Source organism: Eulemur rufifrons, chromosome 18 (genome assembly GCF_041146395.1).
Source record: "Eulemur rufifrons isolate Redbay chromosome 18, OSU_ERuf_1, whole genome shotgun sequence".
Classification (NCBI taxonomy): domain Eukaryota; kingdom Metazoa; phylum Chordata; class Mammalia; order Primates; family Lemuridae; genus Eulemur; species Eulemur rufifrons.
In genome coordinates, this window is record NC_091000.1 from 2,878,183 (window position 1) to 3,022,361 (window position 144,179).

The following is a 144,179-nucleotide window of genomic DNA, read 5'->3' on the forward strand; positions in this document are numbered from 1 at the left end:
AATGCCTGGGGGAGGGTCAGAGACAAGACAGAGTGGGAGACAGATTCTAATAAATATGTGTAGTAAACGTACTATTTAACTCTTTTTTCACAATTAGGAAGAATGCAACACATAGAAGATCACATTGAATTTTAAAATGCACACCTTAAGAGCTGTTTTCAAACAAAGACTAGCCACTTTGGCTTTCTACTTGCAATTGTGTGCGCTAGCAAGAGAAGGGGATACTGCTGTGCTATTATATTTTAATAATGTCAGTAGGCGCTTTGGGCTAGAAACAAAGCAACTGTTCTGAAACCACATTTAGTTCCCTTAGAGACCTTAAGACATACAGAAGCAGAGACTCTCATTTTAATGCAGGAATTTGTTAGCAAACTAATTTCTCCCTCCTCCTCATTCTTACTCCCATCCTTCCCCATTTTGAAAAGTAAGGCATAGAAAACATAATGCATAATTGGTCGGTGGTTTGTATCAAAGTGTTTTTACTCTAAAACTGAAAATTTATATTCGAAAATAAAGCACTGAATTAACACTAAAAAATTAATAGTTTTAGTAAGAATTTCTTCTATCTCATACCATGTCTTTTCAGTTCAGATTTTTTTTAAAAAAATTATTTACTATGTGAGGGACACACTGCCAGGGATTTAGGGGATGGGAGACACAAAGGTCAATGTCCCACAAGCCACATCCACTCACAATCTAGCTGGGGAGAGAGAGACGGATAATTTCAGTATGTTCTCCAGGGGCTGCGGGCTTGGAGGTAGGTAGGAAGAAGGGGCGCTAGACAGCGCGGTGACAGCTGGCACCCTGTCTGCTGACTGCATGCCCGGCATCCACCCCCCTCCTACCTCCCCCTTGCACGAGGCCCATGGCTCAGAGGTTCTGGTCCCTCCCACGGCACATGCAGCTCATACAAAATGTCTCACAGTCCTCCCTGGCAGATGACCTTGCATTTTTCTGTCTTCTGTTGAGGACACTTCTTGTCAATTACAAGGAGAGATCCTGGATGGCAGGAACTCACACATGTAATCCTGTAGGATTCCTTAATACCAGGCACCCACAATGATGCTCATACACTTGCTGTATGAAGCCATGCTTAAGTGGAATCCAAAAGCAATTGTTTAAGAGTAAATTACAACGCATGACTTGAAGAACATAAGATATCATGTGACTTTGGATGTTGGGAAAATATCCTACAAATGTCATTTTTTCAGCTTGTCATATTGGGGTCTTCCAGACAGCATCATGAAAGGTTTAGTTAATAACAATCTGACGTCGTGAAAGACATCTAAGCCAGTACAGAGTAAACCATAAGAACTATAATCCTGCAGCTTAAAATCCAGCTCTTCAAAATACAAGAACAAAGACCACAGATTTCAAAATGAGGGTTTAACAAAAGCTACAATGGACAAATTGTCTCAAAAAAACAAAACAAAACAAAACAAAAACACCAAAGTCTCACTCTGTTGCCCGGGCTAGAGTGCCATGGTGTCAGCCTAGCTCACGGCAACCTCAAACTCCTGGGCTCAAGCGATCCTCCTGCCTCAGCCTCGCGAGTAGCTGGGATTATAGGCATGCGCCACCATGCCCGGCTTTTTTTCCTATATATTTTTAGTTGTCCAGATAATTTCTATTTTTTAGTAGAGACAGGGTCTCGCTCCTGCTCAGGTTGGTCTCGAACTCCTGACCTCGAGCAATCCTCCCGCCTCGGCCTCCCAGAGTGCTGGGATTACAGGCATGAGCCACCGCACCCGGCCTACGATGGACAAATTGTTAAGCTTCACGTTTGCACATGACTTTTGGGAAAACTTTCATAGACTATTTTCTATAAATAGAACAAAAGAGAAAATATTTAGCAAACACCAAATGTTCTTTCTTTAATTCGACCCCTTCCCTACCTCCCAACCATTGTATTTTATCTAAAAATGTTTACTTTGCTTTGAGTCTTATTTCTTGTTTCTCTACCTATAATCAACAAGACTATCACCCATGTATTTCTGGAGTTGGAAGGAGAAGGGCCTCTTGTACAAGGGTGCTTTGAACTACATGAATATACATTATTGTTTTGTCTTGGCAGTGTCCGTACAGACATTGCCCCATCTGATGAATAATTCGCAGTTACACAACTGCATTTTGTTGCAACATCTAGGAAGAGTTCCCACTGTTTTCATTTGCGTGGGAATGATGCTACAGGCACAAAAGCCGTCTTCCGGATTAAAACACACTCTTGATAGGATCATACTCACGAAGCAAGGAGGGGAAATCCAACTTCATATGAATTGGAGACAGGTACTAAAATACTCATTAAGTCATCAATATTAACTTTTCAAAACCGGTAGCCAGCTGAAACCACTTTAGCTGTGAATATATTTCTGCAACTTCCTTTCCCATATATTTCAATGAATTCAAAATATCCACACGTTTAAGCAAAAATTAAGAATGATTTTCTTTATAATTTTTAAGAAAAATCACGGCAACAAAATTGTCGCTGGCCCATTCTGTCTCACCTAACATCTTTCAAAATCAACTTATACTGAGGTTTTAGGTAGTTAAGGTGATCTCTGAACATAGACTGTGAGAATCTAAAGTCAAAGGCCAAGCAAGCTGTGGGCCAAGAATGCTCCTGTAGCAATTACTGCAGTCCTGGATCAAGTCATTTAAGAGAGAAATCAGCTAAGTTTTATCTCAGCGTCCACAGTCATGTAACAGACTCGTCCTGCCCCTCCTTTCCTGAGCTTTCTTCCACGTGTCCGAGAGTCCACTGTGTGCAGAGATGCCTGAGGCCTCTGATCACACCAGGTAACACCCGACCGAGACGGCAAATGCGATCACCCCGGGAAAGCATGAAAGGGCACTGCTTTTAGGCTACTTTTAGCAGCACCCAGAGGGGATCAATTCAATCCAAATCATTACACATTAGCTGAGAAATGACCCTCTGCCCGGCACAGCGCTGGGGGAGGAGTAAGACTCAGTCCTCACCTCTGGTCACCCAGGAATCCAGTACGGGGACAGAGAAGCATAAGCCAACAATTACAGACAGTGTGACAACCGCCCCATCAGAGGGCTTTCAAGGACCCGCTGGAGTGCAGGAGTGACCCAAGCAGTCTGGAAGGGCCGGGAGGAATGTCCTGAAGGAAGAGATTCTTTCATTTTAAAGGAGCCACCAAGTGAACCAGGGGAGAGAAGCTGACCCCAAGGGGAACAGCGTATTCAAGGCAGCGGTGATTCGAGAAGCCGGCACAAGGCGGAACCGTCTGTAATCAGGCATCACCAGGTGACCTGCAGGGACCGCAAAGGCGGCTGGCGAGGACGGGAATGGCGGGTAAGGCCCGGGGTGGGCGCACTCACAGGCTCTGAGCGGGAAGGGACACGGCCAGTTCTGTGTTGAGAAAGATCGCCTTGCCCACAGTGTGGCTGACGACGCGCAGGTGGCCGGGAGACCACCACAGCATCCGGGGAGAAACCAAGAACAGGGGCCTGAACTAACAGCAGCGGGGAGGGAAAGCAGCGGGCAGATCCGAAGCGGTACAGGAACGCGGACACACGGGCCTCAGTGACTGTTTCCCAGCAGGTTAAAGGAACGCCAGCCCTCCCGATCAGCGATCAGCGGCGCCTGTGGTTACAGTGACAACTCTTGGTGAAGGAGCGTCTCGTTCGCCAAACGCTGGTGTCCGGCACTGTCAGCGGAACGCGGTGAACACGTGAATCCAGGCGCAGCGAGCCCCCCGGGCAGCGACCCCCCACCCCCCGCCCCGGGGCAGCGAGTCCCCCGGGCAGCGCCAGGCCGGCTCCGCGCGGGGACGCAGGCCCCACCGCCGGCAGCGACCCTCGGAGCCCACGGTCGCTCCGCCTGGTCACCACGCTGCTCCTCCTGGCTTTCCGTCTCCCTCCTCTGAACTCCTGGCTGGTGGGGACTGTTGTGATGACAGGCAGCAGTGATGACATTTAAATGTAAAAGCTGTCACAAACAGAGCTGTGTGGCTGCATACCATGAGAATTAGGGCCTGTCTTATTAAAGCAGTGGGCAGTTAGGAGGAAAAAGAGACTTGGGCGAGCTCACGGCGTGCTGGGTACACCGTGTACTTCTCAGCTGTGCAGGGCGAGGGCAACTTCCGGCCACTGAACGGGTGGAACACAACACACCCCAACTTGCTGGGCTTCCGCGAACGACACCAGGTTCAAGCTCACCCAGCCACCGAGAGCAGCCACCACGCGAGGTCTCATCAGGACTCTAACTGCACTAATGTTGAGGCCTCTGCAGAATTTTATGCTGTTAATTATTTGATACACAAAAGGTATATAGTTTTCAAAAACAGATCTGTTTAAATGACTGTTTTTCAAACCTAAAAAGAAACTATAGGCTCAGAGATGCCATTTTTGTAAAACTTTAATGGTGCATAATATTAAGAAACCATTCTTGGATTTTCATTTTTTTTTCTTACATGGTATGTTGTTCTGATTAAAGTTAAGAATGATACAAAATAAAGCTCTCACAAATATAATGTTTAAATTGCCCAGGGTCATCAAATCAAGTTTTTAAAAAGTCACTTTAATGGCCGGGCGCGGTGGCTCACGCCTGTAATCCTAGCACTCTGGGAGGCCGAGGTGGGCGGATCGTTTGAGCTCAGGAGTTCGAGACCAGCCTGAGCAAGAGCGAGACCCCATCTCTACTAAAAATAGAAAGAAATTATATGGACAGCTAAAAAAATATATATATATAGAAAAAAAAATTAGCCGGGCATGATGGTGCATGCCTGTAGTCCCAGCTACTCGGGAGGCTGAGACAGAAGGATTGCTTGAGCTCAGGAGTTTGAGGTTGCTGTGAGCTAGGCTGACGCCACGGCACTCACTCTAGCCTGGGCAACAGAGTGAGACTCTGTCTCAAAAAAAAAAAGTCACTTTAATATGCAGGTGAGCTGTTGACATCCCATTAAATACAAGTGTTAAGCCTGGTTGGAACGGAGTACCCAAGGAATCTGTTTCTGCAGTCTTTTAAAGAGAAAAAAAGAATCACAAAACCCTTATAGAGGAGGAAGAGAAAAATTACATTAAAGGTTGTCCTCTACAGACATAATGGTTATTAGACCACATAAAAACAGTCTATCACACATATCTGTTCCTGGAACATTCTAACTGGAAAAACTTGGACATCTTTTCATAAAGGATTTTCTTTATACAAATAACGGAAACCCAGAGAAGGTAAGGGACTGCACAGGGTCCTGCAAAAAATTTAGCGGATTAGAACCAGTACAAAAAAGGCTGTGACTGCCACTAACAGTCCCAGACTGGGCCTGGGATTATGCTAAAATCTCCTGGTTCGGCCGGGCGCAGTGTCTCATGCCTGTAATCCTAGCACTCTGGGAGGCCGAGGTGAGAGGTTCGCTCAAGGTCAGGAGTTCGAGACCAGCCTGAGCAAGAGCAAGACCCCCGTCTCTACTAAAAAAATAGAAAGAAATTAACCAGACAACTAAAAATATATTAAAAAAAATTAGCCGGGTATGGTGGCATGTACCTGTAGTCCCAGCTACTTGGGAGGCTGAGGCAGGAGGATCACATGAGCCTAGGAGTTGGAGGTTGCTGTGAGCTGGGCTGATGCCACGGCACTCTAGCCCGGGCAACAGAACGAGACTCTGTCTAAAAAAAAAAAAAAAATCTCCCATAAAGGCCATTTTACAGTTGTTCCAGCAGTTGAGACAGGAAATGAAGGCTATTCTGATCATAGGTACATCTTTCAGAAGAGTTTACTGATGTTTTAGCACATACTTAAGTTCTTCAAATTCTCATTCTAAACCAATAGGCTACAATAGTTTTGGACCCAATTAATCCAAATCCCTAATTGATCAGAGGGACATTTCCTCAGAAATCTGAGGATCCGGGGAATAAACCAAGTCTGGAAACTGAATACAAATGGGACACGTGCCCTGGTGGCATCTTCCTGCTGCCAGGTCAGTCCCCAAAGCAGACTGAGGCAGATGAAAGGGAGAGGATGCCACTGTAGCGTTTTTCCTTAATCTTCGACACCACATTTATCAGATTCCACATTCAACCAGAGCTGGCTCAGAAGCACCTGGAGCCTCGTTCTGTCTTTCTCTGCCTGTCTCCACCACTGGAATATTCTTTTCCAACATCCTCCCGCTCCACTTTAAAATATGTCTTTTCAAAACATTTTTGCTACTCATTTGGAGTGTGCATACAAGGAGATTCAAATACTCATTCGCGTTCAATTAATTCGTTATGTCACCTGCTAGTCTACAGCACTATTCCTGCCAACTTCCAATTCTTCTAGTTTCTATTTGATCTCCAGCCCATTTCCCAAGAAGTTCTTGATGGAATTATGCATGAACTCCTACATTCAGAGTGCAGCCAGGCAGGAGCTGATCGGTGTCTGGACACGTCAATGAGTCAGAACTGTCCCCGGGCCTGGAGAAATGGCCAGAGGGTCCTGTACGGCAGGCAGGTGTTTTGAGGAGTTGCTGACCCCGGCTGCCCGCCCGCGAGCCCAGGCTGGGCCGCGCTCCTGGTCCCCGTGCAGCGTGCGGGGCACGGTCTATAAACCAGACAGCAACGTTCTTAACGTGCTTTCCTAAATATGACTCGGGGCCTGAAACAATTGTGAGTTTGCATTTTCCTGCCGATTCTGGATACCTGGTAGACGCTCAAGTGTCTTTCTCAATCCCTACCCCTCTGCCCATTTGACGGTACACAGACAGCTTCTCAACCAGCCAAATGGAAGTCACTTTTCTGGATCTGGGCGGGCAGTGCCACATACAAACAATCTTATAAAGGGTGGCTGATGATTTTGTGCTGGGACAGCCCATAATAGAGCTATTTAACTCACTAGGAGCCTGCAAGACAGTATTTATAGCACCCAATCAAGACACAGAGTAGGAACACGTGCAGCAGCTCCAGGCCACAGCCAGTGTGGACGACTTGCTACAAGTCTCCCTGCAGCCAGGGAGCTGAGATCAAAATACAGCAAAGGGACAGGATCAGGTTCCTGGGATAAGAAAAGGGAAGAGCCCCGAGGTTACAGTCAAGAACAGAAATTCTGGGGTGAGGTGTGAAGAGTAGACAGGTTTAGAATGTTACTGGGAATGAGGATACTCGGGCCATTCTTCAGTTTCGCACTTTGCTAGCACGTGACCCCGGGAGTCACTCGATCTCTCTGAGCCACAGACCCATCTCTTGGGTCCTCTCCAAATCAACCATTCGAAGACCCTGACAACCAGGGGTATACTGGGGCTGGCGAAGGGAAGAGATGGTGAAGGGTGGAGAGAGAAGGGAAAGCGCGAGGGAACTGCTGGTGTACGGATAAAAATCCCACTGCAGTAAACACACTCAGGGCAAAGCACCGCGATGGCCAAACCGTGTGTGGCCGGGCGGATGGCTGCAGAAACCGCTCATGCACCACACAGCAGGTGAGACTCTGTCTTCACGGCAGCTCCTGGTGTGTTCCTCGCGCTTGGGATGATAAAATGGAGGAGAAATCCAACTCAAGCTCTCAGAGCATTAGGACCCCCATGCACACCCGCATCCCAGGGCGCAGGTGAGTCAGCTGTGACCTGCAGGGCTCGGGCACACGCAGGGACGCATGGTCCCCGGGCACAGCCGTACGCTCCTCCCCGCAAGCCCGCTCCCGCTGCAGCTCGGAGTAGGGACGGGGCTCGCTGCCCTTACCCTGCCACCTGGACCAGGGGCGGTGACGGACCTGCTGCCTGTGGCCGTGCCACCCACACCGCCTCTCCTCTTCAAACCACCCAGCACCGGTGGTGTTAACCTCTGCTGTGCCACCGGGCACGCCGCCCACCGCCCGCGTCTCGGACCTCGAAACCTTCATCTCACCGGATGCTTCACTAGAGAGGCCCTGTGTCCACACTGAGGGTTTGGGGATGTAATTTTTATCATTAACAAAATTCCACCATAACAAAATGGTTGGTGCTCAAATATTTGTTGACTGTGCTTAGCACCAGGCACTCATTGCCTTTCTTATTATTTTTTAATGATTAGTAACTGTCTGTGCATGGTGAACGTCTCAAAGATAATGAAAATAAAACACCTAAAACTCTTAAATTATCACAATGTACGTTTTCCAGCAATTCCTCATCAGGGTAAAAGCCAGAGAAGCCTCCCACGGCCTGAGGCTGGGTCTGCACCCTGCCTGCTCCCCGCCGGGGCTCTGTAATCCCGAATGTGCCAGGCACACGGCAGCCCTTGCACTCGCCATTCCTCCTGCAAGGCTTTCCCAGCACTTGCCTTGGGACCCTAAGGCCTCTGCTCAAATGCCACCTCATCAGCAAGGCCCTCCCCGGTCCCCTTATGTAAAGAGTGTCCACCATCACTGTCTGCCTTTACACCGTCTCTGTTTCCAGCGCTTAGCGCCCATGTGTCCACGTCCCCTGTCCCCCCACTGGGACGGGCGCTCCCGAGGGCTGCGCGTCCTCGGCTGTGTCCCGCTCACAGCAAACCCCTGAGTATCTGCGGAGTGAATTTATTCTAGTTTCATGCCCTTTAAATTAGACCTATTACTAACTTGCTGGTCATCTACATTGACCCTGCCTTTCTTACAAATTCTACCCACTTCTCAGACATTTTATGTCAATGGATCTATTCTTTAACCACAAAACTTTAAAATATAAACCAAGATTTCTTTAAAGGTCAGCCTTCAGAAATGGATCGATCGTTTCCTTGCAGAACTCAAGAGGCTGGTGGACCCCAAAGACGGTCCTGAGGGCAAAGGCTCGAGGCAACACGGATGGGGGGCAGAGCCTGCAGAATGAGGAGTAATGTTTTGGGGAGCTATTTCTATGCCTGAAATACATAGTAGTATTGCTGAAATGAAAAGCAATCACCCACCTCATTTTTACCTAAAAATGTCACACCATCCCTCACGCCTGTGTCTGGGGTGGTTTGAGTAAGGCCATGAAGATTCACAGCATAGGGACTGGATCACCCAGGGTTTCTGCTTTCACCAGAAGAAAACTTCATCTATTTGAAAAAAATGTGCTCAATAACTGGAGAGGGTGGTTAAATAGCTTTTCTTCCTTTTTTACCAGCCCATTATCACAAAGTGGAATTGCATCATTTCTCTGAATCCCACATGTGAAGTGTTTTTATAGACGGCAACTGGATCTCAGTGAAAAACAGATCAGAAGAGATCTTGTAATTCAAACTCTACCTGATTAAATTCTAAAGAGCACGACAATAACTTCCTTTAGATTCATCTAGCATTTATGGTTTACAAAACACTCCTGCAGACATTGTCCCATCTGAACCTCACCCCCACTCTGAGGCAGGGGCCAGCCTGTGCGATTCTGCCCATGGGACGGTGCAAGAGTTGGGGGCCAAGCCACCAACCCCCCAGCGAAAGCCCCTGCCCAGCCGGCATCTTCCTGCTCAGCCCAGGGCTCCGGACCCGCACGCAGTGATCAGCGAGTGAATACGGCAGCCCGGGCATGCTAAGGGCCACGCAGGTCTAAACCGCCATGACTGTCCAGGTATTATTTTAGAACTCTGTACATAAAAACAATACTTTCCAGAATTTGGTTGCATCTTAATAGTCTTCTAGCTGACTTTAGTGCACATCTCAAGATCAGTATTTCAATGTTACGTATTTTGCAATGTAACAATATCACAAATTATCCTAACTAAACAAAGCCACCACATGCAACTTAAACATAGGGATTCAACAGATTAGCAACAGTTTAGCAACAGTTACTACAGGGATTAAAAAAAGTTTAAGACCAGGTCTTTCCTCCAAAGGTGCTTGGAATCCTGGTGACACCTGCATTCAGAGTAATAAATAATTGTGCACTAAACTAAGTAAATGCCATAGAAATTCAGAGGAGGACAAGCTGGAAAGTTCACAGAATGTTCCTTGGGGTTGGCCAAGACTTGAAGGATACATAAAGGAGACAGGGTAGTTTTCCCGGCAGGAGAGATGGCTTAGTGTAGACAAGTAAAGGTAACAATAAACATGGTATGCCCATTAATGAGAGTCTATGTTACAGTATGCTGTCGCAAGGCTCCCGCAGTGGATGGGCGGTGCGTGCCCACCTCGGGAACGCTGGGGTGTGAGGGCACTCCTGCAGAAACTACTCAATAAGAAGGCTCTGGGGCTCCTCAGGATAAAAGATGCAGAGGACTCTGGGGCAGTGAAGCTCCATTACTTAGGAAGCAAAAACTCACACCCTGTGAAAGGAGCAGCAGCCACGCCCTGCAGGCAGGGACGAGCCCCCCACGAGGCAGGAGGGACTCACAGGCCACTGAAGCCCCGGGTACAGAGGCACAGGAGAAACGCTTAGCCCCCATCAAGGCAAAGGACTGGAACATGTTTTCTGGAAATAAATTTCAAGTTCCTCAAAAGCGTTTTGAAATGGAGAAAAACAGGTTACCTTTGGGAAGTCTAATGAGAACTAGACTCAGGGACCAAGTCATCGAGGGTTGTCCGAACCTTGAAGAAAAAACACACACCTTCCAACTCGGCTGCCAACAGAAAGGGCAGAGGACGGGCAGGGAGGGGGCCAGGGCAGGAGCGCAGGCCAGGCAGCCCGGCCCGGCCCGGCCCCCAGCAGGCAAGCGGCAATTTACAAGATGAGCTTAACAGCAGCAGCTGAGAAGCAAGGAAGTGCACTGGCTACTAGAAGTTTAAGCCACCCACAGCCATCCTAGGTTGTAAAATGGTAAAGCCGGAGCCAAACACCAATGCAGTCTTCACCCAAACACCTTTCCCTGTGAAGGGCCAGGGAAAATGGGGTTTGCAGTTTTAAGCAGAACCACTGTGTATCTACCTACTGCCTTGCGGGAGAGCCTTTGGGGAAGAAAGGGGTTCGCAGGTCTCCTTGGGATGGCCTTGGGAGGTGCTGCTTCAACCAACCACGAGAATGATCTGAATCAGGCCCAGCCTGTGCCCCAAGTGGGCGGGTCCTACCACTGGATAATTCTGGAGCACTTGACTCCAACCCATTTATTTCCTCAAGAAGCAAACGCTTCCTTTATGCTCTTCCTTCCACCATCAGCAAACTCGAATGCTCAACGGAAGGAAAGGGTTGGCATTATATTTAAATATCTGCTCAGCAAGCTTTCCTCTTTCCGGTGGATTACAAAGAGTCAATTTCAGCCCAGCCTCTAAAGGAGTTACTGTCTCAAGCCAGAATTAGGAAAGTCCACCCCACACCAATTTTCTTTCGGTCCCCTCAGCAAGTCCCCAGTGCTTCTGCCCAGAAGCTGGGGAGCAGTCAGGGAATTAATTCCTTTCTTTTACAGCTCTTACAAAGTCTGTGCCCTGTGATGATACGGTTGCAAGGTCTTCCCTCACACAGGCCCTGGGCGTGGGCTGTACTGCGCTCCCTGCGGTGAGTCCCTCTGGCGAAGCACAGTGGTGGAAGTTCGTCCCTCTGGTGCGGCAAAGTCCTGCCCCCAGCAGGAGAGCCCGGCCCACCGAGCCTCAGACAGGTGCGCCTTCGCATTTCTGCAGCACCTGACACCTGACGTGGATAATCTGACTAATTACATAGGAGGTAGTCAAACCGCCTCCTGTCCTTCTCTGCCCAGATAAACAAATCAATCACGGAGTCCTGGTGATCTCACCCCTAAATATCCGGCTACCACGTCCTGGCTCTGCCCTGGCTTCTGTGCTCATCATCTCTAATTGGCGCCACTCTACTGGACTCCTTCCTCGCGGACCTGCCTCTAAGTCCTGCCGCCTGCAACCCACATACCATGGTGTTGCCAAAGCCTACTCTTTTAGAGATCTGATCCAAAACATATTCCACTCCCATCCACCTATTTAACGTCATTTTTGGAGCTTCCCTTCCCCCCAATCGGGTTCCCTTTCCTGAACTCCCAGGAGTTCCCCACAGCTCCTCTGTGCCTGCGGCCAGGCCGCCTCCCCTCCCTGCACACCTGGCACACCCCAACTTGGCTGTGAAGCCTGGTCACAGCCCTCCAGGGCTCCCCACGTGGCCCCAGACACGCCTTTCCTCACTGACCTTTACTCACAACTTCGTATTTTCGCTGTAATTTTCTTTTTACCATTGGATGCTAAGACCTTAGGTGGTCAATACTTGTTGAACGAATCAAAGAATTAATGAAGGAATGACCTACGGACATGAGCGAGGCCAGACACTGGGGCCTGGGGGATGCAGTCATGGGGAAAAACAAGTCACCCAGAAAGAACACGGGGCCACAGGACGAGAGGACCTGGTCAGAAGCCAGGGAGAGCAGAGGACAAGCCCTTAGAGAGAGCAGTAACCGCGCAAGTTCTGATTCAAGCAGCAGAGACACAAAAATAAATGAAGTTAAAAAAAGGGGGGGGGTGGGCACAGGGATAGCAAAGGGCACAAAATCCCAAAGACCAAGGCAGAGCGGATTGGAGAGAGGGTGGGTTACACTGAGCTCGTACACCATAATGACTACTGCATCGTGCTATGAGGATTTTGGGGGGAAAAAAAAAAAGCTTACGACGTTAAACAAATGGAAGCTACAGAATATAGTTTTGTTTTTATTAAGGTAAATTTTAACCAAGTCTTACAGTATCAGATATTTATGTTTACTGTTTCCAGTATAAGCCCAGGGCTTCCTTTACTACACTGTCTGAAAAATTTGTTTTTGTCCTACTAATTTTTTCTTGCATATAATTTTCAACTCAGAGCCACTCTTGTAACACTAAGGTAGAGGATTTCTTCAGTTCAGGTTTTCCAGACACACAGAGATGTCAACTCAACCAGATGGTAAATTTTTACAGGGCACACGTCAAGGCCGTGGACCTAAAAGGGACTAACTGAACACGTCTGGAAGGGATGACTGAATTGCTTACATGTAGGCACGCAAGTCAGGCCACCTAGTATTGCAGCTGTCACCCAGCCCCCGCCACACACGGAGCCCACGGCAAACACTGCTGCCCGAGGCAGCTTCCCAGGTGCGCCACACAAGCCCAGGACACTGCAAGCAGCTACTACCAACTGCCAGAGTCGGCCCACGTGAAATGTCAACATTCTCCGGTTAATTATGTTAAAGGTGGGCTTCCCAGCCCCTGCCAATGTGTGCCTGGTGTGCAGACAGCAGGACAGCTGGCTACTGTTGGAGGACAATGACACAAGCCAAGTAATCAAAATGTGACTCGACCCTCCTGCTTACTTGTCCCTCTCTCACAAATTGTGAACAAAAGTCTTCTCAAGCTATTAATTTCATACATACATACACACATGGTCATTTCAGACATGTCAGAGAAGTGAATGGTAGCATGCTGGTTCCAGACCCCCACGGGCCACTCGCCCCTTCTGGTCGGGCTCCCTTCATCAAGCTGCCCTGTGAAGCGGGGGCTACACATAGCTTTGTTTGTTTGTTTTTAGTAAAATAAGCATGGCAGCAGTCCGTTCATTTCATGTTGCTATTTAAAAATCCTGAGCTGGTTTCCCATTGTTTATCTACAATAGGATAAAATTGTGACACCGAGCTCATCACAATAAAAGCATCACTCCATTCCCCTCTTTCTGCCCCATATTGCACCACACCAAGTCTTTCTTTGATATGGTTGTGTTAGCTTTCTATGGCTCCTGTAACTGAGGACCACAAACTTACTGACTTAAAACAACACAAATTTATTACCTTGCAGTTCTGTGGTATGGAGGCTAAACATGGGTCTCAATGGGCTAAAATCAAGGCATCGGTGGGTTGGGTTCCTTCCGGATGCTCCAGGGGAGAATCTGTCTCCCTGCCTTTGCCAGCTGCGAGAGGCTTCCCGCAGTCCTTGTTCCGTGGGCCCTGTCCATCTGCAAAGCCAGCAACAGCCAGTGGAGTCTTCCTCACCTGGCGTCACCCTCACACCGACTTCTGCTTCCCTCTTCCACTTATGAGAACCCCTGTGAGTACACTGGGCCCTCCCAGATAATCCAGAATGGTCTCCCCATTTCAAGATCCTTAATCACGTCTACAAAGTCTCAGAGTGGACATCTTTGGGGGACACTGTTCTGCCTGTCATAATGGTGTCCCTTCTGTCTGGAGTGTCCCCTTCTCTGCTTAGAAGACTTTTACCAATTCCTCAGGCATTCCTTAAGATCCTACGGAAATGTCACCACTGGCGTGAGTCCCTCTCTTCCTCCAACCCACGGGCCTCACTCCTTTCTGTCTCCTCAGCCCCAGGTGCATATCTCTCTGGAGCACTTATCTTGCACTGTAATTTATTTGTCCTCGAGCATATCTCTCCAACTAGACTGTGAGTCACTACGCTTACTCACTTTTCTAGCCTCAGGGGCTTAACTACAGAAGTTTGCAGGGAGGAAGAATTAACGATACTCTAATGAGTAAAGGCCTCAGGTGGAGGCAGAGGCAAGACCAATCAATTCACAGGACTTCTTTTTGGAGTATAACTTATAAACTGTTAATATTTCTGACAGCTTTTAACTTGGTTACATAAGCCCCATCTTTTAACCATTCCAGGAAGGTATTACAGCAAACTTAAAACCAACCATTTGATATTATAAGGCTGTTTCTAACTTTACTGTGATTTGCCATGGATTAAAAAATATTGTCACCTGGGCTTGGCTAGAAAAGTCTCCCCTAAGCACTGGGTCAAATGCTGAGTTAGGTGAGTGATATCATCTGCATGATTTCTGAATTTGAAAAATAAGTAAATAAATTACACTTGTCTAACCAATCTGACTGGGTTGTACTGGAGATTAAAAGCAACTTGGCTACAATATTTATTTGGTATTTCAGTATCTGGAATAGCTTGTATTTAAAAAATAGAATCAAAAAGTCCAAATTAAGTAAAATTTAAATAGCCTCAAGTATTTAAATTGCAAGTCAAAGAACGAGTTGAATAAATTAAGGACACGTGAATGGGGGAGGATCTATTTTTAAAGGCAGTAGTTTGCTATGAATGTCTAACGTCACTAACAATACCATATCCTATAGAAACTTAAACACATGAAAATAAACGAAAAATCATGTGCCTATCAGCTGAACTGCAAGAACCCAATAGTTAAGTATGAAAGAGAAGAAATTATCATATTTTGTAACTTGAATACAAAGTCTAGCTTGTTATTTTTTCTTCATTAGCAGCAATAAAGCCTCTTTTCAACCTAGCTCCCGTTGGCTTTGTTAGTTTTAGGTTAGGGAATGTGGAGTTTTTGAAGCCAAGGGCAGTGTGTAAATAAGTCTTCGGCTAAATCTGTCTTTCCTAATACTGAGAAAATATTTATGATTTTTGGATCAAGGCGGCGGCCTACTGATCTGTATTAAACGTTACATTCACATAGTGTAAACTGAGGCCTTGCTGCTTCCTTAGATCAGGAAGAGCCCAAGGCTAAGGGGAGAGACTACCTACTTCCACTTGGGAATGAAGCCCGAGAACGAGACCCGCTGTGCACATATATGCAGTACTTCATGGCAGGTTTTAAAGTTGATGCATTTTTATAGAAAAAGGAAACCCAATTACTCAATATTTGTGCTGGGTTTTTCAGACTTCTAATTTTTTAAAAATAAATATATTTAGAAATACATTTAGGAGCAACGAACATCGCTAACTAGACTATTTGGCTAAAATGGAGGACTGCAGGTCTAATTTGTAAAAATGGTAATCACATTGTGCTACTGTTGCTGTTGTCTGGACATTTCCAGCCTTTCCTATTATCAAATCTCGGTTATGTATAAACACAGTATAGAGCCAACTTGGGGAGATCACATGAGCATCTGGAATTGGGCTGGAGTCATCTCGGGCTTGTGACCAAGCACCAAGCTTAAAGGCTGTTCTCAACCCAATGAAAAGTCAATGCATTTCTAAAGTCTAGTAAGGTCTATTAAAAATGCAAACAAGAAGTTTTGTAAATAAGCTTGATAAATAAAACAACTGAGCCCACTAAGTGGTACTTATAGAACCAGGCTTGAGAATTTAGCTTTAGTTAGTGGTGGAACTAGTTCCCACTAGAACAAGGATTATTTACCTTGCCCTTATTAGATCCAATAATCCTAAAAGTGTTAGTGGTACTAAACGTTTTAGGAAGAAACAACAGTAGAAAGCGCCGTGGGACTCACAAATTGCATTTGCTGTATAAGCAAAATGTCAGTAGAACTATATTGTCCTAACATACGCTCTCCTGAAAAGAAATCTTGTTCCATCTTGCATTTCATCCTGAACAATTTTACTATGTTCAGTGTAGTAGCAACTGGAAAAAAAAAAGTGTTTCATTTAGAAACAAAAGTGAGAAAAACTGCAAAAAACATTGCGCTTCTGCAATGCTAGGTTCCAAGTTTTTAATATAAAGCTACTAGGATAACGCAAAATAAAGATTGCCACAGTAACCAAACTTTTCTGTTAACAAGCCTCCTTAAAAATAATGACAATTCGACCGTAATAGATGGTTTTCTACAATGTGAACAAATAATGCACCTGCAAACCTCCTCCCTTTTTTTCCTTTTGCTAGCTTGCTTTATAAATCTTGCAACTTGCAAGTCAAGTTTTCTTTGGAAGGGAGACGGGTTAATGATCAGGCTTAAAATAAACTGTTCTGCTATTACTTTGTTTTTTAAGCCTGTGAAGCACGTTTCCCCCTTCCACGCCATGAAGCAATTCGATGTCAACTTGTTATGGAGTCAAATGCGACAAACTCTGAGAGCTCCAGTCGCGACGCGGCGGTCCCCGGCACCCACAGCTTCGCACCCCTGCAGCACTAGGACGTAGCGTCCTCCGGACACGGAACCCACAAGAACGGCCTTCGGGGCCCTGGCCAACACTCCCCGCTCCGTGTCCAGGGGAAACTGAGGCACAGTGACCCGAGCAATCCAGAGCCCCGCGAAGGCCCCCGCAGCGGCTCGGCGGACCCTTCCCCCGGGAGGCTCCTGGGCAGCGCGCAGTGGCCACCGCGCTCCCGGCCCTCGGAAGGTTACGGCGCCAGCCCTGGACGCGGCTGTCCCCAGCTCACCAGTCCCCGCCCCGCACGGATCTCGAAGCATCCAGCCACCCGGGAGCCCGCTGCTGGGACCCGGCGGCGCCTCCCAGCGCGCAGGCTCCGCCGGCCCGAGCGCCCGAAAGTTCCGCGGTGCCGGCGGCGACTCGGCCGCCGACCGGGTGCGGGGCTCCCTCCCACCCGCGCCGCGCCGCCCCGGCTTTCCAGGCGCCCCGCTAACCTGACCGCGCCGCGCCACTCGGGTGGCCGCCGTGCGCCCCGCGCCATGGCCAGCTGAAGCGGCCGCCGCCCGCGCCCCGCGCCCGAGCAGCCTCCGCCGGCGCCTCGCAGCGTTGCGGGTTGCGCCGCGGGCGGCCGGGAGTGCGGCGCTGCCGCCCACAGCAGCCGGAGCCGGCCGGGCCGAGCATGCCCAGTGAGGCGCGCGGGCGGCGCGGGGATGCGGGACGCGGGCCGGGCGGTGCCGCCGCCGGGTTTTCGCGGCAGCCGCGGGCGGGGGCGGGCGGGGCCCGCAGTGGGCGGGGCGGTCCGTACCGGTCCCGGTTCTGCCTGCCCGGCTGCGGGGTCCGGTCCGCAGCGGCCTTGCGGGTCATTCCCGGAGCGGAGACGCCGGCGTCACGGCGTCCCGGGCGGCGCGGAGACCACGGTCGGGCGCGGGCGCTCCCGGGGCTCCCGCCGCAACTTTTCGGAGCGTCGCGTCGCCGGAGGTGAAGGCTCCTTGGGGTCCCCTTCCCGGACACTAAGGGAACCGACCACCGCGCCCAGGCCCACCCTGTCTCCGAGGCAGTCACGCCCACGCACCGTCACCGTCGGTCCCAAACGTCCTTGAACGCGGCCCGCAGACCGACGGGCGGACCCCGCGGGACGTTCCCGGCGGCCGCTGCGTGGCGGGGCTCCAGGGATTTTTTTTTTCATTTTGTTATTTCTCATTATTTTAGCTTCTACGTTTTCTCTAGTGAACTATAAGTTGATCTTTTAATAAGAAAAATACATTATTCTAAAATTATTTTTTATATATTTGCAGAAATTTCGTCGTACGACCTTGCAATATAGGCGGGTTCCCCCCCACATTTTTTTTTTTTTTTTTAAAGATGCGGGAGACCCTCGACCAGGCTCCTCCCCCGGCTCTTTGCCCCGCCCTGGCCCCGCCCCTCCCCACGACGCCCCGCCCCCTTCCCGGGGTGTCGCGAAGACCCGGAGAGGTGGATTCCCCACCCCCGACGCGCCGGTGGCTCCTGTAGCGAGGCGGGGCACGTTCCGCCGCCGGGTCGGGACTGGTGTCCCCAGGGGCGGCTTTCGTCTCTCCGCCTCTGCCCTTCCGTCCCCCGCAAGCTGAGCAGAGCAGCGCCCGCGCCGCGCGCCCGAGGCGGGACCGCAGAAGTGGGTCAGGAGCCACTGGGCATGCTCCGGGCGGGCCGGGCCGCGGCGGGTCGCCCCGGGTCGGCGCCGCCGCGGTCGCTCGTCACGACGTCCCGGCCGGGGGCGCGGGCAGCCGGCTCCGGAGACGCGCGTCGCACGTGGACAGGGCACCCCCGCCGAGGGCCAGGCTCGTGGGTGGCTGCGCGCGGTCTGACTTAACTAGTGAATCAAAGGCAGATGTTTCCCTAAAAGATTGAAATTAGAAATCATTTTTAACGTTAGTTTTATGGCACCTCGAATAGCACTTTTTTGCTCAAAATAATTTTTCAGCCTTTAAGAAAAACCTTTGTTTTTAAGTATTTAATAAACATTTTTGACGATTGCACTGCAGCACTAAATTTTACCTCTTTTATTGAATATTAAATCTGCATCCTGCCCTCAAATCAGTCTGCGGTATTTCGCTCCCGTTTCTCCGCAGGCATCTCTGCATTCACTCCGACTCTATTTCCTCCCCTCGGCCCCCTTTGAATCTCCGAGAACCTGCAGAACGCCCTCGCGCTGTATCAGAAACATTTGAGGTGGGTTTGGGGCATTTGCTTTTAATCCTCATTTGCAGAAGAGACGACTGAACTGGAGAAAAGTTACAGGGAAGAGACTTCAGGGACCTGGGATCAGTAAACTCGGGAACCCAGAGAGAGCCCTTCCCTGAGCCCAGGAGGGCGAGCGGAGCGGGGTTCGTCGTCGGAGAGCAGGTGGGCAGGCAGGTCGCCGCCCAGGGCCTGGCGTGAAGGTGGGAGACGCCCTCAGTGACACTGCCCAGCTCCACTTCGGCTTCAGCGTGGCTGGAGACACCCCCTGTGGAGGAAGGTCGCTCCTGGGAGAGTAAGTTTTCTTGGGTGCTTCCCCTGGAATCCTAACTCGTGCCCCGCACCCACGTGCTGAGCTTCGAGGATCCACCGTTGCTGGCATGCCCAGCGCCGTGCTCTGCAACTTGCCGGGCCCGTAGACATCCACACCACCAAGGTCTAGTCTGGGAAAGGACAGGCAAGATGTCTTTCGACCGTCTGTGCTGCCGCTTCTGTCGCCCGACGCTCTCTGCTCCCGTCTATCAGGGCGCGAACCTTTCGTGGCTCTCCCACCCGTCTGTTCCTTCCCGTGCCTGTTCACCAGGCTCTGCCTTTGCACCACCCGCGGGTGTTCCATGGGCTCCTCCCTCCTGCCGTCCCTGCGGGCTGTGGTCCCGGTGACTGTCCGTGCGACAGAGGTGCTGCAGTGTGTGCCCATGTCCCCGTGCTGAATCCTCTGGGGTGGATCACGCACGTGGTCTCACTACTCAGTGTCTGCCATTAGTCCATGTTGGTTGTTACTATTTTGAATATCATCTTTGCCCCAAGCCACATCTTCTCCACGTTTCCCTGAGTTACATTAGTCTCGGGCCAGTGTCCCCTCATATCCCCTATCCCAGCCAATCCGAATTACCTGCCACGTGGGTTCACACCTCCACATACTGTTAGTCCTTCTGTCTTTCCTTCCCCCTTGATCACCTGGCAAACTGGTTAAGCCTTCAAGACCAGTTCGGGCAGGATGTCTGTGATCTTCCCAAGGTGGCTGCCCCCTGAATACTCGACCTGACTCCACGTGACACCTAACCTTGATCGAGCTTCCTTCTCTCCTGCACTGCACTGTCGGCAACTTGATGGGGAGGGCTGTCTCCACCATCTTTGTATCTTTGTTCTTAGTCCCCAACAGAACTTTACTTAATAAATGCGTGAACATGTGTACCCATGTGATATTTAAAGTTCATGAATTTTTAAAAATTCTTCTTGAGAATTGTAAATAGATTGCAAAAAATCAAAAAATACTGGAACAAAGTCACAGCACATACAACCTGCCGAATGGTTATGCTCCTTTGAGTAACTTGAGGTCTCGGATTTGACCTCCTTAAGCCCAGTGTGTTTTCTTCGGCTTCAGAAATCAGGAAGTGTTTTGTGAGCCGGCCTCATGTGCTTGTTTTATTGGTCTGTGACTGCGTGAAGCCCAGCTTTGCGTGGCTAATTAATCCACAAATTCCATTGTTCTTTCTCACAGTGTTTCTGTCCACAGTGTAGTTATAACCTTCTAATCATGTGGTTACTCCTTAGAATAACTTTTGTTCATTTTTTTCTGTTGAAAGCAGAGCACCCCCAGGGGGCAGATTAGCCACTTAGGAATTAACATCAGTTTTGTAGGTTTATCGGCTCATATTTTCTGCTAAGAGCACCTGAGACTAACTATGGGGTTGGGGGCCGGGATGGGGGGACTGATCACCTGCTTCAGAGTCACCTGAGGGATGAGGAGCCCATTCCAGACCCCTGGGTGGAGGCTCCAGGGGACAGTGACTTTTAACCAGCCCCCCAGGAAATCCCACACACTGTATTTGAGAAACAATCGTAAGTCACATGGATAAAGGGAAAAACAGTAACTGTCAGCCCACAGCTTCAAGTGGCTCCTCCGCTGGGTTTGTTTGGTAGAGAGGTATGCGGGGTGAGGGGGCGTCTGTCCAGTTTGGAGAAGTGTTACCTGTGGAGCTTGGGCTCCTGCGCAGTCCGGGGAACACAGAAGAGCGGCCTGGGCTCCTGTGGAGTCCGGGGAACACAGAAGAGCGGCCTGGGCTCCTGTGGAGTCCGGGGAACACAGAAGAGCGGCCTGGGCTCCTGCGCAGTCCGGGGAACACAGAAGAGTGACCTGGCAAAGCAGCTGCTCGTTTTCCCACTTGCTGAAGCCACAGGCTCCTACCTGGTAACTGATGCCGCCCAGATGCCACTCGCCAAATGCCAGCCTCCTTTCTCAATTCTGCAGTTAATGGGGCCTTGGACGCTTTGACATTACACCTTTCCTGGAAGAGGACGACAAGAGGCTCTCCATCCTACATTAGGCTTTCCTGGTTCCTGGGAGTTTGAAAGCGCACAGTTGGAAAAGGGGGCTGGGGGAAGGATGAAGGGAAGCACACACTTCGCCTGAGTCTGTGACTTGCTGGCCGAGGAGAGCAGAGAAGGCTGAGTCAGTGCTGTACGAGGAAGACATTCCCCTTCCTCTTTTTGGGTTTGGTCTCAGCATTGATGCTGGGCCTTCGGAGGTGTGCGTGCACGTGTGTGGTTTAACCCGCTACCCAGCGGGAAGAACTGGGGGATCAAATGATAGGCCTGCAGTGCCCAGGGGCAGAAGGCCCAGCACGAAGGGTCACACCCTCCTGGGCCCCCCAAAGCCCCCTTGCCCTGGGCAGTGTGCCAGCCCGGGACACACTAGCGGCCATCACAGCCGAGCCTCCTGCCCCACAGGGCTTCATTCCAGACAACGACTCAGATTTAGGGACATGGATTATTGGCAGGAGACAGATGCATCCAGAACTTTGCCTTCTGTGTGTAGGGGTGGGATTTCTTGACAGGCGGGCGGGTACCTGCATGGGAAGGTTAGAAGAAGGAACCCCTTGGCAAGAGAGGAATAAAATAGCCCTGGAGACCCTGACTGGGGAGATGGCTGAGCTCTAGAGGAGCCCTTTGTAAAGAACTCGACCTTGCAGGTGCTTTGGAAGAGTCGTGTCTTGCATGTAGCTTGCAGTTTTGCTCTTCTGGCTCGTGACTTCCTCAGGCGGGAGGGAGCGCCAAGCACCCATTCTCCCACACGGGCGGAGGGGCTGGGCTTGGTGAGCCGCATAATCAAACATCACTAGTCGACTGGTGGGAAGATAAACACCCAAAGAAGCCAGCGTATCCTGCAGGCGTGCAGCCCACCGGGAGAACCCCTGTCCCCAGGCCTGACGGGGAGGCCGCCCACTTACCTCAGAGTGCCCAGAACGGAGGGGTTCTCGAGCGCAGGGCAGGTCCTGGCAGCTCCACCGCCATCCCAGCAGGGACAATCGTGACTCCGCTTGCCCGTGACGAGAGGTCCAAAGTAAACTCGTCAGGTTGACTGTAGTTTTCCGGTCTGGTGATTTTCATGCCTCCCTCTTTTCTGAGTAGTTGTTTACTAGAATTAAGAGGGAAGGAAAGGAAATTCTATATTTTATCTTTTTGTCTTTGGGATAAATGTGACACCAGACGTCCCGGTGTGGCTGCAAAGGCTCCTGTGACCGCGGAGGCTGAGGAGCCCTAGGTGTGGCCAAGGAAGGGGGGAGGAGGCTGCGGTAGGGGGTCGGCACACAAGGCCTTGGGGGCGGAGGGAACTTACAGAGGTGAGAATGGGGACAGTGAGCGGCCGGCTGCGCAGGTGGAGAGCTGGCGTTCATCTGGTAGGTGTGGAAGGACACTGGCAGGCCAAGGCGGCTTGCTTTGGGGGTGTCTTTTCTCAAGACGCTCCCCCTCCGAGGCGAGGCTTTGACGGTGCGGGGGACCAGCTGTCCGAAGCCCGGCCCCACCCTGAGGGGCGCCGCAGTGGGAGCCCGAAGGCCCAGGACATCTGCCAGTGGCAGGTCACAATGGGAAAGTGGGTCTGATGCCGGAAGCTACTTTGGATGATGTCACAATTTTGGCTTGATCCAACCCTACAAAGGAAGTTTCCTAACAAACTGAAACTTCTTCTCCATCACAGAAGACATTGTCAGCAGGCCCTCTCTGCCCACATAATAAATCCAATTTCTACCTGTAATCACAGGAATGATTGGTTGGTTGGTTTGGTTCTTCATTATGGATAAGCATGCTTACAAATAGTTTTTCTTTATTTATGGATCATGTGGAAGTTTTGCTATAACTGCAATTATCTGCCTGAGGAAATAGGGTTTTTTATTTGGACCACACTTATACATGCTGGTTTTCAGGCATATATAAGCGCTGCAGCTTCTCTTTAGGGGTCTTTTATTATCTAATCTAGTATGGTTTCTGGCACATGATAGATGCCAATAAACTGTGTTGAGTTATATGCTGGAAATTGGTGTTAGAGCGACACACTGGTGTACAGTGGAGGCAGCATTTCAAAGTAAAATCAGATACCCTCAGTCCACTTGGTTGGTCTAAAATGCCATTCACCCTTTGGCCTCAAGTCTGTATGGAATTGATCCTGCTCTTCTTTCTGCTGACACGTTTCTCCCTGACTTGCGTCAGCCAGTGAAAAGATGAGATGTTCATCCCTGTGAGGTCGGAGAAACAACAAAACAAGAAAAAAAAAAACTGAAAAAAGACAAAACTGCTAATAAGTCCAGATGAATGTATGGCCAAATGGAGGAATAGCTTTGAACCACCGGCAATTTTTTTTCAGGCTCATGCTTATGGGCTCTCTATTGTAGTAGGTGAGCACATCCGCTATGAATTTCAATGAGTCTTCCTTGTCGCTCTAATACGAATTTTAAAAGCATCTTGAAATTAACCATCCCTAAAACTTGAGGAATGTTGTGTTTGGATTTATGAACTAAATGGGGCGGTTTCCTTAAACTGAACAGAAATTACAACTGGTTACTCACAAGTATGGGCTGTACTGGGGTAAGAGTGCAGCTAGGAATTGCTGATGAGCACAATGACATGGGTTAGCAACGACAGAGAGAAACGGAGTGTGGTGTAGAAGGACTCCGCAGATCTCTCTTGACGTGATTGATTTCAGTGATTTCTACTGCCGGTGTGCTTTGGCCTGCAGTCCTAATTGCCGAAAAGGGACTGAGCTTGAAAGGACACTACGCAGCCATCTCTTTGGCTGTTACATGAACGTTACGTGTAAGTACACTGAAAGTCCAGCATTGCTTACTGCCCATAGGAGACACGGTAGGCAGTGAGTTCACTCTAAGCAAAGCCGCCTGTCATCCCTTAGCCTAGAGTTCACCTGGCACTGGCCCCCTGTCCGAGGGCACCAGAAAAGCAGGAGAACCGAAGACAGCTCTGAAGGCGACAGTATTACAAAAGAGCCACCCGCAGGAAATCGTGCTCCTCCACCCCGCCTGGCACGTGTCGGCAGCTCGGTTGGCATTCTGACGACATGCTGTTTGGCACTTGGTGCTTTGGGTTCTAAAGGTCTTAATCTGGTTTTCTGTCCTAGCCTGTTGTTTTTTCTCGTATTTACTCCAGCTCTGCCTGTTCTTCCTGAGAGCGTTACTTGCTTTCCTTTCATAATGTCACGGGAAGACTTACGAGAAAACTGAAGGGGAAACGAGGAACCAAAATCATCACTTCTCGGATTCGAGCCCGGCTGCGGCCTCCAGAGGCGCTCCCGTTCCCGGCTTCCAGGACGCTTTTCAAAGGCCACGGGTGTAGAATGGTTGATCGTTTTTTGTAAGGTACCAGCTCAGACGTAAGTTTCCTGTAATCAGCAGTTGTTGACTAACCTAAGGTATTAAAAATGTGTTATGATAGGCAAGTCGGGAACATAGAGGTAGATCATTAAGGATCTCTGGCTTTTTGAGTCGCACTGAATACACCGTTTTCGTATCTGTGAGATCTACCTGCAGGATGCATTTCACTGCTGAGAAACCAGGCGGAGAGAGCAGCACTGCCAGCTCCACAGAGGCCGCGGCATCATCAGCTCTCCTTTCAGGCTTCCCTTGCTCAAGCTCCCCAGCCTCCCCCAAAGTGCCTGTGCCCCTGGACCCACCAGGGTCTCACGTCCTCGGGGAGAAGGCCGTGGTCTGAATGTCCCTTTCTGCAGGCAGGGCCAGGGGCCAGGAGGCTGAAAGGTGGACGAACAGGGATGGGGACCTTCTGGGTGCTCCAGGTCACCTTCAGGCAGGAGTGTCCTGTCCTGCTTCATGCTCCAGCCGCTTCCCGGCCCCTGTCCTCTGTCACCAGGGGTGAGGGTGATGGAAGAATGTGGTGGTCATTTGCCACTGCCCTTAATTATCGTACGACCTCCCGGCCCCTCACAGTGGCAGCAGAGGTTGAAGCCTGGCGTTGGGGCTGAGAGGACTCTCCCACTGTCCTCTTATCGTCCCTGTGTCCCCAAGCAAGGGCTGCCGACCTGCTAGTTTCTGGTGCCCAGGTTGTTACACCTGATCCGGTCCTACTCAAGATACCTCAGGTCCCATGGATGGCCCTGGGACTTTCCTCAGAGTCCCCCAAAATCCATTCTACCGCTCTGACTTGCAGCTCTGTCTGGAGTTAAGTTAGAGCAATAAGTTCCTTGAGAGAGGCCTGGGGTGGGACCATGCAATGGCAGGAAACAGGAATTTAAGAAGGGGGTACATACGTCTTCATTTCATATGCTTGTCAGCTGAGTGCAACTTTTTAATAGGATCAATATCTTTAATATAAATAAAAGCATATTGAGAGTTTGGTGGAAAAAATATTTTTCATTTGTTGCATTAACTGTCAGGCGGTATGATTGTAAACGTTAAGAAGACTATAGATCACCACCACATCCATGAAGTAAATTGGGAAATGTTGTATGAGCTTAAGATTTGCTCTTAATGTCACAAGTAATTAGCCATATAATTTGTGCATTTTAGAACGGATTAGATGCAGTATTTTGGATATTGTAGGTGGGAAAATCAAGTCTAATGCATACATTTTAATTTATTATAAAATAAATATGCCAGATTTGTCTAACAATTTAGGAACATTGCACAATTTATGGCGACAGTTCATTTGCGAAAGAACTAGGATGTCTTTTTTTTAAGCCATAAAACAAATTGGAGAGTGACTCTCATCCCATGATTTATTGGTGGTGGAAGATTAATGAAAACATTAACCATGATGAATGCATTTTCAGTGACAGGATTCCAGCAAGAAAAATACCAGCAACAATAAAAATAAAATGAATTTTACATTTTCAGTCAGTCTGGAGAATTTTTCTGCACAACAAAATAAGTGATTTTATTTATCCGTTACAACATTAAAATTGTTTTTATGATGCAAACTACATTTAATGTATATTGCCTATCTTTTCAAACTAGGGTTAAAACTCCTTGAGGACAAAGGACACATCTCATGTTCTTATAGTCTCTACATCCAGGTATTGTCCTACACAGAAAGGGACTTGTTAAATGTCTGTTAATGAAAATATAAACTCAGTGATTTATATAGTTTTCAAATAAACCGCTCAATATTAGGAAAGGAGGTATATGAAAGAAAGGCATGACTTCATTTTGAATAATTGTTCACCTAAAAAAACAGGAATGATTTTTTTTTGGTTAGAAGCAAGGTGGTATTCAGGGAGGTGACTTCTCATGTGGGGTTAGGATATAGTAAAAATTAATCTGGAAAATCCGTTACATTGACTGTAAAATTTAACATACGTGTTTGAGTGATACAGTAATTCTTACGCACACAAGTTTCCAAAGGGAGAGATGAAAGGAAAGTCCCTGTGCAGATGTCTGGGCCTCTGTCACACCCATCCGTCTTGAAGGGGCCTGTCAAATTCCCAGGTCGGGAGGCGAAGGACAGACTTCGCAGGGACTCTGTGCTGGCCCCAGGGGTATGCTACGTTCTGTCTCAAATCCTTACAGCTTTAATCCCATTACTGCGAGGATTCACGCTGCTAAGGAGTCACCTTCTCTGTAACTGAGGCAGGGAAGAGTCAGATGCGGGAGTCAGGGAATCCGCTGCCTATGACGCGAAGGCAAACACGACAATTTTCTGACTCAGTCACACGGTTTCAGAGCTGCTGCAGCACCCTGCTTTGGCCATCCCGGAGCCAGGTTTGCAGAGAGGCTCCCATCCAGGGAAGGACCGCGTGACGAACTCCTGTTCAGATGGTTTCTGTTCCTGGTTTCCATGCACGACAGCATGACCGTAAAACCAAAATATCATTTATGTTTGAAATTTGACTCCACTTTGCTCTGTGTCTTAGGAAGACTCTGTCCAACCGTCTCAAGATGGTCACAAGGGAGACCGTGTACGTCACAGTATATTAGTGCAATGTGTCACCGTGATTGGAAAAACATGCAACCTCTGCTGGGCAGTCTGACGTTGATGACGTGTCTGAAGTGCATCACTAATAATGTTCTCAGACAAAGGTGTAGCATTTCTGTTCCACTTGACTGAGTGCACCATCCATTTCAGAGCCTTTATTTTAATGATATCCTTACTAATTTAAGTGCTGTCCAGGGCCCTGTTTGCAACCTGCATAACAAATGCAGATGGTTAAAGCTGGTATAAGATTTATCCTGAAACAACGTGATGGTTTAGATGCCAGGAATTCTGACGTAAGTTTGGGCCGTAAATATTGGTGGCCATGACCGCCTAAGGTAGTGATGAGATTTAATCCTGAAAATTCTCTGGAGAGCTCCAGCTTCAGAGTGGCTGTCTGGGGAGTCACAAGAGCAATGTTACTGGCCATGTTGTTGAGCAAAAACCAAATGACGGGAAGCACGATTCCACAGACTCCATGAATTTTTGTGTTCTTTTATTAAACACTTAATATTTTCAACCAGGAGCGCAATATAATGAACCCCTCTCCAACAGGCCTGGCATTAAACGGTGGCAGAGTAGCTGGCCCTCCACGGGCTGGACTACCCGGGAGTGAGAGTCCCTTGCACGCCACCCTCCCGCCGGCATCCTCGGGCAGCCTGCCCTGGCTGCTGCGCTCCTCCCGCCATTTGAGTTTCCACTTCATTTCCACAATGCGGAAAACGGTCCCTCCTCAAGTGCTTGTGCTCACGTATGGAAGTGTGCTGTGCACTGTGTTTGAACACCAAGTTCCATGCAGAAGTGTCCCGTGACCTTTGCGGTAGCAAGTGCAGCACCATCTTGGCCTGAGGTGCAGACCAGCACCCACTGGGTTGGGTTCTGCAGGTCTGTGTGCCAGCTGCGCACACGTGCGTGGCAGGGGACACTCGTGTCGTCCTTGGTCAGTCTTACCCGCCTCCTGTCTCCCAGTCAGAGGAATCAGCTCAGACCAGACAGCTGACTGACAGTTTAAGGAGGGGCCGGCATTAGCCTCACGTTACTGGACTGTGCTGCTCGGATGACAGACTGAGCAGTTTTTCTTTTGTAGGGATGTGACTGATGAGGCTTTCAGAGCGGAGCGTGCTGTGTTGCCATGGAGTGGTTTGTAGGTGGCGTGTGTGGAACTGTGTTTCAAATGCAAACGTACCGTATGTATGTTTTTTGAAGAAATGCTTCTGGTCTTTGTTTCCCTGAGGACACGTTAGGATAATTTAGGAGATCTCTTAGAGAAACGGCCTATGATCATTTTGCTCTTACTAAAATAAATTACTGGGCTCTGATTTCTTTTTTTAAAATTAAGCAATTAATATGTCAAAAGTTTTAAATTATGTAAATCATTCCCACCCCTACTTCTTTTCTTGAATTGCATTTCTCCACGTAAAAACTTGTAAGGAGCTGTGATGCTTGGAGAGCTATTTTTCTAGGAAAAAAATTATTTATTCACTGATTTAATTCATTTTTATTTCCCTCATGTTTTGCATCCCTTGTTTCCTATTACATATTTGATTCTGATCATAGTTTTTTCTGTCTCTTCTGTGTTTTAGAAGTTCCGTCACCTTAAGAGTACACACGAGAACAAGTTAAACAACACACACATACATTTTCTGCAAACTGAGTTTTCCTGCACAAGGAGCGATACTGTGTTACGGAGCCTGCTGTAGGGAAATGTGGTCAGCAGAGAGTAAGAATGAGAACTTCCCCCCCCCTTTCTCTGCCATTTATGCTGATCGATTTATCTTTGACTGGCTGCACTGTGTAGAGTAACGTCACGGCACATACCACTCACTCAGGCTGCGGAAGCATGTGCTGTAGAGCACAGACCAGGCGTGCATTTCCCCTGCATCGGAGCAGGCCTTGCAATTCCACGGAAGCAGACTTGGCAGAATGTGTAAACACCTGTCCGTTTCCGACCACACGGTTTATAATGTACATGTTGGCCAGGTGTTTTTAACGTAAGTCACCTGGAGTCCTTTTTGGAAGTAGGGATGTCAGATAAGAACGCCAACTAAACAAAGACATACGGACAGTGTTTTCCAGAATCCCACGGCACTGACGCTGACGGTGGAGAGTCCTGGGTTTGAGGACCAGGAGCATCTGCAGCACCGTGGGCGTGGCGGTCAGAGCGGAAGTCCCAGTTCCAGCACGTAAGGGACTCGTACCCACCACCCATGCACCGTCTGACCAAGCACTAACACCATGAGTTAAGGAAAGCCAGCGTGACCGCCTGAAGCCGGGACGATGCTCTGAACAGGCCGAGGACTCGCAGAGCTGGGGCGAGGGTCCCTCCATCGGATGCAGAGCCAGGGAGCAGCCTCGCCCGGCCGGTCGCTGTTGTGGCCCTGGCCTCCGCACAGCCACGTCTCATTTTAAATTGGCAAAAGAGGATTGACCCAGAGTCTCTGCAGTTATACAGCCTCTGTATGAAACAGTTCTTCCCTCTGATCTGCACTTCTAACAGGCCGACTACATCTAATGTTGGATTTTGCTGCACATGTTTATACATAGCACATATTGAGATGAACGTAGTGCGCTTTCGCTGACGTGTGCCGTTAGCTCGCTAAGGTGCTGAGACAAAGCACCACAGACGGAGTGGCTCAAACAGAGACCAGGGTCAGCAGGGCTGTGCTTCCTCTGACGGTGCCGGGAAGGACCTGCTCCAGGCCTCTCTCCTGGGCTCCTGGAGGTTGTTGGCTTGTGGCAGTGTAACTTTGGTCTCCACGTGGCATTCTCCCTGTGTGTGTCTGTGTCCAAATTTCCCCTTTTTCCAAGGACACCAGGGACACTGGATTAGGATTAGGGTCCCACCCTACTCCAGCATGACCTCATCTTAGCTAGTAGTTACATCTGCAACAAGCTTTTATCCAAACAAGGTTACATTCTGAGGCATCTGGGGTTAGGACCTCAACATACGAATTTTGGGAGGGACAATTCACCCCACAACAGTGTGACTGGCATGAAGATAACCAACTCACGGAGGGCTGGCACCAGTAGGGTCCTGGAAGATCACTGGGTGCAACCTTATTTTGCACAGGTGATCTCTGGACAATAAAGAACATATTATTTTAAAAATTAACTAAAGGGTCCTCCAGATGTTCCATAATAATTAAAGTTCCTTTATGTTTTCTCATGCCTTTCTCCCAGCCCAAATGGGCCCTCTCCTCTTCTCTCTGAATCTGCCCATCCTCCCGGCCCCAGCTGACCTTCATCAGCAGGCAATCTCTGCTACCTCCAGCAGAGACCTTGCCCAACTCTGCACTTGTTTTCTCTTTTTTCAATAGATTTAGAGGGCACAAGTGTTTTTTGTTACATGTATGAATTTTATAATGCTGAATTCAGGGCTTTTAGTGGACCTGTCACCAGAGTAGTGTACATTGTACTCGACAGGTAGATTTTTATCCCTCACCCCCAACTCTGCATTTGTAATCTGCACCACCAACCTTCAGCACCTTGGTCCAGTCTGTCTCTTGATTATTTTATCTTTTTTTTTTTTTTTTTTTTTTGATAGAGTCTCACTCTGTTGCCCGGGCTAGAGTGCCGTGGCGTCAGCCCAGCTCACAGCAACCTCAAACTCCTGGGCTCAAGCGATCCTCCTGCCTCAGCCTCCCGAGTAGCTGGGACTACAGGCATGTGCCACCATGCCCGGTTAATTTTTTTCTACATGTTTTTAGTTGTCCAGCTAATTTCTTTCTATTTTTTTAGTAGAGATGGGGTCTTGCTCTTGCTCAGGCTGGTCTTGAACTCCTGAGCTCAAACGATCCGCCTGCCTCGGCCTCCCAGAGTGCTAGGATTTACAGGCGTGAGCCACTGTGCCCGGCCTGTCTCTTGATTATTTTAAACTGACGTTTGAAACATATACACCAGTTTGTGTTATTTATCATGCCATACATTTAATAGGCTCCTGGCATTTATAGATTGAACATTTTCTGGTTCTATTATTGAAACTTTCATGTGAAAATTAGGCACATGAAAGTCTCCTGAGATACATGTTTCAATCACTGCAATCTTGAAGAGATGTGTGAACGTGTAGGGCTGGGCTTGGAGTGAGGCTGCAATGAGTAACTGAATTAATGAGTACCCAGATGATGATTTGTTATCTAAAAATCAAACCAGCTGCTATTTGCCACTTCGATAATGTCAGCATTTTGTTGAGAATGTATATATAATGCAATCATGTATTTAGGAATTTTAGAAAGTTTCCAGGGATCTAAGACTTTATTGGGCCTGTCTCTGAGACAAGGCTATGTACTCCCTGGAGGCAAGAACCTGTTCTTTTACTTCTTAGGGCCCAGCAGAATGCTGGGGCACAGGCGTGCACGGGCAAGCTTACTAACTTATTATATTAGTTAGTGAATCCAGAGATTTTCTTAATGTAAATAAGGTCACTAAAGAAAAAAATGTTTTTACTGTAATAGACTCAGTAAATATTTCTTGAGTAAATATAAATTTATCACAATTACCAAGTGGAGTTTGCAATTTTAATTTCGAACAGTGTGTGCTACAGTTTGAACGTCTCCTCCAAAACTCATCCTTAATTGCTATTTTGACGGTGTTAAGAGGTGATTAGGCAGCGAGGGCTCTGCCCTCACGAATGGATCGATGTTGTTCTCGTGGGAATGAGTTTGTTGTAAAAGCAACTTTGGCCTCTCTTGCTCCCTTGCTCTCACCCTCTCTCGCCCTTCTGTCTTCTGCCGTAGCAGGACACAGCACACAGACCCTCCCCAGATGCCATGCCATGGTCTTGGCCCTCCCAGCCTCCAGAACATGAGCCAAATAAATTTCTTTTCTTTACAAATTACCTAGCCTGTGGTAATCTGTTATAGCAACACAAAACAGACTAAGACAGTATGTGAAATATGCTTTTAAGTACATAAAAATTGCAACCACGTATTAACCTTTCTAAAAACTTGAAAATAAAGTTTAATATTTCTCTAGAGTAAATGAAAACTTAAACACTTAAAAAAATTAAAAACTTCAGGAGTATGTACTATAAAATTATACAAGTCTCACATAGGAAGGCAAAATATATTAAATGTCTTAATTGCAAAATCAGCATTTAAATATATTCCCCACCATGACTTAGAATGGTACAGACACTCTACTTTTTATCTAGTGTGCCAAAATACGTCCTGATGATGAATTGACTTAATACCTACGTGTATTGTCTTCTATTCTTGCAGGTAATTGAATGAACAGGTTTAGTTAACATTAGTCATGAAACTCCAGGTCATAATATTGTATTTATAGTTCCTGCTAAATGTGAGTTATCTATGTATTTCTGTAATGACGTCACAGAGTCAAACATCTATAACCCTTTGTGCAGGCCTTTGGAGAAATCATCGTGAGGTAGGGCTGCCACCTGCTGGTCACCGTTTGTTACTTTGCTTTATGTTTCTAATAAACCTGTTTTTCACTAGAGCACAGGATGTAACACAACTGAAGCAATCCAAGATACAGACTCTTGAGATTTCCTAGCTTGTCACAAATTATTAAAACTTGAACATCCTAACAACTGTCGTTCCCACAAGCCTTTCATGTTTGTTCTTCCCTTTTGATGCACGTTGATAGATCCACAGCTGCATATTCCTGAGTCTTGGGTACGGGGGCCAGGCTGCATCAGGCTCATTTTCTTGAGCACTTGTGAGTCAAGCCCCCACCTGTAGGTGAGAGGTCCCTATGTGTCGCTGAACCGGTGGCACAATTGTACCCTCTGCCTCTTCTTTTTCTGACCACTGTTTACAAGCACGTTGGCAACACGGCTTTGCCCACTTCTGGGCCCCGGGCCTGAGGCTGCCTTCCCTTTCTCTGGCTGGCCCTGAGCCCCGGGCTGGGGTCAGCCACCACTCAGGCTGTCCTTAGGTCATCCCTAAGGTGACACAATCTTGCATTGCAACTCTAGGTGACAGACAACCTGAGTTTGAAGTTTGCTCCACCCCCGACTACCTGTGTTGCAACCTCCTAGAACTGTAAGTTTCTCCATTTGCTAAATGGACAATTCTGCTTCCAGCTGTGTCGTGCATTAACTCGGCTAACGCATGCGGAGTGCTTAGCTTCATTGTTGTTATCTGCTAGCCTTGCAAGATTCTACTACACGTGTGTATCATTAGTCAGAACATTGGCCAATAAAAAAGAGTGAAATAATGTCTTTTGCGGCAGCTTGGATGGAAATGGAGGCCATTATTCTAAGTGAAGTATCCCAGGAATGGAAACACAAATACTGCACCCACTCACTTACAAGTGGGAGCTAACTGACGGGCATGCAGACCACGCAGAGGTGTGTAACGGACACTGGAGGCTCAGGAAGGGGAGGGGAGAGGGACCCAAAATTACCTATCGGGTACAACATACACTGTTCGGGTGAGGGGCACACAGCTCTGACTTCACCACTATACAAATCATCCATGAAACAGAAACCACCTGTACCCTCTACAGCTACTAAAATTATAAAATAAAATGATTCACCAAAATATGATAGTAGGACTTTCTTCCTCATCAATGTTACCAAAGCCATTTTTTACCTTCTTTCTTACCTCTTGTACCTTGAAGATGTCCTTTACTGGCGAGGCAGGCTTCGCAGTCCCAGGGCTGGGAACCCAGCACGCCGCCCCTAGTGTCACCGCTGGCACGGAGCAATCACGGGAGTCTGGAGGGAAACGTCCCCGGGGGCCTATGAACACTGGGAGCTTCTCCAGCTTCTCCAGCTGCACTGGCTCAGTCTGCGCCCACTAAACCTAACTTCGCATCTGCTAGAGGGGGCAACGATTATGCCTATTTCAGTGAGCAAGAGCCAGAGAGGCGACTGGTTCAATAAATGCTAGTTAAGTGTAACTATCTGCAGCTGCTGGGAGCCCACGATCAGGAAGAGCTCCTGTCCGGAGGTAGTCCACAAAAATCTGTTTTAATCCCCAAAACAAAGTATGAATAACTTTCCTGGCTACTATTACCTAATGTCACTTTTGGATTTCCCAAGATTTATTTTTTACCTTTCTTGGTCTTACAAGCTTCAAATTCCTGAAATTTCTCGTTTGTTTTCTTTCCTCAGTGAGTTGACAGGCACATCTGCTGCAGGGGTCTCTGGCGATCCTGAATAGATGGTGTCATGGTGTAAATTAAGCATTTGGGAAGCACATTCATCTTTTTTTTTTTTTTTTTTTTTTTTTGAGACAGAGTGTCACTTTGTTGCCCGGGCTAGAGTGAGTGCCGTGGCGTCAGCCTAGCTCACAGCAACCTCAGACTCCTGGGCTTAAGCAATCCTACTGCCTCAGCCTCCCGAGTAGCTGGGACTACAGGCATGCGCCACCATGCCCGGCTAATTTTTTCTATATATATTTTAGTTGGCCAGATAATTTCTTTCTATTTTTAGTAGAGACGAGGTCTCGCTCTTGCTCAGGCTGGTCTCGAACTCCTGACCTTGAGCGATCCACCCGCCTCGGCCTCCCAGAGTGCTGGGATTACAGGCGTGAGCCACCGCGCCCGGCCACATTCATCTTTTTAAATGCAGTATTAAACAGAAGTTCTTGCTGCATGGGAAGTGTTCCATAAACATTTGTTTTCATTATGAAAAGGATTTTCAAGTTGTCAGGGTACCATTTAATTCCAACATGCTAGGTGACCTGAGTTTGGGAAGAGCAGAGAGGATGTGCATGATTTGGTATTCTTGGGAAGAAGAAGGTGAACAATGTCGGGGAACTGAGACTGACACCCAGAACTTGCACGTGCACTTTCTGTTTCTTAGACCTGAGCTCCCTGGAACTCGGCACCGGCCTCAGGTCAGTCGGGGAAGGCTGGTAGTTGAAGCATCTAGGGAGGGATGTTTAGAATAACTTGTTTTTATTTATAGAAGAACTGCATGCTCCTGTCCATTGTTCAGTAAAATATATAGGGGACAAAACCTCATCTACAATCTCATGACCCAGAGATGTTGCTTGTTAACATGTTCATATACGGCACCAGGCTGCTCACAATGAACACGGTTGTGTGCAATTCTTTTCCTCCCATTCTAAAACCCACTCTAAACTCACAGAATGGCTGTTTTCCAATCACCAGAGGCCCCTGCCTTGGTGATCCAGTGGGCCAATCCTCAGTCCTTGGCACAGTTGGTCATTCCCTCCCACCCGCTACCCCCTCTCTCCTGGCGTCCAGAGCTCCACCCTCCCCTGGCTCTTTCTACCTCACTGGGTCCTCCTCAACCAATGTGTCTCCTTCCCCACAGCCTGGCTCCAGGCTCCGTTCTTGGAGTGTTCTCTCCCTACGTTACATTTGCTGAGCACTCCAGCTCCAGATTTAAATGCCGTCATTTGCTGATGACCTTCAACTCTCATCTCCAGCCCTGACCTCTCTCCCAAACTCCAGATTCCCATTTCCAACCACCTAGTCCCCATCTCCACTTGGATGTTTCGATAGTCAGGGAAACAGAAGACACCACGCAATCTCAGTATGAAGGGTTCTGAGAACAGAAAATAGCTCCGAGCAGTCGGAGCTACGTGGTGAAGCATGCAGGCCCAGAGAGAGTGTGGACTTCCTTTGTGCTGCGCCGTGCCTGGGGGCAGTTGTTTGAAGTCATTTTGTTCCTGACTAGCTGCCTCATCTTCAGGTTCCTAAATCTGTGATACACACAACACTGTACAGCCAATCAATAGCTTATGTATTTTAATGTAAATTCTTGGTAAACAACTCAGGAACCGCCTCTTCTTTTCCTTTAAAAATCCACTTGTGACCCTGCTAACCTGTGTATATTCCGGGCAACTGGAATCTGTGTGTCCAGGCTGCAAACTTCCAGCCTGGCCCCGATAAACTCTCCACTTACATTAATCTTGCCTCAGCTTCTTCCTTTTCAGTTCATAATTTGAGTAAACTGGAAGTTTAGACAACCGTTAGAAGGCTGCGGGGAGGGACAATCAGACCAGCTGCCACTTCCGGGTCAGCCTGCAGCGAGCACGTGTCTGGAAGCCCGCACTGATTTTAGAAACTTCCGGCACGTGCCTGGCAACTTCTCCGGCTACAGCAGGAAAGTCCTGCAGCTGCGGTGAATGACAAGCGCCCACCCACTGGCCTGATGTCGGCTGTTCTCAGAAAGCTCTCGGGAGCCACTGTGACTTCACTGTGGCTACAACCACTTCCGGAGAGTAACGGCCTCTTCGCTGTCATCTTTCATATCTCGGGCTTCTCACTGGCTGACCCCTCTGGAGAGGGGCTTTGGGGTCGCAGTCCCAGGCCTCTCCTCAGCAGACACCTGAGGAGAGGTGCCACTGACAGCGAGTTGCAACAGTCGAGCCCAGACGTCTGGTGATGTCTCAAAAATCACACATCCAAAGCTAAACTCCAACTCTTTCTTTCCAAACTAATTCCATCCTGCACCTTAATCTATCGTCGCTCCATTCCCTAGCTGCTTAGCTAAAACTCTTTGGTTACTTATTTATTTGACAGGCTCTTGCTCTTGCTCAGGCGGGCGTCAAACCCGCCCGCCCTGGCCTCCCAGAGTCCTAGGATTACAGGTGTGAGCCACCGCGCCCGGCCAAACTCTTGGTTTTTGATTTCTTTCTTTCTTTCCTACTTCACATTCATTCCACTAGGACAACTCTGTTGGCTCCATTTTTAAACATTTGGACACTAAACTCTCCTTTTCCCTGGGTCTGAGCCAGCATCGTCCCTGCCTGGATAACTGCAGCAGCCTTTGTAAGGGAGGAAAGATAATGTTTTCCTCAACTTTCATAACTTCTTACTTGGAATGGATCCCTGTAACGAGACAGACAAACAGAAGAAAAACAAGTGGATGTTTATTTCATATATGCATGAGAGACGAGGGAATGAGTAGTTCTCAAAAAGGTGGCTTTGAATTCCACCTTATATAGCAAAGAACAGTAAATATTTAGAGAAGTGAAAAGCACTTTGAGTCTAGAGGGGTGTCAACTTCTGGATAGGCAAATAAATGGCAGATAAAGGCCGGTTAGTAAATCTTGTTAATGTAGATTCCTTGGTACCATCTCTAGGCTGATGAGGCTCCAAAGTCGTCTTCAGTGGTTAACCCTTGTTCCCCTTGGCAGAGAGGAGAGGTGGGATATCTTTTGTCTTTCTACATTTCTGTCCTGCTTTTAGACAAACAGAGGGAGGGCAGAGAGCTTTTCTGCACCTCTTTTAAATTGCCTTCAGCTCAACAATCCTTATGCCAAAGAAGCATATTTTGGGGTGGCATATTCTAGTCTCCCACACCTTTAAATAGACCTCTCTGCTTCTCCCAGCATCCCCATCAAGGCATCAGAAAGAGCCATCCTCACAAACAGCAGATCTTCTCTCTATGGGGTCAACATCATGATATCCTCCCCATTCCCCCACCCCACAGAGGGCACGCCAAGGTCCTCACGCTGGTGCCAGACACTATCCTCAATCCCCACCCCACATTCTCAGGCAGGTGCAGCAGCTCACGCCTGTAATCCTGGCACTCTGGGAGGCTGAGGCAGGGGGATCACTTGAGGTCAGGAGTTCCAGACCAGCCTGAGCAAGAGCGAGACCCCATCTCTACTAAAAATTGAAAACTTAGCTGGGCGTTGTGGCAGGCACCTGTAGTCCCAGCTACATGGGAGACTGAGGCAGGAGGATCACTTGAGCCCAGGAGTGTGAGGTTGCTGTGAGCTATGATGAGGCCACTGCACTCCAGCCAGGGTGACAGAGGGAGACTGTCTCAAAACAAAAAACAAAAAACAAAACAAAACAAAAAGGATTAATTAAATAAAGTGACAGTCTCCTAGTTCTCTGAGTTCCAGAGAAAAACAATTACGGTTCTGGACTTCAGAGAACTTAAAATCCTAATAAATACACACGGCTTGTAAAAATTCAATGTTTAGTCCATATTTGAATTTCATCAAGATTTTGGATTCTCTAAAAATGTTTAATTACACCTACTTTTGGAAAAGTTACTACCTCCCGCCGAGTATTTCAGTAGCTGGGACTGGAAAGGGATCTGAATGTACACTGCACTGTGCCGTCGTTCCGGGGAAGCATGGAAGACTTTCTCACTTGCAGGGGAGGACGTTCCTCGAGTGGACAAATACATATTCAAATTTATCAAAACTACGCCAAGTGGCACCTGTTCCATTTTCGGCCAACCTGAAATGACCGTGCTGAGCACCATGAGGCCCAGGTGCTCCAGCGGCTGCAAGTCCCCACGGACCACGGCTGGAACAGCACGGCTTCCACACAGAAGCCACACAGGCCAACAGCGGGAAACCAAGCGTGTAATTTGTGTCCAGATCCACACTGCCTGTGACTTTCAAGCTGATGTCCTGTCACGTGGCAGCTGCCCCTTGCTGTCCCTAGATGTGTGTTTGACCACCGCCCGCAGGAACCTCTGCTCATCCAACTGAAAATGGTATTGTCATTAGTTTGCTTAAGGTGGTAAAAGATTTATTTTTAAATTATAAATGCAAAGAGTCATCCTACAGAACATTATGAAAACAAAGAAAAAAATTATTTAATTGTTGTCATTTTGGTGGATATTTTCTCAGTTTTCACATAGTTGTAATTAGACTATGTCTATATTTTCTATATCCTGATTTTTTATTCTGTATTATATTGTAATCATTTAATCCCACTGCTTTATTAAATGAATACTGCTTTATAATGGTGGTGTAGTGGTTGTCCACAATTTACTTAAGTGGATGAACCATAATTGACAATCATTTTCCTATTGTGAGAACTTTATTCATAAGACCCCAACCCCAGCTTTTTGCTATTTTAAACTACAGTTACTATCTCCACCTTTTGTTAGTGTCCTCCAAGCCTGGGGGTGGTCATGGAGACCCCTGACACACCTCACGACCCTGACTGGCATTCAGTTCCAGATAAGGAAAACTACTCTAGCTGGTGAAAAAAAAACCTATTCTCATGTATTCCATAGTTTCCAGAATTTCTGGAATGGCTGAAAAATCAGATGGAGCTTCCAAGAAGTATTTCTGGCCCCAGCATTTCCCTACTTCTGCCAGAATCAGAGAGCCAGCAAAGCAAGCAGCTGCCTGCTGTAAAGATCACAATGCCTTAGCTACGACCGTGCCAGCAGAACGGGTGCCTCGCTGCCCTCCGAACCCAGTTCTGAACGCAGGCGGCCGAGGGACAGAACCTCAATCCTACCTGCACCTGCAGCTGCAGGGGCACCTGTGAGTGTGGTGCTGAGCTTTTACAGCGCTCGAAGACACATGCAGGAAAGTACAATTCATGCTGAGTGAGCCAATCACAGCGTCTAACACACTGTGTCACAGGATATAAACATTTTAGTGTTTCTTGATACACTGCCAAAAAACATTTCCAAAAGATTGGAAAAATTCACAGTGGCAACAGCAATGAACGAGGGTCCAGTTTTCCAACACTTTAAAGTTTTCTAATGGGGGAAAGGCAATCTCACTGGACAGAAATGAACACTCAGTAGTCAGGGGCAGCTATATCCGTGTGTTCTGTTTTCTCTGAAAACACAGATTCCTATAGATTGTGGTTAGGGGTAATCCCCTGCTTGAAAGCTGGAGATTGTAAACCAACTAGTCTATGATCGTGACTTTAAGGAAAAAAAGCAAAGCAAGGCACTCGTTTATATAGTGCTGGGCTAGGCAATTTTGGTCATTATTGAAAACTACTGAATAAAGTAAGTGGAAGGCTTATTTTACTTTTATAAGTCTCTTCATTTACACGTCTCCCTTCTCACCGTTAATGGAATGTCAGGTTCCTCAGCTCGGCCCCTCCAGGCCTGCGTCTCCCCCATCTCTCCTAAATGACTTCCAGCAGCTGCCTTAGAAAGAGGGATTTGGGCCTGGAGCCAGGTGTTTTGACCTGTGAGGTCGAGACTGTCGCTGGAGACCTTTAGCTGTTGGAGGATGTAACATCTCATCCAGCTGTGCGGGAAAATAATACAACTGTGATGGAGATGTTTACACAAACAAGGGATGGCATAAATAACAATGGCATAAACTTCCTAACTCCTCACAAGACTTATAACTGTGCAATTACTGAACCTTGGAACCCTGTGGTAACGTGTCATCCACTGACAGAAACGAGTACAGGGTGTGTAGGAGACACTCGCAGCGAGTCCTGCTCCTGCAGGTGTTACGTCTGCGCGCACAGCAAGTTGTCACCGGGCAGAACGACAGATGCTGACAGCAGTCCTCGCTGGGGGTACGATAGTGAGTGGCTTTTACTTTATCCTCTTGCTTTCTTGATTGTTTGAAAATTCTAAAATGAGCATGTATTATTTTAGTAATCAGATGGGAAAAATAAGCATTTTGAAAAGAAAGAAAATCATTCAAAAAGTATTCTGTAATACCCCAAAGGTTGTTGTAAATTTAAATTACATAACTGGTTAAGACTGTGTTTTTTAAAATTTTGTAGTATTATGAAAATATAAGGTAGCAAATTTTCCTAAATCCATAATCTCTCCTTCCTATTTACAATTAATAGGTCTGATGCCTTTAGGTATGTTTAGCTTCAGAATTTTATTTTAAAGGGATTTCTATGGTATAACATAATGCCTATGGTACTCTTAATAAAAATCATTTATAATGGTCAAATTATAACAATTTTGGTCTCATTAAATTTTTCTGAAAATAAAATAGTACCCATTATATACCAGTTTGAACTTAATTATTTTCTTAAATTTTCAAAATAATTTAGTATGAAATATTAGTATCAAAGAAAATTTAAGGGAAATTATAAAGCAACTACGGAGTTCTTTAAAATAAAACCGAAGATAAAAAATAGTTTTGTGCAGATTGAAAATTAATCAGAAGTCATATTTATAAACACATCATGGCCATCTTGCAGATTTAGAGGCACTTTAAGAGTTGGCTAGTTGAACTACTGCAGACAGGACATGTTTGAGGAAATCCAATCTGTAAGTCTAACTCCAATGACTATTTCTTCCTGCTAAAACATGGAAATAATTTGTTGGAAAAATCCATAAGCAATATGACAAGTTTGATTTTTTTTTATAAAGATTCTTTTATAAGTTGGGCTAATATCTTGAAGGCCTAAAAGAGAAAAAGAGATAAGAATTACTTAAATTAGGATGTTACTTTGGAGAAGTCTGTCATAACTTTAAAAATCCAAACAAAGTATCCACTTGAGATAAGGCAATGAAAAGTCAAGTTTAACATCAGCTTTATGTGGGCAGGATGCCATCAGCGCCTGCTGAAATATGTACATAGAAGTATATCAGACTTTCAGGATTTTCCTTTTGTTTTTATAGACCTCAAGATTATCATTTTCTGTTTTACTCATAACAAGCTATTTTATATTTTTATATAATCTCTCACCGGCATATACATTTTCCATAGCTTCAATTGCCCAACTCTATTTACATAAAAGCAGAGCAAAGTTATGAAAAGCACATTTAATGACATGAGACAGCAAGTGAATAAGGAACACACCAGAAATGGCCAACTGCAGAAGTATGAACTCTCCACAAGTTTAACAGCCCTGTTCAATTTATAGCGCTTCTGTTCGAATTTCCAGATACACAGTCCTTAGGATGTTGTTCCTTTGCTTCTTATTATTTTGGTTAAAGCTGGATTGTGATTAATTTAAGATTATTGTACTTGACCCTGTAGATACTTTTTTCTTCAAGAAGGAGACTGATGACTGTCATGAATTTGTACTTTTGCCTCACGGTAACTCAATGAAGGAAAGAAAGAGATTTTCCTCCTAACGTGTTGGTAATTTCCCAGCACTGTTCAGCAGGTTCTGAGAAATTACTCACGAAGACAGAAAACTTTAACTCAATCTCAGTCTCATTTGTTTATAAAAGTCTAGCAACAAAGTACAAGTCATTTAATGGTTCCTGACTGGTCGACTAATATCTGGTTTTTAGAAAGCTAAAAAGACATTACGTAATGTTCACAAAATAAACATATGCACTAAGTTATTCTGCAGAGACTACTGTACTCACCACATCCATCTGCTCTGGAGATGCTGAAGAGAAGGACAGTCTCATGTAAGCTCTAGGAACTGAACTATCGACGTAGAAAGCATTTCCAGGAAGCACTAATACCTAAGAGAGTTTGTGGAAAATGAGTAATGTGCCATTAAAGAAAAACTACAAGAAAGCACAGGTAAACCTAATCTCAGAGTGGGAAGGCTGTTTTAAGTTTGAACGCAGTTCAAGAAATCATAAGAAAAAAAATCCCAATTTATATAAATATTGTGTATGTCATACAACAAACAAAACTATATGCACAGAAACAGGAAAAATGTTTACAATGGCAAATGCCATCTCCTATTGATGTATAAGGAATCCACAGAAACAGAGAAGAAAAAGACTCAAATTCTGGATTTAATGTGCAAAGGAGAACTTAAAGAAACAGAAATAGTAATAATCACAAATGTTTAACCTAACTAGAAAAGTAATATAAATTCAAGTAATGAGATACCCTTTTTAAGGAATCAAGTTGGAAAGTGAGTTTTAGGCTGGGACCTAAAAGGTGAGTGTTGGCCAGGCAAAACGTGGGGAACAGAACTTGAGGGACAAGATACAGAGTCTAAAGGTCCTGAGATGGGAAGAAAATTGGTGCAAAGAACTGAAAGGAGGCAAGTAACTTAATCCAGAAGTGAAGGAATAACAATACTCAGTGAGTGCGTGAAGACGTGGTGGCGGAAACAGCGGCTGACCACAGCGGTCTTGGTGACCACTGTGGCAGACACAGCTCCCTGACTGCGAACTCCAGTTCCTCTGCTTGCTGGCACTCACACACGCTCGTTCTCTGGCCTCTTTCTAGTGACGTGTGGCCGCCTGAGAGATTGCCATCCAGTGGATGTGAGCTGAAGTCGCGTGTGCTACTGCTAGGCCTGCCTCACAGAGATCTTCCCATGTGAGATCCACACGGGCTCTTTCCCTTTTGTAGCGATCCTGGAGTCCGTGTGTCGCAGACTGAACAGCTACGAGATGGAAGGACCCAGGGTCTCTGGATCACTGGTGGAGCAGAGTTCCCTGAAGGTCTCATCTTCGAATTTTATGTGAGTCAGACATAAACTTGCACTGTATTAAGTCTTTGACATTTTGCAGTTTATCTTTTATGACAGCATCAGCCAGCACAATGATGACCTTCAGACGCATTAAGTAGCTGCCTGTTGTGACACAGTATAAATCTGGGCACTGGCAGTGGAAAGCAGAGGAGTTGGGAGGGAAATGATCTGGGGAAAAGATCTGCAGGCAGAAGGTGTGTTTCTCTGTCCTCAATAATAATGAAATGAAAGCCATTGTTTCTCCCAATGTGGTGGAAAGGTTCTGGGATGTACCAGACGGAAGGAGCTGTAAGAGGAGGAGGGGGTGGTAACAGTCTCTTTGCAAGATGAACAAGACCTGGGCTAGGGCACTGTGATGAAGGTGGAGACTATTGGGACAAGGCAAAGGCACATGGGACAGGACATAAGGACTAAATGCAGGGAACTGAGAAAAGTACAGTGAAACCCAGAGTCTACATCCTCAGTACCCAGCACAGAGATACTCACAGAGAGCCACTTACCAAACGTTTCTGATGATAATGCCAGCGATAGAAAAGGAAGGTATCAACTCGATTTGTTATACTAAAATGTATTTGTAAAATAAGGTGGTTAAATATTTATTAAGTACCTCCTGTATGCTGGGACTGGGATTAGAACAATGAACAAGTCATCAGTCCTGCCCTCAAGGGAGGTGGCTGGAGGGGATGAGGACTTTCCCCAGGTGTGGAGCGAGGGCTGCAGTCCAGGCAGGCCGTCTCCAGGTCCACCTTGCAGAGCACCTGTGTCCTGGGCACTGGCACAGCACTTTGCCACCGTCCACCCAACCTGCGCTTTAGTACTTACTGCTTCAAGGCAAGTGATTCCAGAAACAGATCTCAGTGTTTACAAAAGATTGACAGACATGGTAACGGAATTAATTAATGGAGAAGGCAAAATTTATTTGGTAAACTGGAAAGTGGCACAGAAAAATATTTAGCATTTTCAGCTTAATCAATGTCCCCAAATGAAATCCAAGTAGACTTATAAGTTTATAAATACAAAGGGAAGAAAAAAGAAAGCTAGAAGACATTCTCCTGAGCTAATTTGAAGTGAAAAAATCAGGAAATAAACTTTTCTGTGTAATCTAACCATGTGAAATAAATGCACAGCCACAACACCAGAAGAACACAAACAAGCTCTTCAAGAAATTATACCACAAATAGTCACGAATGTGAGTGGTGAAAATATGGGCTACTTAAAAATTTTTTCATTGTGCTTTTATGCATTTTCCAAATTTCCTACTGTGAGTATACTGTACTTTCCCAATCAGGAAAAAAAATCCCTCCATTTTAAATACCAATGGCCAATACGCATCGAGCATCTTCTAAGCACTCTGCACATGGTGCACCATTTAATGACCACAGCACCCCTATGAGGGAGGGATTCTCACTGTCTCTATTGCACAGATGAAGCACCAGGAGGGGAACTTGCCCAAAGCCACACAACCAGGAAGGCCTGGAGCTGGGATTCCAACCCAAGGAGTGGGGGTGCAGGGACTGCTCTCAGCCACTATGCTAATGACCACATTGCCATTAAGTTAGACCAGATGGATAATTACGTAACCCAAAAACTTGCTATGATTTTAATGAGATAACATATCTAATATTAGAACATTATGAGTTCAGAGGTGGGCAGCAGAAAACATCTCTTCCCATTCCCATTCAAGTAAAAAATGACTTTAAAGAAAAAGCATAACTTTGCTTTAGGCTTCCCCATCCCTCATCTCCCGATTTTACCTCTTTCTTAATGGCTTTTTCTTCAATCAGTTGTTTTACATCAGAAATGCCTTTAATTTTAATCCATAAAAACATTCCAGCAGTAGGAACGTGCCACTCTGCCAAATCTACAACCAAAAGCACAGAACAAATGTCTTCTGAAGGAAGGATTTTGGGTGACATCAAGATGCTGAACGGCATAACGTAGTGATTATGAACAATTGTTTCTAAAAGGTTCCTTGGGTGACTGCATTTAAAAAACTGCCATTTTAAGAGCCCTGAAAACTGATGTTCGCTGTTTTATTTCTGAGAGTCAGTGTGGGGGGCGGGGTGAGAGGCGGGGGAGACCGAGTCGCTCACGTGGGCACATTCGCCAGGGGCTCAGCCTGGGCGCAGGGCAGGAAATGCAGAGCCTCCCTCCCCTGGCTCAGCTGAGCCCACCCAGACAGCACCCCTGGGTCAAGTTTAGAAGAGGATCCTTCAGCTCTTCCTGGAGCCTCCCAGCATCTCAATAAATCCTATCATTTACATATAATTTAGAAGTTCAGTGGACTAGAATTTTATCAGAATGTAATTAATTATGCAAAGAAGTGCTTAAAATTCAAGAATTCCAGCAGAACTTCCAGGCTTTTCGTTTCATTGAGTATTAGATAGAGAAATCAAGAAGAGAGGATAGTTTGATTTCATTACTGTCTTTTCTAAACAAGAAAACTTGCTCTTGATTAAAACATTTTCATTAGCACTACTATGCAAGAGGTAGAATAGTACTCTTTTTTTTTTTTTTTTATTTGAGACTCTTGCTCTGTAGCCCAGGCTAGAGTGCAGTGGTGTCATCACAGCTCACTGCAACCTCAAATTCCTGAGCTCAAGCCATCCTCCTGCCTCAGCCTCCCAAATATCTGGGACTACAGGCACATGCCACCATGCCTGGCTAAGTTTTTTTTTTGATTTTTTGTAAAGACGGGGTTGGTGTGTTGCTCATGCTGGTCTCAAACTCCTGGTCTTGAGGATCCGCCTGCCTTGTCCTCCCCTAGTGCTAGGGTTACGGGAGTAAGCCACTGCACCTGGGCTAGCACAGTACTCTTATCCAAATGATAATGATTCTACTTTTACGACGACTTGATAGGCAAAGAGATATGACAGAGAAAAGAAATTAGTATGTTTGGTTTACTATTATTTACATCAAAGGCATTTTAATAATACAATCAAAGCCATTTAATTCATTTGACTTTTTTCTATAACAAAAATGAATCAAAAACATCCTGCAATCAAATTAGGAATAGATGAGGTTAATGATTAGAAGGCAAATATGTTGTAAGGACAGTCTATTTCATCTCTGTACTTCTTAGGAAAGGAGTATATGGCTTGTTTGACAATTGCTCTTCTATTAATATTTGAAGCAGGCCGGGCGCGGTGGCTCACGCCTGTAATCCTAGCACTCTGGGAGGCCGAGGCGGGTGTATCCCTCAAGGTCAGGAGTTCGAGACCAGCCTGAGCAAGAGCGAGACCCCGTCTCTACTGAAAATAGAAAGAAATTAGCTGGCCATCTAAAATATATATAGAAAAAATTAGCCGGGCATGGTGGCGCATGCCTGTAGTCCCAGCTACTTGGGAGGCTGAGGCAGTAGGAATGCTTAAGCCCAGGAGTTTGAGGTTGCTGTGAGCTAGGCTGACGCCACGGCACTCACTCTAGCCAGGGCAACAAAGCGACACTCTGTCTCAAAAACAAAAAAAAAAAAAAAAAAAAAAATTTGAAGCAAAAGTTTGAAATTAGTCTCAAATTTTTCGATATGGCCATTATTTAGGTTTAAGTAAGTTATTTGTGGTTGACTTTCAAATTTTTTCTTTACATGACAAATTCTATATAGCAGAGATGAAAATGGTAAAGAAGAAATAGGTTTGTAAATTGTGCCTTCGGGGATCACTTATAGGGCACCATGTCCTGGCAAGAATGTTCCTGGGATGGTTTCTTTCCACCAGGACTGTTAATCACACGCAGCATTCACCACCCACTCACACAGGTGCTACTTTCATCCTAAGGGCACTGTACGTTCCACTCACCACCCAACCACTTGTCGGCAGCTGCCAATATTGCATTTCTCTGGTTCCTGTAGAAATCAATAACCCTAGAAGAAGAAAACAATGAAAAGGATGTACTCAGTACATTCACTGCAGGAACAAAAAAGGCTCTGGAGTCCAGGCTGTAAGAATTTGTTTTCTATCTTAATGGAAATGTTGACTACTTGATAAGAGAACAGAGTGTATTTGCTTGACTTATCTGGTGATGAAAATTTTTACCACTGTCTTTCTTCATTTATTGTGGAATAATTTCAAAATCAAACTTAATAAAGGAAAGTCCATTTCTATGTAAAACATGGAACCTAGAAGTAGGGGACGTAACAGGATCAATCTTTGTGATTAGTTATGTGAAACAATGGTCAACTGCAGGGTAGAACACTCAGGATCAAAGAAAACAGCACTGACATGACGAGTCACTGGTCTGGGAGTGAGGATACCCCATCTCTCCTTATTTCTGAACGGCCTAGGAGGTACCACATTTACATAACTAAAATAACTCATCACTTGCACCAATATACTCATCATTTAGGCAAATTACGTTTTCAGTCCTCTGTGCTTGAGCCAAATCCTGTGTCATGTGTCCCTCATGGTTGACTATTAAAGAAAACATTCATGTGTATGCACAGTTTACCCTCTCAGTCAGCTAAATAAGGGAATGCTAAGCTGTGGGGATTTTGGATCGCCTTGAGTGAGGGCGGACTGCTTTCAAGCCATCCCTGGGACGCTCCTGAAAAGGCTTTCTAGGTGAAGTGCGAATAAAGCGAGTGGACTTTTGACTTCTGATAGACTACTCCTCGTCTGTCTTAGGGTTATGAAGGAAGAATAAACCACCAACATTCTGGGTGATCTGTACTACGTCCACTGGGCTCCTATTTTGTTCATGAATGTTTTAACGGCTGATTCAATACCTGTGTACGTGAGCCAGGAAGCCCTCTTCTCCCCACTGGTGTAGAAGCTGTGATATCATGAGCTAGAGTAAATAAAACAATAACAAAAGTCATGGTTCATATCCTAAAAATTTGATATTTGCCAAAGGTAAAAGCAAACCACTCTTGAGCACATGTAAACCAGCATGAAGATGTAACAAGCTGAACCTAGCTTATACAGTCAGTGATTCATAATAAACCAGGAAGGAAAATGATAATTCACTAAACAGGTTCGGAATTTTTGCTATTTTTTTATTCCGATCTGATTTAAAAAACCTATTTCCTAAATTGTCCTTACCTGGTTAAAAGTGCTGGGGTGCAATGTTGACACTTGTGTGTGAAGAACAACTCTGTTTATCAAGGGTTTTGGACCAGTTAAAAACCCTAATCTCAACCTACACAAAAAGAGAAAAGGCACAATCCCAATCTCAGATTAACAATTATTACATGTCCCTTTCCTGCTTTCATTAGGAAGAGAGTTGTACCCTGGGGACAAATGGATCTAGACAATTAAAACAAACTAATAAAGCTAACTCATTCTTATTTCCAATACAAATTTTAAATAGAAGAGTACACTGAAAACAAGTCTGACGGCACATTTCCAAATGTGCTCTCTCATATATGATATCAAAAGCCCGGCCAGTCCCACTGCAACTTTAGATTAACGGCCAGTGTGTCTGACCACTGGAGAGCAATAGAGAGAGAAAAGGCCTATATTAACAGTAATCACCAAACTAGTGTTTCAAGGCAAGTGGAATAGAAGCATCTTCAGTGAAAAGAACTGTGTGGACCAAAAGATACTGAGATACAGTGTCTGGCTCGTTTCGATGGAGCCTCACGGTAGAGACATGGGCCTTACCCGGCAGAAAGGACTTTGGAGAAAGAGTCAGCTCTGATGACTCGCCCGTCAACATCCATGGAAAGAAATGTTGGTGCCCAGGGCTTAAAATGAAAACACAAACAAACAACAACACAACTGTTGGTTTGGGAACTCTGTTAGCCACTGCATGATTACTTTGCATACCGAGGGGACAGGGCATGTTTTTGCATGACAGTAGCACAAGTGTTCTCTCACCTTTATTTCTACCCTTTAACACGGGACAGGAACAGAGATCCATATTCTTTCATAAGCACCTGCCTGTCTCCATGGCTTTTTTGCCAAACACACACACGCGAGGCTCCTTCATTGGCTCCAGTTCCATTATTAGACATTTAGAGTCACCTCAAACAGGCCCTCCTCGCCACAGAGGTTGAAACCCAGGATTAACAGACTTAAAGGAAGAAGTCAGGAAAGACAAGTATGCACAAGACCAAAACGTGGAGGGCCAGGAGTAGTCGCAACTGTGCAGGGAGAGACGCTGATCCTTAGGGCGAACGGGAAAGATGAGAATGAAGGCGAGAAATGGCGTCAGCAGGACATACTGACTTCAATATTTACTTCAAGAGGAGGTACAAAGGAGAAGGGAGGTCATGGGCACGGTGAGAGTGGGAGTGTGAGTGGAAAGAAGTGATGTTCTGGCAAATCATATAAAGAAATCAAGAGTTTCTGGCTGGGCGTGGTGGCTCACGCCTGTAACCCTGGCACCGTGGGAGGCTGAGGCGGGAGGATCACTAGATCCCAGGAGTTGGAAAACAGCCTGAGTGACAGAGCGAGACCCTGTCTTTACAGAAAGTTAGCTGGATGTTGTGGTGCACACCTGTAGTCCCAGCTACTCAGGATGCGGAGGCAGGAGGATCGCTTGAGCCCAGGAGTTTGAGGTTGCAGTGAGCTATAATGATGCCACTGTATTCCAGCCTGGGTGACAGAGTGAGACCCTGTTTCAAAAAAACAAAGTTTTTGTTTCTTCTCTGTATATGTAACTGGGGAATTGAATCCAAGCGTATGTTCCCTGCAACCCTGAGAAGAAAGTGGTGGAGTTTGAGGAATCGGGCATTGGTTGTCTTACTGCTACTATTGTCTGTTAGAACACAGTAATCAGGAAAAGTAGTGTATGTATATATAAAATGCAGTGAGAGTGAATCTAAAAGCCCATTATGTAACAGGTAAGATCCAGGACATAAATGACAGGGGGCAAATGTGTGGCACGCTGCCTGTGATGCCTGTGTCCAAAATGGACATTACTGAGCACAGCCTCGTCCTGCTTCAGTTTGTTTTTTCAAAATATGAAAGTGGTACAGATGTTTTTGATATATGGATACCTTGTATACTGCTTAAGTCAGGACTTTTGGAGTGCCTGCCACCAGAACAGTATTCATTGTACCGAATAGGTAAGTTTTTGTCCCATAGCCCCCACCCTAGCGCCTTCTGGTCTCCATGTCCTTTATACCCCATTGTGCCCATGTGTACCCATCATTTAGCTCCCACTTGTTAGCAAGGACATACGGTGTTGGTTTTCCATTCTTGAAATATTTCACTCAGGATAATAGTCTCTAGTTCCATCCAAGTTGCTGCAAACATTATTTCATTGCTTTTTATGGCTGAGCATATATATATATATGTATATATACACCACATTTTCTTTACCCACTTATGAATTGATGGGCACACAGGTTGATTCCACATTGTTGCAGTTGTGACTTATGCTGCAATAAACATTTAGTGCAGGTTGTCTTTTTCTATGAAATGACTTCTTTACCTTTGGGTAGATACCAAGCAGAGGGACTGCTATAGTTCTTTGAGAAATCTCCATACTATTTTCCATAGAGGTTGTACTAATACGCATTCCTACCAACAGTGTATAACATTCCTTTCTCTCTGCATCCGTACCACCATCTATTGTTCGTTGACTTTTTAGCAATGGCCATTCTCATAGCGGTAAGGTGGTATCTCATTGTAGTGTTAATTCGCATTTACCTGATGATTAGTGATGTTGACATTTTTTCATGTTTCTTAGCCATCTGTCTACCTTTTTCTGAAAAATTTCTGTTCATGTCTTTTGCCCACTTTTTAATGGAGTTGTTTTTTTCTTCTTGATTTGAGTCCTTTGTGGATTCTAGACATTAGCCCTTTGTCAGATGTGTATATATAGTTTTCAAATATTTTGCCCCATTCTGTGGGTTGTCTATTTGCTCTGTTGATTATTTCCTTTGCTGTACAGAAGCTTCTTAAGTTCATCAAGTCCCATTTATTTATTTTTGTTGTTGCTGTAATTGCCTTTGGGGTAGCTACTATTTTGAAGAGAATTGATTTCTAGAAAAAGCAGCAATACCAAAAATGAAAAGTATTAATCCCATGATAAAAGTGGAAGATTGACATTGAAGTGGTAGCAAATTAATCTTAATTGATTTAATTTCAATGTAAAATTGGATTAGCTCTGACTCAGCAGCCAGGCTAATATCCAGTGCAGTGCAATAACTTTCAACAACTTATCTTCTAATAGTGACATGAGTTCACATCATCACTTACCTTGTTAAACTGGAGAAAATAGTACGGATCATCTTCTATTATGAGGAAATCATATTTTCTTGCAAGCTACAAAAGGTAAAGCAATATATATACTTCTTAAAGTAATATATTTCTTAAGAACTATCCAAAATTAAAGTCATTTGGAATCATAATTCTTTAACAGTATCATAATTGTGCTTATTCATTGATTCAAGAATTGAATGTCTCCCATCCTAGACTGTGAGGATAAAGGGGTGAACAAGGCACTAAGGCCCTTGTTCTCATGGAACTTAACACTCCAGTGGGCAAGACAGAATCGACATAAGCCAGTGGACACTGGGCAGAAGCAATATTAGACGGGTGGTTAAAGTGCTGGGGAGAGCACTACAACAGGTGACATTTGAGACAGAGAGTGGCAGGGGAGCTATTTCAGGTCCAATCATTGGGAAGCCCTTCCTGACCAGGCAATACCAGAGGTCAAAATGACAGGAACGATTCAGCTGTGCAAATACCAGGGCAGAGAAACCTAGACTGAGGGACGAGTGAGGGCAAAGGCTCTTGGGTGAGCAAACCACCTGGCATGTTTAAGGGCCAGAAAAGCCAGTGTGGCTGCCCCAAGTGGGCTGCAGCACGAAGGATATAAGATAAGGCCTGAGAACAGACTGACCTTGTCACACAGCTTTGCGAGGCAGATAACGGAATTTGGACTTTGTTTTAACCACAAGGGGAAGCCACTGGAAAGCTGTAAACAGAACCATGAGCCTGGCCGTACCGTGACATTTCAACAGGGGAGGGATGTGACTGGTTAGGGACCAGGACAAAACGCAGCAGGGTGCAGTGGGCACAGTGCTGTAGGAGTCCAGTGAGGGTGGGTGGCAGCTTAGAAGATGGGGACAGTGATGGGGGTGGAGAAAAATGATGGATTTGGATAACGTGGTGAGTCCACAGGGTGAACTAGATGTGGGGAGGGGGTGGGGAGTGAAGGGAAAGAGAGGAATAAAGGGGAGCTTCTCATGCTCACGCTATTTGTGGCGTTGGGGAACATGAGGGGTTGTGGATTAGAGGTTTGGGTGGGCTGGGGAAAATCTATTCTCTTTTGGCCACGTTAAGTTTGAAATGCTTATTAGACATCTGTGTGGAGGCATGAAGTAGAAAGTTGGATACAGAAGTCTGGAGCCCAGGGAAGAGGAAGAGGCAGGGACCAGGCACCACAGCAGTCGTCACTCACAGAACTGGGCCAGGCTGTCTAGGGAATAGGGCAGGTATGTAAATAGAGAACTCAGGACAGAGCCCCGGAGGGTATAAAAAATAAGAATAAGACAATATTTTAAACCTATAAATTTTCCAAGTACAAGGAACTGGATGAAATCTTTCTTGTGATTCTGCTGCATATCAATAAATTCTATAAAGTTTAACAAAGGCTTGCTTGGTACTTACAAAGCTATTTGTAGTAAAAGGTTAAAGAGCACAGTCAGGTACATGAAAGAGCCTTTCTAAAAGGGTTTTCAAAGATTTAAGTAGAGTTCAATATAAGCTTGCTACTTTAAAATAATGTTTATAATGAAAAGTTAGGCATCACAGACACCGCAAAGGGATTTTACAAAAGAGGAGCATGCCTCTCATTTTTAAAGAATTTTTTGTAATCTGAATGACATGGAGTAGGAAAAACAGAAAAGTTAACAAGACAAATACAAAATTATGAAAATCAAACTTGAGGTCAAGTATTAACTAATTTCATAATTTAATACAAGCCCAATAATACTATTTTTTTCTATTAAGTCATCAATTAGGGGAAAAGAAAAAATCTCAATGAAAGGGTAATAATGTATTGTGTCTAAACTGGCATAAATTTCTCCAGTAAGAGAGAGAACTTTACACAGTACTCTTCTAAAAGCCATCAAGAAACAGGCCCATAACTACATCAACACATTCTTTTAAAATACCTCATAAATTTCCTTTTTGCGGTCACTTGTCAATGAGGTTCCAGAGGGGTTGTTGCCATTTGGGACGGTATAAAGAAATTTGGGGGTGTTTTTCTTGGGGTTCCTTGAATCTTCTGGCTTCCATCGGGAAAGTGTTTCTCGGAGGGAGTCTGGAATAATCCCGTGTTCATCACTGGCAACGTTCATGAAGTTGCAGCCCAGTGGCTGCAGCTGTTGGGCCCAAAAGAAAGCACAAGAGCCGACACCATCACGAAATGGCAGCACCACTGTTTCTTTTTTTAAATATTAACCAAGAATGTGACCTTTTATACCTTAAACATATCAACCTGCACTCAGCTGTAAGTTCCTAAGGGGTGAGATTATGTATTTTAACTCTGTTGTTCCCTGGGGTGGATCACGTTATTGATCAGAAACAGCTCCTCTCCCTTCCCAGAGGACGGATGCCACTTCCTCGCCCCGGTTCTGTCAGGCGTGGCCGTGTGTCTGGCTCTGGCCATACATGCTGGGCAGAAGTGTGATGTGTGTTCCTGCCAAGCAGAAGCTTTAACACCCAGCTGTGGTTCTCCCCTCCCTCTGCTCTAAGACTGGCAAGGCTCCAGATAGGGGCTGCTTCTGTCACCTTGGGGCTTGGAACGAAGATGCCACGGGACAGAGCTGCAGCCGTCTTGTGGATGTGTCGTGTGGGAGAGACAAACCTTTGCAGCTGTAAGTTACAAACGATTGAGTGTATTGGAGTCATTTGTTACACAGCATATGCCAGCCTATTCTGACTGAATTCTCTTCCAAGAACTGGTTCATAAAGCAGGTGTTTATTAATGAATGTCTTTTGACAGTATTAATGAATCACATGACACATCTGTTGTACTGCTATATAAAATAACTACAAGCAGGGGTGATATTGAAAATATTTAGCAAGCAGTACAGCATGGGCACATCAGACAGGGACGCAGCTGGAACAGGGTCCTCGAGGCCCCCTGCTATGCCAGCCTTACTCTGGGTCATGTGAGGTTCAGTGTGGTTCTAGGAGGGGGCCCAGGGAAGCAGGGTGGTGGTGGGACAATGAAGGAGATGGGCAGCTGGCCATGTGGTACAGAAGTATTTCAATCTTTTACCAATTGCTACTGCAGACTGCCATCTACTGGCGTTGCTTGTGGACATAGTTTTATAAAAATGTTGTGGAGTCTCATTCATGCATGAACATTAAGGAAAAAAAATAACAAAAAGTGAGTAAAGTTCTCTGAAAAAAATTTCAAAGGAAAAGCAAACACTCTTTCAGCAGTTAAATGTAGAATTATGCATAAAGTGGGAATACTCCAGATCCTACTTATGACAATTTAAAAGGTTCTAGACTTATGAAGCACATCGACCATGGACAAAACAAATCAATATTTGGCAATAAAATAAAGAGATATTTCTTATTAGAACATTTCCTCATAACTTGGCGTACAGTTTCTGTTTGGGCACGTGAAGACATTTGTGGGTGGGTGCACGCATGTGTTTTTGTAGACACCAGTTGGAAATTTAAAGGCAGTATATAATCTTCAATCTTAGGAGTTCAGGAAAATAATTAGTATCCAATCAAGAAAAAGCAATTATTTTTTTATTGTAGTAAATATGTATAAGAAAAATTTTTGCCAGTTTAACCATTTTCAAAAGTATAATGCAGGGGCATTAATTACATTCAGTGTGTGGGTGCACCCATCACCTCTATTTCCAAATTTTGTTCATGACCCCAAACAGAAACTCTGTACCCATTAATAATTCTCCATTCTCCACTCTCCACAGCCCCTGGTGACCTCTACTCAATCTACTTTCCGTCTCTACAAATTTGTCTATTCTAGATATTTCATATAAGTGGAATAATACAATATTTGTCCTTTTGTGTCTGGTGTCTTTCAGTTAAATTGACGTTTTCAAGGTTCATCCCCCCTGTAACATGTATCAGATCTGTGTTCCTTCTTCTGGCTGAATGCTATTGTGCGAACATGCCAAATTTTAGTTATCCATTCACCTACTGACGGACACTTGGATTACTTCCCCCTTTTAGCTAATGTGAATAATGCTCCAATGGACATTTGCATACAAGCACCTATTTGAGTCCCAGTTTTCAGTTCGTTTTCAGTATATACCTAGGAGTGGAATTGTAGGTCATATGGTAATTCTATGTTTAACTTTTTGAGGAATTGACAAACTGTTTTCTGCAGTGACTGTACCATTTTACATTTCTACTAGGCAAGTGTGGGGGTTCCACTTTCATCACATATTCACCAGTATTTGTGGTTTTTGTTTTTCTTTTCTTTATAATAGCCATCCTTGCAGGTGGGAAGTACTATTTCACTGTGGTCTTGATTTGCATTTCCTTAATGTTAAAAACACATTTTTATCCAAGCCTCAGTCTTACAAAATAATCAGACTGCATGTACAGCTTTCTTATGTTGATTGTATTTTTCTTTTTTTTTTTTTGAGACAGAGTCTCACTCTGTTGCCCAGGCTAGAGTGAGTGCCATGGCGTCAGCCTAGCTCACAGCAACCTCAAACTCCTGAGCTCAAGCAATCCTCCTGTCTCAGCCTCCCGAGTAGCTGGGACTACAGGCATGCGCCACCATGCCCGGCTAATTTTTTCTATATATATTTTTAGCTGTCCATATAATTTCTTTCTATTTTTAGTAGAGGTGGGGTCTCGCTCTTGCTCAGGCTGGTCTCGAACTCCTGAGCTCAAACGATCCGCCCACCTCGGCCTCCCAGAGTGCTAGGATTACAGGCGTGAGCCACCGCGCCCGGCCTGTATTTTTCTAATGGTTGATGATGTTGAGCATCTTTTCATGTGCTGCTAAGCAATTTGCATAGCTTCTTTGGAGTAACGTCTATTTATATCCTTTTTGCATTTTTTAATTGGGTTGTCTTTTTGTGGTTGAGTTGTAGGAATGCTTTATATGTTCCTGATATTAAACTCTTATCAGATACATGATTTGCAAATATTTTCTCCTATGCCGTAGGCTGTTTCTTCAGTTTCTTCGTAATGTCTTTTGATGCACAAAAGTTTTAATTTTGAAATCAAATTACCTATTTTTTGTTGTTGCTCATGTTTTTCATTCTTATATCTAAAAGAATCCCCTACCAAATTCAAAGTCATGAAGATTTGCTCTTATAGTTTACCCTAGGTATTTATAATTTTAGCTCTTACATTTAGGTCTTTGATCCATTTTGAATTAATTTATTATATGGTGTGAGGTAAGGGTCCAATTTCTCTCTTTTGCATGTGGAAATCTAGTTGTCTCAACACCATCTGTTGAAGAGACTATTCTTCCCCACTGAATGGACTTGGCACCCTTGTCGAAATCAATTGGATTTATGGGTTTATCTCTGGACTCTCAGTTCTATTCCATTGCTCTATATGTCTATTCTTTTGCCAGTACCACACTATTTTGATTACTACTATAGCTTTATGGTAGCTTTTAAAATTGGGAAGTAAATCCTCCAAATTTGTTCTTTTCTCAAAATTGTTTTGGCTACTTGGGATCCTTAAATTCTGGTATGAATTTGAGAATCAGCTTTTCTATTTCTGCAAAAAAAAAGGCTGCTGGAATTTTGATAGGAATTGCATTAAATGTATAGATTGCTGAGGGTAGTGCTAATGTCTTAACAATATTCAGTCTTCCAATCCATGAACAGGGGATGTCTCTCCATTCATTTGGGTCTTCTTTAATTTCCTTCAACAAAGCTTTAGAGTTTTTAACGTACAAGTCTTTTGCCTCCTTTGTTAAATTTATTCCTAGTTATTTTATTCTTCTGGATGCTATTATAACTGGAATTGCTTATATATTGCTTTATAAATTGATTTTACAAAAGTAACCTAAAACTTGGAAAATAACAAGAATCCATGAAGTTAGAATCAGCAGAGCACAAAGGCCATCTCATTCAATCCCCCTACTCTAAGCTAGAATTACCTTTACAGTATTTGTATTCAGAGGCAATCAGGAGTAACTCTGAGCACCTGCAGTGACAGGCCAGGCTTTGTCTCCTTATGAAGTCAGTTAACGCCAAGGGGTAGAGAGTTTTTATACTGAGTTGAAACTGTTTATCTGGGATTCTACTTCTATCAACCTACGGTCATGTACAAATAAATCTAATTCTCCTGACACATGGCTAACTTTTATATATTTGAGGACACTTCTCATGTCTTTGTTGAGCCTCTTCTATTTGGGGAAAACAGCTGCAGTTCACATAACCATTCATCACATGGTGTGGTTTCCAGTTCCCTATTCACTCTGACTACAGGTCTCTGAATGTGGTGCAGTTTGTGGACACTTCCATCCTGAAGCAGAATGTCCCAGACAAACATAATTCCCGTGGAGTTCTGAGCAGAGCACAGCAGGAGAGGATGATCAGCTTCCTCGTTCTGGATATTACAGACCCAATGATTTAACAGTGGAGTGGAAAGTCCTAATCATACAACATGAGTTTAGAGTTATATTAAACTGACATATAACATGGTTATTCTTAGGCATATGGTAATGAAAGATGATAATGAAAAATAAGGTTTTGCAATTTAAGTTACAGTTTAAGTAAAATATGGAGAGAATTGGACATGATTTTGCACAACCTAATTTTAGTGGCTATACATTTGCATTTTAAAAAAGAAATGTAAAGCAGAGGTACAGTTCACATATTTTGCATATATCATTTAAGATTCTCCTATTTACAGATGAAAGATGCTATATTATTTTTCAGTGGATAATTCTAAAGGTACAATGATTTTTTCCTATTGTTTATTAGAGATGCCTTTTATAAAAAATGTATACTCACAGCTTGAAGTGTTCCTGAATAAACAGGTTCATTTACGAGGATATTATCTCCAGGGTTAATGATCATTTCAAATACCTAACAAAAGAAGCACAGGTTAGCTTGCGAGTAACCTAGGTTTGTACTGTTTTCATGCTCAGAACTCCTTTTTTATTTTGAGGTCATATCATTCTAGAGTAGGAGTTGGCAAATTTCTTATTTGGCAAAGGGCCAAATAAGAAATATTTTGTAGGCCACAGTGTCTGTGTTGCAACTACTCATCTCTGCCTCTACACTGAGAAAGCAGCCACAGACAACACATAAATGAGTAGGTGTCACTGGGTTTTAATAAAACTTTATTTACAAAATAAGATGAGCTGGATTTGGCTCTCAAGTCATAGTTTTCAGACCCTTGTTTTTCAGTAAGGAGAAAAAGAACATAACTGGCTTCTAAAATTCATTTATTCCTTTTATTGCTACTATAAGCCAGGCTTGTATATGGTACTGGAGATAAAATGATGAGCAAAATGACGTGTTTCATACTCTCATGGAGCTACCAGTCCATGTGAGGGCCAGACACTAATGAAATAACTATCCAATAAACGTACAATTAAAAGCAGTGGCGAGTGTTATTAAGTATAGACACACAAAGGTATTGTGCATCATTGTAGGAAGACCTGGGCATTCAGGGATTCAGGGAAGGCTTCCCTGAGGAAGGGATGCCTTGGTGTAAGTGGTGACAATGGTTATATTTTGAGAAACGTAAAGAATTCTGTGGCTTGAGGCAGAGTGTAAAGAGGAGAGTGGGGAGATCAGACAGAAGAGGGCAGAGACCGTGCCGTGGGGCACTGGAGCCAAGGGTGGCGAGCAAGAGGCTTAAGAAGTGGGGGGGGGGGGGGGGGGTCACATGTCAGACATGCATTTTGAAAAGATCAATCTGGCTGCAATAAGAAAGAATAAAAGAAGGGCAAGAACACACGTGGAAGGTTTGGGAAGTGACTGCCACAGTCCTGGGGACATTTGATAAGGGTCATCTGAATAAGAGCTGTGATGGTGGAGATTTAGAGAACAACAGGGAGGTATTTAGGAAATGAAAACCAACAGAACATGATTATGGACTACAGGGGAGTCAGGAAGAGCAGGTGTCAGGAATGATGCTGGATTTCTGGCTACTGAGAACAGATAGATGGTGAGGTACCACTGCCATTCACTGAAATTCAGAAACAAAAAGTCCACATCTGAGCGAGATGATGAGGAGCTGTTTTGTGTGAGGAGCCTTTGAAACATCTTGTGGTGGTGTCAGAGGGTCAGAGGGAAAAACAGATCTGGAAGGTGGGGAAGGTGCTAGCACATGGCTGATCACAGGAGTGTGGATGGAGGTACCCAGGCAAAGTCTACAGATGCAGGATGTTCCAAGCCTGGGCCGGAAGGAACCCCAGTAAATACTGGCTGGGCAGGGGCACTGCAAGGGAGGCAGGGCAGGGGGCCTGGAGGAGAGCCAGCCAGCCCGGTGCTGAGAGCCGGAGGAGGAGAGTGCTCCAAAAAGGGCGGGGAGGTCAACAGTGTTCAAGGATAGTTGGAGGTTAAGTAAGAGAAGGTGTGACACACCGTAGGAGATTGTGGGGACGGTATGATGCCCACTGACACCAACAGAGCTAGGCAATAGATTCTTCCAGCTTAAATCAAAGGGGCCTGTTATTACCAAATCGTACGTAAGTCACAGAATAATCCCTTCTCACCTAGCGATGTTTTATAATCCACACTCAGTTCGAGCTCTTCTTCCTATCTTTTTAACAACCTACCTCTCAGAACAAGCAGAAGGGCCATTATCAATTGAGATAAAAGATTTGACTTTGCCCCCCAGCTTGGCCTGTGATGTTCAATTTACGTTTTCCTTGGGAGTTTTTGACATCTTATGACAAATAGTATCCTCCTCTGCAAAGCAGCTGGTTGATTTGGTTTTTACAGAACATGCTAGGACCAAAGAAATCACTAGGGTGACATACACCTTATCAATAGATCAAATGAAAACTTAATTCAGTTTGCCCTAGAACAATCAGCCTCACCAGTAGCACTGTGTAATAAAGACAGAAACACAGGAGCCTAAAATAACATCCATCTTGGAGAACAAAGTGGAAGAAATATTATTAATAAAGTAGATTCCTACTAAGGCCTCTGTAATAAGCATGTCTCTGAGTTATGAGTTATTGATGTATTTTACACGCTCTTTCAAGAATTTAAAAATTATACTGAAATTTCATAACTACAGGCAGAAATCAAATGTAACCTGTAGCTTTAATCCAGATGAAATTAAGCAGTGCTCACTAAGTTCTCATAGGAGTTGAGAACTCCCTTAGTGGGGCTCTTGTTATAATGACTCATAGGTCTGGGTCTTGACCACATGCTCTGTATTTAAGAAAAATCTGTACTGAAATCAGTATTGAAAAAAAAAAAATCAGGCTGGTGAGTGATATTAAGAGCAGATAAATTTTGAAAGTCCTTGTGTTCACAATGAGGGAAAGCAGAGGGAAATACTGATAGATTAATCTAAAGTATTCCTACCTGCATTTTGCAAACATCTCCGTCCCTACACATACACACTCCTCCCATCCTATGTCTTGTCTTAGAGTTCCCTGTTTATAATTCTAGGTGATAAGAAAGACTACCAGTAATCCACTAAACATGATCCTCTTGTGGCTAAGCAAGAGATAACTATATTTACAAACATATTTCATTCTACACATAGGCTACCTTTTCCTTTCTTTCTTACCTTACAAAGACCTTCTTGACTGCCGGTTGTGACACACATGTCCATTTGTCCTTGATTGGGTGGATAGTGGACGGTGGGAGGGTTATGCAATTTTACTTGTAACTGTTTTAGCCAGGACAAAAGCTCTGGAATTCTAAAGCATAAAAATGTATTTTTAAATTTATAGTAGTAAAAATCATAGTAATAGTAGATAGGAAATAAATGGTAGTTTTATACTAAGTACTTTATAGATTTAGTTAAACAATCTTCAAATGCTTTTTGCCAGTGTTAACATTCCCATTTAAAATATAAGCAATAGATTCAGGCATTACGAAATTTACATAAAGGTAATCAGATGGAGATTTTCATAAAGCCAACCATTTAATCAATGAGCTGAGAGCTGAATCTATATCTTTCTTATTCCAAATCTGAAGTCTTACACTAGAGAATTCATTGCATAACCAATTCTTTGTTCCTTCTTGGAAGATTTCTATGGCTACCTAGAAATTCAGGCTTAATAAGTTCTTTGCATCATGGAAAGAGAAGCCTATGTACCTGTCACATATTATATAATTTACATACAAATAACATTTCAATATACTTTTCAATTTCAGAATAAAGTTTTTTTTTTTTTTTTTGAGACAGAGTTGCCCAGGCTAGAGTGAGTGCCATGGCGTCAGCCTAGCTCACAGCAATCTCAAACTCCTGAGCTCAAGGGATCCTCCTGTCTCAGCCTCCCGAGTAGCTGGGACTACAGGCATGCACCACCATGCCCGGCTAATTTTTTCTATATATATTTTTAGCTGTCCATATAATTTCTTTCTATTTTTAGTAGAGATGGGGTCTCGCTCTTGCTCAGGCTGGTCTCGAACTCCTGAGCTCAAACGATCCGCCCACCTCGGCCTCCCAGAGTGCTAGGATTACAGGCGTGAGCCACCACGCCCGGCCAGAATAAAGTTTTAATGAAGTATAATTTATAGACTCTCTATACATTATCATTAGAAGAAAACAAGGTAAAGAAAGTCTAAAGATTTGTATTTCAGCTTGCCTGTAAAAAATTAAAGACATTTGCCAGCCTGAGCAAGAGTGAGACCCCATCTCTACTAAAAATAGAAAGAAATTATATGGACAGCTAAAAATATATATAGAAAAAAATTAGCCGGGCATGGTGGTGCATGCCTGTAGTCCCAGCTACTCGGGAGGCTGAGACAGGAGGATTGCTTGAGCCCAGGAGTTTGAGGTTGCTGTGAGCTAGGCTGACGCCACGGCACTCACTCTAGCCTGGGCAACAGAGTGAGACTCTGTCTCAAAAAAAAAAAAAAAAAAAATTAAAGACATTTGAACCTATGAGGGCAATGTATGTGTATACCTGCTTGTTTAGAAAGGGAACATATTTAAAAATTTGCTGGAGACTTAAAATCTCTGCTTCCTGGATCACACACTGCCTTTCTCCCAATGTGCTTCTCCACCCAGCTGTCTCCTCACTATTTCAGACTCAGCTCAAATGGTCCTTCCTTCCAGAAGCCTTCTCTGACTCTCCCAGTCACTGAAGGCTGAGAAGCAATTACTGAGGAGCATTAGATATCCCTCTTGCCCTTAATTATTCTTTGAAAACTTTTCCCCAAATCTTCCTAGCCATTGAACACCCAGTTAAGAAAAAAAAAGTCACTTTATCAATGGGCCTTAGAACATTTCTCATGAAAATGAGCTAATAAAATTCTATCATCTAGTGACACCTACCCAGAACTTTGAGAATACTGAAGTGCTCTCTTCATCATCTCTTCCCCAAACTGGATGGTCTTTCCACCTTCCACAGTGATGACAGCTGTCTTAAAGGGGAACATGTTTGGATTGGGTGATCCAGTAGCCAAGGAAATGACCGATTTTGGTGCCCTGGTCAACAGATCAGCTACAATAAACATGGAAAAGAAACACTTTCATTGAATATTGTTATAAAGATAGTTAAGTATGCATTATAGCCAACAAAACTGTAAAGTTGAACAATTTCTAGTGATAGAATGTGCTATCGCCTAAATGTGGGTGTCCCCTCCAAAATTCCTACGTTGGAACCTAATACCCAATGTGATAGTACGAAGAGGTGGGGCCCTCAGGAGGTGATTAGGTCATGAGGGCTCCACCCTCCTGATTGGGATTAGTGCCCCTACAAAAGAGACTGGAGGGAGCACCTTTGACCCCTTCTGCTTTGTGACTAGGCAGCAAGAAGGCTCTGTCTATAAGAACCAGACACAGAATCTGCTGGCACCTTGAGCTTAGACATCAGGAAAACAGCAAGGGCCACAACAGCAGGAGATTCTCCTCCAGGTAGCCCCCACCTGTCCGTCGAGCCTCAGGGCTCCCCCCTTCCCTCCCATTTACTGGCCCTCCCACTCCGCACAGAACCTGCACACTGTGCCACCGCCACCTCCCAGGAAGAGCCTCTCTGGGCAGCAGGACGTGCCCACAGTAGCGCCGGCCTCTCCCTACCCCTGCCCCTACTGCACCCCAGCAGGAATACCCTACACTCGCCTTCCGGCTGTGCCTATTTCATTTCTGCACGCACAGCCTGGCCGGCAGGGCGCGCTCGCAGGTGAATGAATGAATGAATGAATGAACGCGACCCAGGGGCACCTGGTGGGACCCCGCCCCGGAGGGGAGAGGGGCCCGGTTCTCACTCATGGTTCGGATGGGAGAAGGCTTCCTGGCCGCGCTCGCTGCCGTGATGAACCGCGAGTAATTCATGTCTCCGACAGCCACGCACTCGCCTTCCTCGGCGGTCGGGGCTGGAAAAACCAAACAGCGCAGTCACGTTCCGCTCAGTCCGCGCTCGGTTTCGGGGTCCTGAGGGGCCTGGGCGGGTGGCCGGACCGCAACGTGGCCCTCCCAGAGGAAGGGACTGCTCCCTCTTCGGAGCCCGCGACGCCCGCCCCGAGGCAGCTCCAGGGCCCGGCCGCTGTGCTCGACGCCCCCGCCCGCCCACGCCTCGGCCATGACGCGGGCCGCGCGCGCCGCCCCGTCCCGGGTCATCGCCCTCCGCGCACGGGGCAGGCACTGTCACCAGGCACTTGCAGCCCCGGACCTGCGTCTGAATCAATTCAAAGTTAGACTCTTGACCTCGGAGCTGTGTGCTGCCTCCATATCGCGGCCCGACTGGTCCGGCCGGGATCCGGGGGCACTTCCGGTGGCCACCGGAAGTTGATCGGGGTCCTGGTCCTCGAGGCCCACCGGGCGGCCGCTGGGGCCATTGCAGCGCGTTCCTGTGTGCGTACTGTGCCTGTTGCCCCTCTGCCATTGCGGTGCTAAGTTTCCGTCTTTCATTTATAAAACCATAGGCACTATCCTGCGAAGTCACCCAGGCGACCCAGCTGAAGTGCAACATCACTTTGTCCCAGATCTGAGCAGTTCAGAGTGTGGGTGGAGCGCCCATAACGAATTTTTGCAGACTCCCTCTGAGGGTCTCCTCAATGTTAGTGTTGCCTCTGCCACTGAATTTTCTGACCTTTCGTTATGAAAAATTGAGGTGAAAGTGTATATCCAAATCTTTTAATCTGATACCTTGCCCGCCACCCTCCTGCCAACTTTCCTGTGATTTCTTCTTCCTGAATCACTAAAATGGAATGTGCAGCGTACTGTAGGAGGGAAGACTTCGAGACGGTCAAAATCTTTCTGTCTTTAAAAAAGTTCTTAATGGGAATCAAAGAGTCATTTATTTTAAGGAATTCATTCATTCAGTAAAAATTTACTTAGTATGAAAGTGCATCAGTACTGACACACTGCCAAATGGCTCTCTTTCAAACATAAAAATAGTTCGGTCAAGGAGAGACTTTGGTCTTACCTAGGTCCTGGCAACAAAAGGATGAGATAAGTCGGGAAAATCTTTATGCCAGCAGCTAAATAACAAAAGGGAGTATCAGTAAGTAAAACTGCTAGGAATTCAAGAGGCAATATACTTCTGGACTCAGAGGCTTCAAGCGGTACAAATCCCACTTGATGACTTACCAGCTGGCTGTCTGTGGACAAGTTACTTAACCTTTCTGTGCATCAGTTTTCTCCCAGGCCCATTGGCAGCATTAAAGGAGATAATGTGTATTAAACTCATCAGCACAGCGTTCTGCACATTGTAAAAACGCTCGATAAATATTAGCTGTTTTTGTGAGTAGCAACATTTTTAGCAAGCTTAAGGACTCGGCCTTCAAATGTTTTTTGTTAGAGAAGCTATTTAGCAATTTCTAAGGCAAATTGTGTCCTTAGTTAATTCATGTACACAATGAAGGATCTTTTTGAGATTGTCCATTGTAAAAGGAGTTGCCCCTGAATATTTCTGGAAATTAACTCATGAAGATCTAGATACATGTAAATAAGGTATAGATCAAGGTTAATTATGAAATTTAACTAGAATTGATGTTACCGGAGACTTCAAGGTTTTTCCCCCCCCCCCCCACTTAGTAATGTGTGTTTCCCTCACATACTTAACACAAACTTAAACTTCTTCCCTATGGTAGTAGGAACCTGTTTGGTGAAACAAGTTCAGAGTTCTGGACCAAGGAAAACACTAAAGGTTTTTGGAAGCACATTGATGCACAGGTCTGTGACTCTTACAGTATTTATTACACAAAGGCATTTTTCGAGAAAGTGCAGAAACTCATTGTTTTCCTTTCCAATCAGTGATAACACAATTTAAGGAATCAAAACTAAAGAGATTTAAGGTTGTGTAATATCAAGATGCAAGTTTTCAACCCTTCAACAGTTTGCTGAATTTTCTACATGGCCTGCCCTGGAGTTGGACTGTGAGGTGGATTGGGGGAGCTGATAGATTATAAATAAGCTGGATGCTGATTTAGGTGAGGGAGAGAGGCTGGGAGGTGGCCTGTCAGGGCAGGCTAATGGTATGCAGGGACTCTGGGGGTGTGATTAGACAATGCAAGACAGAATATAGCCAAGGTGTGGAAAAGGGACAGGCAAGGGTTAAGTTGGGAAGAGCTTACCAATTTGAAGGTGAAAATGGAAGGTAAAATTGACTGTCAGAAAAACCAGACTTTGGATTTTTCAGGTGCAACAGCAGAAGTTCTCTTGAGGGAGTAAAATGAATGAGCAAGGTTCACAGCTCAGTGTCACTTTTAATTTTTTTAAATTTTTATTTATTTCAGAATATTATGCAGGTACAAATGTTTAGGTTACTTATATTGCCTTTGCCCTGCCTGAGCAAGAGCTATAAGCATGCCCATGTCTCAGACGGTTCGCACCGCACCCATTAGGTGTAAATATACCCATCCCCTCTCCCCCCTCCCACCTGCCCAACACCTGATAAATGTTACTTCCATATGTGCACGTAAGTGTTGATCTATTAGTACCAATTTGATGGTGAGTATGTGTGGTGCTTATTCTTCCATTCCTGTGATACTTCACTTAGGAGAATGGGCTCCAGTTCCATCCAGGATAATACAAGAAGTGCTAGATCACCATTGTTTTTTGTGGCTGAGTGGAACTCCATGGTATACATATACCATATTTTATTAATCCTTTTTTAGAGACTCGGTTTAGCATTGCCTGAGGATAGAATTAAAGGTGCCAGATTCCTTCTCTAAACATTTACTGAGTTCTTACTCTCTGCTAGGAACTGAATGAATTTAAAAAGATTATGGAGACAAGTCACTGCTCTTCAAGAGCAAGTGTTTGTACATTGACAGGTCAATGGATACAGTAAATATTTGGGAGAGATTGATGTGGAGAGGGGGGAGTCAAGGATGAGTTGGTGTATTAATAGTCTAGGCCTGCCATAGTGAATCACCACAACCCAGTACTTAAAACAACAGAAATGTATTTTCTCATAGTTCCAGAGGCCACAGGTCTGAAATTAAAATGTCATCAGAGCCATGCTTTCTCTAAAGGCTTCAGGGAAGAATCCCTTCTTGCTCTTCCTAGCTTCTGGTGGTGCTTGAGATCTTCAGCATTCCTTGGCTTGTAGCCGTAGAATTCCAACTTCTGCCTCTGGCTTCATGTGGCCTTCTCTCCTCTGTGTGTCTGTGTCTCCCTCTCCTCATGAGAACACGTTATTGGGTTTAGAACCCGTCCTAATCCAGTGTGACTTCACCTTAACTTGATTACATCTACAAAGGTCCTATTTACAGGTTGAGTATCCCTTATCTGTAATGTTTGGGAGCAGAAGTGCTATAGATTTTTTTGGATTTTGGAATATTTGCATATGCATAATGCAATTTCTTGCAGGATGAGACCCAAGTCTAAACATTAAATTCATTTGTGTTTTATGTACACTTTATGCACATTGCCTGAAGGTAATTTTATGATATTTTAAAATAATTTTTTACATTAAACAAAGTTTGTATACATTGAACCATCAGAAAGTAATGTGTCACTATCTCAGCTATCCATGTGGACAATCTGGTTGTTTGGCATCATCATCAATCCTGACTCTGAATTTATATGCTACTGATAAACAATCATTTTCTTACACTTATTCATGCACAAGTACTTAACAGTAAAAAAAAAATGACATACCATCAATACAGTGAAAAAATAGTATGTTCAGGATAACTAAGCAGCACTAGGACACCTGGATCATCTGTTTAATAAAAGTAGCAACAAACGACAGCAGGCTTTCCTGTGTTGGGATTACAAGGTAACTGTATACTATATATATGTTTTTAGATGAGAATAACCATGAGAAGCAGGGGAGGGACTGGGAAGCGTATCTCCCAGGGATGAGCAGGCATTCTGCTGGACGGCTTCTTAAAATGTTGCCTCCAGTTATCTTCCTCACTAAGGTCAGTTTTTGTCTTAGAAGTATCTGTTTGACTTTAAAAACTGATATGATTTCTTATTCTGTTATGAATGCGCACTGCTTGAATCCTTCAATAAGCCCATCACACATTTTCACAGTCATTTATGAACACTTTTTCTGCAGTATTAACACCATCTTCATCGTCCACTTGGGCTGTGACACTGGTGCTCAAAAAGTTTCAGATTTTGCATTTCAAATTTTTGGAATTGGGATGCTCAACCTGTACAAATAAGGTCACATTTATAGGTTCTGTGTGGACATGAATGTTTTGGGGACACTATTCAACCGACTATAGTCAATGACTAAGGGAGCCTAAAATGTAATAGGCCGAGAGACAAGGGGACAACCAGTAGTTTATAGCGAGAAAGACAGCAAAGGAAGAGAGTGTTCTGAGAAGGACTGAATGCTGCTGACAGGACAAACTGGCATCTCCAACCTCAGAACTCCAGCGTCATATATTCAATTGCTACTAACCAGTAAGAGTAGGTAGCACCCAATTGCTGTGAAGATGGGGTTCTTACACTAGCCCATTTCTCATCAGGGAATAATAGTGAGATTGCAAACATAGTGTCTAAGTTCATTTAGTGTTGCTATCAGCGAATACCTGAGGCTGAGTATAGTGCTGGGCTAGGCAATTTTGGTTACTATGGAAAACTACTGAATAAAGTAAGTGGAAGGCTTATTTTACTTTTATAAATCTCTTTAACTTACACGTCCCCCTTCTCACCGTTAATGGAATGTCAGGTTCCTCAGCTCAGCCCCCTCCAGGCCTGCGTCTCCTCCATCTCTCCTAAATAACTGCCAGCAGCTGCCTTAGAAAGAGGGATTTGGGCCTGGAGCCAGGTGTTTTGACCCCGAGGCTGACATTGTTGCTCAAGAACGTTAGCTGTTGGAAGACGTAACATCTCATCCAGCTGTGCATGAAAATCATAAAACCGTAATGCAGATGTTTACATAAACAAGGGATGGCATAAATAACAATGACACAAACTTCCTAACTCCTCAAAGGAATTTATAAGTTTATTATTACTAAATCTTGGGAATTTGTTAAACACTGGTAGAAAGCTAATACAGGGTATTTATGACACGATCAGCGTGAGAGCCACTCTGTTAGGTGCTGCACGTGTGGGCACAGCAAGTCATTACAGAGCGGGAAAGACAAACGCTGACAGCAGTTCTCACTGCGGGGCAAGACAGGGAGTGGCTTTTACTTTACTCCTTATATTTTCTGGATTGTTTGAAAATTGTAAAAAGAACATATATTACTTTAATAATCAGAAGGAAATAATAAGGATTTTAAAAGATGAGAAAGAAGGGTATTAAAAAGTATATAATAATTCTTCAAAGAGTTGTATCAGATTTAATTTACATAATTGATAAGAATTTGCTTAATAAATTATGCCGTATTATGAAAATACAGTGTAGTAAATTTTAAGTCCATGATCTCCCCTCCTTACTTAGAATTAACAGGTCTGATGCCTTTAGGTATGTTTAGTTTCAAATTTTATTTTAAAGGGATTTCTGTGGCATAACATAATACTTATGGTACTGTTACTAAAAATCATTTATAATGGTCAAATTGTAACAAATTTTGCAACAAGCTCTTATTAAATTTCCCAAAAAATAGAAAAACTATTTTGAACTTAATTATTTCCTTACATTTTCAAAATAATTTAGTGTAAAATATTAGTTTCAAACAAAATTTAGGGGAAATTATCAAGCAACTACAGAATTCTTTATGATATAAGATAAAAATAATTTTTGCAGATTGGCAATTTTTTTTTGAGACAGAGTCTCGCTCTGTTGCCCGGGCTAGAGTGAGTGCTGTGGCGTCAGCCTAGCTCACAGCAACCTCAAACTCCTGGGCTTAAGCAATCCTCCTGCCTCAGCCTCCTGAGTAGCTGGGACTACAGGTATGCGCCACCATGCCCGGCTATTTTTTACTATATATATTTTTAGTTGTCCAGCTAATTTCTTTCTATTTTTAGTAGAGACGGGGTCTCGCTCTTGCTCAGGCTGGTCTCGAACTCCTGACCTCGAGCGATCTTCCCGCCTCGGCCTCCCAGAGTGCTAGGATTACAGGAGTGAGCCACTTCGCCCGGCCTGCAGATTGGCAATTTATCAAAATGCATAAGTGGATTATAAATATATTCTGGCAATCTGATGGATTTAGAGGCACTTTAGAAGTTGTTTAGTTGAACTACTACAGATAGGACATATTTGAGGAAATCCAATCTGTAAGTCTAATACCAATGACCACTTCTTCCTGCTAAAATATGGAAATAACCTATCAGAAAAATCCATGAGCAGTGTGATTAGTTCGATTTCTTCATAAAGATTCTTCTATAAGTTGGGCTAATATCCTGAATCCCTAAAATAGAAGAGAGATACAAATGAATTAAATTAGGATGTTACTTTGGAAAAGTCTGTCATAACTTTAAAAATTCAAACAGAGTATCCACCTGAGGTTGAGATAAGACCATGAAAAGTCAAGTTTAACATCAGTTTTATCTGGGCAGGATGCCATCAACGTCTACTAAAATATGTCGATGGAAATACATCAGACTTCCTGGATTTTCTTTTTGTGTGTATATCCCTCAATGTTTTCATTTTCTATTTCATCCACAACACAAATTATCTTGTATATTCATATACTCTCTCATCTGCATATGCATTCTCTATAATTTCAATTCTCCAACTCTATTCATATGTATAAAGCAAGGGAACTTTGAAAAGCCTATTTAATGACACGAGAATGCAAGTAAATAAAGAACACACGAAAAATTTCCATCTCCAAGGATGAGTATGAACTCGTCTCAGTGTTAATGGTATCATTCAATTTATAGCTCTTCTGTTTGGATTTCCAGATACACAGTCCTTAGGATGTTGTTTCTTTCCTTCTTGTTATTTTGCCTAAAGCTAGACTGTGATTAATTTAAGAATATCGTTCTACTTGACCCTGCTGATACTTTTTTCTTCAGACAAGGAGACTGATGTCTGTCATGAATTTGTACTTTTGGCTCATGACAATTCCATGAAGTAAGGACAAAGGTTATCCTCATAACATGTTGGCAATCTCCCAGCACTCTTCAGCAAGTTCTGAGAAATTATTCATGAAGACAACAAACTTTAATTCCATCTTAGTCTCATTTGTTTGTAGAAGTCTAGCAACAAAGCAAAATGGGTCTTATAACGGGAGTTCCTGACTGGTCAATTAATATCTGGTTTTTAGAAACCTAAAATGACATTACATAACGTTCTAATTCACAGAGTAAATACATGCAATAAAAAATGGAGCTGATAGCTATTGTTACTTTAAAGAGACTATTGTACTCACCTCGTCCATCTGCTCTGGAGATGCTAAAGAGTAGGACACTCTCACGTAAGGTCTAGGAGCCGAGCTATCGACGTAGAAGCCATTTCCAGGAAGCATTAACACCTAAAGAGAGTTTATGGAAAATATGTAATATACCACTAAAGAAAAACTAAAACATAATACAGGTAAACCTAATCACAGAGTGGGGAAAGATGCTTTAAGTATAAAAGCAGTTAAAGAATTCAATAGAGAAAAAATTTATATTAAAAGGGTGTATGTCATACAATAAATAACACTAAACATATAGAAACAGGAAAAATCTTTACAATAAATATGGCAAATGCCATCTCTTCTTGATATATAGTGAATTCACAGAAAATAAAAAGAAAAACACTCAAATACTAGCTTTAATATGCAAAGGACAGCTCACTGAAGAAACAGAAATACTAATAAATAAAAACAAATGTTTAACTTAACTAGAAAAGTAATACTGATTCAAACAATAAGATACCATTTTTAAGTAATCAAGTTGGAAAGTGAGTTTTAGGCTGGGACCTGAAAGGTGAGTGTTGGGCAGGCAAAACGTGGGGAACAGCACTTGAGGGAGAAGATACAGAGTATAAAGGCCCTGAGATGGGAAGAAAATTGGCGAAAAGAACTGAAAGGAGGCAAGTAACTTAATCCAGAAGTGAAGGAATAACAATACTCAGTGAGTGCGTGAAGACGTGGTGGCGGGAACAGCGGCTGTTCTTGGTGACCACTGTGGCAGACACAGCTCCCTGACTGCGAACTCCAGTTCCTCTTTCTGGCACTCACACACGCTCATTCCCTGGCCTCTTTCTAGTGACGTGTGGCCGCCTGAGAGACTTCCATTCAGTGGATGTGAGCTGAAGTCGCCTGTGCTACTGCTAGGCCTGCCTCACAGAGATCTTCCCGTGTGAGATCCACACGGGCTGTTTCCCTTTTGTAGCGATCCTGGAGTCCGTGTGTCGCAGACTGAACAGCTACGAGATGGAAGGACCCAGGGTCTCTGGATCACTGGTGGAGCAGAGTTCCCTGAAGGTCTCATCTTCGAATTTTATGTGAGTCAGACATAAACTTGCACTGTATTAAGTCTTTGACATTTTGCAGTTTATCTTTTATGACAGCATCAGCCAGCACAATGATGACCTTCAGACGCATTAAGTAGCTGCCTGTTGTGACACAGTATAAATCTGGGCACTGGCAGTGGAAAGCAGAGGAGTTGGGAGGGAAATGATCTGGGGAAAAGATCTGCAGGCAGAAGGTGGGTTTCTGCCACCTTCATTAATAATGAAGTGAAAGCCATCGTTTCTCCCAATGTGGTGGAAAGGTTCTGGGATGTACCAGACGGAAGGAGCTGTAAGAGGAGGAGGGGGTGGTAACAGTCTCTTTGCAAGATGAACAAGACCTGGGCTAGGGCACTGTGATGAAGGTGGAGACTATTGGGACAAGGCAAAGGCACATGGGACAGGACATAAGGACTAAATGCAGGGAACTGAGAAAAGTACAGTGAAACACAGAGTCTACATCCTCAGCACCCAGCTCAGAGATACTCACAGAGAGCCACTTACCAAACGTTTCTGATGATAATGCCAGCGATAGCAAAGCAAGGAAGGTATCAACTCGATTTGTTATACTAAAATGTATTTGTAAAATAAGGTGGTTAAATATTTATTAAGTACCTCCTGAATGCTGGGACTGGAATTAGAACAATGAACAAGTCATCAGTCCTGCCCTCAAGGGAGGTGGCTGGAGGGGATGAGGACTTTCCCCAGGTGTGGAGCGAGGGCTGCAGTCCAGGCAGGCCGTCTCCAGGTCCACCTTGCAGAGCACCTGTGTCCTGGGCACTGGCACAGCACTTTGCCACCGTCCACCCAACCTGCGCTTTAGTACTTACTGCTTCAAGGCAAGTGATTCCAGAAACAGATCTCAGTGTTTACAAAAGATTGACAGACATGGTAACGGAATTAATTAATGGAGAAGGCAAAATTTATTTGGTAAACTGGAAAGTGACACAGAAAAATATTTAGCATTTTCAGTTTAATCAATGTCCCCAAATGAAATCCAAGTAGACTTATAAGTTTATAAATACAAAGGGAAGAAAAAAGAAAGCTAGAAGACTTTCTCCTGAGCTAATTTGAAGTGAAAAAATCAGGAAATAAACTTTTCTGTGTAATCTAACCATGTGAAATAAGTGCACAGCCACAACACCAGAAGAACACAAACAAGCTCTTCAAGAAATTATACCACAAATGTCACAAATCTGAGTGGTGAAAATATGGGCTATTTAAAAATTTCTTCATTGTGCTTTTATGCATTTTCCAAATTTCCTACCGTGAGTATACTATACTTTCATATTCAGGAAAAAAAATCCCTCCATTTTAAATACTAATGGCCAATACGCATCGAGCATCTTCTAAGCACTCTGCACATGGTGCACCATTTAATGACCACAGCACCCCCATGAGGGAGGGATTCTCACTGTCTCTATTGCACAGATGAAGCACCAGGAGGGGAACTTGCCCAAAGCCACACAACCAGGAAGGCCTGGAGCTGGGATTCCAACCCAAGGAGTGGGGCTGCAGGGACTGCTCTCAGCCACTATGCTAATGACCACATTGCCATTAAGTTAGACCAGATGGATAACTACGTAACCCAAAAACCTGCTATGATTTTCATAATGAGATAACATATCTAATATTAGAACATTATGAGTTCAGTGGTGGGCAGCAAAAAACATCTCTTCCCATTCCCATTCAAGTAAAAAATTACTTTAAAGAAAAAGCATAACTTTGCTTTAGGCTTCCCCATCCCTCATCTCCCGATTTTACCTCTTTCTTAATGAGTTTTTCTTCAATCAGTTGTTTTGCATCAGAAATGCCTTTAATTTTAATCCATAAAAACATTCCAGCAGTAGGAACGTGCCACTCTGCCAAATCTACAACCAAAAGCACAGAACAAATGTCTTCTGAAGGAAGGATTTTGGGTGACATCAAGATGCTGAACGGCATAACGTAGTGATTATGAACAATTGTTTCTAAAAAGTTCCTTGGGTGATTGCATTTTAAAAACTGTCATTTTAAGAGCCCTGAAAACTGATGTTCGCTGTTTTATTTCCGAGAGTCAGTGTTGGGGGGGGGGGGTGAGAGGCGGGGGAGACCGAGTCGCTCACGTGGGCACATTCGCCAGGGGCTCAGCCTGGGTGCAGGGCAGGAAATGCAGAGCCTCCCTCCCCTGGCTCAGCTGAGCCCACCCAGACAGCACCCCTGGGTCAAGTTTAGAAGAGGATCCTTCAGCCCTTCCTGGAGCCTCCCAGCATCTCAACAAATCCTGTCATTTACATATAATTTAGAACTTTAGTGGACTAGAATTTTATCAGAATGTAATTAATTATGCAAGAAGTGCTTAAAATTCAAGAATTCCAGAAGCACTTGTAGGCTTTATGTTTCATTGAGTATTAAAAGAGAGAAATCAAGAAGAGAGGATAGTTTGATTTCATTACTGTCTTTTCTAAAAAAGAAAACTTGCTCTTGATTAAAATATTTTCATTAGCACTACTATGTAAAAGGTAGAATAGTACTTTTTTTTTTTTTATTTGAGACTCTTGCTCTGTTGCCCAGTCAAGAGTGCAGTGGTGTCATCACAGCTCACAGCAACCTCAAACTCCTGAGCTCAAGCCATCCTCCTGCCTCAGCCTCCCAAATATCTGGGACTACAGGCACATGCCACCATGCCTGGCTAAGTTTTTTTTTAATTTTTTGTAAAGACGGGGTTGGTGTGTTGCTCATGCTGGTCTCAAACTCCTGGTCTTGAGGATCCGCCTGCCTTGTCCTCCTCTGGTGCCAGGGTTACGGGAGTAAGCCACCGCACCTGGGCTAGCACAGTACTCTTATCCAAATGATAATGATTCTACTTGTACGACGACGTGATAGGCAAAGAGATATGACAGAGAAAAGAAATTAGTATGTTTGGTTTACTATTATTTACATCAAAGGCATTTTAATAATATAACCAAAGCCATTTAATTCATCTGACTTTTTTCTATAACAAAAATGAATCAAAAACATCCTGCAATCAAATTAGCAATGGATAAATGAGGTTAATGATTAGAAGGTAAATATGTTGTAAGGACAGTCTATTTCATCTCTGTACTTTTTAGGAAAGGAGTATATGGCTTGTTTGACAATTGCTCTTCTATTAATATTTGAAGCAGGCCGGGCTCGGTGGCTCATGCCTGTAATCCTAGCACTCTGGGAGGCCGAGGCGGGTGGATCGCTCAAGGTCAGGAGTTCGAGACCAGCCTGAGCAAGAGTGAGACCCCGTCTCTACTAAAAATAGAAAGAAATTATTTGGCCAACTAAAATATATATAGAAAAAAATTAGCCGGGCATGGTGGCACATGCCTGTAGTCCCAGCTACTCGGGAGGCTGAGGCAGTAGGATTGCTTAAACCCAGGAGTTTGAGGTTGCTGTGAGCTAGGCTGACGCCATGGCACTCACTCTAGCCAGGGCAACAAAGCAACACTGTCTCAAAAAAAAAAAAAAAAATATTTGAAGCAAAAGTTTGAAATTAGTCTCAAATTTTTGGATATGGCCATTATTTAGGTTTAAGTAAGTTATTTGTGGTTGACTTTCAAATTTTTTCTTTACATGACAAATTCTATATAGCAGAGATGAAAATGGTAAAGAAGAAATAGCTTTGTATATTTTGCCTTCTGGGATCGCTTATAGGGCACCATGTCCCTGGCAAGAATGTTCCTGGGATGGTTTCTTTCCACCAGGACTGTTAATCACACGCAGCATTCACCACCCACTCACACAGGTGCTACTTTCATCATAAGAGCACTGTACTTTCCACTCACCACCCAACCACTTGTCAGCAGCTGCCAATGTTGCATTTCTCTGGTTCCTGTAGAAATCAATAACCCTAGAAGAAGGAAACAATGAAAAGGATGTACTCAGTACATTCACTGCAGGAACAAAAAAGGCTCTGGAGTCCAGGCTGTAAGAATTTGTTTTCTATCTTAATGGAAATGTTGACTACTTGATAAGAGAACAGAGTGTATTTGCTTGACTTATCATCTGGTGATGAAACTTTTTACCACTGTCTTTCTTCATTTATTGTGGAATAATTTAAAAATGAAACTGAAAGGAAAGTCCATTTCTATGTAAAATATGGAACCTAGAAGAAGGGGATGTAACAGGATCAATCTTTGTGATTAGTTGTCTGAAACAATGATCATCATCTGCAGGGTAGAACACTCAGGATCAAAGAAAACAGCACTGACGTGACCAGTCACTGGTCTGGGAGTGAGGATACCCCATCTCTCCTTATTTCTGAACGGCCTAGGAGGTACCACATTTACATAACTAAAATAACTCATCACTTGCACCAATATACTCATCATTTAGGCAAATTACGTTTTCAGTCCTCTGTGCTTGAGCCAAATCCTGAGTCATGTGTCCCTCATGGTTGACTATTAAAGAAAACATTCATGTGTATGCACAGTTTACCCTCTCAGTCAGCTAAATAAGGGAATGCTAAGCTGTGGGGATTTTGGATTGCCTTGAGTGAGGGCGGACTGCTTTCAAGCCATCCCTGGGACGCTCCTGAAAAGGCTTTCTAGGTGAAGTGCGAATAAAGCGAGTGGACTTTTGACTTCTGATAGACTATTCCTTGTCTGTCTTAGGATTATGAAGGAAGAATAAACCACCAACATTCTGGGTGATCTGTACTATGTCCACTGGGCTCCTATTTTGTTCATGAATGTTTTAACAGCTGATTCAATACCTGTGTACGTGAGCCAGGAAGCCCTCTTCTCCCCACTGGTGTAGAAGCTGTGATATCATGAGCTAGAGTAAATAAAACAATAACAAAAGTCATGGTTCATATCCTAAAAATTTGATATTTGCCAAAGGTAAAAGCAAACAACTCTTGATCACATGTAAACCAGCATGAAGATGTAACAAGCTGAACCTAGCTTATACAGTCAGTGATTTATAAAAAACCAGGAAGGAAAACAATGATTCACTAAACAGGTTCGGAATTTTTTCCTTTTTTTTTATTCTGATCTGATTTAAAAAACCTATTTCCTAAATTGTCCTTACCTGGTTAAAAGTGCTGGGGTGCAATGCTGACACTTGTGTGTGAAGAACAACTCTGTTTATTAAGGGTTTTGGACCAGTTAAAAACCCTATTCTCAACCTACACAAAAACAGAAAAGACACAGTCCCAATCCCACATTAACAATTAATATATATCACTGTCTTGATTTCATTAGGAAGACAGCTGTGACTTGAGGGGAAATAGATCTAGACAATTAAAAAAAACCAAAAAGACAAACTGCATTTTATTCCCAATACAAATTTAAGTAGAAGAGTACATTTAAAACAAGTGTGACGGCATCTTTCCAAACGTGCTCTCTCACATATGATACCAAAAGCCCGGCCAGTCCCACGGCAACTTTAGATTAACGGCCAGTGTGTCTGACCACTGGAGATCAATAGAGAGAGAAAAGGCCGATATTAACACTAATAACCAAACTAGTGTTTCAGGGCAAGTGGAACAGAAGCATCTTCAGTGAAAAGAACTGTGTGGACCAAAAGATGCTGAGGTACAGTGTCTGGCTCGTTTCGATGGAGCCTCACGGTAGAGACATGGGCCTTACCCGGCAGAAAGGACTTTGGAGAAAGAGTCAGCTCTGATGACTCGCCCGTCAACATCCATGGAAAGAAATGTTGGTGCCCAGGGCTAAAATGAAAACACAAACAAACAACAACACAACTGTTGGTTTGGGAACTCTGTTAGTCATTGCATGATTACTTCGCATACCGAGGGGACAGGGCATGTTTTTGCAAGACAGTAGCACAAGTGTTCTCTCACCTTTATTTCTACCCTTTAACACGGGACAGGAACAGAGATCCATATTCTTTCATAAGCACCTGCCTGTCTCCATGGCTTTTTTGCCAAACACACACACGCGAGGCTCCTTCATTGGCTCCAGTTCCATTATTAGACATTTAGAGTCACCTCAAACAGGCCCTCCTCGCCACAGAGGTTGAAACCCAGGATTAACAGACTTAAAGGAAGAAGTCAGGAAAGACAAGTTTGCACAAGACCAAAACGTGGAGGGCCAGGAGCAGTCGCAACTGTGCAGGGAGAGACGTTGATCCTTAGGGCGAACGGGAAAGATGAGAATGAAGGCGAGAAATGGCGTCAGCAGGACATACTGACTTCAATATTTACTTCAAGAGGAGGTACAAAGGAGAAGGGAGGTCATGGGCACGGTGAGAGTGGGAGTGTGAGTGGAAAGAAGTGTTCTGGCAAATCATGTAGAGAAATCAAGAGTTTCTGTCTCTTCTCCATATATTTAAAGGGGGAACAGAATCCATGCTCAGTTTTTTGCGGTGAATGTTCTGTGCAGCCCTTAGAGCAAAGAAGGTATTGAATTTTGAGGAACTGGTTTTCTTACTGCAACTACTGTCTATTAGAAAACAACAATTGTGAAAAGTAGGGTACATATGTAATATAGGGAGAATGAACGTAAAAGCCCATTATTCTGCAGGTAAGATCCAGGACATAAATGACAGGGTGGCAAATATGTGGCACGCTGCCTGTGATGCCCCCTCCTATGTCTGTAAGGGACAGCACTAATCGAGCACAGTCCTCTTTCTGCTTCAGCTCGAACACAGCTTCCTAATCCTTCTCAAACACTGCGCTAGGTAACCACTCCCCAGACACTGAAGTTGACACCCAAAATGAAACCCACTTCACATCCCTGAGAGGACACTGCAGGAGCTATGGACTAGGATGTGGAGTTCAAGGAACCCATCAGCCCCGACTCACTCTTTGTCCAAATGCATGGAACAGAGAGGTAGCTACTATACTGAAGGTAAGTGATGTCTGGAAGGAGCAATAATATAAAAATTGAAAGATATTAATCCTGTGATAAAACTGGAAGACTGAAATTGAAGTGGCGGCAAATTAATCTTAATTGATTTAGTTTCGATGTAAAAGTGGATTACCTCTGACTCAGCAGCCAGGCTAATATCCAGTGCAGTGCAATAACCTTCAACAACTTATCTTCTAATAGTGACATGAGTTCACATCATCACTTACCTTGTCAAACTGGACAAAATAGTACGGATCATCTTCTATTATGAGGAAATCATATTTTCTTGCAAGCTAAAAAAAGTTAAAGCAATATACTTGTTTCTTAAAGTAATATATTTCTTAAGAACTATCCAAAATTAAAGTCATTTGGAATCATAATTCTTTAACAGTATCATAATTGTGCTTATTCACTGAGTCAAGAACTGAATGTCTCCCATCCTAGACCGAGAGGATAAAGAGGTGAACAAGGCACTAAGGCCCTTGTTCTCATGGAACTTAACACTCCAGTGGGCAAGACAGAATCGACATAAGCCAGTGGACACTGGGCAGAAGCAATATTAGATGGGTGGTTAAAGTGCTTTGAGACAGAGAGTGGCAGGGGAGCTATTTCAGGTCCAATCATTGGGAAGCCCTTCCTGACCAGGCAATACCAGAGGTCAAAATGACAGGAACGATTCAGCTGTGCAAATACCAGGGAAGAGAAACCTAGACTGAGGGACGAGTGAGGGCAAAGGCTCTTGTCTGAGCAAACCACCTGGCATGTTTAAGGGCCAGAAAGGCCAGTGTGGCTGCCCCAAGTGGGCTGCAGCATGAAGGATACGAGATAAGGCCTGAGAACAGACTGACCTTGTCACACAGCTCTGTGGGGCAGATAAAGGAATTTGGACTTTGTTTTAACCCCAAGCGGAAGCCACTGGAAGGCTGTAACAGAACCATGAGCCTGGCCGTACCGTGACATTTCAACAGGGGAGGGACGTGACTGGTTAGAGACCAGGACGAAACGCAGCAGGGTGCAGTGGGCACAGTGCTGTAGGAGTCCAGTGAGGGCGGGTGGCAGCTTAGAAGATGGGGACAGTGATGGGAGTGGAGAAAAACGATGGATTTGGATAACGTGGTGAGTCCACAGGGTGAACTAGATGTGGGGGGGGGGGCGGAGAGAGAAAGGAAAGAGAGGAATAAAGGGGAGCTCCTCATGCTCACGCTATTTGTGGCGTTGGGGAACATGAGGGGTTGTGGATTAGAGGTTTGGGTGGGCTGGGGAAAATCTGTTCTCTTTTGGCCACGTTAAGTTTGAAATGCCTATTAGACATCTGTGTGGAGGCATGAAGTAGAAAGTTGGATACAGAAGTCTGGAGCTCACGGAAGAGGAAGAGGCAGGGACCAGGCACCGCGGCAGTCGTCACTTACAGAACTGGGCCAGGCTGTCTAGGGAAAAGGGCAGGTATGTAAATAGAGAACCCAGGACAGAGCCCCGGAGGGTATAAAAAATAAGAATAAGACATTATTTTGAACCTATAAATTTTCTAAGTAAAAGGAACCAGATGAAATGTTTCTTGTGATACCACTGCACATGACTAAATTCTATATGGTTTAACATGGGCTTGGTATTTATTTTGAAAAGTTCTTTGTAGTGAAGGCTTAGGGAGCACAGTCAGGTACATAAAACAGACTTTTCAAAAGGCACATTTCTCTTATTTTTCAAGGATTTCTGTAGAGCTCAGCATAGGTTTGTTACTTTAAAAAAAAAAAAAATTATGTTTATGGGGAAAAGCTAGGCATCACAGGTACCTCAAAGAGATTTTACAAAAGAGCAGCATGCCTTATTTTTAAAGAATTCTTTGTAACCTGATTTAGATGGAATAGGAAGCAGAAGAGATAAAGACACAAATATAAAATAATGAAAATCAAACTTGGGGTGAAATGTTAAAATACGTCATAAAATTTACCATCAGGCCAAAAATGCTATTTTTGGTATTAGATCATCAATTAAAGGAAAAGAAAAATCTCATAATTAACAAAAGAGTAGAAATTTATTGCATCTAAATTGGCATAGATGACTCCCTTTTATGATAAATTATCTTCCTTGAAAGCAAGAGGCTAATGAGAGAGGGAACTTGCACAGTTTCTCTTCCAAACCTCAGCAAGAAACAGGAAATATAATTACATGTTAATACATATTCTTTTAAAATACCTCATAGATTTCCTTTTTGCGGTCACTTGTCAGTGAGGTTCCAGAGGGGTTGTTGCCATTTGGGACGGTATAAAGAAATTTTGGGGTGTTTTTCTTGGGGTTCCTTGAATCTTCTGGCTTCCATCGGGAAAGTGTTTCTCGGAGGGAGTCTGGAATAATCCCGTGTTCATCACTGGCAATGTTCATGAAGTTGCAGCCCAGTGGCTGCAGCTGTTGGGCCCAAAAGAAAGCACAAGAGCCGACACCATCACGAAATGGCAGCACCACTGTTTCTTTTTTTTAAATACTAACCAAGAATGTGACCTTTTATACCTTAAACAAATCAACCTGCACTCAGCTGTAAGCTCCTAAGGGGTGAGATTATGTATTTTAACTCTGTTGTTCCCTGGGGTGGATCACGTTATTGATCAGAAACAGCTCCTCTCCCTTCCCAGAGGACGGATGCCACTTTCTCGCCCTGGTTCTGTCAGGCTTGGCCGTGTGTCTGGCTCTGGCCATACATGCTGGGCAGAAGTGTGATGTGTGTTCCTGCCAAGCAGAAGCTTTAACACCCAGCTGTGGTTCTCCCCTCCCTCTGCTCTAAGACTGGCAAGGCTCCAGATAGGGGCTGCTTCTGTCACCTTGGGGCTTGGAACGAAGATGCCACGGGACAGAGCTGCAGCCGTCTTGTGGATGTGTCGTGTGGGAGAGACAAACCTTTGCAGCTGTAAGTTACAAACGATTGAGTGTATTGGAGTCATTTGTTACACAGCATGCGCCAGCCTATTCTGACTGAATTCTCTTTACAATTATAAGAACTGGTTCATAAAGCAGGTGTTTATTAATGAATGTCTTTTGACAGAATTAATGAATCACATGATGCATCTGTTGTACTGCTATATAAAATAATTACAAGCAGGGATGATATTAAAAGTATTTAGCAAGTGGTACAGCATAGACATCTCAGATAGGGACGCAGGCTGGAACAGGGTCCTCGAGGCTCCCTGGTTTGCCAGCCTTGCTCTGGGTCATGTGAGGTTCAGCGTGATCCTAGGAGGGGGGTCAGGGAAGCAGGGTGGTGGTGGGACAATGAAGGGGATGGGCAGCTATTTTTGTAGACACCAGTTTGATATTTATAGGTATTATGTAATCTTCAATATTACGAGTTTAGGAAAATAATTATTAATAGTATCCAATCAAGAAAATGCAATTATTTTTAGTTTTTTTACTGTAGTAAAATATACGTAAGAAAAATTTTGCCATTTTAACCATTTTTAGGAGTACAATTCAGTGGCATTAATTACATTCATAATGTGTGTGGGTGCATCCATCACCTCTATTTCCAAACTTTTTCATCACCCCAGACAGAAACTCTGTACCCATTAAGCAATAACTCTCCATTCTTCACTCTGCGCATCCTCTGGTAATCTCTAATCTATTAATACTTCTGTCTGTATGAATTAGTCTATTCTAGATATTTCATGCAAGTGGAATAATACAATATTTATCCTTTTGTATCTGGCTTGTTTCAGTTAAAATAATGTTTTCAAGGTTCATCTACAGGTAACAGGTATCAGATCTGTCTTTCTTCCTACAGCTGAATGATGTATGTCTATGCCATGTTTTATTTATCCATCCATTGATGGACGCTTGGGTGGCTTCCACATTTTGGCTGTTGTGAAAAATGCTGCAATGAACATTTATGCACAAATATCTGTTTGATTAACAGTTTTCAATTCTTTTTGGGTATATACACCACGAGTGGAACGGTGGATCACATGGTAACTCTATGCTTAATGTTTTGAGCAATAGACAAACTGCTGTCCACAGTGGCTCCATTATTTTACATTTCCACCAGTAATGTACAAGGGTTCCAAATTCTTCACATATTCACCAATACTTACTGTTTTGTGTTTTGTTTTGTTTTTTGATAATGGCCACCCTCATAGACATAAAGTAGTAACTCACCGTGATTTTGATTTGCATTTCTCTATTTTTTAAAAGAAATTTTTTTCCGCTAAGCCTCAATCTTGCAAAATAATCAGACTGCATGTACAGCTTTCATACATTGATTTGCATTTCTCTGATGGCTATTGATGTTGAGCATCTTCTCAGGTGCTTATTGCCATTTGCCTACCTCCTTTGGAGTAATGTCTATTTATGTTCTTTGTCCATTTTTCAACTGGTTTTTTGGTGTTAGTTATAGGAGTTCTGTATATATTCTTGATTTTAAACTCTTATCAGATATGATTTGCAAATATTTTCTCCTATGCTGTAGGCTGTTATTATCTTTTGATATACAGTAGTTTTAATTTTGAAGTCTAAATTACCTATTTTTTGTTGTTCTTGCTCTGTTTTTCATCAAAAAGAATTCATGATGAAATCCAAGGTCATTATGATTTACCTTTATATTTTCTCCTAAGGGTTTATAAATTTTAGCTCTTACATTTAGGTCTTTGATCCATTTTGAATTAATTTATTATATGGTGTGAGGTAAGGGTCCAATTTCTCTCTTTTGCATGTGGAAATCCAGTTGTCTCAACACCATCTGTTGAAGAGACTATTCTTTCCCCACTGAATGGACTTGGCACTCTTGTTGAAATCAATTGGATGTATGGGTTTATCTCTGGACTCTCAGTTCTATTCCATTGCTCTATATGTCTATTCTTTTGCCAATACCACACTATTTTGATTACTATAGCTTTATGGTAGCTTTTAAAATTGGGAAGTAAGTCCTCCAAATTTGTTCTTGTTCAAGACTGTGTTGGCTATTTGGGACCCTTAAAATCTGGTACAAATTTGAGGATCAGCTTTTCTATCTGCAAAAAAAGGCTGTTGGAATTTTCATAGGAATTGCATTAAATCTATAGATTGCTGAGGGTAGTGCTAACGTCTTAACAATATTCAGTCTTGAATCCATGAACAGGGGATGTCTCTCCATTCATTTGGGTCTTCTTTAATTTCCTTCAACAAAGCTTTAGAGTTTTTAACGTACAAGTCTTTTGCCTCCTTTGTTAAATTTATTCCTAGTTATTTTATTCTTCTGGATGCTATTATAACTGGAATTGCTTATATATTGCTTTATAAATTGATTTCACAAAAGTAACCTAAAACTTGGAAAATAAAAAGAATCCATGAAGTTAGAATCAGCAGAGCACAAAGGCCATCTCATTCAATCCCCCTACTCTAAGCTAGAATTACCTTTACAGTATTTGTATTCAGAGGCAATCAGAAGTAACTCTGAGTACCTGCAGTGACGGGCCAGGCTTTGCCTCCTTATGAAGTCAGTTAACGCCAAGGGGTAGAGAGTTTTTATACTGAGTTGAAACTATTTATCTGGGATTCTACTTCTATCAACCTACGGTCATGTACAAATAAATCTAATTCTCCTGACACATGGCTAACTTTTATATATTTGAGGACACTTCTCATGTCTTTGTTGAGTCTCTTCTATTTGGGGAAAACAGCTGCAGTTCACATAACCATTCATCACATGGTGTGGTTTCCAGTTCCCTATTCACTCTGACTACAGGTCTCTGAATGTGGTGCAGTTTGTGGACACTTCCATCCTGAAGCAGAATGTCCCAGACAAACATAATTCCCGTGGTGAGTTCTGAGCAGAGCACAGCAGGAGAGGATGATCAGCTTCCTCGTTCTGGATATTACAGACCCACTGATTTAACACTGGAGTGGAAGTGCTAATCATACAACATGAGTTTAGAGTTATATTAAATTGACATATAACATGGCTATACTTGGGCATGAGATAATGAAAAAATAAATTTTTGCAATTTAAGTTACATTTCAAGTAAAATATTAAAGAGAACTGGACACGATTTTGCACAACCTAATTTTAGTGCCTATACATCTGGCTTTTAAAAAAGAAATATATGATGAACCAGAGGGTACAGTTTACATATTTTGCATATATCATTTAAGCATCTCCTATTTAGAGATGAAAAATGCTATTTTATTTTTCAGTGGATAGATAATTCTAAAAGTGCAATCATTTCATCTTATTAATTATAAGAGCTGCCTTTTATAAAAATATATACTCACAGCTTGAAGTGTTCCTGCATAAATAGGTTCATTTATGAGGATATTATCTCCAGGGTTAATGATCATTTCAAACACCTAACAAAAGAAGCACAGGTTAGCTTGTCAGTAAACCGAGGTTAGTACTGTCTTCAGACTCAGAACCCCTTTCTTCATTTTGAGTTTGCATGACTCTAGAGTTGGAGTTCACAAATTTTCAGTAAAGGGCCAAACAGTAAGTATTTTGTAGGCCACAGTGTCTCTGTTGCAACTACTCATCTCTGCCTCTACAGTGAGAAGGCAGCCACGGACAATACAGAAATGAATATGACTGGGTTCCAATAAAGTTTTATTTATAAAATTTGATGAAGAGCTGGATTTGGCTCTCAAGCCATAGTTTCAAACCCCTGTTGTAGGGTAAAGTGAAAAAGAACATAACTGGTTTGTCTCCTAAAATCCATTTATTCCTTTTATTCCTTTTTCAAAATTTATTAAATGTCTACTGTAAGCCAGACTTGTATACGGTACTAGAGATAAAATGATGAGCAAAATGACATGTTTCATACTCTTATGGAGCTACCAGTCCATGTGAGGGCCAGACACTAATGAAATAACTATCCAATAAACGTACAATTAAAAGCAGTGGCGAGTGCTATTAAGTACAGACGCACGAGGGTTTTGTGCATCATTGTAGGAAGACCTGGGCATTCAGGGATTCAGGGAAGGCTTCCCTGAGGAAGGGATGCCTTGGTGTAAGTGGTGACGATGGTTACATTTTGAGAAACATAAAGAATTCTGTGGCTTGAGGCAGAGTGTAAAGAGGAGAGTGGGGAGATCAGACAGAAGAGGGCAGAGACCGTGCCGTGGGGCACTGGAGCCAAGGGTGGCGAGCAAGAGGCTTAAGAAGTGGGGGGGGGGGGTCACATTATCAGACATGCATTTTGAAAAGATCAATCTGGTTGCAGTAAGAAAGAATAAAAGAAGGGCAAGAACACACGTGGAAGGTTTGGGAAGTGACTGCCACAGTCCTGGGGACATTTGATAAGGGTCATCTGAATAAGAGCTGTGATGGTGGAGATTTAGAGAAGAACAGGGAGGTACTTAGGAAATGAAAACCAACAGAACATGATTATGGACTACAAGGGAGTGAGGAAGAGCAGGTGTCAGGAACGATGCTGGATTTCTGGCTACTGAGAACAGATAGATGGTGAGGTACCACTGCCATTCACTGAAATTCAGAAACAAAAAGTCCACATCTGAGTGAGATGATGAGGAGCTATTTTATGTGAGGAGCCTTTGAAACATCCTGTGGTGGTGTCAGGTGGTCAGGGGGAAAAACAGATCTGGAAGGAGTGTGGAAGGTGCTAGCACATGGCTGATCACAGGAGTGTCAATGAGGTACCCAGGCAAAGTCTACAGATGCAGGATGTTCTAGGCCTGGGCCGGAAGGAACCCCAGTAAATACTGGCTGGGCAGGGGCACTGCAAGGGAGGCAGGGCAGGGGGGCCTGGAGAGCCAGCCAGCCCGGTGCTGAGAGCCGGAGGAGGAGAGTGCTCCAAAAAGGGCGGGGAGGTCAACAGTGTTCAAGGATAGTTGGAGGTTAAGTAAGAGAAGGTTTGACACAGCGTAGGAGATTGTGTGAACGGTATGATGCCCACTGACACCAACAGAGCTAGGCAATAGATTCTTCCAGCTTAAATCAAAGGGGCCTGTTATTACCAAATCGTACGTAAGTCACAGAATAATCCCTTCTCACCTATCGATGTTTTATAATCCACAGTCAGTGCGAGCTTTTCTTCCTATTATTTTAAACAACCTACATCTCACAACAGTAGAGCCATTATCAACTGAGATAAAAGATTTGACTTTGTCCCCCAGCTTGAACTGTGATGTTCAATTTACCTTTTCCTTATGAGCTTTTGGCACTTTATGACAAATAGTATGTATCCTCCTCTGCAAAGCAGCTGATTGATTTGGTTTTTACAGAACATCCTAAGACCAAAGAAATCAGTAGGGCGACATATGTCTTATCAATAGATCAAATGAAAATCTAAATACAGTTTGGCCTAGAACGACAGGGGTTTGATGTCTGCGGGTCCACTCATGCACATTTTCCTCTGCCTGATCCACTTCCACGAATGAATGCCAAATATATTTTCTGTTCCTTTTGATTTTCTTAATAACATTTTCTTTTCTCTAGCTTACTTTACTGTAAGAACACAGCATATAACACATATAACATGCAAAATATGTGATAATTGACTGTTTATGTTGTCCATGAGGCTTCCAGTCAACAGTGGGCTATTAGCAGTCAAGTTTCTGGGAAGTAATAAGTTATAGGCAGATTTTCACGTGTGTCAGGGGTTGGCACTCCCAACCTCCACCCCTAGTTGTTCTAGGGTCAACTATAAATACATTTTCATGTAATGGAGGATATAGTAATTTAAAACATCCTAAATTAAAGGGAGGGCTCCTTATGATCTGGCAGCACCATTTGATGACACAGACAGAAACATAGGAGCCCAAAATACCATCTATTCTGAGAACAAAGTGAAGGAAAAATTAAACAAAATCCTACTAAGGCCCCTGTAATTAGCATGTTATAAGTAATGAGTTATTGAGTATTTGGCCAGCCACGCTGTCTTCCTTCTTTGATACGACTGGTGTTGTGACAGATAAAGAAGAAACTGCCTTGAGCATCTTTCTGGAAGAAAAAGTTCATAGTATACTTTCCTAAAAAAAGAACTTCATTGAAAAAGACTTTTTTACATCACTCCATAGAATCACAAATGTTCTCTTCAAGCAAAAACTCACACCATGCTAATCCTTTTACTTTTCCTAATTAAATACAAAAAAGATATGGAATTTTTTTACTTCCTAAAAATCTTTAAAAATATTTTATTAATATAATCCATTTTTGTTTAATAATAACTTTATTAAAGTTCATTAACGTGAACTAGGTAACAGTTTTCCCATTTCCATGAAAAAGAAGAAAAAGAAAGCTACTCGGCTTAAGATAAATAAGAGCCACATTTTAATCTAGATGTCAGAGTGCGTATAGGGAATCTTTGTTCAGGAGTAGTAATTCACGAAAAGGAAAAGAAAAAATGATACAAAATGGAAGACCACAGGTATGGTCTCCTGTTGTGGAGACTACCTGGTGGAGGTTACCTCTGTGGACTTTCTGCAGCCCAGAAGGGAGGCAGGTGGAATAAGTGATGGGGAGGGAGGAAGGGAACTGGCCCAGAGAGAGAAGTCAGAGTCAGAGACGTGTAAACAGATCTCGAGAAGGACAGCCAAGACGGGGACAAGATACCAACAGTGGCAAATACAGATTCCACAGACAGACAAGCAAAGGAATAACATTTTCATCTCAGGAGTGTGAGGATATGCTCTTTCAAGAATTTAAAAAATACATTGAAATTCATAACTACAGGCAGAAATCAAATGTAACCTGTATCTTTAATCAAGATGAAATTAAGCAGTGCTCACTAAGCTTCTCGTAGGAGCTGGAACTCCCTCAGTGGGGCTCTTGTTTTAATGACTCACAGGTCTGGGTCTTGACCACATGCTCTGTATTTAGGAAAAATCAGGCTGGTGAATGATTTTTACGAGCAGATAATTTTTGAAAGTCCTTGTACTCACAGTGAGGGAAACTAGGGGACATACTGACAGGCTTTTGTGTACCCCATGCACATACACAACCCCCCCCCCCACCGTCTCATCGTACAGTTTCCTGTTGGTATTTATAAACATATTTCATTCTACACATGGGCTACCTCTTCCTTTCTGTCTTACCTTATAAAGACCTTCTTGGCTGCCATTCGTGACACATATGTCCATTTGTCCTTGACTGGGTGGATAGTGGACGGTGGGAGGATTATGCAGTTTTACTTGTAACTGTTTTAGCCAGGACAAAAGCTCTGGAATTCTAAAGCATAAAATGTAAAATGTAAAAATCATAGTAGGAGTAGGCAGGAAATAAATGGTAGTTTTATACCATGCACTTTATACATTCAATTAAAAAACTCTTAAATGCTTTTTGCCAGTATTAATATTCCCATTTAAAAGACAGGCAATAGATTGAGACATTAGGAAATTTACATAAAGGCAATCAGCCAGAGATTCTCATAAAGGCAATCATTTAATGAATGAGCTGAGATTTGAGTTATAGGTTTCTTATCCCAAACCTGAAGTCTTTCTTTTACACTAGAGCATTCACTGCATAATCAATTCTTTGTTCCTTCTAGGAAGATTTCTATGGGTCCTAAAAAAATTCAGACTCAATAAGTTCTTTGTACCGTGGAAAGAAAAGCGTATATATATAAATATATATATTGCATGATTTTTATATATATATATATATACATACACATATGAATAACATGTACTTTTCAATCACAGAACAAAGAAAGATTTAATAAAGTATAATTCATACACTTTCTATAAATTGTCCTTTATCATTGGAAGAAGACCAACTAAAGAAAGTGTGAAGATATGTATTTGAGCTTGCCTGTAAAAAATTAAAGACATTTGAACCTATGAGGGCAATGTATGTGTATACCTGCTTGTTTAGAAAGGGAACACATTTAAAAATTTGCTGGAGACTTAAAATCTCTGCTTACTAGATCACACTTTGCCTTTCTCCCAATGTGCTTCTCCACCCAGCTGTCTCCTCACTGTTTCAGACTCAGCTCAAATGGTCCTTCCTTCCAGAAGCCTTCTCTGACTCTCAGTCACTGAAGGCTGAGAAGCAATCACTGAGGAGCATTTAATATCCCTCTTGCCCTTAATTACTCTTTGAAAAATCTTCCCCAAACCTTCCTAACCACTGAACACAAGTAAATAAAGACACAAGTCACCATATCAATGGACCTTAGACTATTTCTCATGAAAATGAGCTAATAAAATTCTATCATCTATTAACACCTACCCAGCACTTTGAGAATACTGAAGTGCTCTCTTCATCATCTCTTCCCCAAACTGGATGGTCTTTCCACCTTCCACAGTGATGACAGCTGTCTTAAAGGGGAACATGTTTGGATTGGGTGATCCAGTACTCAAGTAGATGACTGATTTTAAGTCCTTGCCATATACATCAACTACGATAAACATGAAGAGAAGAAACACTTTCACTGAAGATTATTACAAAGGGAGATAGTTAAGTATGCATTATAGTCAATAAAACTATAAAGTTGAACAATTTGTAGTGATAGAATGTGCTATGATGTAATTGTTAGTGTACCCCCAAATTCCTAGGTTGGAACCTAATACCCGAAGTAATAATATTCAGAGGTGGGGCCTTTAGGAGGTGACTAGCTCAATAGCGCTCCTTCCTCATGCATGGGATTAGTGCCCTTATAAAGGAGGCCTGAGGGAGCACCATTGACCCCTTTGGCCATGTGAGGAGGACACAGGTTCCCCCAACTACCAAGTGAGGGTGCAGTGAAAAAGCTCTGCCAGTAAGAACCATGCAGTCACCGAACAAGAATCTGCTGACATCTTGATCTTAGAGGTCCTGGCCCCCAAAACTGTGAGAGAAATAAGCCTCAATCGTTTATGAATTACCCATCTTATGGTATTTTGTTATAGCAGCCTGAAAGGACTAGGATGGAATGCTAGTGTAAAATAAAGACACAGAATAACTTTTTCTGGGCTTCCTCACCGGTGGAGAGTAAAGAATGGAGATGACCGAGGAGAAGACAGAGGGATCACGAAAACAGCAAGGGCCACAATAGCGGGAGATTCTCCTCCAGGTAGCCCCCACCTGTCCATGGAGCCTCAGGGGTCCCCCCTTTCCCTCCCATTTACTGGCCCTCCCACTCCGCACAGAACCTGCACACTGTGCCACCGCCACCTCCCAGGAAGAGCCTCTCTGGGCAGCAGGACGTGCCCACAGCAGCGCCGGCCTCTCCCTACCCCTGCCCCTACTGCACCCCAGCAGGAATACCCTACACCCGCCTTCCGTCCCAGCCCCCGGTCTTTGAGGACAAGGGCTGTGCCTATTTCATTTTTGCACGCACAGCCTGGCCCGCAGGGCGCGCTCGCAGGTGAATGAATGAATGAATGGATGAACGCGACCCAGGGGCACCTGGTGGGACCCCGCCCCGGAGGGGAGAGGGGCCCGGTTCTCACTCATGGTTCGGATGGGAGAAGGCTTCCTGGCCGCGCTCGCTGCTGTGATGAACCGCGCGTAATTCATGTCTCCGACAGCCACGCACGCGCCTTCCTCGGCGGTCGGGGCTGGAAAAACCAAACAGCGCAGTCACGTTCCGCTCAGTCCGCGCTCGGTTTCGGGGTCCTGAGGGGCCTGGGCGGGTGGCCGGACCGCAAGGTGCCCTCCCAAAGGGAGGGTCTGCTCCTCGACCCATGACGCCGGCCGCGCGCCTTCCGGTCCCGGGTCATCGCCTTTGGTGTGCGGGGACAATCACGGTCGTGTGGCACTTGCAGCCCCAGACCGGCATCTGAATCAATTCAAAGCTGCTTGGATTGTTGACCTCGCAGCTGCGCGCTGCCCCGACGCTGCAGCTCCGGTGGCCCAGGCTCCAGCTAGGATCTGGGCGGCGCTTCCGGTGGGGACCGGAAGTTGCCGCGATCCTGGTCTTCGAGCCCCACCTGGTGGCCGCTGGGGCCGTTACAGCGCGTTCCTGGGCGCGGACTCTGCCTGTGGCTGCTCTGCCCTTGTGGTGTGGAGTTTCAGTCTTTCATTAGTAAAACTATAGGCAGTATCCTGCGAAGTCACCCAGGCGACCCAGCTGAAGTGCAACATCACTTTGTCCCAGATCTGAGCAGTTCAGAGTGTGGGTGGAGCACCCATAACGAATTTTTGCAGACTCCCTCTGAGGGTCTCCTCAATGTTAGTGTCGCCTCTGCCACTGAATTTTCTGACCTTTCGTTATGAAAAATGGAGGTGAAAGTGTATATCCAAACCTTTTTGGATCTGACACCTTGCCCTCTTTTCTTACCAAATAATCTCCCCTCTTCAAGTTTTCCGTCATTTCTTCCTGAATCACCAAAATGGAACGTGCAGGGTTCTGTGTGAGCACGGAATGAGAGCAGAGTTTGAGACAATCAAAATCTCTCTCTCTGTTTAAAAAGTTTTTAATGGGTATAAAGAGTCATATATTATAAGAAATTCCTAACTGGATTATTCATTCAGTAAAAATTTACCGAGTATGGAAGTGGATGAGTATTGACGCACTGCCAAATGGCGCCCCTTTCAAACATAAAGATAGATTGGTCAAGGAGACACTGCTGTATCCAGGTCCTGGGAATGAAAAGGATGAGATAACCTAGTCAAATCTTTATGCCGGCAGCTGAATAACAAAAGGGAATGTTATTAGCAAAGCTGCTGGAAATCCAGGAGGCAATATAGCTCTGCATTCAGAGACTTAAAGTGGTTGAAATCCCACTTGACACATAGAGTGGCTGAATGGATTAAAACAACAAGAGCCAACCGTATGTTCTCTGTAAGAAACACACTTCACCTGTAAAGACATGTGTAGACTGAAAATAAAGGAATGGAAGAAGATATTCTATGTACATGCAAATCAAAAAGGAGCAGGAGTAGCTATACGTCTATCAGATAAAATAGATTTCAAGACAAAAACCAAAAAATATAGAAAGAAGGTCATTATATAATGATAAACGGGTCACTTCAGCAAGGGGATGTAATAACTCTAAATATTACACAGAGTTACACCCAACACTGGAACACTCAGGTATATAGAGCAAATATTATCAGAGCCAAAGGGAGAGACAGACCCCAATACAATAATCACTGGAGATCTCAATACTCCACTTTCAGCATTGGACCACAGATATTTTTTAAAATGCAGAAATAATTGAGTACTTTCTTTTCCAATCAGTGGTAACACAATTTAAGGAACCCAAACAAAATAGATTTAAGGCTATCCAATGAACCCTTAAACAGTTTGCTGAATTTTCTATGTGGCTGCCCTGGAGTTGGCTGGTGAGATGATTGGGGAAGCTGATTGATGATAAGCTGGGTGATGATTCAGGTGAGGGAGAGAGGCAGGGATGTGGCCTATCAGGGCAGGCTAATGGAATGCAGGGACTCTGGGGGTGTGATTAGACAATACAAGACAGAATATAGCTAAGGTGGTGGAAAAGGGATAGGCAAGGGTTAAGTTGGTAAGAGCTTACCAGTCAATTAGCAGCTGAAAATGGAAGGTAAAACTGATGGCCAGAGAAGCCAGACTTTGGATTTTTCAGGTGCAAGAGCAGGAGGAGTTCTCTTGAGGGAGGTAAGATAAATGAGCAAAGTTCACAACTCAGTGTAACTTTTTTAAAGACTTGGTTTAGCATTGCCTGAGGATAGAATTAAAGGTGCCAGATTCTTCTCTAAACATTTACTGAGTTCTTTTTTTTTTTTTTTTTTTGAGACATAGTCTCATTCTGTTGCCCAGGCTAGAGTGCCATTGCGTCAGCCTAGCTCACAGCAACCTCAGATTCCTGGGCCCAAGCAATCCTTCTGCCTCAGCCTCCTGAGTAGCTGGGACTACAGGCATGCGCCACCATGCCCGGCTAATTTTATATGTATATATATATTTTTTCAGTTGTCCAGCTAATTTATTTCTATTTTTTAGTACAGCTGGGGTCTCGCTCTTGCTCAGGCTGGTCTCGAACTCCGGAGCTCAAACGATCTGCCCGCCTCGGCCTCCCAGAGAGCTAGGATTACAGGCGTGAGCCACCACACCCGGCCTAAACATTTACTGAGTTCTTACTCTGTCCTAGGAATTCTAATGAATTTTAAAAGATAATAGAGACAAGTTACTGCTCTTGAAGAGCAAATGTTTGTACATTGAGACTTACACAGTTTCATAGAATACAATGTCTGTAGCTGTCGGGTTTGTTCCAGGTGGGAACCAGAAGTATGTATAGGACAGAATGCAGTTAGTGGAAAACTTAGTGATCATAAAGCCTGTGAAGCATTAGCTGCAAGAGTCTGAAGAGTCCAGAGGTTGTAAATCTAACTCTGACCACAGAGAATTGCGGGGCATTCCTATCCCCCTGATAAGAAGGAAGCTACGCCCCCATCTCTCCAGGATGAGACTGATGCAGGGGTCCCAGAAATTGGTTGTTTAAAAAGAATTTATTACAATGGCTATTCTGACCCAGTTGCTCACCCCCCCCCCCCCCCCGCCCCTGGAAAATCCCTCCATAAAACCCAAGTCTCTCCCCTTTTCACTTGTGGATGCTTTTTTCGGCATCCACCCATCCTCACCCATATGCTCAAATAGAAATCATACCATGTATCTTCTCAAACCACAGTGGAATAAAACTAGAAATCAATTCCAAGACAATCACTCAAATCTACACAAAGTCAAGGAAATTAAACAAACTGCTGCTAAATGATAATTGGGTCAATAATGAAATTAAGATGAAAATAAAAAGATTCCTTGAAATGAATGACAAAGGAGACACAAGGTAGCAAAATGTATGGGATTCAGTAAAAGCAGTCCTAAGGGGAAATGCATAGCCTTAAATATCTACATCAAAAAGGCAGACAGATCACAAATTTACAATCTTATTCCACATCTTAAAGAAGCAGAAAAGAAGAGCAATGCAAACCCAAAGCCAGCAGAAGAAGAGAAATAACTAGGGTCAAAGCAGAACTAAGCAAAAAAGAAAACAAACAAAAAATACAAAAGATCAACAAAACAAAAAGGTGATTCTTTAAACAGATAAAAAAATTAATAGAACTCTTGCTAGATTAACAAGGAATAGAAGAAAAAGGACCTAAATAGCTTAATCAGAAATGAAAAAGCACTTATTATAACATAACACAAAATATCATCTGTAAATACTATGCAAATATCTACAAACATAAACTAGAAAATGTAGAGGAAATGAAAAAATTTCTGGAAACACACAACCTTCCAAGACTCAATCAGGAAGAAGCAGAACTCCTAAACAGACCAATAATGAGCAGTGAGATCAAAGCAGTAATAAAAAAATATCCCTACCAAAAAAAGCACCAGAGCAGATATATTAACAGCCAGATTCTACTGGACCTACAAAGAAGAGCTGGTACCCACACTGTAGAAAGTATTCCATAACATCAAGAAGGAGGGGAACCTCCCCAACTCATTTTAAGAGGTCCGTATCACCTTGATACCAAAGACAGGTAAGGATGCAACATAAAAAGAAAAATACAGACCAATATCCCTTCTGAACCTAGATGCAAATATTCTCAATAAAATACTAGCAAACCAAACGGGTGCAGTGCATACTGTCTAGGGGCTGGGCATGCTTGTAGCTCTGACTTGGGTGGTACAAAGGCAATTTATGTAACCAAACTGTATTCCTGTAATACATTGAAATAAAAAAAGAAATAAAAAGTCTAACTTAATGAAAAAAAAAATACTAGCAAACCAAATTCAACAGCTCATCAAAAAATAACCCACCATGACCAGTGGGGTTCATCCCAGGGATGCAAGGATGGTTCAACATATGTAAATCAATAAATGTGATTAACCACATAAACAGAAGCAAAAACAAAGACTATATGATCAACATGATAGATGCAGAAAAATCATTCGACAAAATCCAGCACCCTTTCATGATAAAAACCCTCAGCAAACTAGGGATAGAAAAAACATATCTCAAAATTATAAAATTCATATATGACAAAACTATATCCAACAGCTACTGAATGGAGAAATGTTGACAGCATTCCCCCTAAGAACTGGCACAAGACAAGGGTGCCCACTGTCACCAGTTCTATTCAACATAGTGCTGGAAGTCCTAGCCAGAGCAATCAGACAAGAGAAGGAAATCAAGGATATCAAAATGGGTGCAGAAGAGATCAAACTATTCCTCTTTGTTGATGATAGCATCTTAGTCTAGAAAACCCCAAGATTCTGCCAAGAGACTCCTGGAATTAATAAATAAATTCAGCAAAGCCTCAGGTTACAAAGTCAATGCACACAAATCAGTAGCTTTCATGTACACCAACAACAGTCAAGCTGAGAACCAAATCAAAGACTCAATATCTTTAACAATACCAACAAAGAAAATAAAATACCTAGGAATATATTTAACTAAAAAGGCAGTTCTCTCTACAGAGAGAACTAGGAAACACTGAGGAAGGGAATGGCAAAGAATGTAAACAGATGGAAAACCATACTGTGCTTATGGATCAGCAGAATCAACATTGTTAAAATGTCTATATTACCCAAAGTGATCTACAAATCCAATGCAATCCCTATTAAAATACCAACATCGTTTTTTGCAGATCTAGAAAAAATAATTCTACACTTTGTATGGAATCAGAGAAGACCTTAAGCAAAAAGAACAAATTGGGAGGCATCAGTTTACCAAATTTCAAGCTATACTACAAGTCTACAGTAACCAAAACAGCATAGTCCTGGCACAAGAATGGAGATATAGATGAATGGAACAGGGCTGAGGATCCAGATATAAAACCATACTCATATAGCCATCTGATCTTTGACAAGGCAGACAAAAGCATACACTGGAGAAAAGAATCCATATTCAATAAATAGTGCTGGGAAAATTGGATAGCCACATGTAGAAGGTTGAGACAGGATACACACCTCTCACCTCTCACAAAAATCAACTCACGATGGATAACAGACTTAAACCTAAGGCATGAAACCATAGAAATTCTAGAAGAAATGCTGTAAAAACTCTTCTAGACATCAACCTAGGCAAAGAATTTATGAGGAAGACCTCAAAAGCAATCATAGCAACAACAAAAATAAATAAAAGGGACCTGATCAAATTTAAAAGCTTCTGCACAGCCAAGGAAACTATCATTCGAGAAAACAGACAACCTACAGAATGGGAGAAAATATTTGCATGCTATACATCCGATAAAAGGCTGATAACTAGAATCTATGTAGGACGCAAAAAAATCAGCAAGAAAAAAATCAAACAAACCCATCAAAAAGTAGGCAAAGGACATGAACAGAAAGTTTTCAAAAGAAGCTGGACTAATGGCTAACAAACATATGAAAAAATGCTCAACATCTCTAATCATCAGGGAAAGGCAAATCAAAACCACAATGAGATATTACTTAACTCCAGTGAGAATGGCTTTTATCAAAAAGTCCCAAAACAACAAATGTTGGCGTGGATGTGGCGTGATGGGAACACTCATACACTCTTGGTGGGACTGCAAACTAGTACCACCTCTGTGGAAAGTAATATGGAGATACCTGAAAGAACTAAAAGTAGAACTACCATTTGATCCAGCAATCTGATTACTGGGCACCTACCCACATGTAGAAGATTGGAAAAAAATACATTCTGTAACAAAGATATCTGGACTCGAATGTTTATAGCAGCATAATTCACAATAACAAAGATGTGGAAACAACCCACGTGCCCATCAATACATGAGTGGATAAATAAAATGTGCTATATGTATACCATGGAGTACTACTCAGCTATAAGAAACAATGGTGAACTAGCACCTCTTGTATTATCCTGGATGGAGCTGGAACCCATTCTTCTAAGTGAAGTATCACAAGAATGGAAAAACAAGCACCACATGTACTCACCATCAAATTGGTACTAATCAATCAACACTTATGCGCACATATGGCAAGTAACATTCATAGGGTGTCAGGCAGGTGGGAGGGGGGAGGAAGGGATGGGTGAATTCACACCTAATGGATGTGGTGCGCATTATCTGTGGGATAGTCTCACTTGTAGCCCTGAGTCAGGCAGTGCAAAGACAATTTATGTAATCAAAGCATTTGTACCCCTGTAATACTCTGAAAAAAATAAAACATACTGCCTGTTACAAGAAGGCAGCATAAATGAAAAAGGAATCCTTGAGTAAGATGTAGTTTTTCAAAAATGATTAACTTGGAAAAGACATTCCATAAACCTGCCTGAGTTCTTTCTTTAAACCCTTGGTGAACTTGGATAAAATTTAAGTAACATTGTTGAAATGCTTGACTAAAAAAAGACAGATCATTCACCATTATTTACCCTTTCCTATAAATAATTGTTTTTGAAAAAAATTTTGCAGTTGCTGATTACCCAATTTGAATTAAGACCTTTAGTTAACTGTAACTCTCAGTTTAAATGGTTTTGTGGTGCTTAGGCAAACATTAAAGTTTCTCTCTTTTTAGTTTCCTATTTCTTAAGTTTTCAGGACACTGAGTTCTGGGTCATTTTCTATTTGACTGAACCAGAGGTTAACTTAAAGAAACACAATAGTTTGACCATGATTTCCAGGGTAAAATATTCACAGACTTTCAGAGAAATTTGGGTACATGTTATGAGTTTTAATCGTAAAGTCCTTTTCCCTGCTCATGCATCCTTAGTTCTTTTTTACAGTTCCATTTTTAATGGATGTTCCATCTTGTTAACTTTCTATTATTTAAGAGATTTAAAAAAATGAGTAAGTTATACTAAACTGGTACCTAAAAATCTAAGCTTTAGATACCCCCAGCAGTGTGCCTGGGAACGTAATGTTGGGAGTGTAAACTCTGGAGACTGTCTGGGTTAGAATCTGGCCCTGTTACCAGCTTTGTGTCCTTAGGTAAGCTACTTGACCATTTTGCCTCAGTTTCCATATCTGAAAAATGAGGATAGTAGTAATAACCTATGTCATGAGATTGTCGTGAAGACTGAATGACAATGATATGCAAAATGTTGAAAATGTTGCCTAACGTGGCATACACTCCACAAGTGGTAAGTCATATCATTTTACATGAAAACCAAGAGGAGATATCAGAATTGTTCCAAGCAATCTTGTACCATTGACAAATATTGAATATCTTCTAAATATATGGAATTTTACCTCCCTGAAAAACCACTATTGCTAGGCAAAGTTGTCAGCAGATAAATCTGTAATTTGATCTTTCCTAGGTCTTCTCTTCCTTTTATGTATCCAATTATTGCCCAATATGGGAGAGATTCACTCAAGAAACAATGTCTAGTTACTTTTTTTTTTTTTTGAGACAGAGTCTCACTCTGTTGCCCAGGCTAGAGTGAGTGCCGTGGCGTCAGCCTAGCTCACAGCAACCTCAAACTCCTGAGCTCAAGCGATCCTCCTGTGTCAGCCTCCCGAGTAGCTGGGACTACAGGCATGCGCCACCATGCCTGGCTAATTTTTTCTATATATATTTTTAGCTGTCCATATAATTTCTTTCTATTTTTAGTAGAGGTGGGGTCTCGCTCTTGCTCAGGCTGGTCTCGAACTCCTGAGCTCAAACGATCCGCCCACCTCGGCCTCCCAGAGTGCTAGGATTACAGGCGTGAGCCACCGCGCCCGGCCTAGTTACTTTTAAAATGATGGAAGAGGGTATGATTTCACAAGAGTCATTTAGATGCAAACTGTACAATGCCCGGCAGGTAGATGGGGAGATGTGTAAACAGGATTTCTTCCAAGTCAGAATGGACATTGTGTTATTTTTATGTATATATAAATGTTAGAAAGTAAATATTGATCTTTAAAAACTGATCCAATGGCATTTAATTATCGATAAGACCACTTTTGTAAAAATCTCCTGACATTTATGGCCAGACTGATAACTTATCAGGGAAAATATACAGCATGGAGTATACAGGTTTTGAAAGTCCATTAATATATTCAGAACACTTTTGTGACATTTGCTTTATTGTCACGCTGATATTCTATAAAATCATATATGCTATAACCAAAATAGGCACTGGTTATGTTCCATGAGAAAAACTCAAGTTTTAAAAGTAATAGAAATTTAATCCTGAGTCAGCACAACTTTACCTATGTCTCTAAATGTATTTGCTATAGACCTAGAAATGCAAAGAAAAGAAATTTGTATTTCTTATCCCTTAAAGTAAGACTAGATACAGAAAAACAAGGAAGAATTTTCTGTTTAATTGGTTTCTTTTTATGTGCCCTTTTGGTTGGTATTTCACAAATCCCACTATATTTTTATTGACATCTTAGGTCTTTTGTCCATATACCCCATGACTAGTGATTTTTAAAAACAATTTCAATAATTCTGGCTCTATTCCTTTTCCTCTTGCCCTTAAATATGCTGTAACCTATTCTTTTCCCACTTTTATCACCCACAGATGATTCATTGCTTTAATTTCTTCTTGTGTTCGAAACTCCTTGTCTGAAAGACATCAAATTAGTAACGTCTAATCTTGATGATTCCTGAATAGAATTTTCACAAACTTTTCAGCCTGCAGTACTCTGTATGGTTAAGAAAATTAAAATGTGAGGTCCATTTTGCCAGAAAGGCTAAGTATAAAGATTCTTTCCTAAGCAATGCTAGGCAAACTGTAAATATGACTGATGAATCATATGAAAATTACAGAAGTTAACAATAGGTAATAATATCTTATGGTAAAGTGCCTTGTTATTCCACAGTTTTGATAATATTTTGGGTCAAATCACATCCCTCAACAGCACAGTGAAATATCAGGAATATATTTCCCTAATGCAGCCCATGTTCTTATGTGCCATCACTTTTCAACAGCTGTTTGAGTGCCTACTTTATGTATAGCATGCCACTATTATGAGTGGGTTGTTTCCAAATTTATTAAACATGTTTTCTTTTCAAGACTCCTTATAGCAATTTAATATGGTAAGATCTTTAATAACAAGGAAAATATGATAACACACTGTTCATTCAAGAAACATTTATGAAGCACCTGCTCTGTGTATAATCTAGCTACAGCCACTATAGGGAGGTAGGATAGAAATAAATCAGTTTCTGACTTTAGCAGTCTGTATCTTAGAAAGGAAACAGCGGGAGAGAGAAGAAATAAACCAACATTTGTTGAGCAATGTGCAAGTTCTCTCACAAATGTTCTCATGTAATCTTAACCTTAATCTTGTGATGTACTAAATATTATCTTTGTTTGATAGAGAAAAAAACTGAGTCCCAGAGCAGTGAAGTAACACCCTTAAAGTCAGAAGACCAGTAAAAATAAGATCAAAGATTTTACCTCCATTTTGTTCTACTGATGGTCTGTCTCTGAGTACACACCACCAGGCCCTAAAAGGCAGAAAGATAAAGTACCATGGAGATAAACGGTTGCAGAAATTTAGTGCTGTGCCCTTCGTGGAATAGGAAGCAATTATTAAAAGAATATGCAAAGATAAAACTGACAATCTATTAAACAAGAAATCAGGCTTTCTCTTACCATTCTTGACCCAGTAAAACAGACTGAAAAACAGCGAGTGAAAACCCTGACAAACGTTCACGCTGGAGTAGAGCAGCACTTCTCAGGTTCGCCTGCTTTCCCTGTCTCTGCACCTGGCTCCGCGCACGTGCTCCGTGCCGAGCAACAGCTGTGGAGGTGCAGGGCTGGTACGTGATGGGATGGAACTTCCAGCGCAGCGCAGGTACTTTACTACTCAGGTTGTTATGGGAAAGTTTCTTTCCTGTGGTCCTTTTCATAGGCAGGACTTATGGGAGAGTAACAGTTGTAAAGCAGAAGCTAAACTTTAAAATCCAAATGCACCTGATAACTCATACAGAATCCAGTCATAGGACAATAACGGTAATCTGAAACAGACTTGGAGACACACATAAAATACATAAAAAACTCTCCCCCCCCCCGACTTACTACTCTTTCACCTACTGCCGCCATTACTACTCTCAGAAGAGTGCGTATGAGAGAGAGTTTGTGTGTAAATGGTTGAATTCTTCACAATCTGAGAAAAAGTTATTTTTCCTGAGAGTGTAAATTTTGATAATGTTCGAAGATGGAATAGATCCATTAAAAAAGGGAATAGTTTCCAAACTGGGAAATCGAAGGGGGGGTATTTATAACAGCTGGTCTTAGACTCCTACATTAAGTGTTCTTGGACACTTAAATAACTGACAATATTCAGGCTTCATAGGAGACCCTACTAGTCTTGGGGCCCAGGGCAGGGTCCCCTCAGAAAGTGGAGTTTCAAGGGCGCCCCACCTGGGGAGCAGGAATCAGGCAGGCCAAGGGAGGAGGCCACAAGGGGCCCTGGAAGGACAGTTGTGGGGTGGACACTGAGGCTGTTTCATTTTTCACTAATGAACGCTGTAGATGATTTAGGAGTCTTAAATGATTTCCTTTTGATGAACTCCTAGAACTGAAACTGCTGGGTCAAAATGTGTGCAGACCCATCCTCCCGTCTCCTTTTCCCCTTTTCCTCCATCTTTGCCACGCATTCCGTTGTGCAAGGGTGGGGGATTAGGCGTCCAGGGAATTCCAAGTCCCCAACCAGTTTGTTGTTTCCTCCCAGGGTGGTTCGGGTGGGACTCCGGGGCCACGGAAAAGACGCCCTGGCGAACATTCGCTGCTGAGGCTGGTGGGGGCGAGGCCTGGCGGGGAGCGGGAGCGTCCGAGGCTCCGGTCATTCCCACCACAGTCGTGTCGTTCTGAAGTGTAGCGAGAAATAGTTTTCTCTTTAAGTAAAACAGAAACGAAATAGTTTCTTCTTCAATGTAAAGTCACAAAAAGCTCCATTGAGTTCTAATTTTAACTGGTTTTCCAGTGACTCTAAGGAACACATTATTGTGGCACTTGGACAGCACAGCTAAGTAAATACTAAGTGGTTCTGAAATTGTGGCATTTCAGGGTAGCACTCGAGTTCGCAGTTTCAGTTCTAAATTCCAGATGAAAAAACAGCATGGAATAGTTTACAAAAAGTACTTGAAGTAGTGGGAATGAAAATTCTGAAAACAGGAATAAGGAAAGAAAAAGCACCTTGGCCAAATCAAACTAGAAGGAAAAGTGAGACGAGGCGCACACTCGAACCACCTGAGCAGGGTCACGTCGCACCTGCACCCTAAGTTCACCACGTGGCCTCTTCATGCTCAGTTGTCACTGAACACAGTGGTTCTGCCTCCCTCTGTCCTCAGATACCTGCACGAACCGCCCGTCACTTCGTCCCCGGCTCACCTTCAATGCCATGTCATCACAGTTCTGTCCTGATCACACCAGTTAAACCATAAGGTCCTGTCTGTCCCCAGGCTTCTCGGTGGTCTCCCAGCTTCTCCCCCTGTTCATTCGGATTCACTCCCAGGCCGAGCTCACAGTGATCCTGAGAGACCCAGGTCGGCTCCTGCTGTGCCCGTGTGCAACTCCCAAGGCTTCCCATTCCCATCAGAGTCCGTCAGACCCTCACGCTGCAGGCAGGGCCTGGCCGGCTGCTCTGGCCACCCCCACCCTCTCTCTGACTTTGCATCTTTCACCACTTTCCTTTTGTTATGGGCTGAACTGTGCCCCCTCCCCTGCTGCAATTTCACATGCTGAGGTGCTCACCCCAGTATCTCAGAACGGGCCTTATGTGGATGAAAGCTTGTTGCAGATGTAACTAGCTAAGATGAGTTCACGCTGGAGTAGGGTGGGACCCTAATCCTAATCCGGTGTGCCTGGTGTCCTTGGAAAAAGGGGAAATTCGGACACGGACACACACACACACACACACACACACACACAGGGAGAATGCCACGTGAAGACCGCAGTTACGCTGCCACAAGCCAACCACCTCCAGGAGCCCGGGAGAGAGGCCTGGAGTAGAGGTCTCCCGACACCTTCAGAGGAAGCACGGCCCTGCTGACACCTTGTTCTTGGACTTGTCGATTCCAGAACTGTGAGACCTTAAGTTTCTGTTGTTTGAGCCACTCAGTTTGTGGCACTTGGTGACAGCAACGCTAGCGACTAATATACCCATGTTTGCTCGTCAGCCACTCTGGACTCCACACAGCTCCTCACACGGGCCCAGGGCAGTCCGTCCCCAGGGCCTGGGCACGCACGTCCACTCCCCTGGGGCGCTGGGCACCGCGACCTGCACAGCCGCCCCCGCGGCATCCTGCTCTCTGCCCAGACGCCACTCGTCCCGCCCGTCTGCTCCGAGCCTCTGCTAACAACGGCACCTCTGCTCTGCCAGCCTCTTCCCCTGCACCCCGTACTGTTTCCTCTGTGGCACTTTCAGGATGTAAAATACTTTCACAAATTTCTTTACTGTCTGTCGTCCCTGCCCCAAATGTAAGCTCCATGACGTCAAGAATTTCTCTGATTTGTTCACTGTACGTGCTGAGTGTCCAGAATAGGAGGCTTCAATAAATATTTGATGAATGAATGAATGAAAGGAATAAATGAAATTTCAAACACTAAAGCTTGAAATTAGGGTAACTGCAAAGCTATGCTAATCAAGACATACCTTTTTAAAGTGACATTCTCGGGCAGGTGCAGTGGCTCACGCCTGTAATCCTGGCACTCTGGGAGGCTGAGGCAGGGGGATCACTTGAGGTCAGGAGTTCCAGACCAGCCTGAGCAAGAGCGAGACCCCGTCTCTACTAAAAATTGAAAACTTAGCTGGGCGTTGTGGCTGGCACCTGTAGTCCCAGCTACATGGGAGACTGAGGCAGGAGGATTGCTTGAGCCCAGGAGTGTGAGGTTGCAGTGAGCTACGATGAGGCCACTGCACTCCAGCCAGGGCGACAGAGGGAGACTGCCTCAAAACAAAAAACAAACAAACAAAAAAAGAATTAATTAAATAAAGTGACAGTCTCCTAGTTCTCTGGGTTCCAGAGAAAAACAATTATGGTTCTGGACTTCAGAGAACTTAAAATCCTAATAAATACACATGGCTTGTAAAAATTTAATGTTTAGTCCATATTTGAATTTCATCAAGATTTTGGATTCTCTAAAAATGTTTAATTACACCTACTTTTGGAAAAGTTACTACCTCCCGCCGAGTGGTTCAGTAGCTGGGACTGGAAAGGGATCTGAGGGCCACTGCACTGTGCCGTCGTTCCGGGGAAGCATGGAAGACTTTCTCACTTGCAGGGGAGGACGTTCCTCGAGTGGACAAATACATATTCAAATTTATCAAAACTACGCCAAGTGGCACCTGTTCCATTTTCGGCCAACCTGAAATGACCGTGCTGAGCACCATGAGGCCCAGGTGCTCCAGCGGCCGCAAGTCCCCACGGACCACGGCTGGGACAGCACGGCTTCCACACAGAAGCCACACAGGCCAAAAGTGGGAAACCAACCGTGTAATTTGTGTCCAGATCCACACTGCCTGTGACTTTCAAGCTGACGTCCTGTCACGTGGCAGCTGCCCCTTGCTGTCCCTAGATGTGTGTTTGACCACCGCCCGCAGGAACCTCTGCTCATCCAACTGAAAATGGTATTGTCATTAGTTTGCTTAAGGTGGTAAAAGATTTATTTTTAAATTATAAATGCAAAGAGTCATCCTACAGAACATTATGAAAACAAAGAAAAAAATTATTTAATTATTGTCATTTTGGTGGATATTTTCTCAGTTTTCACATAGTTGTAATTAGACTATGTCTATATTTTCTATATCCTGATTTTTTATTCTGTATTATATTGTAATCATTTAACCCCAATGCTTTATTAAATGAATACTGCTTTATAATGGTGGTGTAGTGGTTGTCCACAATTTACTTAAGTGGATGAACCATAATTGACAATCATTTTCCTATTGTGAGAACTTTATTCATAAGACCTCTACCCCAACCCCAGCTTTTTGCTATTTTAAACTACAGTTACTATCCCCACCTTTTGTTAGTGTCCTCCAAGCCTGGGGGTAGTCGTGGAGACCCCTGACACACCTCACGACCCTGACTGGCATTCAGTTCCAGATAAGGAAAACTACTCTAGCTGGTGAAAAAAAAACCTATTCTCATGTATTCCGTAGTTTCCAGAATTTCTGGAATGGCTGAAAAATCAGATGGAGCTTCCAGGAAGTATTTCTGGCCCCAGCATTTCCCTACTTCTGCCAGAATCAGAGAGCCAGCAAAGCAAGCAGCTGCCTGCTGTAAAGATCACACTGCCTTAGCTACGACCGTGCCAGCAGAACGGGTGCCTCGCTGCCCTCCGAACCCAGTTCTGAACGCAGGCGGCCGAGGGACAGAACCTGAATCCTACCTGCACCTGCAGCTGCAGGGGCACCTGTGAGTGTGGTGCTGAGCTTTTACAGCGCTCGAAGACACACGCAGGAAAGTACAATTCATGCTGAGTGAGCCAATCACAGCGTCTAACACACTGTGTCACAGGATATAAACATTTTAGTGTTTCTTGATACACTGCCAAAAAACATTTCCAAAAGATTAGAAGAATTCACAGTGGCAACAGCAATGAACGAGGGTCCAGTTTTCCAACACTTTAAAGTTTTCTAATGGGGGAAAGGCAATCTCACTGGACAGAAATGAACACTCAGTAGTCAGGGGCAGCTATATCCGTGTGTTCTGTTTTCTCTGAAAACACAGATTCCTATAGATTGTGGTTAGGGGTAATCCCCTGATTGAAAGCTGGAGATTGTAAACCAACTAGTCTATGATCGTGACTTTAAGGAAAAAAAGCAAAGCAAGGCACTCGTTTATATAGTGCTGGGCTAGGCAATTTTGGTCATTATTGAAAACTATTGAATAAAGTAAGTGGAAGGCTTATTTTACTTTCCTAAGTCTCTTCACTTACACGTCTCTCTTCTCACCATTAATGGAATGTCAGGTTCCTCAGCTCGGCCCCTCCAGGCCTGCGTCTCCCCCATCTTTCCTAAATGACTTCCAGCAGCTGCCTTAGAAAGAGGGATTTGGGCCTGGAGCCAGGTGTTTTGACCTGTGAGGTTGAGACTGTTGCTGGAGACCTTTAGCTGTTGGAGGATGTAACATCTCATCCAGCTGTGCGGGAAAATAATACAACTGTGATGGAGATGTTTACACAAACAAAGGATGGCATAAATAACAATGGCATAAACTTCCTAACTCCTCACAAGACTTATAACTGTGCAATTACTGAACCTTGGAACCCTGTGGTAACGTGTCATCCACTGACAGAAACGAGTACAGGGTGTGTAGGAGACACTCGCAGCGAGTCCTGCTCCTGCAGGTGTTACGTCTGCGCGCACAGCAAGTCGTCACCGGGCAGAGCGACAGATGCTGACAGCAGTCCTCGCTGGGGGTACGATAGTGAGTGGCTTTTACTTTATCCTCTTGCTTTCTTGCTTGTTTGAAAATTCTAAAATGAGCATGTATTATTTTAGTAATCAGATGGGAAAAGTCTTTCTTCTTTAAAAAGCAAGGAAGAAAATCATTCAAAAAGTATACTGTAATACCCCAAAGGTTGTTGTAGATTTAAATTACATAACTGATAAGATTGTTTTTAAAAATTTTATAGTATTTGGAGAATATAAGGTAGTAAATTTTCCTAAATCCATAATTTCTCTCTCCTACTTAGAATTAATAGGTCTGATGCCTTTAGGTATGTTTAGCTTCAGAGTTTTATTTTAAAGGGATTTCTATGGCATTACATAATGCCTATGGTACTCTTAATAAAAATCATTTATAATGGTCAAATTATGACAATTTTTGCTCTCACTAAATTTTTCTGAAAATAAAAAAGTACCCATTACATACCATGTTGAACTTAATTATTTCCTTAAGTTTTCAAAATAATTTAGTGTAAAATATTAGTTTCAAAGAAAATTTATGAGAAATTATAAAGCAACTACAGAGTTCTTTACAACAAAATCCAAGATAAAAATAATTTTTTGCAGATTGAAAATTAATCAGAAGTCATATTTATAAACACATGATGGCCATCTCGTAGATTTAGAGGCACTTTAAGAGTTGTCTAGTTGAACTGCTACAGACAGGACATGTTTGAGGAAATCCAATCTGTAAGTCTAACTCCAATGACCATTTCTTCCTGCTAAAACATGGAAATAATTTATTGGAAAAATCCATGAGCAGAGTGATTAGTTTGATTTTTTTCATAAAGATTCTTTTATAATTTGGGCTAATATCTTGAAGGCCTAAAAGAGAAAAAGAGATAAGAATTAATTAAACTAGGATGTTACTTTGGAGAAGTCTGTCATAACTTTAAAAATCCAAACAAAGTATCCACTTGAGATAAGGCAATGAAAAGTCAAGTATTAAAACATCAGCTTTATGTGGGCAGGATGCCATCAGCGCCTGCTAAAATATGTACATAGAAGTACATCAGACTTTCAGGATTTTCCTTTTGTTTTTATAGACCTCAAGATTATCTTTTTCTATTTTACTTATATCAAATTATTTTACATTTTTATATAATCTCTCACCTGCATATACATTATAGCTTTAATTGCCCACCTCTATTTACATAAAAGCAGAGCAAACTTATGAAAAGCACATTTAATGACATGAGACAGCAAGTGAGTAAGGCATAGACCAAAAATGGCCAACTGCAGGAATGGGTATGAACTCTCCGCAAGTTCGATTTATAGCTCTCAGCCCTGTTCGATTTATAGCTCTTCTGTTTGGATTTCCAGATACTTAGTCCTTAGGACATTGTTTCTTTGCTTTTTATTTTGGTTAAAGCTGGACTGTGATTAATTTAAGAATATTATTCTACTTGACCCTGCAGATACTTTTTTCTTCAAGAAAGAGACTGATGACTGTCATGAATTTGTACTTTTGCCTCATGGTAACTCAATGAAGGAAGGAAAGAGATTTTCCTCCTAACGTGTTGGTAATTTCCCAGCACTGTTCAGCAGGTTCTGAGAAATTATTCACGAAGACAGAAAACTTTAACTCCATCTCAGTCTCATCTGTTTATAAAAGTCTAGCAACAAAGTACGAGTCTTTTAATGGTGGTTCCTGACTGGTCGACTAATATCTGGTCTTTAGAAATCTAAAAAGACATTAAGTACTGTTCTAATTCACAAAGTAAACATACACACTAAGTTACTCTGCAGAGACTACTGTACTCACCACATCCATCTGCTCTGGAGATGCTGAAGAGTAGGATAGTCTCACGTAAGGTCTAGGAGCCGAGCTATCGATGTAGAAGCCATTTCCAGGAAGTATTAACACCTAAGAGAGTTTGTGGAAAATAAGTAATGTGCCATTGAAGAAAAACTACAAGAAAATATAGGTAAACTTAATCTCAGAGTGGGAAGGATGTTTTAAGTTTGAATGTGTTGCTCTATGAGGGCTGTCTCCTATAGAGACATGTAAGATCTCAGGAATTTTGCAGGGCTTTGCCCTAAAGGAATATGTGAACGTTAGTTCGCGTATCGACAGCTGCCTTGCCTCAAGAGGGCATCTCACAGCTCAGCAGCGCTTTCCATAGTGACGCTGGCTGTCTCAGACCTGTCGGCTTGTGCCTTGCTTCTGTATGGAGCCACGGGATGAGAACTGATCGAAGAGTGCCCGCCTGACACACAGACAACAGACAGATGCGGCTAAAAGCAATTAGCCTAAAGGACAGTTCCTGCTTCACTCCCGACTACCTGTCTCAATCCACAAAAACTAGATAGAGAAATATAGAGCTGCTATATTTCTGTTTAACCTTTCTGCTAAGTGATAGCTTTATTTTAGAACTTAGAAGTTTGTCTTAGAAAGATTTTGTAACGTTTACTCACGTAGATAGGGTTAATTAAGGGATCTCTAGACACTTTTTGGGAGACTTTTAACCTAAAACGAACTACCTGTTATTATGTAGATCTGTTACCCCCGGCAACCCATCACTGTACCAATAAATACGGATGTGAAACTTCACTCGGGGCCTCCCAGCTCATGGGAATGCTGGCGGTCTCCTGACCCCCCAACTGTTAGAAAATCTATTCTTTATAAAACTGTACTTTCATCTCTGTGTATTCTTTTATTTCTCTATTCTATTATTTTCTACTATTTCCTTATCCTTTACGATGACCCCTGCCTAAGGGACCCGAATTTTTGCTGGGAGTGTAGCTAACTCCCTGCATGAATGCAGTTCAAGAAATCATAAGAATAAACATTAATTTATATAAAAATTGTGTATGTCATACAATAAACAAAACTATATGCACAGAAACAGGAAAATGTTTACAATAAATATGGCAAATGCCACCTCCTGTAGATATATAAGGAATCCACAGAAACAGAGAAGAAAAAGACTCAAATTCTGGATTTAATGTGCAAAGGAGAACTTACTAAAGAAACAGAAATAGTAATAATCACAAACATTTAACCTAACTAGAAAAGTAATATAAATTCAAGTAATGAGATACCATTTTTAAGTAATCAAGTTGGAAAGTGAGTTTTAGGCTGGGACCTGAAAGGTAAGTGTTGGGCAGGGAAAATGTGGGGAACAGCACTTGAGAAGATACAGAGTCTAAAGGCCCTGAGATGGGAAGAAAATTGGCGAAAAGAACTGAAAGGAGGCAAGTAACTTAATCCAGAAGTGAAGGAATAACAATACTCAGTGAGTGCGTGAAGACGTGGTGGCGGGAACAGTGGCTGTTCTTGGTGACCACTGTGGCAGACACAGCTCCCTGACTGCGAACTCCAGTTCCTCTTCCTGGCACTCACACACGCTCATTCCCTGGCCTCTTTCTAGTCATGTGTGGCTGCCTGAGAGACTTCCATCCAGTGGATATGAGCTGAAGTCGCGTGTGCTACTGCTAGGCCTGCCTCACAGAGATCTTCCCGTGTGAGATCCACACGGGCTCTTTCCCTTTTGTAGCGATCCTGGAGTCCGTGTGTCGCAGACTGAACAGCTACGAGATGGAAGGACACAGGGTCTCTGGATCACTGGTGGAGCAGAGTTGCCTGAAGGTCTCATCTTCGAATTTGATGTGAGTCAGAAATAAACTTGCACTGTGTTAAGTCTTTGACATTTTGCAGTTTATCTTTTATGACAGCATCAGCCAGCACAATGATGACCTTCAGACGCATTAAGTAGCTGCCTGTTGTGACACAGTATAAATCTGGGCACTGGCAGTGGAAAGCAGAGGAGTTGGGAGGGAAATGATTTGGGGACAAGATCTGTGAGTGGGTTTCTGCCACCTTCATTAATAATGAAATGAAAGCCATCGTTTCTCCCAATGTGGTGGAAAGGTTCTGGGATGTACCAGACGGAAGGAGCTGTAAGAGGAGGAGGGGATGGTAACAGTCTCTTTGCAAGATGAACAAGACCTGGGCTAGGGCACTGTGATGAAGGTGGAGACTATTGGGACAAGGCAAAGGCACATGTGATAGGACATAAGGACTAAATGCAGGGAACTGAGAAAAGTACAGTGAAACACAGAGTCTACATCCTCAGCACCCAGCTCAGAGATACTCACAGAGAGCCACTTACCAAACGTTTCTGATGATAATGCCAGCAATAGAAAAGCAAGGTATCAACTCGATTTGTTATACTATAAAGTATTTGTAAAATAAGGTAGTTAAATATTTATTAAGTACCTCCTGCATGCTGGGACTGGGATTAGAACAATGAACAAGTCATCAGTCCTGCCCTCAAGGGAGGTGGCTGGAGGGGATGAGGACTTTCCCCAGGTGTGGAGCGAGGGCTGCAGTCCAGGCAGGCCGTCTCCAGGTCCACCTTGCAGAGCACCTGTGTCCTGGGCACTGGCACAGCACTTTGCCACCGTCCACCCAATCTGCGCTTTAGTACTTACTGCTTCAAGGCAAGTGATTCCAGAAACAGATCTCAGTGTTTACAAAAGATTGACAGACATGGTAACGGAATTAATTAATGGAGAAGGCAAAATTTATTTGGTAAACTGGAAAGTGGCACAGAAAAATATTTAGCATTTTCAGCTTAATCAATGTCCCCAAATGAAATCCAAGTAGACTTATAATTTTATAAATAGAAAGGGAAGAAAAAAGAAAGCTAGAAGACTTTCTCCTGAGCTAATTTGAAGTGAAAAAATCAGGAAATAAACTTTTCTGTGTAATCTAACCATGTGAAATAAGTGCACAGCCACAACACCAGAAGAACACAAACAAGCTCTTCAAGAAATTATACCACAAATAGTCACGAATCCGGGTGGTGAAAATATGGGCTATTTAAAAATTTTTTCATTGTGCTTTTATGCATTTTCCAAATTTCCTACTGTGAGTATACTGTACTTTCCCAATCAGGAAAAAAATCCCTCCATTTTAAATACTAATGGCCAATACGCATCGAGCATCTTCTAAGCACTCTGCACATGGTGCACCATTTAATGACCACAGCACCCCCATGAGGGAGGGATTCTCACTGTCTCTATTGCACAGATGAAGCACCAGGAGGGGAACGTGCCCAAAGCCACACAACCAGGAAGGCCTGGAGCTGGGATTCCAACCCAAGGAGTGGGGCTGCAGGGACTGCTCTCAGCCACTATGCTAATGACCGTATTGCCATTAAGTTAGACCAGATGGATAATTACATAACCCAAAAACCTGCTATGATTTTAATAATGAGATAACATATCTAATATTAGAACATTATGAGTTCAGAGGTGGGCAGCAAAAAACATCTCTTTCCATTTCCATTCAAGTAAAAAATGACCTTAAAGAGAAAGCATAACTTTGCTTTAGGCTTCCCCATCCCTCATCTCCCGATTTTACCTCTTTCTTAATGAGTTTTTCTTCAATCAGTTGTTTTGCATCAGAAATGCCTTTAATTTTAATCCATAAAAACATTCCAGCAGTAGGAACGTGCCACTCTGCCAAATCTACAACCAAAAGCAGAGAACAAATGTCTTCTGAAGGAAGGATTTTGGGTGATATCAAGATGCTGAACGGCATAATGTAGTGATTATGAACGAGCATTTCCAACAAGTTCCTTGGGTGACTGCATTTTAAAAACTGTCATTTTAAGAGCCCTGAAAACTGATGTTCGCTGTTTCATTTCTGAGAGTCTGTGTGGGTGGGGAGGTGAGAGGCGGGGGAGACTGAGTCGCTCACGTGGGCACATTCCCCAAGGACTCAGCTTGGGTGCAGTGCAGGAAATGCAGAGCCTCCCTCTCTCAAGTTTAGAAGGGGATTCTCCAGCTCTTCCTGGAGCCTCCCAGCATCTCAATAAATCCTATCATTTACATATAATTTAGAAGTCCAATGGACTAGAATTTTATCAGAATGTCATTAATTATGCAAAGATGTGTTTAAAATTCAAGAATTCCAGAAGCATTTGTAGGCTTTATGCTTCATTGAGTATTAGAGAAATCAAGAAGACAAGATAATTTGATTCCATTACTGTCTTTTCTAAAAACGAAAACGGTATTGATTAAAACACTTTCTTCAGCACTTCGATGCAAGAGGTAGAATAGTACTTTTTTTTTTTTTTTTTTTTTTTTTAAGACTCTTGCTCAGTTGCCTGGGCTAGATTACAGTGGTGTCATCATAGCTCACTGCAACCTCAAACTCCTGAGCTCAAGTGATCCTTCTGCCTCATCTTCCCAAATATCTGGGACTACAGGCGCATGCCAGCATGCCTGGCTAATTTTTGTATTCTTTTATTTTTGGTAGAGATGGGGGTCACAGTGTTACTCACGCTGGTCTCAAACTCCTGGTCTTAGGATCCTCCTGCCTAGCCCTCTACTAGTGCTAGCATTACAGGCATAAGCCACTGCACCTGGGCTAGCATAGTACTCTTATAAAAAAGATAATGATTCTATTTTTACCAAGACTTTATAGGGAAAGAGATATGACAGAAAAGAAATTAGTATGTTTGGTTTACTATTCCTTATATCAAAGGCATTTTCATAATATAATTAAAGCCTTTTAATTCATTTGTCTTTTTTCCATAACAAAAAATAAAAACATCCTACAATCAAATTAGCAATAGATAATATTAGATAAAGTAGGTTAATGATTAGAAGGCAAATATGCTGTAAGGAGAGACTACTTCATCTTTATACAGTTTAGTTACAAAAGAAGTATATGGCTTATTTGACAATTCTTCTATTTGAAGCAAAATTTTGAAATTAGTCTCAAATTTTTGGATATGGAGGTTATTTAGGGTTTAAGTAAGTTATTGCTGGTTGACTTTCATATTTTTTTTTTACATGACAAATTCTATATAGCAGAGGTGAAAATGGTAAAGAAGAAATAGGTTTGTATATTTTGCCTTCTGGGATCGCTTATAGGGCACCATGTCCTTGGCAAGAATGTTCCTGGGATGGTTTCTTTCCACCAGGACTGTTAATCACACGCAGCACTCACCACCCACTCACACAGGTGCTACTTTCATCCTAAGGGCACTGTACGTTCCACTCACCACCCAACCACTTGTCGGCAGCTGCCAATATTGCATTTCTCTGGTTCCTGTAGAAATCAATAACCCTAGAAGAAGAAAACAATGAAAAGGATGTACTCAGTACATTCACTGCAGGAACAAAAAAGGCTCTGGAGTCCAGGCTGCAAGAATTTGTTTTCTATCTTAATGGAAATGTTGACTACTTGATAAGAGAACAGAGTGTATTTGCTTGACTTATCATCTGGTGATGAAAATTTTTACCACTGTCTTTCTTCATTTATTGTGGAATAATTTCAAAATGAAACTTAATAAAGGAAAGTCCATTTCTATGTAAAACATGGAACCTAGAAGTCGGGGATGTAACAGGATCAATCTTTGTGATTAGTTGTCTGAAACAATGATCATCATCTGCAGGGTAGAACACTCAGGATCAAAGAAAACAGCACTGACATGATGAGTCACTGGTCTGGGAGTGAGGATACCCCATCTCTCCTTATTTCTGAACGGCCTAGGAGGTACCACATTTACATAACTAAAATAACTCATCACTTGCACCAATATACTCATCATTTAGGCAAATTACGTTTTCAGTCCTCTGTGCTTGAGCCAAATCCTGAGTCATGTGTCCCTCATGGTTGACTATTAAAGAAAACATTCATGTGTATGCACAGTTTACCCTCTCAGTCAGCTAAATAAGGGAATGCTAAGCTGTGGGGATTTTGGATCGCCTTGAGTGAGGGCGGACTGCTTTCAAGCCATCCCTGGGACGCTCCTGAAAAGGCTTTCTAGGTGAAGTGCGAATAAAGCGAGTGGACTTTTGACTTCTGATAGACTATTCCTCGTCTGTCTTAGGATTATGAAGGAAGAATAAACAACCAACATTCTGAGTGATTTGTACTATGTCCACTGGGCTCCTATTTTGTTCATGAATGTTTTAACGGCTGATTCAATACCTGTGTACGTGAGCCAGGAAGCCCTCTTCTCCCCACTGCTGTAGAAGCTGTGATATCATGAGCTAGAGTAAATAAAACAATAACAAAAGTCATGGTTCATACCTTAAAAATTTGATGTTTTTCAAAGGTAAAATAAAACCAGTCCTGATTACATGTAAACCACCATGAGGATGTAACAAGCTGAACCTAGCTTATAGAGTCAATGATTTATAATAAATGTTAATTAATAATGATGAGAACAATAGTCAAAATAATAAATATTCGTAACATACTTGTTATATGCCAGGTACTACTGTAAGATAATGTATTTTAGCTAATCAATTCTTCATAAATTTCTACTTTACTAATGAGAAAATCACAAAGGTTAACTTTTGTTAAGTCACACAGCCAGTCACAGAGCCTGGACTCAAGGTCAGACTATCCAGCTACAGATCCAGCCTCTGAGTTAAAATACTACAATGCCTCTTTCTCTACAAAATGTACATGGCAGATGAATAAAGTTATGTATCTGGAGATCCTATCTCTAAAATAAGAGTTCTAGATGTTATAAATCAATGGTTAACTTCTGTTTATAACAGATACGAAAAACCTGGAAAAAACTCCCCACTTGGTAAAACAAGGGGACATCTGCACTTTATGGAATGTACTATGTCAAACAAGTGTCCTATTCTGTACAAACTTCTCTATTCATATTCTTACAATTCACAAGGTTGTGTTTGGGATGGATCCAATAATTTCTCAAAGTATGTGAGAACATTTACACATTAAGAAAATTAATTTTACTTTATTTAAATAAAAATATATTCCAATCAATGTCTTTAGGAGAGGTTAGCACATGTTCAATGAAGGAAAACTAAACAGGTTTGGAGTCTGTGCTATCATCTATTTTTTATTTTGATTGGATCAAAAAAATCTGTATCCTAAATTGTCCATACCTGGTTAAAAGTGCTGGGGTGCAACGTTGACACTTGTGTGTGAAGAACAACTCTCTCTATCAGCGGTTTTGGGCCAGTTAAAAACCCTATTCTCAACCTACACAAAAACAGAAAAGACACAGTCCCAATCCCACATTAACAATTAATGTATATCACTGTCTTGATTTCATTAGGAAGAGAGCTGTGACTTGAGGGGAAATATATCTAGACAATTAAAAAAAAACCAAAAAGACAAACTGCATTTTATTCCCAATACAAATTTAAGTAGAAGAGTACATTTAAAACAAGTGTGACGGCATCATTCCAAATGTGCTCTCTCACAGATGATACCAAAAGCCCGGCCAGTCCCACTGCAACTTTAGATTAACGGCCAGTGTCTGACCACTGGAGGGCAATAGAGAGAGAAAAGGCCTATATTAACACTAATAACCAAACTAGTGTTTCAGGGCAAGTGGAACAGAAGCATCTTCAGTGAAAAGAACTGTGTGGACCAAAAGATACTGAGGTACAGTGTCTGGCTCATTTCGATGGAGCCTCACGGTAGAGACATGGGCCTTACCCGGCAGAAAGGACTTTGGAGAAAGAGTCAGCTCTGATGACTCGCCCGTCAACATCCATGGAAAGAAATGTTGGTGCCCAGGGCTAAAATGAAAACACAAACAAACAACAACACAACTGTTGGTTTGGGAACTCTGTTAGTCACTGCATGATTACTTCGCATACCGAGGGGACAGGGCATGTTTTTGCATGACAGTAGCACAAGTGTTCTCTCACCTTTATTTCTACCCTTTAACACGGGACAGGAACAGAGATCCATATTCTTTCATAAGCACCTACCTGTCTCCATGGCTTTTTTGCCAAACACACACACACACGAGGCTCCTTCATTGGCTCCAGTTCCATTATTAGACATTTAGAGACACCTCAAACAGGCCCTCCTCGCCACAGAGGTTGAAACCCAGGATTAACAGACTTAAAGGAAGAAGTCAGGAAAGACAAGTTTGCACAAGACCAAAACGTGGAGGGCCAGGAGCAGTCGCAACTGTGCAGGGAGAGACGCTGATCCTTAGGGCGAACGGGAAAGATGAGAATGAAGGCGAGAAATGGCGTCAGCAGGACATACTGACTTCAATATTTACTTCAAGAGGAGGTACAAACGAGAACAGGGGTTATGGGCATGGTGAGAGTGGGAGTGTGAGTAGAAAGAAGTGATGTTCTGGTAAACAGTATAAAGAAATCAAGAGTTTCAGGCTGGGCGTGGTGGCTCACAGCTGAAATCCTGGCACCGTGGGAGGCTGAGGTGGGAGGATCACTAGATCCCAGGAGTTGGAGAACAGTCTGAGCGACAGAGGGAGACTTTGTCTTTACAAACAATTAAAAAGTTAGCTGGGTTTTGTGGCGCACACCTGTAGTCCCAGCCACTCAGGAAGCTGAGGCAGGAGGATCGCTTGAGCACAGCAGTTTGAGATTGCAATGAGCTATAACGACACCACTGTATTCCAGCCTGGATGACAGAGTGAGACCCTATCTCAAAACAAAACAAACAAAAAGTTTTTATTTTTTCTCAGTATATTTAAAGAGGGAACTGAATCCAAGCATATGTTCTCTGCAGCCCTGAGAACCAAGAAAGTGTTGATTTTGAGGAATTGGGTATTAATTGTCTTATTGCTACTACTGTTAGAAAACAGTAATTGTGAAAAGTAGCGTGTGTGTGTGTGTGCGTGTGTGTGTAAAATGCAGTGAGAGTGAATCTAAAAGCCCATTATTTTGCAGGTAAGATCCAGGACATAAATGACAGGGTGGCAAATATGTGGCACGCTGCCTGTGATGCCTCCTCCTGTGTCCAAAGTGGACATCACTAATTGAGCACAGGCTCCTCCTTCTTCAGTTTGTTTTTCAAAATATTAAGGAGGTACAAATGTTTTTGATATATAGACAGCTTTCATAATGCTTGAATCAGGGTTTTGGAGGTGCGCATCACCAGAATAGTATTCATTGTACTCAATAGGTAAGATTTTGTCCCATTCCCCTACCCTACGACCTTCCTGGTTTTCCATGTCCTTTATATCCCTTTGTGCCCATATGTGCCCATCATTTTGTTCCCACTTATACAGTAAGGACATATGGTGTTCGGTTTTCCATTCCTGAGATACTTCACTTAGGATAATGGTCTCCAGTTCCATCCAAGTTGCTGCAAACAACATTATTTCATTCCTTTTTACGGCTGAATAGTATACCAGGGTATATACATGACATTTTCTTTATCTACTCATGAATTGATGGGTACTTAGATTGATTCCACATTGTTGCAATTGTGAATTGTGCTATGATAAATATTTAAGTGCAGGTGTCTTTTTCTATGAAATGACTTCTTTTCCTTTGGGTAGATACCCAGCAATGAGATGGCTGGGTCAACCAGTAGGTCTACAGATCTTTGAGAAATCTTCATACTATTTTCCATAGAAGTTGTAATAATATGCATTCCTACCACCAGTGTCTAAGATTCCTTTCCCTCTGCATCCATGGCAGCATCTATTGTTTGTTGACTTTTTAATAATGCACATTCTTATAGGGGTAAGATGGTATCTCATTGTAGTTTTAATTTGCATTTACCTGATGATTAGTGATGTTGAGCATTTTTTCATGTTTCTTGGCCATTTGTCTATCTTTTTTGACAAAATTCTGTTCGTGTCTTTTGCCTAGTTTTTAATGGGGTTATTTGTTTTTTTCTTACGATTTGTTTGAGTTCTTTGTAGATTCTGGACATTAGCCCTTCATCAGACATATCTGATGAAGGGCTAATGTGTGTGTATACACACACACACACATACATATATAAAAACTGTATGTATATAGTTTACAAATATTTTCTCCCATTCTGTAGGTTGTCTATTTGCTCTGTTGATTACTTTCTTTGCTATGCAGAAGCTTTTTAAGTTAACCAAAGTCATTTATTTACTTTCTTTATGGCTGTAATTGTCTTTGGGGTCTTAGTCATAAATTCTTTGCCTAAGCCAATGCCGAGAAGAGTTTCTTCTACATTTTCCTTCAGAATTCTTATGGTTTCATGCTTTACATTTAAGTCTTTTATACATCTTGAATTAATATTTGTTAAGTGGTGAGAGACAGGGGTCCTGTTCCATTCTTCTGCATGTTGCTATCCAATTTTCCCAGCACCGTTTATTGAACAGGGATTCTTATCCCCAGTGTAAGTTGTTTTCTGCCAAAGATCAGTTGCTTGTAGGTAGTAGATGGTTTATCTGGGTTCTCTGTTCTGTTCCATTGGCCTATGTCTCTACTTTTATACAGTACCACGCTGTTTTGGTTATTATTAATATAACCTTGCAGTATAATTTGAAGTCAGGTAATGTGATGCCTCCAGATTTGTCCTTTTTGCTTAAGATTGCTTTGGCTATTTGGGCTTTTATTTTTTTGGTTCTAAATGAAGGTCAGGATTTTCTCTAGATCTGTAAAATAAGACTTTGGTATTTTGATGTGGCTTGCACTGAATCTGTAAATCGATTTAGTCAATATGGACATTTTAATGACATTGATTCTGCCAACTCACGAGCAAGGGATGTTTTTTGGTTTGTTAGTGTTGCTTGCAAATTTTTTTTATCAATGTTTTGTAATTCTACTTGCAGCAATCTTTCACCTGCTTGGGTAAACCTATTCCTAGGTATTTTATTTGTAGCTATTGGGAATGGTATTGAGTCCTGGATTTGACTCTCAGCTTGACTGTTAATTGGTATATAGAAATGCCACTGATTTGTGTACACTGATTTTTTAATCTAAGACTTTACTGAATTTATTTATCAATTCCAGGAGTCTTTCAGTGGAGCCTACAGGGTTTTCTAGATATCAGATCATATCGTCAGCAAAGGGGGATAGTTTGACTTACTCTTTCTCGATTTCTTGCATGATTTCTCTGGCGAGGACTTCCTATAGTATGTTGGATAAAAGTGGTGACAGGAGTCACATTTGTCTTGTTTTAGTTCTTAGGGGGAATGCTTTAAACTTTCTAGTTCTTAGGGGGAATGCTTAAACATCATACTATTCAGTATGATGTTGGCTGTGGATTTGTCACAGATGTTTTTTATAATTTTGAGGTATGTTTCTTTTATGCCTAGTTTGTTCAGGTTTTTTTTTTTATCATGAAAGGGTGACAGAGTGTATCAAATGATTTTATGCATCTACTGAGATGATCATATGGTCTGTTTTTGTTCTGCTTATGTAGTGAATCACATTTATTGATTTGCATATGTTGAACCATCCCTGAATCCCTGGGATGAAACTGACTTCATCATGGGGGATTATATTTTTGATATGATGTTGAATTTGGTTTGCCAGTATTTTGTTGAGGATTTTTTCCACCATGTTCATAAATAATATTGACTTATAGTTTTATTTTTTGTGTTCTTTTCTGGTTTTGATATCAAGGTGATACTACCTTCGTAGAATGAGTTAGGAGAATTTCCTCCTTCTCAATGTTAAGGAATAGTTTCTGTAGGATAGGTACCTGTTCTTTGTTGGTTTGGTAGAATTCAGCTGTGAATCCGTTTGGTCTGGGGTTTTATTTGGTTGTGAGATTTTTTTATTATTGCAATTTTGCTGCTTGTTATTGGTCTGTTTGGGATTTCTATTTCTGCCTAAATCAGGCTGAGGAATTGTGTGTTTCCAGGAATTTATCCATTTCCTCTTCATTTTCTAGTTTGTTTGCACAGAGGATTTCATAGTGTTTAGGCATGATATTTTGTATTTCTGTGGTGTCGGATGTAAGGTCTCCTTTTTCACTTCTAATGGAACTTATTTGAGTCCTTTCTATTCTATTTCTTGTTAATCTGGCTAGTGGTCTATCAGTTTTATCTTTGGTTCTGCCAGTTGGTGCTCTGGGTAGCCACCTTCTGGCTGGTGCACATAACCAATGTGTGTGGCCCACCACATGGCATATGGGTTACAGGGGTATGTGGCCCACCTATCGGTGTGCAGGGCTTGGAGGCCTTTTGCAAGGAGTGTAGGTCCATGGGAGTGTGGACATCTGCGTGGCATGGAGGACTGAGGAGCTTGTTCCACTGGTTGGCATGTGGGATCCCACGGCGTGGTCTGCCCTCAGGCACATGGTTCCACAGGAATGTGGGCATCTGCACAGAATTCAGGTCTGGGAGTGTGAGTCTGGTCCATGGTGGGGTGGGCCTTTGTGCAGGGGTGCCTGGGCCCCAAGGGCTTGCTCCATTGGTTGGTGTGTGGAGCTGCAGGGGCTGGGCTGCTGGATGGCTGGGACTCTCTCCTCACACAGGTCCCACCGAAGCTGCTACCATGGGATCACTCAAGCTCCTTGGCTCAAATTCCCTGGTTGGGGGTGTGGCTGGCTCCCAGTTACTGGTGTGTGAGAGCGTCTGCTCTCCCTGCCCCATCCATGGCCTGGCAAGGGGCGATGTTAGGGCAGGTGCAGTAAAGCGGATCCCTATGTAGACGTGGAGCTCTCTCTCCTGGAAAGCTCAGTGGCGTCAGCTGTGTCAACCCAGAAACTGAGGCCAATGGGACACTGCTGAACCTGATCTATGGCGCAACTTCACCACAGTCTTGAAGCACTTCCCCAATTAGCATGGAGGCTCAGTGGGGGCTGGGGACCCCCACAGGTCGAGTCACAGTGTCTGTGTAGGGAGCACAGGGCCCCGGGGCTCCATCCATTATCCCTTCCCCATGTGTAGTGGTCTCCCCCAGGTACCTTCTGATCTTAGCGAGTGGAACTCCCTCCCCTCATTTCCTTAACTCAGACCGTCTCCCATTGATTTGCTGATGATCTAGAATGCTCTAAGATGGTCCATCAGTAGGTGGGCATCTACTGGCAGTTTTCACTCTCTCCCAGAAAGCTGCATATGTGGGCTGCTTCTAGTTTGCCATCTTGGCCCTCTGCTTCAGCTCGAACACAGCTTCCTAATCCTTCTCAAACACTGCTCTAGGTAACCACTACCCAGACACTGAAGTTGACACCCAAGATGAAACTCACTTAACATCCCTCGGATGACACTGAAGGAGCTACGAACTAGGATGTGGAGTTCAAGAAACCGATCAGCCCTGAGTCACTCTCTTTGTCCAAATGTGTGGAACAGAGAGACAGCTACTATTTTGAAGATAAGTAATTTCTGGAAAAAGCAGCAATGCCAAAAATGCTAACTATTAATCCCATGACAAAACTGGAAGACTGAAATGTGAAGTGGCAGCAAATTAATCTTAATTCACTTAGTTTCAATGTAAAATTGGATTAGCTCTGACTGAGCAGCCAGGCTAATATCCAGTGCAGTGCAAAAACTTTCAACAACTTACCTTCTAATAGTGACATGAGTTCACATCATCGCTTACCTTGTCAAACTGGACAAAATAGTACGGATCATCTTCTATTATGAGGAAATCATATTTTCTTGCAAGCTACAAAAGGTAAAGCAATATATATAGTTCTTAAAGTAATATATTTCTTAAGAACTATCCAAAATTAAAGTCATTTGGAATCATAATTCTTTAACAGTATAATAATTGTGCTTATTCATTGATTCAAGAACTGAATGTCTCCCATCCTAGACCGAGAGGATAAAGAGGTGAACAAGGCACTAAGGCCCTTGTTCTCATGGAACGTAACACTCCAGTGGGCAAGACAGAATAGACATAAGCCAGTGGACACTGGGCAGAAGCAATATTAGATGGGTGGTTAAAGTGCTGGGGAGAGCACTACGACAGGTGACATCTGAGACAGAGAGTGGCAGGGGAGCTATTTTAGGTCCAATTAATGGGAAGCCCTTCCTGACCAGGCAATACCAGAGATCAAAATGACAGGAACGATTCAGCTGTGCAAATACCAGGGAAGAGAAACCTAGACTGAGGGACGAGTGAGGGCAAAGGCTCTTGGGTGAGCAAACCACCTGGCATGTTTAAGGGCCAGAAAGGCCAGTGTGGCTGCCCTAAGTGGGCTGCAGCATGAAGGATATGAGATAAGGCCTGAGAACAGACTGACCTTGTCACACAGCTCTGCGAGGCAGATAAAGGAATGTGGAGTTTGTTTTAACCCCAAGCGGAAGCCACTGGAAGGCTGTAACAGAACCATGAGCCTGGCCGTACTCTGACATTTCAACAGGGGAGGGATGTGACTGGTTAGGGACCAGGACAAAACGCAGCAGGGTGCAGTGGGCACAGTGCTGTAGGAGTCCAGTGAGGGCGGGTGGCAGCTTAGAAGATGGGGACAGTGATGGGGGTGGAGAAAAACGATGGATTTGGATAACGTGGTGAGTCCACAGGGTGAACTAGATGTGGGGAGGGGGTGGGGAGAGAAGGGAAAGAGAGGAATAAAGGGGAGCTCCTCACGCTCACACTGTTTGTGGGGTTGGGGAACATGAGGGGTTGTGGATTAGAGGTTTGGGTGGGCTGGAGAAAATCTGTTCTCTTTTGGCCACGTTAAGTTTGAAATGCCTATTAGACATCTGTGTGGAGGCATGAAGTAGAAAGTTGGATACAGAAGTCTGGAGCTCACGGAAGAGGAAGAGGCAGGGACCAGGCACCGCGGCAGTCGTCACTCACAAAACTGGGCCAGGCTGTCTAGGGAATAGGGCAGGTATGTAAATAGAGAACTCAGGACGGAGCCCAGGAGGGTATAAAAAATAAGAATGAGACAATATTTTGAACCTATAAATTTTCCAAATAAAAGACACTGGATAAAATCTTCCTTGCGATCCCACTGCACATGAATAAATTCTATGAAGTTTAACAAGCTTGGTACTTATAAAGCTATTTGTAGTAAAAGGTTAAAGAAGATAGTTAGGTACATTGAAGAGCCTTTCCAAAAGGCACATTTCTCTTATTTTTCAAAGATTTCTGTAGAGCTCAATATATGTTTACTTTAAAAGAACATTTGTAGTGAAAAACTAGGCATTATAGGTATCTCAATGGGATTTTACAAAAGAGGAGCATGTCTCTTATTTTTAAAGAATTCTTTGTAACCTAAATGACATGGAGTAGGGAGCAGAAGAGACAAGTTAACACTACAAATATAAAATTTTGAAACTCAAACTTGGGGTCAAGTATTAAATAATTTCATAATTTAATAGATAGATAATGCTATTTTTGGTATTAAATCAAGGGAAAAGAAAAATCTCATAATTAACAAAAGATTAGAAATTTATTGCATCTAAATTGGCATAGATGATCCCTTTTATGATAAATTATCTTCCTTAAAAGCAAGAGGCCAATAAGAGAGGGAACTGGTAGTTAATTTCTTCTAAAACTCAGCAAGAAACAGGCCCATAACTACATGAACACATTCTTTTAAAATACCTCATAGATTTCCTTTTTGCGGTCACTTGTCAATGAGGTTCCAGAGGGGTTGTTGCCATTTGGGACGGTATAAAGAAATTTGGGGGTGTTTTTCTTGGGGTTCCTTGAATCTTCTGGCTTCCATCGGGAAAGTGTTTCTCGGAGGGAGTCTGGAATAATCCCGTGTTCATCACTGGCAACGGTCATGATGTTGCAGCCCAGTGGCTGCAGCTGTTGGGCCCAAAAGAAAGCACAAGAGCCGACACCATCACGAAATGGCAGCACCACTGTTTCTTTTTTTTTTTAAATACTAACCAAGAATGTGACCTTTTATACCTTAAACATATCAACCTGCACTCAGCTGTAAGCTCCTAAGGGGTGAGATTATGTATTTTAACTCTGTTGTTCCCTGGGGTGGATCACGTTATTGATCAGAAACAGCTCCTCTCCCTTCCCAGAGGACGGATGCCACTTCCTCACCCCGGTTCTGTCAGGCTTGGCCGTGTGTCTGGCTCTGGCCATACATGCTGGGCAGAAGTGTGATGTGTGTTCCTGCCAAGCAGAAGCTTTAACACCCAGCTGTGGTTCTCTCTCTTCCCTCTGCTCTAAGACTGGCAAGGCTCCAGATAGGGGCTGCTTCTGTCACCTTGGGGCTTGGAACGAAGATGCCACGGGACAGAGCTGCAGCCGTCTTGTGGATGTGTCGTGTGGGAGAGACAAACCTTTGCAGCTGTAAGTTACAAATCATTGAGTGTATTGGAGTCATTTGTTACACAGCATGCGCCAGCCTATTCTGACTGAATTCTCTTTACAATTATAAGAAGAACTGGTTCATAAAGCAGGTGTTTATTAATGAATGTCTTTTGACAGAATTAATGAATCACATGATGCATCTGTTGTACTCCTATATAAAATAACTATAAGCAGGGGTGATATTAAAAATATTTAGCAAGCAGTACAGCATGGGCACATCAGGGACAGGGACACAGGTGGAACAGGGTCCTCGAGGCCCCCTGCTATGCCAGCCTTACTCTGGGTCATGTGAGGTTCAGTGTGGTCCTAGGAGGGGGCCCAGGGACACAGGGTGGTGGTGGGACAATGAAGGAGATGGGCAGCTGGCCAAGTGGTACAGAAGTATTTCAATATTTTACCAATTGCTACCACAGACTGGCATCTACTGGCGTTGCTTGTGGACATAGTTTTATAAAAATGTTGTGGAGTCTCATTCATGGATGAACATTAAGGAAAAAAATAACAAAAAGTGAGTGAAGTTCTCTGAAAAAAATTTCAAAGGAAAAGCAAACACTCTTTTAGCAGTTAAATGTAGAATTATGCATAAAGTGGGAATACTCCAGATCTTACTTATGACAATTTAAAAGGTCCTAGACTTATGAAGCATATTGACCATGGACAAAACAGATCAATACTGGTCCATAAAATAAAGAGATATTTCTTACTAGGACATTTCCTCATAGCTTGGCGTACAGTTTCTGTTTGGGCACGTGAAGACATTTGTGGGTGGGTGCATGCGTGTGTTTTTGCAGACACCATTTGGCAATTTAAAGGCAGTATGTAACCCTCAATCTTAGGAGTTTAGGAACATAAATAATTAGTATCCCATCAAGAAAAAGCAATTTTTTTTTATTGTAGTAAATATGTATATAACAAAAAATTTTGCCATTTTGACTATTTTTAAGAGTATAACGCAGGAGCATTAATTACATTCAGTGTGTGGGTACATCCATCACCTCTATTTCCAAATTTTTTTCATCACCCCAAACAGAAACTCTGTACCCATTAAGTAATAACTCTTCATTCTCCACAGGCCCTGGTGACCTCTACTTTCTATCTCTACAAATTTGTCTATTCTGGATATTTCATGTAGGTGGAATAATACAATATTTGTCCTTTTGTTTCTGGTGTCATTCAGTTAAAATGATGTTTTCAAGGTTCATCCACCCTGTAATATGTATCAGATCTGTGTTCCTTCTTCTGGATGAATGCTATTGTATGAAGATGCCAATTTTGTTATCCATTCATCTACTGATGGGCATTGGTTTGTTTTTGCCTTTTGGCTACTGTGAATAATGCCGGGACGCACATTTACATACAAGTACCTGCTTGAATCCCAGTTTTCAGTTCGTTTTCAGTACATACCTAGGAGTGGAATTGTAAGTTGTATGGTAATTTTATGTTTAACTTTCTGAGGAATTGACAAACTGTTTTCTGCAGTGACTGCACCATTTTACATTTCTACCAGGCAATCATAAGAGTTCTAATTTCATCACACATTCCCCAATACTTGCTGTTGCCTGTTTTTTTCTTCTTCTTTTTTTTTTTTTTTATAGTAGCCATCCTAGCAGGCGCAAAGCAGTATTTCACTGTAGTTTTAATTTGCATTTCTTTAATTTTATAAACATTTTTTGCTCCAAGCCTCAGTCTTACAAAATAACCAGACCGCACATACAGCTTTCTTATGTTGATTACATTTTTCTAATGACTAATGATGTTGAGCATCTTTTCATGTGCTTCCAGGGCATTTCCATGTCTTCTTTGGAGTAACATCTATTTATATCCTTCTCCATTTTTTAATTGGGTTGTCTTTTTATTGTTGAGTTGTAGGAGTTCTTTTTCTATTCTTGATATTAAACTCTTATCAGATACAGGATCTGCAAATATTTTCTCCCATTCTGTAAGCTGTTTCTTCAGTTTCTTTGTAATGTATTTTTATGTACACAAGACTCAAATTTGAAGTCAAATTGTCTATTTTTTGTTGTTGATGCTCATGTTTTTCATTGTCATAACTAAAAGAATCCATCACCAAATCCAAAGTCATGAAGATTTGCCCTTATATTTTCTTCAAAGGGTTTATAGTTTTAGCTCTTACATTTAGGTCTTTCATCTATTTTGAGTTAAATTTTTATATGGTGTAAGTTAAGAGACTCATTTCTTTCTTTTGCATGTGGAAATCCAGTTTTCTCAACAGCATTTGTTGAAGAGACTATTCTTTTCCCACTGAATGGACTTGGCACCCTTGTCGAAATCCATTGGATTTATGGGTTTATTTCTGGACTCTCAATTCTATTCCATTGGTCTATATGTTTTTCCTTTTGCTAGTACCACACTATTTTGATTATTATAGCTTTATATAGCTTTTGAAATTGGGAAGTGAGTCCTCCATATTTGTTATTTTTCACGATTGTTTTGGCTATTTGGGACTCTTAATGTCAAGTATGAATTTGGGGATCAGCTTTTCTGTTTCTGCAAAAAAAGGCTGTTGGAATTTTGATAGGAATTGCATTAAATCTATAGATTGCTGAGGGTAGTATTGACCATCTTAACAATATTCAGTCTTCCAATCCATGAATAAGTCATGTCTTTCCATTCATTTGGGTCTTCTTAATTTCTTTCTGCAATGTTTTAGAGTTTTTAATGTACAAGTCTTCCACCTCCTTTGTTAGATTTATTCCTAGCTATTTTATTCTTCTGGATGCTATTATAACTGGAATTGCTCATATATTGCTTTATAAATTGATTTTACAAAAGTAACCTAAAACTTGGAAAATAACAAGAATCCATGAAGTTAGAATCAGCAGAGCACAAAGGCCATCTCATTCAATCCCCCTACACTAAGCTAGAATTACCTTTACAGTATTTGTATTAAGAGGCAATCAGGAGCAACTCTGAGCACCCGCAGTGACGGGCCAGGCTTTGCCTCCTTATGAAGTCAGGTATGGCCAATGATAGAAAGTTATTACTGAGTTAAAACTGCTTTCCTTGGGTTCCAGTTCTATCAACTTCAGGTCATGTACAAATCTAATTCTTCTGTCGCATGGCTAACTTTTATATATTTGAGGACATTTCTCATGTTTTTGTTGAGTCTCTTCTATTTGAGGAAAACAGCTGCAGTTCACATAACCATTCATCACAAGGTGAAGCTTCCAGTTCCCTATTCACTCTGACTACATGTCTCTGAATGTGGTGTAGTTTGTGGACACTTCCATCCTAAAGCAGAATGTCCCAGACAAACATAATTCCCAGTGGTGAGTTCTGAGCAGAGCACAGCAGGAGAGGATGATGAGCTTCCTCATTCTGGATATTACGGACCCACTGATTTAACAATGGAGTGGAAAGTCCTAATCATACAACATGAGTTTAGAGTTATATTAAATTGACATATAACATGGTTATTCTTAGGCATATGGTAAGGAAAGATGGTAATGAAAAAATAAGTTTTTGCAGTTTAAGTTACATTTCAAGTAAAATATTAAAGAGTACTGGACATGATTTTGCACAACCTAATTTTAGTGTCTATACATTTGGACTTTAAAAAAGAAATGTATAAAGCAGAGGGTACAGTTTACATATTTTGCATGTATTATTTAAGATTCTCCTATTTACAGATGAACAATGCTATTTTATTTTTCAGTGGATAGATATCTAAAGATGCAATGATTTAATCTTATTTATTATGAGTGCTGCTTTTTATAAAAATGTATACTCACAGTTTTAAGTGTTCCTGAATAAACAGGTTCATTTACAAGGATATTATCTCCAGGGTTAACGATCATTTCAAACACCTAACAAAAGCAGAACAGGTCAGCTTGTTAGTAAACCTAGGTTTGTACAGTCTTTATGCTCATAGTCCTTTTTTTTTTTGAGTTTATATGATTCTATAGTAGGAGCTGGCAAATTTACATTAAAGGGCCAAATAGTGAATAGTTTGTAGGCCATAGTGTCTGTGTTGCAACTACTGATCTCTGCCTCTACACTGAGAAAGCAGCCACAGACAATGAAGAAATTAATATGACTCGGTTCCAATAAAACTTTACTGACAAACTTGGATAAAGAGCTGGTTTTGGCTCTCAAGCCATAGTTTTCCAACTTGTTCTTAGGTAAGGAGAAAAAGAACACAACTGGTTTGGCTCCTAAAATTCATTTATTCCTTTTATTGCTGCTTAAATGTCTACTATAAGACAGGCTTGTATACGTACTAGAGATAAAATGATAAGCAAAATGACATAGTTCATGCTCTCATGGAGCTACCAGTCCATGTGAGAGCTAGACACTAATCAAAGAACTACCCAATAAACATAAAATTAAAAGCAGTGGCGAGTGCTATTAAGTATAGACGCACGAGGGTATTGTGCATCATTGTAGGAAGACCTGGGGATTCAGGGATTCAGGGAAGGCTTCCCTGAGGAAGGGATGCCTTGGTGTAAGTGGTGACGATGGTTACATTTTGAGACACGTAAAGAATTCTGTGGCTTGAGGTGGAGTGTAAAGAGGAGAGTGGGGAGATCAGACAGAAGAGGGCAGAGACCGTGCCGTGGGGCACTGGAGCCAAGGGTGGCGAGCAAAAGTTTTAAGAAGGAGGTGGGGAAGGGGGTCACATTGTCAGACATGCATTTTGAAAAGATCAATCTGGCTGCAGTAAGAAAGATTAAAAGAACGGCAAGATTATACATGGAAGGTTTGGGAAGTGACTGCCACAGTCCTGGGGACATTTGATAAGGGTCATCTGAACAAGTGCTGTGATGGTGGAGTTTTAGAGAAGAACAGGGAGGTATTTAGGAAATGAAAACCAACAGAACATGATTATGGACTACAGGGGAGTGAGGAAGAGCAGGTGTCAGGAACGATGCTGGATTTCTGGCTACTGAGAACAGATAGATGGTGAGGTACCACTGCCATTCACTGAAATTCAGAAACAAAAAGTCCACATCTGAGCAAGATGATGAGGAGCTATTTTATGTGAGGAGCCTTTGAAACATCCTGTGGTGGTGTCAGGTGGTCAGAGGGAAAAACAGATCTGGAAGGAGTGTGGAAGGTGCTAGCACATGGCTAATCACAGGAGTGTCAATGAGGTACCCAGGCAAAGTCTACAGATGCAGGATGTTTGAGGCCTGGGCCAGAAGGATCCCCAGTAAATACTGGCTGGGCAGGGGCACTGCAAGGGAAGCAGGGCAGGGGGGCTGGAGGAGAGCCAGCCAGCCAGCCCGGTGCTGAGAGCCGGAGGAGGAGAGTGCTCCAAAAAGGGCGGGGAGGTCAACAGTGTTCAAGGATAGTTGGAGGTTGAGTAAGAGAAGGTTTGACACAGCGTAGGAGATTGTGTGGATAGTATGATGCCCACTGACACCAACATAGCTAGGCAATAGATTCCTCCAGCTTAAATCAAAGGGGCCTGTTATTACCAAATTGTACGTAAGTCACAGAATAATCCCTTCTCACCTAGCGATGTTTTATAATCCACACTCAGTTCGAGCTCTTCTTCCTATCATTTTAAACAACCTACATCTCACAACAAACAGTAGAGCCATTATCAATTGAGATAAAAGATTTGACTTTGTCCCCCAACTTGGCCTGTGATGTTCAATTTACCTTTTCCTTATGAGCTTTCGGCATTTTATGACAAATGGTATCTTCCTTTGTAAAGCAGATAATTGATTTAGGTTATACAGAATATCCTAGGACCAAAGAAATCACTACCGTGGCATATGCCTTATCAACAGATCAAATGAAAACCTAATTACAGTTTGCCCTGTAAAAACAGGGGTTTGAACTAGAAAATGACAAGGGTGATCCACTTCCACGAATAAATAGCAAATATATTTTCTCTTCCTTTTCATTTTCTTAATAATATTTTCTTTTGTCTAGCTTACTTTACTATAAGAACATAGCATATAATACATATAACATGCAAAATACGTGATAATCGACTGTTTATGTTGTCCATGAGGCTTCCAGTCAACAGTGGGCTATTAGCAGTCACGTTTAGGGGAAGCAAAAAGTAATATGCAGATTTGCACCAGTGTCTGGGGTTGACACTTCTAACTATCCCTGCCTGCCCTGCACTGTTTGAGGGTCAACTCGAAATACATTTTCCTCATGAACTAGGGGACATACTAATTTCAAACATCCTAAATTAAAATGGAAGGTATTTGGCAGCATTGTTTACTAAAGACAGAAACACAGGAGCCTAAAATAACATCCATCCTGGAGAACAAAGGGGAAGAAATATAATTAATAAACTAGATTCCTACTACGGCCTCTGTTAAGCACGTCTCTAAGTCATGAGTTACTGATGTAGTTTACCATCTATGCTCATTTGCTTCTTTAATGTGACTGGTGTTATGAAAAAGAAAGAAGGAAATGTCTGGAACATCTTTCTGAAGGAAAAGTTCATAGTATCCTTTCCTAAGAAAATAAGTTAATTGAAAAAGACTTTTATCCATCAGTTCATAGAATCACAGGTTTCTCTTCAAGCAAAAACTTGAACTGTAGCTAATCCTTTTACTTTTCGTAATACAGAAAGAATAAAGAAAATGTCAAGCGTTAAAAATCTTTGAAAAATATTTTTATTACTATACTTCATTATTTCTGTAGTAATAATTCAATTAAAATTCATTAAGGTGAAGCAGATTATAGTTTTCACATTTCCATCAAAAAGAAGAAAAAGAAAGCTACTCTGGTTTAAGAAAATAAGAGCCACATTTTAATCTAGATGTGAGAGTGCATATAGAGAATCTTTGTCCAGGAGTAGTAATTCTTGAAAAAGAAAAGAAAAAATGACACAAAATGGAAGACCACAGGTGTGGTCTCTTTACTGTGGAGACTACCTGGTGGAGGTTACCTCTGTGGACTTTCTGCAGCCCAGAAGGGGGGCAGGTGGAATAAGTGATGGGGAGGGAGGAAGGGAACTGGCCCAGAGAGAGAAGTCAGAGTCAGAGACGTGTAAACAGATCTCGAGAAGGACAGCCAAGATGGGGACAAGATACCAACAGTGGCAAACACAGATTCCACAGACAAGTCAAAAGAATAACATGTTCATCTCAGGAGTGTGAGGATATGCTCTTTCAAGAATTTAAAAATTGCACTGAAATTTCATAACTACAGGCAGAAAACAAATGTAACCTGTATCTTTAATCAAGATGAAATTAAGCAGTGCTCACTAAGCTTCTCGTAGGAGCTGGAACTCCCTCAGTGGGGCTCTTGTTTTAATGACTCATAGGTCTGGGTCTTGACCACATGCTCTGTATTTAGAAAAATCAGTACTGAAATCAGTATTGAAATAAAAAAAAATATCAGGCTGGTGAGTTCTATTAAGAACAGATAAATTTTGAAAGTCCTTGTGTTCACAATGAGGGAAAGTAGAGAGAAATACTGATAGATTAACCTAAAGTATTTCTACCTGCATTTTGCTAACAGTCAACATCTCTGGCCCCCCAACACATACACACTCCTCCCATCCTATGTCTTGTCTTGGAGTTCCCTGTTTATAATTCCAGGTGATAAGAAAGACTACCAGTAATCCACAAAACATGATCGTCTTGTGGCTAAGCAAGAGATGAGTATATTTACCAGCATATTTCATTCTACACATAGGCTACCTTTTCCTTTCTGTCTGTCTTTTTTTTTTTTTTGAGACAGAGTCTCACTCTGTTGCCCAGGCTAGAGTGAGTGCCGTGGCGTCAGCCTAGCTCACAGCAACCTCAAACTCCTGGGCTCAAGCGATCCTACTGCCTCAGCCTCCCGAGTAGCTGGGACTACAGGCATGCGCCACCATGCCCGGCTAATTTTTTCTATATATATTTTTAGCTGTCCATATAATTTCTTTCTATTTTTTTTAGTAGAGGTGGGGTCTCGCTCTTGCTCAGGCTGGTCTCGAACTCCTGAGCTCAAACGATCCGCCCACCTCGGCCTCCCAGAGTGCTAGGATTACAGGCGTGAGCCACCGCGCCCGGCCTCCTTTCTGTCTTACCTTACAAATTCCTTCTTGGCTGCCAGTCATGACACATATGTCCATTTGTCCTTGACTGGGTGGATAGTGGACGGTGGGAGGATTATGCAATTTTACTTGTAACTGTTTTAGCCAGCACAAAAGCTCTGGAATTCTAAAGCATAAAATGTAAAATGTAAAAATCATAGGAGTAGGCAGGAAATAAATGGTAGTTTTATACCATGCACTTTATACATTCAATTAAAAAACTCTTAAATGCTTTTTGCCAGTATTAATATTCCCATTTAAAAGACAGGCAATAGATTGAGACATTAGGAAATTTACATAAAGGCAATCAGCCAGAGATTCTCATAAAGGCAATCATTTAATGAATGAGCTGAGATTTGAGTTATATGTTTCTTATCCCAAACCTGAAGTCTTTCTTTTACACTAGAGCATTCACTGCATAATCAATTCTTTGTTCCTTCTCGGAAGATTTCTATGACAACCTAGAAGTTCAGGCTCAATATGTTCTTTGCATCATGGAAAGAGAAGCCTATGTATATGTTACATATCATATAATTTATATGCAAATAACATATTTCAATATATTTTTCAATCTCATAATAAAGTTTTAATAAAGTATAATTTATAGACTTTCCATAAACTATCCTTTATTATTAGAAGAGCAGCTAAAGAAAGTCTCGAGGTATGCATTTCAGCTTGCCTTTAATAAATTAAAGACATTTGAACCTGAGGGCAATGTATGTGTATCCCTGCTTGTTTAGAAAGAGAACATAGTTATTAAAAAATTGCCTGGGGACTTAAAAATCTCTGCTTCCTGGATCACACATTGCCTTTCTCCCAATGTGCTTCTCCACCCAGCTGTCTCCTCACTGTTTCAGACTTAGCTCAAATGGTCCTTCCTTGCAGAAGCCTTCTCTGACTCTCCCAGTCACTGAAGGCTGAGAAGTAATCACTGAGGAGCATTAAATATTCCTCTTGCTCTTAATTATTCTTTGAAAACTCTTCTCCAAACCTTCCTAGCCATTGAACATGCAGTTAAAAAAGGCAAAAATCACCATATCAATGGGCCTTAGACTATTTCTCACGAAAATGAGCCAATGAAATTATACCCAGCACTTTGAGAATACTGAAGTGCTCTCTTCATCATCTCTTCTTCAAACTGGATGGTCTTTCCACCTTCCACAGTGATGACAGCTGTCTTAAAGGGGAACATGTTTGGATTTGGTTCTCCAGTACCCATGTAGATGGCCGATTTTAAGTCCTTGCCATATAAATCAACTACGATAAACATGGAAAAGAAGAAACACTTTCATTGAATATTGTTATAAAGATAGTTATACGCATTTTAGTCAAGAAAACTGTAAAGTTGAACAATTTCTAGTGATAGAATGTGCTATCGCCTAAATGTGGGTGTCCCCTCCAAAATTCCTATGTTGGAACCTAATACCCAATGTGATAGTACCAAGAGGTGGGGCCCTCAGGAGGTGATTAGGTCATGAGGGCTCCACCCTCCTGAATGGGATTAGTGCCCGTACAAAAGAGACTGGAGGGAGCACCTTTGACCCCTTCTGCTTTGTGACTAGGCAGCAAGAAGGCTCTGTCTATAAGAACCAGACACAGAATCTGCTGGCACCTAGAGCTTAGACATCAGGAAAACAGCAAGGGCCAAAACAGCGGGAGATTCTCCTCCAGGTAGCCCCCACCTGTCCGTCGAGCCTCAGGGCTCCCCCTTTCCCTCCCATTTACTGGCCCTCCCACTCCGCACAGAACCTGCACACTGTGCCACCGCCACCTCCCAGGAAGAGCCTCTCTGGGCAGCAGGACGTGCCCACAGCAGCGCCGGCCTCTCTCTACCCCTGCCCCTACTGCGCCCCAGCAGGAATACCCTACACCCGCCTTCCGTCCCAGCCCCCGGTCTTTGGGGACAAGGGCTGTGCCTATTTCATTTCTGCACGCACAGCCTGGCCCGCAGGGCGCGCTCGCAGGTGAATGAATGAATGAATGGATGAACGCGACCCAGCGGCACCTGGTGGGACCCCGCCCCGGAGGGGAGTGGGGCCCGGTTCTCACTCAAGGTTCGGATGGCAGAAGGCTTCCTGGCCGCGCTCGCTGCCGTGATGAACCGCGGGTAATTCATGTCTCCGACAGCCACGCACGCGCCTTCCTCGGCGGTCGGGGCTGGAAAAACCAAACAGCGCAGTCACGTTCCGCTCAGTCCGCGCTCGGCAGCGCCGCGTCGGCTCCCGCGCGCCGGGCCCGGGGGCGCATCGAACCCGCTGGCTGTAGGCCGCGCTCGGTCTCTGCGTTCTGAGCGGCCTGGGAGGGTGGTCGGACCGCAACGTCCCCTCGCTGAGGAAGGGTCCGTGCCTCGGCCCATGACGCCAGCCGCGCGCGCCGCCCCGTCCCGTGTCCTCGCCCTTGTTGTGCGGGGACAGGCACGATCGCGAGGTACTTGCAGCCCCAGACCGGCGTCTGAATCAATTCAAAGCTGCTTGGATTGTTGACCTCGCAGCTGCGCGCTCCTCCACGCCGCGGCCTCAGTGGCCCAGGCTCCAGCCAGGATGTGGGCGGCGCTTCCGGTGGCGACCGGAAGTTGCTCGCTATCCTGGTCCTCGCGCCCCACCTGGCGGCCGCTGGGGCCGTTGCAGCGCCTTCATGGGCGGGGACTGTGCGTGTAGCCTCTCCTGCCCTTGTGGTGTGGAGTTTCTGTCTTTCATTTATAAAACCATACACAGTACCCTGGGAAGTCACCCAGGGGACCCAGCTGAAGTGCAACATCACTTTGTCTCAGATCTGAGCAGAGTGTGGGTGGAGCGCCCATAACGAATTTTGAAGACTCCCTCTGAGGGTCTCCTCAATGTTAGCGTCGCCCCTGTCAATGAATTTTCTGACCTTTCGTTATGAAAAATTGAGGTGAAAGTGTATATCCAAATCTTTTTGGATCTGACACCTTGCCCTCTTATCAAATAATCTCCCCTCTCCAAGTTTTCCGTCATTTCTTCTTCCTGAATCACCAAAATGGAACTTCTGTGTGAGCACGGAATGAGAGCAGAGTTTGAGACAATCAAAATCTCTCTTCTTAAAAAAGTTTTTAATGGGAATAAAAGAGTCATTTATTGTAAGAAATTCCTAACTGGATTATTCATTCAGTAAAAATTTCCTGAGTGTGGAAGTGGATGAGTATTGACGCACTGCCAAATGATGCCCTTTCAAACATAAAGATAGGTTGGTCAAGGAGACACTGCTGTATCTAGGTCCCGGGAATGAAAAGGATGAGATAACCTAGTCAAATCTTTATGCCGGCAGCTGAATAACAAAAGGGAATATTATTAGCAAAGCTGCTGGAAATCCACGAGGCAATATAGCTCTGCATTCAGAGACTTAAAGTGGTTGAAATCCCACTTGACACATAGAGTGGCTGAATGGATTAAAACAACAAGAGCCAACCGTATATTCTCTGTAAGAAACACACTTCACCTGTAAAGACATATGTAGACTGCAAATAAAGGAATGGAAAAAAGATATTCCATGCAAATCGAGGCCAAAAAGGAGCAGGAGTAGCTATAAGTCTATCAGATAAAATAGATTTCAAGACAAAAACCAAAAAATATAGAAAGGAGGTCATTATATAATGATAAAGATGTCACTTCAGCAAGAGGATGTTATATCTCTAAATATTACATAGAGTTATACCCAACACTGGAACACCCAGGTATATAAAGCAAATAGTATCAGAGCCAACGACAGTGATAGACCCCAACACAACAATCACTGGAGACCTCAACACTCCCTCCACTTGCAGCCTTGGACAGATCATCCAGACAGAAAATCAATAAATAAACATTGGACTTAATCTGCACTATAGACCAAATGGACCTAATAGATATTTATAGAAGGTTTCATCCAACAGCTGCAGAATGTTCTCCACAGCTCATGGATCATTCTCAAGGATAGACTATATGCTGGGCCACAAAACAAGTTTTCAAAAACTCAAAAAAATTGAAATCATACCAAACATTTTCTCTGACCACAATAGAATAAAACTAGAAATCAGTAACAAGAGGAATATTGGAAATTATACAAAATCATGGAAATTAAACAATACACTGCTGAATGATCAAGGGGTCAATGAAGAGATTAAGAAGGAAATTAAAAAATTTCTCAAAACAAATGAAAATGAAAACACAACATATCAAAACCTATGGGATACAGAAAAATCAGTAATAAGAGGAAAGTTTATAGTAATATGTGCATATATCAAAAAAGTAGAAAAGCTTTAAATAAACAACCCAATGATGCATCTCAAAGAACTAGAAATACAAGAGCAAACCAAAGCTAAAATTAGTAGAAGAAAAGAGATAAAAAATATCAGAGGAGAAATAAATGAATTTGAAGCCAGAAAAACATTACAAAAGGTCAATGAGACAATAAGTTCGATTTTTTAAAAAGATAAACAAAATAGACACACCTTTTGCCTGACTATGAAAAAAAGAGAAAAGACCCAAATAAATAAAACCGGAGATGAAAAAGTAGACAGTAAATCCCACTTGATGACTTACGAGTTGGGTGCATGTGGACAAGTTAACCTTTCTGTGCATCGGTTTTCTCACAGGCCCATTGGCAGGATTAAAGGAGATAATGTATTCTAATCTCATCAGTACAGTGGTCTGCACATTGTAAAAATACTCAGTAAATGTTGGTTCCTTTTATGAGTAGCAACAGTGATTTTAGCAAATCTCAAGGACTCAGCCCTCAAATGTTTTTGGTTAGAGAACCTATTTGGCAACTTGTAAGGCAAATTGTGTCCGTAGTTAATTCACATACACAATTAAGGATCTGTTTGAGATTGTCCATTCTAAAAGGAGTTATCTCTGAATGTTTCTGTAAATTAACTCAGGAAGATGTAAATACATCTTTTTTTTTTTTTTCTTTTTTCTTTTTTTTTTTTTTTGAGACAGAGTGTCGCTTTGTTGCCCAGGCTAGAGTGAGTGCCGTTGCGTCAGCCTAGCTCACAGCAACCTCAAACGCCTGGGCTTAAGCAATCCTACTGCCTCAGCCTCCCGAGTAGCTGGGACTACAGGCATGCACCACCATGCCCGGCTAATTTTTTTTTTTTATATATATATTTTAGTTGGCCAGATAATTTCTTTCTATTTTTAGTAGAGACGAGGTCTCGCTCATTGCTCAGGCTGGTCTCGAACTCCTGACCTTGAGCGATCCACCCGCCTCGGCCTCCCAGAGTGCTAGGATTACAGGCGTGAGCCACCGCGCCCGGCCTAAATACATCTTAATAATGTGCAGATCAAGATTAATTATGAAATGTAACTAGAAATATTGATGTTACTGGAGACTTCAGGCTTTGTTTTTTGTTTTTGTTTTTTTTTCCTCTAACTAGTATGGTTCCCTTAGATACTTAACACAAAATTCACCTTCTTCTCTTTGGTAGTAGGAACCTGTTTCTTGAAAGGATTTTAGAGTTCTGAACCAAGGAAAGCACTAAAGGTTTTTGCAAGTACATTGATAAATTTATAGTATTTATTACACACAGGCATATTTAAAAATGCAGAAATAATAGAGTATTTTCTTTTCCAATGAGTAGTAACACAATTTAAGGAACCTAAACTGAATAGATTTAAGTCCACCCAATTACAAGATCCAACAGATTGCTGAATTTTCTATGTGGCTGCCCTGGAGTTGGCTGGTGAGATGGTTGGGGGAGCTGATTGATTATAAGCTGGGTGATGTTTCAGGCCAGGGAGAGAAGCAGGGAGGTGGCTCATCAGGGCAGGCTAATGGAATGCAGAGCCCTGGGGGCGGGGTGGGGGCAGGGATTACACAATGCAAGACAGAATATATATATCCAAGGTGGTGGAAAAGGGTTAAGTTGGGAAGAACTTACCAGTCAATTAGAAGCTGAAAATGGATGGTAAAATTGATGGCCAGAGAAACCAGACTTTGGATTTTCCAGGTGCAAAAGCAGAAGGAGTTCTCTTGAGGGACTAAGATGAATGAGCAAAGTTCACAGCTCAGTGTCACCTTTTTAAAGACTTGGTTTAGCATTGCCTGAGGATAGAATTAAAGGTGCCAGATTCTTTCTCTAAACATTTACTGAGTTCTTACTCTGTCCTAGGAACTGAATGAATTTAAAAAGATTATGGAGACAAGTCACTGCTCTTCAAGAGCAAGTGTTTGTACATTGACAGGTCAATGGATAGAGTAAATATTTGAGAGAGATTGATGTGGAGAGGGAGGAGTCAAGGATGAGTGGGGTATTAATAGTCTAGGCCTGCCATAGTGAATCACCACAACCGAGTACTTAGAACAACAGAAATGGATTCTCTTTGGTTCCAGAGGCCAGAGGTCTGAAATCAAGATGTCGTCAGAGCCATGCTTTCTCTAAAGCCTTTAGGGAGAAGCCCTTCTTGTGCTTCCTAGCTTGTGGTGGGTGCTCACAAACCTTGGCATTCCTTGTAGGTGTAGCATTCCGATTTCTGCCTGTGGCTTCACATGGCCTTCTCTCCTCTGTGTGTCTCTGTGTCTCCCTCTCCTTATGAGGTCACCAGTTATTGGGTTGAGAGTCCACCCTAATTTGGTATGACTTCATCTTAACTTGATTACATCTGCAATGATAATAACTTGATTACTGAAAGGGTGAATGAATGGCCCAAAGGACAGATTTCACACACCGGCTATGTGGGAGCAACATGGCTGGTTTATTCACCCAGGTGCGGGTGGGCTGAGTCTGAAAAGAGAGTCAGCACAGAAGGGGGTTTAGTGAGGGTTTTTATAAACGGGGATAGCCGACCCCCTCCCACCAGCCCTGTTCAGTTCTTTGTTCCTGGGCCAAACTGGCAGGTGAAGAAATTGCTTCCTGCTACGTGCAGCAGAGGATGGTGGGCAGAACAGCTGTTTGTAGTAAATTCTTCTTCAAACAACCAACTCCTACGACCCCTTTTGCCCGAGTCACATTCATCCTTCTGCTCTGGCATCATCCTTATCAGGAGAGCTAGGGAGGGACAGCCTTGGTCTCCATCAGGGAGGGGAGTGGAAGGGATGCTGGCTGCAGCTGCCAGAGCTACAAAGTCCGGAGACTCCCCAGACTCCTGCAGCCATTGTTTTACAAGCCTAAGTTTCGCATTAACCACATTCTGTCGTATACATACTTTTCGGGTTGCCACCTGGAATAAACCTACCAATTATCTATTTACAGATTGAATGTCCCTTATCCAAAATGCTTGGGACCAGAAGTGTTTTGGAGTTCGGATTTTTCTGGATTTTGGAATGTTTGAATATAGATAACGAGATATCTTGGGGCTGGGACCAAAGTCTAAACACAAAATTCATTTATTTCTTATATATATCTTATGTACATAGCCTGAAGGTAATTTAAACAATGTTTTTAGTAATTTTATGCATGAAATAAAGTTTGTGTTCATTGGACCGTTAGGTAGCAAAGGTGTCACTATCTCAGCCATCCATGTGTACAATCTGTCATTGTTTGGCATCACCATCATTCCTGGCTCTCAATTTGTATGTAATCATTTTCTTTTCTTTTCTTTTTTTCCTTCTTCTTCTTCTTTTTTTTTTTTTTTTTTGGTCGATAGATTCCTGTTCTGTTGCTCAGACTAGAGTACAGTGACATCATTATAGTTCACTGCAACCTCAAACTCCTGAGTTCAAGTGATCCTCCTGGCTCAGCCTCAGGTGCCTGCTACCATGCCCAGCTAATTTTTCTGAATTTTGTAGAGATGAGGTCTCTCTGATCCATGTATAATGCAGTTCTGAGTACTCCTGCAGGGCAGGTCTTGCCTTGACAAATTCTCTCAGTGTTTGCTTTTCTGAGAAAGACTTTATTTCTCCCTCATATATGAAACTAGTTTTGCAAGATAAAAAATTCTAGGCTGGCCATTATTCTGTTTGAGAAGACTGAGAATGGGGCCTCCATCCCTTCTGGCTTAGAGGGTCTCAGTTGAGAAGTCTAAAGTCAGTCTGATGGGTTTTCCTTCATAAGTTACCTGCTGCTTTCACCTTACGGCTCAGAGGAGCACCTCTTTCATGTTTATTTTGGCCAGTCTGATGACTATGTGTTGTGGTTTAGTCATCTTTGTGATGAACCTCCCAGAAGTCCTATGAGATTCTTGTACCTGGATATCTAGATTTCTAGCAAGGCCATGGAAATTTTCCTCAATTATCCTCCCAAATAAATTATTGAATCCTTATGTATTTTTTTCTTCACCCTCAGGGATGCCTATCATTCTTATGTTAGGCCTCTTTACATTATCTGATATTTCTTGTAGGCTTTGCTCTTTCTCTGCTCTACCTCTGTGACTGACTTGTTTAATTTAATGGTATTGTCTTCAAGCTCTGAGATTCTTTCTTCTGCCTGACCTAACCTGATTTTAAGGCTTTCTACTTTGTTTTGTAATTCCTTGAATCAATTTTTCATTTCCAGAATTTCTGTTTGATTTTTCTTTAATAATTCAATTTCTTTAGTGAATTTTTCACTCATTTCCTGGATTATTTTTGTGGCTTCTTTATGTTGGGTTTCTATTTTGTCTTGTATTTCATTAAACTTCCTTATAATCCATGTTCAAAATTCTTCATCTGTCATTTCAGTGTTCTGCTTCTGGTTGGTATGCATTGCTAGGGAGCTGGTGTCCGCTTTTGGGGGTGACCTTTTGCTCTGACTCTTCATTCTCTCAGAGTTCTTTTGCTGGTTCCATCTCATCTGGAATAGATGTTGCTTCTTTCTTTTGGATTTTCTTTTGTTTAGATAATGACACACCCAGTTTAATCTCTGAGTCAGTAGGTGGTACTTGTGGGTGAGAATCAACCACACCTTGTATGACTAAATCAGTAAATGCTGTAATGGGCATGCAAATTGACCTCCCTGTCAATAGGTGGTGTTTGCTGGAGGGAACAAGCTGCATGGTTGTTTTTGGATCCTGTGACCAGCTCTAGCTCCTCAGGAGAAGCCCTCTCATGTCTCTGGTGGTGGGTGGGGCCCTGGAAGGTCCAGGTGAACCCTTTATTCACCACCACAGCAGGGGGTGGTGGGGGAATGAGGCTGGGTGGGGTGAGGTTAGGTGAGCTTGCCCTCCAGCTGCACAGATGCTGGTAAGGGGTAGGCAGGGATAAAAGGTCCATTCCCTGCCAGGGCTAAGCTGCCAGGGAGGGGCTGAAGTGGCCCTACTCAACCAGAGTCTGTTGTCTATCCCCAGAAAACTCCATCGGGGGACTCCCAACCAGGAAATAGTAGCAGCTCAAGGAACTCTTGGATCGAGCTGAACTCCCTATTAAAGTGAGTGGTGCTGGGGGCAGCTGCTGTAATTCAGCCTTTGGCACCAGCTGCATTTGGTTGCTATGGGAACCAGTTCTTATGCAAACGGAGTTTCCCAGGCTCAGTAAACTCCAATATGGTGGCTCTCCATGGGAGGGGTGCACTTACAGACCCCTGCTCTCCTGTACTCCTCCACACCCTCCCCATGGACATGGGCTCTCACTCGCTGCCTGACCCAGAAACTGGGCCCTCTCCCCCACCACCACCTGCGCTGTCAGCAGGCAGACGCACCAAACACCTGGGAGTGGGAAGGTCACCAACTGAGGCTGCTGTGCTGGCTGGGGGTGCAAGCATGCCCCCAGCACTGAAAGAATTTCTGTTCGGTTCTTTTTTTATAATTTTAATGTCTTTCTAAAATTTTGATTTCTCAATTTTAATGTCTCAAACTCATTTTGTTTGTGTATTATATTTCTGATATTATTGAATTACCTCTCTGTGTTCTCTTATAATTCACTGAGCTTCTTTAAAACAGTTATTTTTGAATTATTTTTCAGGAAATTCATAGATCTCTATTTTTGAGAGGTTGGTTGCTGGAAAACTGTTGCATTCCTTAGGTGGTGTTGTGTTTCCTAATTTTTCATGTTTCTTGTTGCTTTGTGTTGATATTTGCACATTTTTCTGGAGCAGTCACCTCTTCCAGATTTTACAGACTTGTTCAGTGGGGAAAGACCTCTGCCTATGGGTGAGTGCAAGGGCACCAGCTGAGAGATGTGCAGTGGTTTTTATTTTGCTGAAGGTACAGTGATATAGTCTCCTTGAAGCTCTGTCAGCTGAGGTCAGCATTAGTGAATACTGTAGGAGTCCTTTGCAGGTAAGATAATGGGTGTCCACAGCAGCGGTGAGGGCTTATTGGGGTTTTCAGTGGTAAATGCTGTTGAAGTTCTCTTGATCTTTTTTTCTTCCATCTGGGAAGTCATGGCTAAGGCAATCTTGGTGCCGAGTCTGGTTTGTGGATGCGTTTGCAATGGCAATGGCACTGATATCTGCTGCACAGCAACAGTGGAGCGACTATGGAGCTGGGGCCGAGCTCGGGCACATATGGAGCAACAGTGATTCCAGGAACCAGGGCATGGGCCAGCTCACTGTGGAGGCACAGCACTTGTCTGGAGCACTGACTTGTGCAGAGAGACTTCAGGTGTGGACTCCAGGCCCCGAGGTGTGGACTAGCCCACAGTGGCAGTACCTCCACTACCTGAGTTGCAGGCAGGGCAAGTGGAGCTGTGGCGCTGGGGTCTGGAGTGTGAACATGTACGCGGTGCCAGCAGACCTTGGGACTTGGGAGCAGGCTAGGTCCCTGTGGCAGTGGCTCAGGGGTTCAAGGCATAGGTACTCGTGGAGTGGAGATTACAGATTTTTTTTTTAACTAATTCAGAGGCCCAAGGAGTCAAAATTATAAGCTGATGAATCAAGAAAGGATAAAAATGATTTTAACATACATATCTAATTTTTCTAAGTGGTTTTGAATGTAAAATGGGCATATTATAGTGAGCTGAGGCTCTGTAATATAGGGAGGATCTGTTTCAATTGTACAAGGATAGAGTGTGAAGTTTTTAACACCTATCAAGAGAGGCATTTTAAAGTTCATACTCTTCCTGAAGCTGCTTTCTTGAGTTTAGATTAAAAAAAAAAAATTCATCTGAGTTCACATGTTCAAGAACCAAGAAATCGTTTGAGACAAGGATGTTTTCACTCACTTTAAATTCATCCTCAAGGATGAATCCAGCAATTTAGAATATATTCAGATTTTCTTAGAGTTAATGCCAACGCAAGCATGCATCTGAACTAGTTTTTCATGCTGCCCTCTCTGGTAACATGACAATCAAATTTGCCCAGTGAACCAGCTCTTGACGAGGAACTTCTATTTGGCATTTTATGAATATAAATGAAGTGAAGGACACATATTTTGGACCAAATAATTTTAAACTAATGCAAAATCCACATTTTTAGCAATTACTAAGTTTTCTAACTATTTTTTTTTTTTCTTAGTGCAGGTCATATTGTATTTCTGTTTTACTTCCAGACTCTGAGAAATAGTACCA

The 144,179-nt window shown here is 43.1% G+C and overlaps 3 protein-coding genes and 1 non-coding gene across 9 annotated transcripts; all 4 read right to left on the reverse strand.

The window, feature by feature from the left end:
- Positions 1-40,580: 40,580 nt before the first annotated feature.
- On the reverse strand, positions 40,581-63,851 carry LOC138398925 (kynurenine/alpha-aminoadipate aminotransferase, mitochondrial). 3 transcript variants are annotated; one of them, XM_069493374.1, is made up of 14 exons: positions 63,799-63,851; positions 63,360-63,467; positions 62,428-62,596; positions 60,709-60,841; positions 57,963-58,037; positions 53,157-53,366; positions 51,235-51,300; positions 48,688-48,770; positions 48,127-48,223; positions 47,811-47,872; positions 46,885-46,949; positions 44,845-44,951; positions 42,018-42,119; positions 40,583-41,100 (listed from the first exon to the last, which is right to left on the reverse strand). In XM_069493374.1, the coding sequence occupies exons 2-14, from the start codon at positions 63,424-63,426 to the stop codon at positions 41,059-41,061; spliced, it is 1,278 nt and encodes a 425-aa protein (XP_069349475.1). In that variant the 5' UTR covers positions 63,427-63,467; positions 63,799-63,851; the 3' UTR covers positions 40,583-41,058. The 3 variants fall into 3 exon arrangements, with proteins under 3 accessions (XP_069349476.1, XP_069349475.1, XP_069349474.1); XM_069493373.1 differs by having other exon boundaries at positions 63,764-63,845; XM_069493375.1 differs by lacking the exon at positions 63,799-63,851 and having other exon boundaries at positions 40,581-41,100; positions 62,428-62,598; positions 63,350-63,747.
- Positions 63,852-69,179: 5,328 nt separating this feature from the next.
- Positions 69,180-91,454, reverse strand: LOC138398926 (kynurenine/alpha-aminoadipate aminotransferase, mitochondrial-like). 3 transcript variants are annotated; one of them, XM_069493376.1, is made up of 13 exons: positions 91,054-91,454; positions 89,852-90,020; positions 88,717-88,849; positions 84,943-85,017; positions 80,905-81,114; positions 78,939-79,004; positions 77,488-77,570; positions 76,928-77,024; positions 76,611-76,672; positions 75,682-75,746; positions 73,652-73,758; positions 70,821-70,922; positions 69,180-69,854 (listed from the first exon to the last, which is right to left on the reverse strand). In XM_069493376.1, exons 1-13 carry the CDS (start codon positions 91,118-91,120, stop codon positions 69,813-69,815), a joined length of 1,278 nt encoding a protein of 425 aa, XP_069349477.1. In that variant the 5' UTR covers positions 91,121-91,454; the 3' UTR covers positions 69,180-69,812. The 3 variants fall into 3 exon arrangements, with proteins under 3 accessions (XP_069349477.1, XP_069349478.1, XP_069349479.1); XM_069493377.1 differs by having other exon boundaries at positions 89,852-90,003; positions 91,025-91,454; XM_069493378.1 differs by lacking the exon at positions 78,939-79,004.
- Positions 82,903-82,975, reverse strand: LOC138399245 (small nucleolar RNA SNORD60). The gene has a single exon (XR_011236135.1). It is a non-coding gene; the product is annotated as a small nucleolar RNA SNORD60 (small nucleolar RNA).
- A 15,978-nt stretch (positions 91,455-107,432) lies between the features above and the next one.
- Positions 107,433-135,327, reverse strand: LOC138398927 (kynurenine/alpha-aminoadipate aminotransferase, mitochondrial-like). 2 transcript variants are annotated; one of them, XM_069493379.1, is made up of 13 exons: positions 134,871-135,327; positions 133,910-134,078; positions 132,816-132,948; positions 128,560-128,634; positions 124,076-124,285; positions 122,117-122,182; positions 116,313-116,395; positions 115,754-115,850; positions 114,819-114,880; positions 113,887-113,951; positions 112,236-112,342; positions 108,630-108,731; positions 107,433-107,689 (listed from the first exon to the last, which is right to left on the reverse strand). In XM_069493379.1, exons 1-13 carry the CDS (start codon positions 134,935-134,937, stop codon positions 107,648-107,650), a joined length of 1,278 nt encoding a protein of 425 aa, XP_069349480.1. In that variant the 5' UTR covers positions 134,938-135,327; the 3' UTR covers positions 107,433-107,647. The 2 variants fall into 2 exon arrangements, with proteins under 2 accessions (XP_069349480.1, XP_069349481.1); XM_069493380.1 differs by having other exon boundaries at positions 133,910-134,061; positions 134,842-135,327.
- Positions 135,328-144,179: the final 8,852 nt, after the last annotated feature.

Coding starts and splice junctions, on each gene's coding strand:
- LOC138398927 (XM_069493380.1), bottom strand. CDS start 134,937: ATGAATTACCCGCGGTTCATCACGGCAGCGAGCGCGGCCAGGAAGCCT. Junction 115,851..116,312: donor TCCAAAGTCCTTTCTGCCGG/GTAAGGCCCATG, acceptor GTTTTTGTGTAG/GTTGAGAATAGGGTTTTTAA. Junction 112,343..113,886: donor TGCCGACAAGTGGTTGGGTG/GTGAGTGGAACG, acceptor TTTTGGTTGTAG/ATTTGGCAGAGTGGCACGTT.
- LOC138398925 (XM_069493375.1), bottom strand. CDS start 63,426: ATGAATTACTCGCGGTTCATCACGGCAGCGAGCGCGGCCAGGAAGCCT. Junction 53,367..57,962: donor ATTCAGGAACACTTCAAGCT/GTGAGTATACAT, acceptor TGGGCCCAACAG/CTGCAGCCACTGGGCTGCAA. Junction 48,224..48,687: donor TCCAAAGTCCTTTCTGCCGG/GTAAGGCCCATG, acceptor CTTTTTGTGTAG/GTTGAGATTAGGGTTTTTAA.
- LOC138398926 (XM_069493377.1), bottom strand. CDS start 91,120: ATGAATTACGCGCGGTTCATCACAGCAGCGAGCGCGGCCAGGAAGCCT. Junction 79,005..80,904: donor GCAAAAAGGAAATCTATGAG/GTATTTTAAAAG, acceptor AACTTTTTTTAG/CTTGCAAGAAAATATGATTT. Junction 69,855..70,820: donor CTCCAGAGCAGATGGACGAG/GTGAGTACAATA, acceptor CTTCTATTTTAG/GGATTCAGGATATTAGCCCA.